The following is a 144,179-nucleotide window of genomic DNA, read 5'->3' on the forward strand; positions in this document are numbered from 1 at the left end:
GATTAGACAATTTTATAAAGGATTCCTATGGAGTTTTAACAAAATCTATAAAATGATTGCCAAATGTATCTTGCACATTATATTTTCCTTAGATTCTTAGACTAACAGTAAAGCAAAATGAAACCAACATCTCAGCTAATCAGAGTGCCCCTCACTGGCACCTGTGACTAGGTTAATATGCTTCTGTCCGTGCTGAAAGAAAGCAAAACACAAGATAAGGCTCTTGACTTTAGCATACATTGACTCATTCACTTACGCCATGGATAGAAACACAAACTGCAGGGTCCAAAAGACCTAGGTTTGAGTTCTACCCTTTTCGCTAGTTGTTAAGAGACCTTAGGCAAGTTACTTAACTTTGAAAAGGCTTAGCTTCCTCATTTTAAATGAGGGTATTCACAGTACCTACTTCAGAGGAATTATTGAAGGGGTTAATGAATAATGCACTTAAACTTCATAGTGCAATGCTTGGCTTGTAGTAAATGTGCAGTAAATGTTAGCTACAATTTTTCTTCTTTACCATCTTAGTCTTCATCGATGTTGTTCTACAGTGAGCTGACATGAACAGAATGATGGCCCTGAGGTTCAACAGAACTGGTAGTTTGCCACATGACTCAGCAATTCCACTCACAATTGTCTACCCAAAAGAAATGAAAAAATGTGTCCATACCAATACCGTTAGCAAAGATTGCAGCATTATTCATAATAACCAAAAAGTAGAAACAACCTCAAAGGTCCACTGATAGGTAAATGGATAAATAAACTGCTGTATCATACAATGGAATGCTCTTCAGTAGTAAAGACCATGAAAGCCACGTGAAAAAGAGTATACAGTGTATGATTATTTATTTATTTGGTTGGGTTTTTTTTTTTTTTTTTTGAGAGAGTGTCCCACTCTGTTGCCCAGGCTGGATTGCAATGATACCATCACAGCTCACTGCTGCCTTGACCTCCCAGGCTCAACTGATTCTTCCACCTCAGTCTCCTGAGTAGTTGGGATCACAGGCATGCACCACCACACCTGGCTATTTTTTTATTTTTTGTAGAGACAAGGTCTCACTATATTGTCCAGGCTGGTCTTGAACTCCTGGGCTCAAGCAAACCTCCTGACTCCCTAAGTGCTGGGATTACAGGCATGAGCCACAGTGCCTGACCCTGTATGATGATTTATACAAAATTCTGAAAAAGTTGAACTAATCAGTAGCACTGGAGTTCAATTCTTACTTGGGGAGAAGGAAGAAGGGAGCAAAAGAACTCTTTGTTGGTGGATGGATATGCTCATCATATTGTGGTGATGGTTTTATGGGTATATACAGATGTTAAAACTTACCAAATTGTAGCCAGGTGTGGTGGCTCATGCCTGTAATCCCAGCACTTTGAGAGGCTGAGGTAGGTGGATCATTTGAGGTCAGGAGTTTGAGACCAGCCTGGCCAAAATGGTGAAACCCTGTCTCTACTAAAAATACAGAAATTAGCCGGATGTGGTGGGGGGCGCCTATAATTCCATCTACTTAGAAAACTGAGGCAGGAGAATCACTTGAGCCTGGGAGGCGAAGGTTGCAGTGAGCCGAGCTTGCGCCACTGCACTCCAGTCTGAGTGACAGTGAGATCCTGTCTCAAACAAACAAACAAAAAACTTACCAAATTGTATATTTCAAATATGTGCAATTTGCTGTATGTCAATTATACCTCAATAAAGCTATTAAACATTTTTTTCTATTTCTTTATTAAAATTTATTTTTTTATTTCAATAGGTTTTTGGGGAACAGGTGGTGTTTGGTTACATGAATAAGGTCTTTTGTGGTGACTTCTGCGATTTTGGTGCGCCCATCGCCCAAGCAGTGTACACTGTACCCAAGGTGTAGTCTTTTATCCCTCACCTCCCTCCCAACCATTGCCCAGAGTCCCCAAAGCCCACTGTATCATTCTTTTTGTTATTGTTGTTGAGATGGAGTCTCATTCATTCTGTCACCCAGGCTGGAGTGCAAAGGCGCCATCTCGGCTCACTGCAACCTCTGCCTCCCGGGTTCAAGCGATTCTTGCTTCGGCCTCCCAAGTAGCTGAGATTACAGCTTAAGCTACCACACCCAACTAATTTTTTGTATTTTTAGTAGAGATGGGGTTTCACCATGTTGGCCAGGCTGGTCTCAAACTCCTGACCTCAGGTGATCCACCCGCCTCGGCCTCCCAAAATGCTGGGATTACAGGCGTGAGCCACTGCACCTAGCCAATTATTTGTATTTTTAGTAGAAGACAGGGTTTCACCATTTTTGCCAGGCTGGTCTCATACTCCTGACCTCAAGTGATCCGCCCACCTCAGCCTCCCAAAGTGCTGGAATTACAGGTGTGAGCCACCGTGCCCGGCCCATTGTATCATTCTCATGTCTTTGCATCCTCATAGCTTAGCTCCCACTTAGGAGTGAGAACATACGATGTTTGGTTTTCCATTCCTGAGTTACTTCACTTAGAATAATGGTCTCCAATTCCACCCAGGTTGCTGCAAATGCCATTATTGCATTTCTTTTTATGGCTGAGTAGTATTCCATGGTGTATATATATACCATAATTTCTTTATCCACTCTTTGATTGATGGGCATTTGGGTTGTTAAGCATTTTTTTTTAATTAAAAAAATTTGAACTTCTGCAATGGCTTTTATTGCTTTCAGAATAAAATCCACATTCTTTATGATGTATATAGTGCTTATTTATGTCTTCTTTCTTCTTTTATTTCTTTTAAAAAAGTCTGTTAACTGCCTACTAAATGATAAATTACTCTTTTTTTTTTTTTTTTTTTTTAACAGAGTGTCACTCTGTCACCTAGGCTGGAGTGTGCAGTGGCACAATCTTGGCTCACTACAACTTCTGCCTCTCTGGTTCAAGTGATTCTCCAGCCTCAACCTCCTGAGTAGCTAGCTGGGACTACAGGCGCACGCCACCATGTCTGGCTAATTTTTGTATTTTTAGTAGAGACCGGTTTTTACCATGTTGGCCAGGCTGGTCTTGAACTCAGCCTGTGATCCTCAGGTGATCCACCTGCCTCAGCCTCCCAAAGTGCTGGGATTACAGGCGTGAGCCACCGTGCCCAGCCCTAAATGATAAATTACTTCTGAAGAGAGGCCCTGTTTGTTTGGTTTACCACTGGGTCCCCAGTACCAAATGCAATGCCTAGCACAAAGACACTCAACTGTTAATGAGTGAATAAGAAACAGAAAATCATGAAGGGCCAAACAGTAATACAAAAAATATAAAAAATATGTAGCATATGAGAGCGGGGAGAAAGGGCTGGGGATTGAATAGTGACAAAAGGCTTCATGGGGAGGCACACACAAAGGGTCCTGAAGGATGGAGAGGGTGTAAATGGAAAGAAAGAAGAAAGGGGGACTTCCAGAGGAAGCAGGAGAGCTAGAAGAGTAAAGGCAGAGAGGGAATGGGTTCGTTTGGGACCTGGGTAGGAAAGGTGGCTTCGTCTAGAGAGTGAAGAGCCCTGACGCCCATCGTAAAGGCAATATTTAGGATCTGCAGGATGGGTGCATGGGATTGAAGAAAAGAAGAATGTCAGGAGAAAGTCAGACAGAAAATGGGAACAGAGGCCGGGCACAGTGACTCATGCCTGCAATCCAGCATTTTGGGAGGCTGAGGCGGGAGGATTGCTTGAGCCCAAAAGTTTGAGGCTGCAGTGAGCCATGATCATGCAATTCCAGCCTGGGTGACAGAGTGAGATCCCATCTCAAAAGAAAAAAAAAAAGAAGAAGATGGCAATAGAAGTAAAGAGATGGACATTTCATTTCATAGAACGGGACTTTGGATCACTTAGAACTCTTCTCAAAGCATGCCTGAAATGTACAATCAACATCAGGCAGCTGGACCACGCTTCCGAGGTCAGCCCCAAGCTACCACCCCTCCCTCCTGATCATCCTCACAGTGATACCTTCCACAGTCTAGCAGTGACGTTGTTCAAGTTCTTTCATTGTGCCTCTCCTGTGACTATCTCCATGGGAAAGAAAGCATTCCTTCTGGGGTACTCGGCCCTGGTTCAAGGCTTGAGAGAAGGCCAATCCCTTGATGAAGAAACAAGGGTAGGTGTCCTCAGACACCCCTTGTTTTGATGCCATACTCTTCCCCAGCCTCTAAGATCCTGGGAGCCGGGGCTGGATTTGTAATCCGGCACCTCTTTATAAACTCAGCAGGAAACTCTTAGAGGACCTGGCTTTGTTTTGAAAGGAGAAGAGAGGAAGCAAAGCAACTGAAAAGGCACTGTTGACTTTTCATTCAATGCTAAAGCCAAATAGAATGTGTTTGCTCTGCACTGAATGTCTTGCAATGGAGAGTTTGTACTTGAACCTCATGAATGGCCCAAAGTAAACGTCCTCTCTACCTCAGGCCCTCAGCAATACATTTAGACAGTGCTTCAGGTTTACCAAGTACTTTCACAGACATTATCTCATTTGCTCCTCAGGTCAGCCTATGACGCAAGGGGGATTATTATGATTTCTATATTCCAGATGACCCAGTGCCCTGCAGCTAGGCGGCGGGGACTCCCAAAACATTTCTTTAATGAGGCTAGTAAGGCCAAATGCCTTGCCCCCTCCCCCACCCCTATAGATGATCCTTAAACACAGAGCAAACTTCTATTATATAAACATCTGTCCTGGCCAAATGCAGCGTAATCCTAACACTTTGGGATTCCAAGGCAAGCAGATGGCTTGAACCCAGGAGTTCAAGGCCAGCCTGGGCAACATGGTGAAACCCCATTTCTACAAAAAATACAAAAATTACCTGGGCATGGTGGCATGTGCCTGTAGTCCCAGCTACTCAGGAGTCTAAGGTGGGAGGATCACCTGAACCCGGGAGGCTTGAGCCCAGGAGGTTGAGGCTGCAGTAAGCCATTATCAGGCTACTGCACTCCAGCCTGGGTTTCAGAGTGAGACCCCATCTCAAAAAACAAACAAACAAACAACAACAACAAAAGACCTGTCCCATGGATTTGGGCATCCTGTAGCCATAGCACCTGTATTTGAATTTGCAATGCTGAACTCCTTACCATTACAGAATTAGGTTTTAATGAGAGATAGCCCTCTAGGGACTCCAAGTAAGGAGAGGTAAAGAGAAGGGGAAGGATTGAAAAGATATCTACTGGGTACCATGTTCACTATTTGGGTGATGGGTTTAATAGAAACCCAATCTATTCAATAGAACCCCAGCGTCACCCAATACACCCATGTAACAAACCTGCACATGTACTCCCTGAATCTAAAATTTAAAAGTGTTTTCAAAGAGGTAGCACTCATGAAGCCCTACAGCGTGCCAGACGCTCTCATGCAGCATCTCATTTAGTCTTCACACCAGTCCTAAGAAAGCAGGTTATACAATCCTCATCTTGCAGCTGATAGAAGTAAAGCTGTTGCAACTGCCAGTAGGAAAACCGCAGGATTCACATCCCACCTTCTGGCTCCAAAGCCCATCCTCTTTCCATTGCGCCATGATGGTTTTTAAGCTGAGAATTAATTATCTTTGGATCCTTCCTACCACCCATTTCAGGACTCTCCCAACCCCTATAACACATATACGCACTAGCTACATAAAAGGATTATGTTTTTTTAAAAAATAGGAAAAATCTCTCCAATCTTAATATTTGTCTGAGCCTTTAAATTTAGCAAAATACTTCAGGGTTTCCTGTCTTCAGACAGACTGCCATTGTTAAGTGTTAAGGAAGGGCCCGTCCTACAGGAGATGAAATACCTTGTAATCCCCAAAGCAGTGAACTCCAGCAGGAACTCACATTGTAAAACAGACCAAATAATGAGAAACACATTTATGTTCCGCAACTAGCACACAGAGAAGAGAGAAAAGGAGATGTGGTCTTTGTTCTAGCAGTTGGATTGCTGGAAACTCATCATCCATCAACACACAGGATGCAGAGAAGGAGAGGGAACAGAGCCAATCTCTCTCCCCTGTGCACAGAGCAAATAGGTGGGGCAGATGGTGGGGAGGGTTTTTGCCTCATCAAAGAGGTACGTGGATTGAAAAGTTTGAGACTCAGCCCTTGCAGCAATTGCAGAGAGAGGGATTGCGAGGCAAATATCAATGCTTAACTCTGGGAGAGGCTTCTGGAATGCTGCCCAAGTCTGCACTGAGAATGAGGGCATGATCCTCTGCCCCTTGAGGAGACTCTGCTGGTTGATTGGATTTGTCCTGAGAGTCCACGACGATTCTCATGCTCATATTGTAATATGCTATTATTTTAGAAATTGGAGCTTGTCAAGAAACACCGTAGCTAATGTTTCAATTGTCCTCAATGCCTTGTCTGCTATTTGTATTTGATAATATTCTCCAGCAAAGCTTTTAAATTGCTAATAATCACTACTATCCTTGTTATTATTAAAAATTAGCTTATAACAATTATTAGTAATTGTTGAAGCTAGCTGATTGGTGTATGGTGTACCACAATAAAAAGATAAAATAAAAAAGAAGCTTCCTTTATTTGCTTTTGAATGATAAATAACACTTTAAACACACAGGCATCTTCCTGTAAAAGTCACACGTAGCTCTTCCATTGACAAAATAATTATTTTAAAGTCTTGGCCAGGCATGATGGCTCACGCTTGTAATCCCAGCACTTTGGGAGGCTGAGGCGGGTGGATCGTCTGAGGTCAGGAGTTCAAGACCAGCCTGGACAACGTGGTGAAACCCCCACTCTACTAAAAATACAAAAAAAAAAAAAAATTAGCTGAGCATAGTGGCATGTGCCTGTAATCCCAGCTAATCAGGAGGCTGAGGCAGGAGAATTGCTAGAATCCAGGAGGCAGAGGTTGCAGTGAGCGGAGATTGCACCACTGCACTCCAGCCTGGGTGACAGAGTAAGACTCTGTCTCAAAAATAAATAAATAAATAAATAGTGTTAAGCTGTTTTACAAACTTTCTTACTTTCTTCTTCTTCTTTTTTTTTTTTTTTTTTTTTTTTAGAGACAAGGTCTTCCCTTCCAAAAATATTATCCAGGTGTATGCATATACCTGTGGTGTGTATATTTGTAATGGGTTGAATTACATGCCCCCAAAATTCACATATTAAAGTTTCAACCCCCAGTACTTCAGAAACTGACTGTACTTCAAGCTTGTCCAACCCGCGGCCCTTGGGCCACGTGCAGCCCAGGACGGCTTTGAATGTGGCCCAACACAGGTTCATAAACTTTCTTAAAACATTAAGATTTTTTTAAGCTAATCAGCTTTCATTAGTGTTAGTGTATTTTATATGTGGCCCAAGACAATTCTTCTTCTTCAAATGTGGCCCAGGGAAGTCAAAAGATTGGATACCCCTGCTGTATTGGGAGACCTGGTCTTTAAAACGGTGATTAAGTTAAAATGAGGTAATACGGTGGGACTTGGTCTAATATGACTGATGTCCTTATAAAAAAGGGAAATTTGGAGACAGACACACTCACACAGGGAAAGCAGCACGTGAACGTGAAGGCAACCATTAGAGTGATGTGCCCACAAGCCAAGGAACACTAAAGACTCCCAGCAAACCACCAGAAGCCAGGAGACAGGCCTGAACAGATTCTCCCTCCCAGGCCTCAGAAGGAACCAACCCTGCCAAAACCTTGGTCTCAGACTTCCAGTCTCCAGAACTGTAAGCCAATACAATTCTGGGACTTAAGGAGCCACCCGGTCTGTTACTTTGTTATGGCAGTCCTAGGAAACTAAGACAAAACACATCTCTAAAAATATAAATCCCAGGTCTCAAGAACTCAGGGTATGAAGAAGTATAAATCTGAATCTTGTCCAAGTGGCAAACCACTGCTCACAGCCCTGGTTCCTTCCTGCTCTCAGCACTCTCAGCTCACAGCCGTCATGCATCCTAAGAGGTTGATATGTGTGAGAAAGACCGAAGGAAAACAATTGCTCATTTGATTCCCCGTAATCTTCAGTGATGTCCCCTATCTGTTTACCCATGACAAGAGCAAACCTTATTTCCTGACATCTTCCCTACTTAACCAATTAATCACTTTGTGGCTATAAACAAGATATTTGCTCATTCCAGCCCGGACTCAGAGGTGAGCCTGACCACAGGCCATGTGTGCAGTGGTGTAGATGGGAAGATTCTGAACAGAACGAGAAGCCAACACCCCTCCAAATCCTCTCCAAATAAGGGTCTTCACACTTAAGATCCTTCACACTGTGGGGATCCCATCACTGAAACACATACACAGGTGGGGCACAGTGGTTCAGGCCTGTAATCTCAGCACTTTGGGAAGCCAAGCCAGGCAGACTGTTTGAGCCCAGGAGTTTGAGACCAGCCTGGGCAACATGGCGAAACCCTTTCTCTACAAAAACTACAAAAATTAGCCAGGTGTGGTGGCACATGCCTGTAGTCCTAGCTACTTGGGAGGCTGAGGTAGGAGGATCACTTGAGCCCGGGAGGTGGAGGTTGCAGTGAGCCAAGATTGCACCACTGCATTCCAGCCTGAGTGACAGAGTGAGACTGTGTCTCAAAACAACAACAACAAAAACACATACACACACTTCAGTGTAAGTGCAGAAAGCTCTTTCCAACATCCAAAAATTAACAATTTTGTTATTGGGTCTTTTTAGAGGGCATTTAGGACTGTCTGTCTCTTTAAAATATGTGGATGGATTCTGAAATACTATTGTAAATCCAGAAACTTGACTTGACTCCCAAATGTACATTTTACATTTTTGGAAACTGGGAATAATTTGTTCTTAAGTGCTGTCATATGCTAACCAGACAAATGCTTTCCCTTGGGATTCTTTTGAAAACTCTCATAACATTAGACCTTGACCTAAGAACCACTGTCAAATTTATCTTCCCTGATGGATTCATTTATAGAAAGGCAAAGTTCAGACTTCTGTGTTTGACACTGAAATGCAAAATAAGCAAAACATTTTAATTTGAGCACAAGACCACCAAATAATGGCAAGAAATCTTTTTTTTTTTTTTTTTTTTTGAGACAGAGTCTCGCTCTGTTGCCCAGGCTAGAGTGCTGTGATGCAACCTCCTCCACCTCCTGGGTTCAAGCGATTCTCCTGCCTCAGCCTCCCAGGTAACTGGGATTACAGGTGCATGCCACCACACCCAGCTAATTTTTGTATTTTTAGTAGAGACAGGGTTTCACCATGTTGTCCAGGCTGGTCTTGAACTCCTGACCTCAAGTGATCCACCTGCCTCAGCCTCCCAAAGTACTTGGATTACAGGCATGAGCCACTGCTCCCGGTCAAGAATTCTTTCCTGTGGTGTTGTTTTCTAACTTTCTTGCATGTGGTGATTAAGTCAGATGCTGAAGAAGGGCCGACAGGGAGATAAAATGCATTTTCTGGGTGTTCTTGAATAATTAACTTGCAGCATTATTTTAAACTTACACATAAAGAAAATAGGGGAACATATATGTGTAAATATAAAGACTCTTGATTTTTGGAAAAAAATATTTTCAGAAGATCATTGGTGTCCCTTGCTGAATTCTGAACTTAAATGCAATTTTCTAGCTCCTTAAATGCTAAGTATTAGAAAATAATATTACACACTATAAAAAGTTTATAAAATACAGAAAATAAATATTATTCCAAATTTCATCACTCAGAAACAGCTTGGAATATTTCTTCTCTGTCTTACTCTCCTCTCAAGCCTCTCAAATTGCAATTATACTGGAAAGTTCATTGTTTTGTTTTGTTGTTGTTGTTTGATCTTGCGTCTTTCCTCTACTTATCATTACTTTGAAACCATTTTCTTGTTTCACCTATTTCTTTTCTAAAGCACAATCTATAACTGAGGACATAGTTTTATCTATAGAGGAGGACCCCAGAGAGAGTTTCCTTTCTCATTTCTTCTCTTTTGTCCTATTTAAACTTTTAACCATGTGCATGTGTTACTTTTTCCATTTAAAAATGAATACTCCTAAAACATCATCTTCATAGACGGTGTAATTCCATCATATTCTACTTCATTTTCCACCCTTGGTCATGTAGATTTTTTTCCAATATTTCACCATAATCAATAAGCTAGAGTAAGTACCCTTAACATAGATCTTCATCTGCATTGATGATTGTTTCTTTTGGCTGGGTTCCTAGAACTAGAATGATTGGGTCAACCAATGAGAACTTTGAAAGGCTTTTACATCACTGGACAAACAGAATAAGTTGGCACCAATGTGTCCCCCCACCAGCAAAATGCACCTGAGCTCACCACACCCCTTCTCTGTCGGCCCCTCTTCCTTTCCTCTCTCACAGTATATCAGGAGGAGGACGAAGCAGTGGAGTTTCTGCATAACTGGGTCAAGCAAGCGTCCTGGGTCCTTGGATTAGGTTTGCTTTCAAGGAGAAGGTGGGATTTTCATTACTGGCTCTTGGTGCCTATCTGTGTATCCCGGTTGCACATCTGCACATGTGCAGATTGGAAACATGGCACAACGAGACTGATGACAATCCAAAAAAATGCAAATGTGATCTCATCTCAGCCGTCATCCTTGCTTTGCAAGCAGCACACCCTCTTTGCCAACGGTTGAGTCAGGAGCCGTTCTCTTGGGTAATTTCAGGGAATCTGTCTCATTGTTCACATTCACATCCTCCTCCTCCCAATCTTATTTCCATTCCCACCAGCAAAATGCACCTGAACCCATCTTGCCACACCTTTCATTTCTTCACTGAAAAGCTAAGCGGACTCTCCCACCTAATCCCTCTATTTTTCCTAATGGTGTAAAACAACAAAAACCCAAGGCATCGCTCCGGCTACACAAACCTCATCATTTTGTACAGCTGGTGAAGAAGAGGTGGGGAGAACAACATAGGATTGGAATCTGTGGGCTCCGGGCAGGACTTTGATGGTGACCAGGAGTGGCGTTCTGAAGGTAGAGCCAGGAGTCTCCACTCAGAGCCAGTGGGGCTCCTCTCTGCTTCCTCCTCATAGGGCATTTTCTTCCCTCTGAAGTTTGCATCATCTAGGGGACCACAGTGAACCATCAGTGGTCCATGGAACATACTTTGCAAACCCTTGTGTCCAAGTTATTCTCAGAAAAGGAAGAAGAATCTTAAGTTCCCCAGTGGAAAGAGATCCAGACTGGGTGTGGTAGCTCACATCCATAATTCCAGCACTTTGGGAAGCCAAGGCAGGAAGCCCACCTGAAGCCAGTAGTTCAAGACCAGCCTGGGCGACATAGCAAGACCCCATCTCTATTTATAAATATTTTTAAAATTAAATAAACTAAATTAAAGAAGGTGAGAATGGTCTGGAATATGCTAGAATCAACTTTCCCTTTGGCCTATATGTTTTACAGGCAACAAAGAAGCACAGGTGAGAGAAACTCAGTGAAGAAGGGGAAAGAGGAGAGTGAAGTGGGAACCACGTTATTTCCCTAATCTACTTGAGGAAACCGAGCCTTAGTGATGGCGAATAACTTGCCAAATATCACACAGTGAGGAAGTGGTTGAGCTACAGTTCTGCCCCAAGTCTGGCTAACTCTAAAGCCAAGGCCACCACATAAGACTGTAGGTGCTAACCCTGCGGCTTAGGAACTAACGTCACGCTGCTCTCCAGGGTAGGAGGAGCACGTAGTGAACCTATTAACACACCCGCATGACCTGGTCAGGGAATCTGCTTGGCCTGTTCTGCAGAGACAGTCATTGTCACCTCCCTGGTTAAACCCTCCAGCATGCTACAATCCAACGGGAATGACGTGCATGTGAGCAATGAGGTGGATTCTCTGAAATTACCCAGGAGAACAGCTCCTGACTCAGCTGGTGAAAAAGAGGTGTGCTGCTTTCAAACAAAGGATGACTGACTAGCAGCCAGCTGAGCCCACAACTTGCACTGGTTGAATGGGCATTGCTCCCCCTCTGCGCCATCTCTCCCACCACTTATAGATGGGTGGATGGGCAACACACCGAGAGATGCTCACTGTTAATCTCCCAACAGTTTACACAAACGTCCGCTTGCATCATATGTCAAATTTCCTTCCCATACAAGCTGTGGTTTGCCGGTCCCCACTCCTAGTCCTTTCCTCTTTCTCTTTAATGATAATAAGAATGTCGAGAGCTTTAGCAGAATGGGCACAACTTGGGCTAATGGAATACAGTAAATGCAATTTCAGCGACATTAAATAGTTCAACGTTTAACAGTAAAGAAAGTGGGAAATTGAGTCACTGAATGGCTAATTTGACCTGAATTATTCAGAAAACACTTTAATTTTTTTTTTTTAAATTTACAAAGGCTTAGACACAAAACAAATGCATGCGCTGGTGTTAATGCAGAGAAGAGAAGGTGTTATCTCCTGAAATGGGTTCTGCTTTCTTTGGGGTTAGAAGGCCTCCTTTTTGAACTGACCTCAACCCTGCTGATTTTATCTCCTTTCCTGGCCATGAGGATCAGAAATCAGCAATGATTTCATAAGTAACTTCTCATGAAACCACATACCGCAGCATGAGTCACAAATGTAGCTCTGTGTACCTGTAGGTGTATATACCATTCTTTTTAAATCTGCCAGGAATGGGATGATCAACTGGACCCAGTTTGCCTAGGATTTTCCCTATTTGTACTGAAAGCCTTGTATCCTGGGAAATCCCTCAGTTCCAGGCATACTGGGGTGATTGACCATCCCACCCAGGAAATCAGGAAGAAGCAAGGGGTCCTTAATGTGTTGTCCCTATCAGAATCTGCCTCTTTCCCTCTCTGTAAAAGTAGGGAACCTGCAACCCTTTTGGGGCCTGATGCTCCCACCCAGCTGCATGGGGAGGACATTTATGTCAACTTGAGCAGAAGGCAGGGGATCTAAATTTATCTATTTAAATATGTTGTTACATCTCCAAACTGAGATGTCTGTATATGCATGTGCATTAAAATACACATAATTACACAAGTAATACATGATCACTGGAGAAAAATAAAAAATAAAAAATAAAAATAAAAATAAAAATAAGGGCAGGGTGCAGTGGCTCAAGCCTGTAATGCCAGCACTTTAGGAGGCCGAGGTGGGCCTAAGGTCAGGAGTTCGAGACCAGCCTGGCCAACATGTTGAAAGCCTGTGTCTACTAAAAATACAAAAAAAAAAAAAGAATTAGCCAGGTATGGTGACATGCACCTGTAATCCACAGTTACTAGGGAGGCTGAGGCAGGAAAATGGCTTGAACCCGGGAGGAGGAGATTGCCGTGAGCCAAGATCGCCCCATTGCACTCCAGACTGGGCAACAGGAGTGAAACTCCATCTCAAAAATAAGTAAATAATAAATATAATGTAAAAATAAACAAAAATAAGATAAAGGTGGGGGGCAAGGGGAGGGAGAGCATTAGGACAAATACCTAATGCATGTGGGGCTTAAAACCTAGATGATGGGTTGGTGGGTGCAGCAAACCACCGTGGCTCACGTGCACCTATGTAACAAACCTGCACATTTTGCACATGTATCCCGGAACTTAAAGTAAAATTCAAAAAACTTAAAAAAAAAATAAGATGAGAAGGTGAGAAGGAGGTCAAAGTTACTCATAATCCTACCGCCCTGCACTAACTAGTTTAAAATCAGTTAAAATTTTGAGAATTTTCCTGTGTACACTTACAGATTATAATGTAGGCATATAAATGGGTATACATAATAGTAAGTCCATTGCAGGAAAACATACAAAATAATGTTTTGACACTATTGCTCACTCAACAGTATGAGTATTTATTCACGCCAATATGTATGTTTTTACATCATGTTAATGGCCACATAATATTCCATAATATGTATATATCACAGTTAACCACATTGATTAGGTAGGACATTTAGGCTGCTTTTCATTTTTTACTGTTATAAACAGTGCTGAAAACAACAGGCTTGTTGCTATATCATTGAACACATCCTTACTTATTTTGTTACAGTGTATTCTTAAGAGTGAAACTGTGGGTCAAACAGAATGAATTGGTTGGTTGGTTGGCTGGTTTTGAGACAGAGTATCACTGTGACCCAGGCTGGAGTGCAGTGGCGTGATCTCAGCTTGCTGCAGCCTCGACCTCCCTGGCTCAAGAGATCCTCCCACCTCAGCCTCCAGAGTAGCTGGGACTACAGGCACGCACCACCACACCCACCTAGTTTTTGTATTTTTTGTAGAGACGGGGTTTTGCCATATTACCCAGGCTGGTCTCAAACTCTTGGGCTTAAGTTATCCTCCCACCTCAGTCTCCTGAGTAGCTGGGACCACAGGTGCAGGCCACCATGCCCAGCTAATTTTTGGTATTTTTGTAGCATTGGTGGTCTCACCATCTTGTCCAGGCTGGTCCCGAACTCCTGGGATCAAGCAATTTGTTCACCTTGGCCTCCCAAAGTTCTGAGATTACAGGTGTGAGCCACTACACCTGGCCCACTATCCCTGTTTTTTAGCATTCATGGTAAATGCCGCAGTCCAGACAAACAAATTAGGACTTGAAAGAGGATGGGAGTTATTTCCTAACAGGAGGATAAAATTCTCTTTTCTGTGATTCCTCCTGGTTGCTCAAGAGATTATCTTCTAGATACACACAAACCAACACATGCATGCTTATGCACACTTTAAAAAAGAGCATCTTGATCAAATAAGAGTTTGTTAAATTTGTCCTCAGCATGAAGACTGCCATTAACAAGTTAGAAAAAACCTGCTGTTCTGTCTCTCACAGACCTCAGCTAAGGAAAGACCACCATTTTATGGACACCAATCCCAACAGCTACACTTTGTTATAAATTAGTGTCACATATTCCTGTTTAATTCTTATTGACTCCTCCTCTAACTTGTACTGTCTCATCATTTAGAGTGAATCTAAATCAGGGGCCCTGAACTTTCTCTGTTAAGGGCCAGATAGTACATATTGTAGGCTTTGTGGGCCATTACAGTCTCTATCACAACCACGACACTCTACAAGTTTAGTACACAAGGAGAGAGAGGCAATACATAAATGAATGAGTGTGGCTGTGTTCCAGTAAAAATTTATTTATAAAAAAAAGTGGTAGGGCCGAGCTCAGTGGCTCAGGCCTGTAATCCCAGCACTTTGGGAGGCTGAGGCAGATGATCACTTGAGGTCAGGGCTTCAAGACCAGCCTGGCCAACATGGTGAAACCCTGTCTCTACTAAAAATACAAAAATTAGCCAGGCATGGAAGTACAAACCTGTAATCTCATCTCCTTGGGAGGCTGAAGCAGGAGAATTGCTTGAACCCAGGAGGCAGAGTTTTCAGTAAGTGGAGATCATGTCATTGCACTCTGGCCTGGGTGACAGAGCAAGACTCAGTCTCAAAACAACAACAACAAACAAACAAAAACAAAAACAAAAAAAGCGGTGGGCACAGACTGTAGCCCTCAGGCTGGAATTTGCTGATGTAAATCACCTAGGGTTTGTTACAACGCAGATTAGTAGGCCCCACCCCCAAGTTTCTGATTCATGAGGTCTTGGGAATAGGTCCAAGAATCTGAATTTATAGAAGTTTCTAGGTGATGTTGATGCTGTTGGTTGGTGGGCTGGAGGGGGATGCAGGGGGGATTACACTTTGGAAATGACTGCTATAGGGTGGTTCCATAAACCCGTACTTAATAAATTATCATATTCATACAATCACAACATTTTTCTCCCGAGTGACTGAAGTGCTTGTGTACACCTCTCCTCTTAGGCTTCTTTAGAAGGTTAGAATGATGAGCTTTTGTATCAGTCCAGCTATCTGGTAAAAGTCAGTGGAATCCCTCTAGCTAGTGTGTAAAGGAAGGGCTTTATTAAGGTAGTTAGGGTACTCACAAACTCCTTGGAAAAAGCAGGACGAATATTTTCCTGGGTCATCTTCCAGGAGCAGCCCCCAGAATGCCATTGCAGAGCTGACCTGATGGCATGCACCCAACCCCTCCCACTTCCTCCAAGCCCAAGTCCTAGTTAAAATCTTGCACCAAGAGGGTCTGATTTTCAAAACTGAAGTTGAGTGTCTGAGCTGTGGAGTTAAGGGAGGCTGGAAAATGCAAATTTGGGGATTTGATATCGGGAAGGCAGGCAACTACACAACAATAAATGTGGGGCAACGAATGTTCAGGTTTGGGGCAGCCACTGTCCTTACAATTCCACTGCTTTGTAGAAAGTTACAAAGCAATAAAGTCCAGCTCTCTGGAATTTATTTCAAAATAATGGGGTTGGAATGGACAAAAATGTGGTGGAATAGATGAGGCAATATTCTTTGAGACAGGGTCTCACTGTTGCCCAGGCTGGAGAGCAGTGATGCCATGAAAGCTCACTGCTGCAACCTCAAACTCCTAGGCTCAAGTGATCCTCCTGCCTCAGCTTCCCAAGTAGCTGGGACTACAGGTACACACCACCACACTAGGCTAAATTAAAAAAAAAAATTATAGGCTGGGTGCAGTGGCTCGTGCCTGTAATCCCAGCACTTTGGGAGGCCAAGGCGGGTGGATCATGAGGTCAGGAGATTGAGGCCATCCTGGCTAACATGGTGAAACCCCGTCTCTACTAAAAATACAAAAAATTAGCCGGGCATGGTGGCAGGCGCCTGTAGTCCCAGCTACTCTGGAGGCTGAGGCTGGAGAATGGCATGAACCCAGGAGGCGGAGTTTGCGGTGAGCCAAGATCACACCATTGCATTCCAGCCTGGGCTACAGAGCGAGACTCCGTCTCAAAAAAAAAGAAAAAAAAAATTATAGAGACAGGGTCTTGCTATGTTGTCCTGGCTGGTCTTGAACTCCTGGATTCAAGCAATCCTCCCGCCTCAGCCTCCCAAAGTGCTGGGATTACAGGCATGAACCACTGTGCCAAGCACGAAGCAGTATTCTTTTTTTCCCCCTTTTCTTTTTTCTTTAACATGGGCCATGCAAAACTCTGTATCATTTCAACTTTAGTATATGTGCTGCCAAAATGAGCATGATGAGGCAGAATTGATTATGGGTTGATGATTGCTAAGGCTGGATACTGAGTACAAGGTGGTTCATTGCACTGTTCTGTCTTCTTTGGTATATGTTTAAATTTTTCTTTAATAAAGAAATAAAAATTTATAAGGCATCAAAAGCAGAAAGAAAAAGAATGGAGATAAACATCGATTTCTGACCCCTAGATGGTATGCTTTCTCTTGTTACGGTATGCTTTCTTTAGGGAGCATATACCATGTAATAAGAGATCTATGGATGGGAGTTACTGTCAGAGCACAGCCATCGTTTTAGCAACATTCCAAAAGGAATAAAAGAAGGAATATTTTTCACTGAAAATAGGTCAAGATAAGGGATTATTACCACAGTCATTGACTTTGCTTCCCCCTGACAAATGCGCAGTGACTACTTATTACATTCGATGGAGCAATAAAAGCTCTGATTGGCTGGGCTTTCCTAGGGTTATCAGCAAATAAAAAATGCAGGGCCCCAGTTAAAATTAAATTTCAGATAAACAGCAAATACCTTTTTTTAGTGTACTTACGTCCCATGCAATATTGAGGAAATGCCTATGTTAAAAATTTATTTGTTGTTTACCTGAAGTGCACACTAAGGTGGATATTCCATATTTTATCTGGTAACCCTACTTTTATGACTTACAAAATTTAGGATATTCCATCCTCCCCACTTTTCTCCAATGCATTCCATGTCTTAGTTCACCCTAAACTGACTAGACTGGATTCTTGTAATTATGAGTCTCTGGGCATCTCATCATTCACTTTCCCTATGTTTCTAGAAAGACTTTCTCCTAGACCTTGGACAGGTTCAAGGTGGACTTTCTGTCTGACCTTCTAGCCCCTGAAGGGAAATGGGGAAGGAGAGAAGCCATTTGCCTAAGTGTTCCCAAGCAGGCACCTACTCTCTAAGATGAGGAGCCCAGATGTAGGTGCCCATCCATTTCTTTCAATATCCTTTCAACACAGCAGAGATTAAGACCCCCAAGAAGTACAGATTATTCCTGCTGTTGCATCTTTTACACAGATATGGACTTCAAAGGAAACAAAGGAAGAATGATTTCATGCCAGAAAGCAGGAGATACCTTCTCATCCAGCTTAACTCTCATTTTGTCAATGTCGTTTTCAGAATATTAACACCAGATGATCAAGTTTCCATGTCAGAGAAGCCCTTCCGTCTTTTCCTGCCTACTGGTGACTTGGCAACTCATTAGCATCTCTACTGGAAGTGAGCCAGAGGAAGGAAGTGATAAAACACCATGAGTCAACATGTTACTTGCCAGAAGTTCTGGTAAAAGGAGTAAGAGGAAGACAAAGAAAACAAGAGTCTTAGGACATTGTGGGGGTCTCCATTCTCCTTCCCCTCTAAACCAGGCTCATAGTGGACCTCGCCTGATGGAAGGTTCTAGAGAGAGACTAAATTTCACTTCCTGGAGTCGTAAGAAATATCTACCATTCATGCTTTCCATTCTACTCTGAGGTTAAACAAATATTAGAGTTCTAATGGGGTGGGGAGATACAGTGACTTTAAAAGTTGGCTGCAGGGTCCAGATGGACTAAGATGAAGGCAGAATTCTTCATACAGAGAGAACAACTTTTGTTCAGAAAAACAATATTAATGGATATATTTGGTCTTTCAGTGCAGGCTAATGAGAAGTCTAGACATAGAAAAATTAAATTGCTTGTTTTTCATAAGAAATGGGAGTTGTGGGGGTTCCCTCTCTTGGCTTTGGGGCACCCCTCCCTTTGTCTCTGTACAGGGGAGCTTCTTGTTTCTTTCTTCCCCCTTCTTTCTTGCCTATTAAACTCCCTGCTCCTTAAAACAAACAAACAAACAAAAACCAAAAAAAAAAAAAACAAAAAAAAAAGGAAGAAGAAGAAGAAAGGAAGAAATGGGAGCTGTTTTAAGTGTTCCCTTTAGGTAGGGAAGACAGGAATTCTGAGAGCCATACAAAGAAAGACAGTGAAGAAATGGGTAGCAGAGGGGAAGAGGGATCCCAGGGAACATATCAGAGGAAGGATGGCCGGAGAGAAAATGGCTGAGCTGGCAATGCCTGAGGGATTCCAGCATCCACTTTAAAAAAAAATAATTTATTGTGGGAAATTTCAAGTATGTGCAAAAGTAACCAGACTAGTATAAAAAACCACAATGCACCCTTGGCAGCTTCAACAATTATTAATGCACAGCCAATCTTGTTTCATCTAAAATGCCCCACTCACTCACCTTTCTCCCATGGATTATCTTGAAAGAAACTCCAGTGATATTGTTTGGCTCTATGTCCCCACCCAAATCTCATCTCAAATTGTAATCCCCATGTGTCAACAGAGGGTCCTGGTGGGAGGTGATTGGATCACGGGGGTGGTTTCCTTCAGGCTGCTCTCATGATAGTGAGTGAGTTCTCACGAGATCTGATGGTCTTTATAAATGACAGTTTCCCCTGCTTTCTCTCTCACCTGCTGCCATGTAAGACGTGCCATGCTTCCCCTTCACCTTCCACCATGATTGTTAAGTTTCCTGAGGCCTCCCCAGCCATGAGGAACTGTGAGTCAATTAAACCCCTTTTGTTTATAAATTACCCAGTCTCAAGTAGTATCTTTATAGCAGTGTGAGACCGGACTAATAAATCCAGATAGCATATTTTATCAGTGAACATTTCAGTATAGCATTAAATCTTAAGTAGTAGCCAATTCTGGGCTGTGCTCTCTGCCCCATTCTTTGCAGTGCTGCCCCCCGCCCCCCATTTAGCTGATATCCGCACTAAAGGCTTGTTCCTGCAGGAGCTGAGTGAGTGGTGCCTTGGGGGTGGGGGAAATGAAGAAGTGGCCAAGGTCCACACTGGTGATGATTCCACACTCAGAGCTCTGAGCTGCTAGAACCCAAAGACACATCTAGGAAACAAGAGACAATGGGGAATAAGGCAACAGCAAGGTGGAACCTTGTGAAAACCTGTAGGAAGATCACGGTGGGGGTGCTGAAATTCACAAAGGTGTGCAGTGTGGCCTCAGGAACTGGAGAGGTGTCAGGGCCTCTCTGCCTCATCTCCTCTCGGCAGCCTTGCATATGTGCTGTTCATGTCTCTCTCTGCTAACTGGTTCTTACTGCCAGGCTGCAAGGAGAAATGTCACTGTCACTCAGAGGGCAGACTCATCACAAGCCATCCTGTCAGGACATCACATGAACATGGACAACAAAGGCTCCTAGACACTCGCAGGGCACATCTATTCAGGCTACTTGGGTTATACAGTTGAGAAAGTAAATGGACTTTGATCTGAGGAATGCAAGTCCTCTTAAATTATCAGGCCCAGGGAGACATTAAAATGAGACAGCAATCACGTCCTACTCCCCTCTTAAAACTGCTTTCTATTACCACAAGTAGCTGTAAAGTAACCTAATAACGCCACATCAAACACTATAATCACACTCTATAGCCTAACAATGTACAGCCAATCACTAATCAATGTTATTCCTGTAAGCCAGCTCCTGACAAACAACTTTGTATCAGCCTACTCCCTGTCACCCCAATTTTTTTTTTTTTTTTTTTTGGTCTTTAAAAACCTGCTTGTGGGCCAGGCATAGTGGCTCACACCTGTAATCACAGCACTTTGGGACACCAAGGCTGGAGGACTGCTGGAGCCTAGGTGTTCAAGACCAGCCTGGGCAACATGGCAAAACCTTGTGTCTACAAAAAATACAAAAATTATCCAGGCCTGGTGGTGTGCACCTGCAGTCTTAGCTACTCTGGAGGCTGAGGTGGGAGGATCATCTGAGCCTGGGGAGGTCAAGGCTGCAGTGAGTCATGATCCACTGCACTCCAGCCTGGATGACAGTGAGACCCTGTCTCAAAAAACAAACAAATCTGCTCGTAACAAAGATCGAATGGAATTCATATCCAAGACTACTTGGGTCTGAGTCTTCCCAGCAGCTGTCCTCACTTTGGCTAAACTATTCCAATTATATTTTAGGCCTCAGCTTCTTTCTTTTAGATCGACATAGTCATTTGAACTTTAGCAAGTTCCTCTTTTTTGCTGGCCCATTCTAGACACATTTTAAATGAGAGTCACAACCAACATTTTTGCATTATTCAAAACAGCTTCAAGAAACCAGGAACCCTTCACATGTATTTGTTTTCTTCTTTAGAACAATGCATTTGTTTAGGGAAAATGAAAACAGTCTATAGCTGAACTCATGTTAGTGTTTTCCGGAATCAAATGGTCACAGGAACTCAAAGCTCTTCTCCGGAGATCAAGGCTTACCCTTGCCTTCAGTGCTTCATCATCTGCTCTCAACGTTTGCTACTCCTCCCCATTGTTCCACCCTTTTACCAAAGGCCTGCTGTCAGCAATGTTCAGTAAATAGCTTTTTAACAAAAGTGTCATTTCTTTCTCATATTAAAATTCCCTAATAAATCTTTTTTCCCCTCCCTATGAGTTTTTCTGACACCCATAAAGAATTTTCCTTTCAACATCCTGTCTTCTTGCCTTCTCCACTCAAAGCTTCACTTGACACCTGCCTTCCAGGTAAGACAACACCCCTTAGAGCTCATAATCTTGCCAGGTTAGTCTTTAAATTTTTTTATCCTGATAAAATCTTTGCTCACTCAGCACTAGCAGCGATTCTCTCCTCTGAGAATTGAGGTTTGTGTACTTGTTAATGATCCCATAATGCCCCTGTAGTCTCTATAGGACAAGGGCCCCACAAAAAAAAAGAGAAAAAAGATAATCTTCTCTTACAGTTTTGGTTCTCAGACTTTGAGTATGCAGCAGATACCTGGAAGGCTTTGTTGTAACAAAGTCTGCTGGACCCCACCCTGGAGTCACTGATTCAGCAGGTCTGGGTGGACCTGAGAATATGCATTTATATGCGCAGATGAAAACGACTTGGTCTCTGGTTTCTACAAGGCTACAGTCTAATGGATAAAACCCTCTTTTGATCTGGCTAGCACTTCAGAATTTGAAAATCTCTGTCATATTGATTAGACTTAAAAAACACCCTCATAACAGTGTAAGGGGAAGCAGAGTCTGCACTTTGGGTTAAAAAACTTGAGTTTGAATTCCAGCCTTACCAAGTATTAGCTCTATGGTTATGGTTAAGTTGCTTAAACTCTCAAAGCCTGAGTTATCTGTGAAATGGGAATACTACTCTCCCAGGTAGGTAATACTTGTGTTTGTAAAAATACTGTATGAGCTTAAAAAAAAAATGCTATACAGATACCTAATTAGAAAAAAGGGCAGTAGGGCAGGTGTGGTGGCTCACACTTGTATTCCCAGCATTTTGGAAGGGCGAAGTGGGTGGATTGCTTGAGGTCAGGAGTTCGGGACCAGCCTGACCAACATGGTGAAACCCTGTCTCTACTACAAATACAAAAATTAGCCAGGTGTGGTGGCACATGCATGTAGTCCCAGCTACTCGGGAGGCTGAGGCAGGAGAATTGCTTGAACCCAGGAGGAGGAGGTTGCAGTGAGCCGAGATCACGCCACTGCATTCCAGCCTGGCTGACAAAGCGAGACTCTGTCTCAAAAGAAAAAGAAAAAGGAAAAAAAGATAGGCTGGATCAGTGTCAGACAGATCATGAGAGTGTTATGGGAACACAGGAAGAAAGCAGTGCATTCCCCTGGCATAAAGAAAGGTTGGATGGGGTTGGTGTTGGGGCTCAGAAAAAAATTCTCCAAATATGCTGCTTTGGACTTCAAACTGAGAGTACCTGGGGAGTAGCAAATGCAGAGAAGAGCTTTCTCTAGTCCTCTCTTATCTGACTAAGGGAAGTTCCTCCAGAGGAATGCAATCATCAGCCAGGGAGGCTTAACTCAGGAAAATAGACTAAAGGTCTGACCTCTTGCTCAGAAAGACTTTTACCATAGGCTACCAATGTATTCCTCTGAGGGCTGCTGCCTGAGACACTTTCTCTGCCTTATAAGCAGATAAAGCAGCCTTTGTTCACAGTGCATTTCTGCCCCTCTCTTTCCCACACCTCATCACCACCACCCTCCAGTAGCCCCCAGCCCCCGTTTTTTTCTGTGGGGTATAAAAGCTTCAGTCAGCTGGTCCTCCTCTGAGTCATAGTTTGTGTGGCTCCTGTGCACATGGGCACATAAGAAATTTGTATGCCTTTTCTCCTGTTAATCTATTGTCAGTTTCTTCCAGAGACTCAAATTATTGAACCTTCAGAAGGTAAAAGGAAAGTTTCCTTTGCCTCTACACAGGTTTCATGAAACAGGTGGAATTTTTGCTGGGCCCTAAAGGTTTTCAACAGGCAGGGAATTAAGCAGGGAAGGAATGTGGCAGGGAAATGCATGCCACATTTAAGAACTGGAGAACATGGGAAAATCATTAATCTGATGATATGGCTGAAAAAGAAGTGTAAAACCACAGAAAGCTTTGAATACCAGGAAAAGGAGTTTCAGCATACTTCGGTAGGTAATGGGTAGCTAATAAACCTTCTGACCAGCAGATAAGTAACACTGGTATGCGTATGAGGTAGATTGGAAGGGGAAGAGCATGGAGGCAGCGAAAGCTGTGAAGTCTGCATTCTTTAACAGCTATCTCTACCTCACCTTTGGTTTTATTCCCATGTCCCCACCTTCCACTGGTGTGGCCTTATAATAAATTCCTATCTTCTAAATCATCAACTCTGCCCCAGAGAGCTCCTTCAAAGGTGGGGCAGCTCTCCTGTGGTCCTAGCCCTGCCTTCTGCAGCACTACAGGAGAACACACATCCCCGCTTCCTCCTAAAGATTCTTGGCAGCCCTCTTGTCCTCATTCAGATTTCTCTTCTTGTTAAACATGCCTGGTTTTTCAGCCATTTCTCACTGAAGTGGCTTTTCCACCATTCTAGTTACCCTTCTCTGGATATTATGTACTTTCTCCTACAGAAAGAGAAGCACATGGTATTACCAAAGGCAATGGATAATTTAAACAAACAAACTCTTGATGGGCAAATAAGAACTTAATCCCCCACCCACCTCTTTTCCTTACTGGGTAACTTTATTGGGAGTACTTGAGAGAAAGTCAAGTTCAAGGCCCAAATGAGTTCTCTCTTGTCTATGGTATCATTTACACATTGGCACCTTGGTCATATTTAAATCCTTCATCTCATTCTGACTTGGGTTTGCTTTGACTTACAGATGAACCCTAGATGCTGTATATCTTTCCCTTAGGGAATTTTATGGATGCCAGTCCTGTAATTTATACCCTCTCTTCTGTACTGTAGTTTTAGGGGACAAAACTGTGTATACATGGCTTGCTTGTATTTTTTCCTTCAGATTTTCTTTTTTCTGGCTGGGCACAGTGGCTCACACCTGTAATCCCAACACTTTGGGAGGCCGAGGTAGGAGGACCACTTGAGCCCAGGAGTTTGAGACCAGCCTGGGCAATAAGTGAGCCCTCGTCTCTGCAAAACAACAAAAACAGCAAAAATTAGCTGGGCATGGAGGAATACACCCGTAGTCCTAGCTACTTGGGAGGCTGAGGCAGGAGGATCACTTGAACCCAGGAGATTGAGGCTGCAGTGAGCCATTATTGCATGATTGCGCCACTGCTCTCCAGCCTGAGCGACACAATGAGACACTGCCTTAAAAAAAAAAAAAAAAAAGCCAAGTGCAGTGACTTACCCCTGTAATCCCAACACTTTGAGAGGCTGAGGCAGGAGGATGGCTTGAGCCCAAGAGTTCAAAACCAGCCCGGGCATATGGTAAGACCTTGTCTCTATAAAAAATAATAAATAAAAAATTTTTTAAGATTATTTTTCTCTTTCACTATAATAGTTAACCTAATAGTTAACCTCTGGGTGATCATTACATTTTATTTCTTCAGTTCATGTTCATTTTCCCTGAGCCTGAAGGGTTAACCTGTCTGTGCTTGATGTGTGCACACCATGGGGATTCTTTGTGGCTTTCCTAAGCCCACTGTAAGTCTCTTTAGAAGCAACAACAACAACAATGCATGGCTAATAAATTTCCACTTCTAATAATAGGGTCAGTGCTATTCCATGTAAAGACCAAGTTCATAATGAAAATAAAGAATTGCAAAAAAAAAAAAAAAAGCCATGTTCAGCATGTGATATTAACCTAATGTTTACATGGAAGCTCTCAAAAGCGAATGTCTTTAGCTGTGTTCTTATGATTGTACACAACCTCCTCGGTAATCTCTCATCAGTCTCCAAACCCTGAAAATATTTCCCAATACATGTCTCCCTCATTTCCTCATAGTATATAACACATGTATCCAAGGAAAACTAAGGAGAGACTGGGTTTTCGCTTTGTGTGGGAACGCATTTCACTTTGCTTGCAAAAGTGAAAGGTCTGTCTGGGCTCAGCTGATAAGATGTTTTGGTTTGATAAGATTTTTCCTCTGTGTTGCTTGGTGTGGAGACATACTCAGATTCATTTAGAAAACATTTTTTATTGACTGTGACTCATTAGAAAGAATGTCATGTGCTGGCATTTCATCACCGAACAGGGAATCTTGGCCATATAGGGCCTTTGGCTCAGATACGATTCAGGAAAGGAATAATGGGCTTCCACGGGACCAGAGGAATGCAAGTAAACACGTGGTACCCAGCACTCTTCTGTGTCACCTCACTGTGGCGCTGGTGGGGGCAGGCTTGCTCTTGTGACACTGAAGATTAAGACCACACCAGACCACACCAGGAGATACTGCTTTTCCCTTAGAAGGACTGACAACCTAAGAGGACGATGTGCTCTATTAATTAAGGTTTTAGGAATTTAGAAATTTTTAAAAAGGAAATATGACAGGAAGTTCCCATATAAATGCAGACACAATAAATATAAAGTACTGGCTGGGCGCAGTGGCTCACGCCTGTAATCCCAGCAACTTTGGAAGCCCAAGACGGGAGGATCACTTGAGTCCAGGAGTTTGAGACCAGCCTGGGCAACAAAGTGAGACCTCAGCTCTACAAAAAAATTAGCTGGGCATAATAGTATGTACCTGTAGTCTCAGCTACTCAGGAGACTAAGGCCAGAGAATTACTTGAGCCCAGGAGGTCAAGGCTGCAGTGAGCCATGTTTTTGCCACTGCACTTCAGGTTGGGTGACAGAGCAAGACCTTGTCTCAAAAATAAAAACTTAAATTTAAATTTAAAAATATGGATCAGGCACAGTGGTTCATGCCTGTAATCCCAGCACTTTGGGAGGCTGAGGAGAGCAGATCACTTGAGGTCAGGAGTTCAAGTCCAGCCTGGCCAACATGGTGAAACTCCGTCTCTACTGAAAAAAAAAGAAAAAATTAGCCAGGCATGGTGGCGGGTGCCTGTAATCCAGGCTACTTGGGAGGCTGAGGCAGGAGAATCACTTGAACCTGGGAGGCGGAGGTTGCAGTGAGCCGAGATTGCACCACCGTACTCCAGTGTGGGCAACAGAGCAAGACCATATCTCAAAAAAACAAAAACAAAAAAATAACACACACAAAAAAGTATGGCTGGGTGCGGTGGCTTATACACCTGTAATCCCAGCACTTTGGGAGGCCAAGTAGGAAGATTGCTTGAGCCTGGGAGTTCAAGACCAGTTTGGGCAACATAGTAAGACCTCCTCTGTAAAGATAAAAATTAAAAAATAAACTTTAAAAATAATAAAATTTTTGTAAAGTACAATGTTTACTTAGTCATGGTGTTTTATAAGGTATTTTATAGGATTTGACTTTTTATGAAGTTAGTTGTGAATAAGCAAAAGGCCCTAAACAAAAGGTGTACTGGATTCTATGTAGTTTCATGTCAGTCTTTAGAGTCCTGATTGCATAAAGATTAATTGAAATATGTTTAAGCCTATTTAAGAAATAAGAGGCTTTCTAATATCAGAAGAATATAATTATTTCATACCAGAATATAATTATTTCATACCAGAAGAATACAATTTTTCAGCGACATTTTAAAATTATTTTTCTCCCTCTTGCACACTGATTCAGCAACATTTTTTAAAGCCTGAGTTAATGCCTCTTCAAAACAATATTTGAATATGGAATGGTTAAAAATTGAACTGGAAAACTCACCAAAATTCTACTTGTTTTTTAATGAAAATCTTACTTCACTAACCTGTCCATCAGTAACCTCCCCCCAGACACCCCCAACTGTACCTTCTCTCACGCTTACCCTTCTTGGAAGTATTTGGGATCATAAGTTGAGACACTTTGCTAAGAGTGGACAATATCCTTCCATAAAGAAGTCTCCTCTTCAATAACAAATAGTGCCTTGCATCTTTGGGACGATTTGACAGATTAATGCTACTATGTGGTGGTTAAGATACTGCCTTCTGCAAAGATAAATAATGTTGATTCACTGCGCTTCCAAAATCAAGGACAAAGCCGAAGGCATGAGGCCAGGTGATAAAGTTTATGGCTGAGAAGAAAACCAAGATTCAAACTGACTGACAGCAGAAGCCAGATGAAGGATTATGCATTTGTTCCCTGATGAGTATGATGAATAAAAATTAAAAAATCCTGAAGGCCAGCAGAGTAGAAGAGGGGTGTAAATTAAAGAAAACCACAGAGCGAAAACACAGTGAGCAGCTAGACAACAAAATGTTTTTGTACTTCAGAGGAGGCCGAAAGATGCATCCTGGCAGGTGGAGCTGAAGGAAGGGGTGCAAGGCTGAGGAGGTCCTCAAGACTAAGTCAAGACTTGCAGTTCACCCGAGCACACTCGGTGCTGACCCTGACCCTCCACTTCTCTCTCTGGGGCTGCTTCTGTCGGGAGTTGGGTGGGGGTTCACTCTGCTCCTTAGCACAGTGGCGTCGGCTGAAGGGCAGAGCACATGTCAAGATGAAGCTCTGGTAAAGAATTGATCAAAAATAGTGGTGGAATGAGATGGAGATTTAAATCAAAGGGCTGATTTATGAAGGCTTCAAAGATTTTTTTTTTTTTGAAAGAAAGAACGTAGATTAGTTGTTGCTGAGGGCTGGAGGGGATAGAGATAGATGCGGCAACGGAAGGATCCTTCAGGTTTCTTCTTGAGGTGATTAAATGTTCTGAAATCGCGTGTTACAGCTCTTTTGGAATTTGTCTAGCAGGTTTTCTGGTTTTCACTGCAAAACCCCCACCGTAAAAAACAGAAAGAAAAAATTATCCTAAAATTGGGTGTGGTAATGGTTGCGCATATGCTGTGAATAGGCTTTCAAATATTGAAACGTACACTTCAAATGAGTGAATTGTATGGTATGTGAATTATACATCAATAAAGCTTTTTAAAATAATAACAAAAACCTTCAAGCCACTAGAGAGGACAGTCAATGTGGTATGAAAACAAGACTCAACACAGCAACCTCACAGGGCTACGAGGTAAAACCAAGGGTCACTGATCACCCAAAAGGAAAGCTATTATCAAATGCTAGGGAAAGAACTACAGGACAACTAAATCATGGTATTCTGTATTTCATTTCCACTTAGGAGAATTCTGCCTCTCTGTCATTTTTGCATGTGTGTATGCGTGTGACAGGGTCTTGCTCTGTCACCCGGGCTGGAATGTGGTGGTGCAATCTCCACTCACTGCAGCCTCGACCTCCCAGGTTCAAATGATTCTCCCACCTCAGCCTCCCAAATAGGCGGGACTACAGGCACGCACCACCACGCTCGCTAATTTTGTTTGTCTTTTGTAGAGACGAGGTCTCACTGTGTTGCTCACGCTGGTCTTGAACTCCTGGATTCAAGCAGTCCTCCCACCTTGGTCTCCCAAAATGCTGGGATTACAGGCATCAGCCACTGCACCCAGTCTCTTTCTGTCATTCTGTTTCCAAAGTTGAATCACCTTGCCCTGTTGGAGCTCAAAAACTAAAGGTGTGATGAAGGTGCTACAGTTTGAACTCTTTAAAGGAAGGCATCAGCCATATAGAGTGAGCCACAGGGGAGGACTTCTCTCGTTTCCCTGTAGAATGGAGTACCAAGTTAGAGGAGTCAATTATCCTGTCCTGTCTGGAGAAAGCATTCCTTAGATGAATGAACTGGAAACGGAAAACTGGAAAAGGTGTTTTTATTTCTTTTCATAATTAGGACATCATTTACAAGACTTACATTTCTTGGATGTTCCCCAAATTTCTCACATAGAGCTGGCATTACTAGAAAGTTAAATACTTGCTGCTTTTAATTATATTGAATTCCACCGAGGGAGCTTAAAGGTTAGGCATTTTGTGATGGGTGTGCATTCTACTACCAAATGTAATAACTAGAATAGAAATTCCAGAAAAGGAAAAGTATTTATCAAACACTGAAACTGCTTTGAGAAATGGCTTTGTCAAGTTAACTGGTTATCATTAGATTTATTACAGTGGTTAGGAAAAACTGACCTCGTAGATGTCTATAACAATGCAATCGTCTGTTTAGAATAATGCCCCGCGTTACACAGCTGTAAACACAAGAACTTTCCCTTGCGAGTTCAATAATCTTAGCAACAGTTCTCTTTCCAAACAGGCCAAGAAAGATATGTTGCTTTGGGAAACTGGAAAATCAACAGACCAAAACACCCAGAAGAACTGGGTGGAGAGAAGATAGAGCCCGTTCACTCTGCAGTCTCTGCAGAGGTACAGAGTGACAGCAGCCATGGGTGCCCTTGTAAGGCTCTGTCCCAGCTCCCAACCCTGCCACCCGGGGCCACCACCACAATTCCCTGCCGAGCCCTGCACACATGGGCTGCAAAAATGGTGAGGAAAAAGAAGATTTCAAACGAATTCATCCCCAAGTTACAAACATGGTTCATGGAGCTTTAGTAAAAATTATTTTAAATTTTTTACTTCATCTACAGACATGCGACTCAAACCTGATTCTTTCGGATTCCAAATGTTCTCTTTCTGTGTGCATTTGCAAGGATGGACTCCACTGCGTAAGTGGGCTAATTGATCCTTATGAGCAATGAGTCCTGCGTGTGTTCATTAGGAATGTTCCATGGGTGAATAAGTAGTTGGGAAATGAGTCAATCAGTTTCTTCCTTTCTGTTCCATACTAGTAGTTCTGAACCTGCCAATGTGTCTCAAATATAACTAGGTATCTTTAGAGTCCTTTTTGTTTTTCTTGAGACAAGGTCTGTTGCTCAGGCTGGAGTTCCGTGGTGGGATCATAGCTCACTGTAGCCTTGAATTGCTGGGCTCAAGCCATCCTTTGGCCTCAGCCTCCCAAAGGGCTAGGATTATATGTGGGAGCCACCGCACCCTGCTTCTTTAGAGTACTTCATTTTTATACATATATGTTATTTCTTTTTTATTGTTGTTATTTTTAATAGTCTTTTTAGTTTTGGTTTGGTGTTTTTGTTTTTTGTATTTTGTTTTTTGTTTTTTTTTCTTTGAGACAGCATCTCACTCTGTCACCCAGGTTGGAGTGCAGTGGTGCAACCTCAGCTCACTGCAACCTCTGCCTCCCAGGTTCAAGTGATTCTCCTGCCTCAGCCTCCCGAGTGGCTGGGATTACAGGTGCCTGCCACCATGCCCAGCTAGTTTTTGTATTTTTAGTAGAGGCAGGGTTTCACCATGTTGGCCAGGCTAGTCTCAAACTCCTGACCTCAGGTGATCCACCCACCTCAGCCTCCCAAAGTGCTGGGATTACAGGTATGAGCCACCTCCACCCGGCCATAATAGACTATCTAAAATTAAGCAAAACTAATCAATAATCAGAATGACTGGAGCAACTTTCTAAAACCTGCAAATTCCTCTGTTGACTTACAATAGTTAAAATACTCAGGGAGGAAATAAGATGTTCAATAGTATAATCATTTCCTTCTCTATAATTCCTCCTGCTCCCACATTTGTAAAGTAGTACTTTAGTTTTTTTATTTACCTATTTATTTAATAATTTCAACTTTTATTCCAGATTCAGGGGGTACATGTGCCAGTTTGTCACATGTGTATATTGCACGATGCTGAGATACAAATGATCTTGTCACTTAGGTGGCAAGCATTAGAGTAATTTACAAGTGCTATTTGAGTGAAAGCATTGTCTTCTGTACTCTCATCTTGAGCAAAAGAAATCATTCTGATTGCATAACTTGTTTATACTTCTCAAAATACTTTCATACGTGTTTGATGCCCATAACTAATACAGTACCCTTTAATCCATCCAGCATTGCCAGGGAAGATTGCCAAGGAGGTATTGACATAACGGAATGTTACCACACCTTTTAAAAATCTGTTGGAATAAAAACCTTTCTAAAATACATTGCAACAAAGAAATGTAAATTAAAATATGAGCGCTTTTAAAAATTTTTCTTATCATATTAACAAGGATTTTAAAAACTATCATACCCAGCTTCAGAGAGGATTCAAGGGAAAAGATCCTCCTAGACATTCCTAATGGGATTGTGAATTCTGACATTTTTGGGAAGGTGATTTTGGAATATGGATCGAGATGTTCAAACCATTAACCCCACGATCCTTTTGTCCTTTTAATAAATATTAAAAGTGGCTGGTGCAGTGGCTCATGCCTGTAATCCTAGCACTTTGGGAGGCCGAGGTGGGAGGATGGCTTGAGCCCAGGAGTTTGAGACCAGCCTGGGCCACACAGCAAGTCCCTCATCTCTATAAAAAATAAAAAGAGTAGCCAAGCATGGTGGTGCACACCTGTAGTCCCAGCTACTAGGGAGGGCTGAGGGAAGAGGATTGCTTGAGCCCAGGGAGTCAAGGCTGCAGTGAGCCATGACTGCACCACTGTACTCCAGCCTGGGTGGCAGAAAGAGACCCTGTCTCAAAAACTAATAATAAAATAAAATAAATTTAAAAAGAGTGCCAATCACTCTCTGGTCACTCAAGGTACGCAGGTGAACAACACAAGCCAGCTCTCTGCTCTCGGGAAGCTTACATTCTAATGAAGAGAGAGTAAGACAATACACATGTACACAGATAAAGAAAGAAGATAAACCCAGACACAATGCTTCCTAGGAAGAGAAACAAGCATGGATATGAGGACCCTAAAGGCGAGGGAGGAGGTTGCTTTGCTTGGTGCTCAATAAAGACCCCTATGGCAATTGGCCAGTGCTCCCACCAATCCAGCCTCCACTCAGCATTCATAAGAGAGTCTCTAGCCAGGCGTCATGGCACACACCTGTAATTCCAGCTACTAGGGAGGCCGAGGCAGGAGGATCACTTGAGCCCAGAGGTTCCGGCCTGCAGTGAGCTATGATCGTGCCACTGCACAGCAGCCTGGGCAACAGAATGAGACTCTGTCTCCAAAAAGGAGAGAGAGAGAAAGAGAGCCTCTACTAAAAGCAAACCATGAAATCCAACCTACTTTCCCCAAGGGCAAGACAGCTACATGAGGTGCGAGGGAAGTTGTTGGGCGAGATTTCCAGAAACGCTTCTTTAAATCTGAGACAGTCTCAGGTCAATTGTATATAATACTATTTTAGATATATCTGAGAAAATTTTTGAATTTAAAAAGAAGTTAATTAAGGGCTAAGGAGAAAAGCAATTCTGGATTAGATGTTGTTCTGAAAATATATGTTCTCTGCTTCCTCCACTTTTTTAGCCATAAAGCTTTGAGTAAAATTGTTCAAGGTTTAGTGGAAACTTCTTGCTTGGGGGAAGGAGACTGTTGAGGGAAGAATGTTATATAATATTTGTGTGTGTGTATATATATGTGTGTGTGTGTATTTGCAGCATAACTCTCTGTGCTCATATGTATGGCAAAATTGTAGAATATTTGAAAGAAGCAAAATGAGGTAGAAAAACCTGCTGGGGCAGGAGTTTGTTGACTTGGAGACCTGTCCCAGTTCTGCTCAGACTAGCTGTGTAATCTTGAAATCTTTCAGTTAATACTGTGGAACCTAGCTTCTTTAAAACTTGAGGAAATTGGACTGGATCATCTGTAAGGCCTCATCCATGTTATGGAAGGTCTTGTCACCTTTTTTTTTTTTTTTAGACAGGTTCTCACTCTGTTGCTCAGGCTGGAGGGCAGTGCTGCGATCTTGGCTCACTGCAGCCTCGAGGTCCCGGGCTCAAGCGATCCTCTCACCTAAGTCTCCTAAGTAGCTAGGCCAATAGGTGTATGCCACCATGCCCAGCTAATTTTTGCATCTTTTGTAGAGATGGGGTTTCACCATGTTGCCCAGGCTAGGTCACCTTTCTTTTTTCCCTCCTACTGTTGATATTGCACACACACACACACACGTGCACACAGGTTAAAAATGAAATCTCACCATGACCTTTATAAAAAACAAGTGCACAGAGCAGGAAAATTCCAGTCATAAAATAATGAACTCTTTATATCTAGAAAACTTAATACAGATTGCAGGCTGATACAGGAACGTGTATACAGTCTTTGAGTATAACATACTTCATGTGTATGAATGACGTACTCTGCAGCTAAATCAATAATGGGGGCTTATATTTGTATAGGTCTTTAGTGTTCCCAAAACAATTTTATGTCATATCACTTGCAATTTTGGAGACTCGTGCGATTTTTAGAAATAGGTAAGGCAATGAGAATGATTTCTCTTTTACTGAGGCTTAGAAGTATAAAATGGCTTGGCCAGGTTTACGCAGCAATGGGCAGCCATCAAATCTTCTCCCAGTTCACAGGCATTTATTCCCATCTGCCACGTTGCAAGGCAGCTGGAATGACTGTCACCATTCATGCTTCCTCCACCCCTCACTCCACTGCAGCTCAGCTGAGGCCACTGAGAACATCAGAACAGTGGGGCAATGTGATCACCAAGTTTCCCAAAATAGAAGCTACCACAGAGATAAACCAGCCAGCTGTTTCCCTCTCAACTCACCTGCCTGTCACATTTTAGTCTCTGCAGTGGGGGCTGCCAGACCTCTTATTTCTTCCTTTCTTTTAAATTTCAGGTAAGAAAATAGAATACTTAAAATGTTAAGTATGTCCCTTCCTTTAAAAACAATGACCGGCACTCATAACTGAACATTCCTTGAATAACAAAATGTCCTACATCTTCACAAAGTCATGCATCTGATTCCTTTCTGCCTGTCATTTGTCACCCTCCTTCACCGTGCCCAACAACCCAAAGGCCAGGTGAACACGAAGTCAAATCACTGGAGTGTTGGTGAGTTCAAAAGTCATCAGGTGCCCACCGGCCGCTCTGAAAAGCCATCTTTGCATTGTCCCCATTTTATTGGCAGAGTCCTCAAACTCTTGCTTTCTTGTTATCCAATGCATGGGATCACCGGGGGGCCTGCTGTGTCACAGACATCCATCTGTGGACACCAACTCTGAGATGACCACCAACCACTTAAAGGAGAAGAAGGAAGTTGTGCAGGTGGAGAAAGGGGAAGAGATGCCCCTACTAGTGGGAACCCCAATGAAGAAAATGGGGAGATGAGGCTGATGATGAGGAGGACAAAGAAGATGAAGAAGATGGGGAGGAAGAGGAGGAGGAAGAAGGTGGAGGCAAGGAAGAGGGTGGAGATGAATGAAGAAGCTAAAGCCCCTGGTGGCAAACAGGGCACTGAAGATAAAGAAGATAGTGGTGTTGATATCGCGAAGCAGAAGATGAGGAGGATAGCCAGACAGCAGAAAAGTCAAAGAAAAAAAAAGGCGGCCGTGACCTATTCACCCTCCACTTCCCTTCTCAGAAACTAGACATGGTCACTTTGGAGAGAGAGGCCCAGCCACTGCCGACAGCGCCACCTGCTGGTGACACACTCTCCACCACCCGCCCAAAACCACAACATGAGTTTGCAACAGGAGAGGAAAAAAGAATCACAACTTCCAAGGCCCTGGTTTTTTGCGTTTTTAAGTAGTTTTAAAAGGAGATTTGTTAGTATTTTTTAGTTTCCTTTTATATTTTTGCACATATTGTCAGGAGTCAGGCTTTTTTTTTTTTTTTTTTTTTTTGAGACAGAGTCTCACTCTGCTGCCCAAGCTGGAGTGCAGTGGTGCGATCTCGGCTCACTGCAAGCTCCGCCTCCCGAGTTCATGCCATTCTCCTGCCTCAGCCTCCCGAGTAGCTGGGACTACAAGTGCCCGCCACTACGCCTGGCTAATTTTTTGTATTTTTAGTAGAGACGGCGTTTCACCGTGTTAGCCAGGATGGTCTTGATCTCCTGACCTCGTGATCCGCCTGCCTCGGCCTCCCAAAGTGCTGGGATTACAGGTGTGAGCCACCGCGCCCAGCCAGGAGTCAGCCATTTTTGATGATCTCAGGTGATCAAACCAGCGTCCTGAGCATCCTCCGTCCTACTTCTAACTTTACTTGTGGTGTGACCAAGCTCATTATCACCTCAAAGGACAAAAGAAACCTCGTAGAAAGAAGCAAAAACAACTAAACAATCTTATTCTGAGCATTCCAGTAACTTTTTTTGTACATGCACTTAGCTGTACTATAGATAGTTAGTGTCAGGTCTCTGAGCCCAAGCTAAGCCATCATATCCCCTGTGACCTGCACATACACATCCAGATGGCCGGTTCCTGCCTTAACTGATGACATTGTCTTGTGAAATTCCTTCTCCTGGCTCATCCTGGCTCAAAAGCTCCCCTTCTGAGCACCTTGTGACCCCCACTCCTGCCCACCAGAGAACAACCCCCCTTTTTCCTTTACCTACCCAAATCCTATAAAACGGCCCCACCCCTATCTCCCTTCGCTGACTCTCTTTTCGGACTCAGCCCATCTGCACCCAGGTGAAATAAACAGCCCTGTTGCTCACACAAAGCCTGTTTGGTGGTCTCTTCACACGGACGTGCATGAAATTTGGTGCCATGACTCGGATCGGGGGACCACCCTTGGGAGATCAATCCCCTGTCCTCCTGCTCTTTGCTCCGTGAAAAAGATCCACCTAGGACCTCAGGTCCTCAGACCCACCAGCCCGAGGAACAACTCACCAATTTTAAATTAGGTAAGCGGCCTCTTCTTACTCTCTTCTGCAACCTCTCTCACTATCCCTCAACCACTTTCTCCTTCCAATCTTGGCACCACCCTTCAATCTCTCCCTTCTCTTAATTTCAATTCCTTTCATTTTCTGGTAGAGACAAAGGAGACACGTTTTATCTGTGGACCCAAAACTCCAGCGCTGGTCACAGACTCAGGACGGCAGCCTTCCCTTGGTGTTTAATCATTGCAGGGATGCCTCTCTGATAATTCACCCACGTTTCAGAGGTGTCTGACTATGCAAGGATGCCTGCCTTGGTCCTTCACCCTTAGTGGCAAGTACTGCTTTTCTGGGGGGGCAAGAACCCCCCAACTCCTTCTCTCCATGTCTCTACCCCTTCTCTGCTTTTCTGGGGGGCAAGAACTCCCCAACCCCTTCTCCTTCACCCTTAGCGGCAAGTACTGCTTTTCTAGGGGGCAAGACCCTCCCGATCCCTTATTTCCGTGCCCCGACCTCTTATCTCTGCACCCCGATCCCTTATTTCCATGCCCCAACCTCTTATCTCTGTGCCCCAACCCCTTATTTCCACACCCCGACCTCTTATCTCTGTGCCCCAACCCCTTATTTACACACCCCAACCCCCCTTCCTGCTTTTCTAGATGGTAAGAACCCCTGAACCCTTCCCTCCGTGTCTCTATTCTCTCTTTTCTCTGGGCTTGCCTCCTTCACTATGGGCAACCTTCTACCTTCCATTCCCCCTTCTTCTCCCTTAGCCTGTGTTCTCAAGAACTTAAAACCTCTTCAACTCACACCTGACCTAAAACCTAAATGCCTTATTTTCTTCTGCAATGTCACTTGACCCCAATATAAACTCTACAGTGGTTCCAAATAGCCAGAAAACGGCACTTTCAATTTTTCCATCCTACAAGATCTAAATAATTCTTGTCGTAAAATGGGCAAACGGTCTGAGGTGCCTGACATCCAGGCATTCTTTTACACATCGGTCCCTCCCTAGTCTCTGTACCCCATGCAACTCATCCCAAATCTTCCGTCTTTCCCTCCCGCCTGTCCCCTCAGTCCCAACCCCAAGCATCGCTGAGTCTTTCTAATCTTCCTTTTCTATAGACCCATCTGACCTCTCCCCTCCTTGCCAGGCCGAGCTAGGTCCCAATTCTTCCTCAGCCTCCGCTCCTCCACCCTACAATCCTTTTATCACCTCCCCTCCTCACACGCAGTCTAGCTTACAGTTTCATTCCATGACTAGCCCTCCCCCACCTGCCCAGCAATTTCCTCTTAAAAAGGTGGCTGGAGCTAAAGGCATAGTCAAGGTTAATGCTCCCTTTTTCTTTATCCGACCTCTCCCAAATCAGTTAGTGTTTAGGCTCTTTTTCATCAAATATAAAAAACCCAGCCCAGTTCATGACCCCTTTAGCAGCAACTCTGAGATGCTTTACAGCCCTAGACCCTAAAAGGTCAAAAGGCCATCTTATTCTCAATATACATTTTATTTTATTACCCAATCTGCTCCCAACATTAAATAAAGCTCCAAAAATTAAATTCCGGCCCTCAAACCCCACAACAGGACTTAATTAACCTTGCCTTCAAGGTGTACAATAATAGAGTAGAGGCAGCCAAGTAGCAACATATTTCTGAGTTGCAATTCCTTGCCTCCACTGTGAGACAAACCCCAGCCACATCTCCAGCACACAAGAACTCCAAACACCTGAACTGCAGCTGCCAGGGGTTCCTCCAGAACCTCCTCCCCCAGGAGCTTGCTACAAGTGCCGGAAATCTGGCCACTGGGCCAAGGAATGCCCACAGCCCGCGATTCCTCCTAAGCCGCATCCCATCTGTGCAGGACCCCACTGAAAATCAGACTGTTCAACTCACCTGGCAGCCACTCCCAGAGCCCCTGGAACTCTGGCCCAAGGCTCTCTGACTGACTCCTTCCCAGACCTTCTTGGCTTAGCAGCTGAAGACTGACACTGCCTGATCACCTCGGAAGCCTACAGGACCATCACAGACACTCTGGTTAACTCTCACAGTGGAGGGTAAGTCCGTCCCCTTCTTAATCAATATGGAGGCTACCCACTCCACATTACCTTCTTTTCAAGGGCCTCTTTCCCTTGCCTCCATAATTGTTGTAGGTATTGACAGTCAGGCTTCTAAACCTCTTAAAACTCCCCAACTCTGATGCCAACTTAGAAAACATTCTTTTAGGCACTCTTTAGTTATCCCCACCTGCCCAGTTCCCTTATTAGGCCAAGACATTTTAACTAAATTATCTGCTTCCCTGACTATTCCTGGACTACAGCTATATCTCATTGCTGCCCTTCTTCCCAATCCAAAGCCTCCTTTGCGTCCTCCTCTTGTATTCCCCCACCTTAACCCACAATTGTAAGATACCTCTACTCCCTCCTTTGTGACCGATCATGCACCCCTTACCATCTCATTAAAACCTAATCACCCCTACCCCACTCAACACCAATATCCCATCCCACAGCATGCTTTAAAAAGATTAAAGCCTGCTATCACTCACCTGCTACAGCATGGCCTTTTAAAGCCTATAAACTCCCCTTACAATTCCCCCATTTCACCTGTCCTAAAACCAAAGTTTACGGGTTAGTTCAAGATCTGCGCCTTATCAACCAAATTGTTTTGCCTATCCACCCACTGGTGCCAAACCCATATACTCTCTTATCCTCAATACCTCCCTCCACAATCCATTATTCTGTTCTAGATCTCAAACATGCTTTCTTTATTATTCCTTTGTACCCTTCATCCCAGCCTCTCTTCGCTTTCACTTGGACTGACCCTGACACCCATCAAGCTCAGCAAATTACCTGGGCTGTACTGCCACAAGGCTTCACAGACAGCCCCCTTTACTTCAGTCAAGCCCAAATTTCTTCCTCATCTGTTACCTATCTCGGCATAATTCTCATAAAAACACACGTGCTCTCCCTGCTGATTGTGTCCGGCTCATCTCCCAAACCCCAATCCCTTACAAAACAACAACTCCTTTCCTTCCTAGGCATGGTTAGTGCGGTCAGAATTCTTAGACAAGAGCCGGGACCGCACCCTGTAGCCTTTCTGTCCAAACAACTTGACCTTACTGTTTTAGCCTAGCCCTCATGTCTGCGTGCAGTGGCCGCCACCACCCTAATACTTTTAGAGGCCCTTAAAATCACAAACTATGCTCGAGTCACTCTCTACAGCTCTCATAACTTCCAAAGTCTATTTTCTTCCTCACACCTGACGCATATACTTTCTGCTCGCTGGCTCCTTCAGCTGTACTCACTCTTTGTTAAGTCCCACAATTACCATTGTTCCTGGCCCGGACTTCAATCTGGCCTCCCACATTATTCTGGATAGTACACCTGACCCTCATGACTGTATCTCTCTGATCCACCTGACATTCACCCCATTTCCCCATATTTCCTTCTTTCCTGTTCCTCACCCTGATCACATTTAGTTTATTGATGGCAGTTCCACCAGGCCTAATCGCCACTCACCAGCAAAGGCAGGCTATGCTATAATATCTTCCACATCTATCATTGAGGCTACCGCTCTGCCCCCCTCCACTACCTCTCAGCAAGCCGAATTAGTTGCCTTAACTCAAGCCCTCACTCTTGCAAAAGGACTACACATCAATATTTATACTGATTCTAAATATGCCTTTCATATTCTGCACCACCATGCTGTTATATACGCTGAAAGAGGTTTCTTCACTACACAAGGGTCCTCCATCATTAATGCCTCTTTAATAAAAACTCTGCTCAAGGCCGCTTTACTTCCAAAGGAAGCTGGGGTCATTCACTGCAAGGGGCATCAAAAGGCATCAGACCCCGTCACTCAGGGCAACGCTTATGCTGATAAGGTGGCTAGACAATCAGTTAGCTCTCCAACTTCTGTCCCTCACGGCCAGTTTTTCTCCTTCACATCGGTCACTCCCACCTACCCCCCCACTGAAACTTCCACCTATCAATCTCTTCCCACACAAGGCAAATGGTTCTTAGACCAAGGAAAATATCTCCTTCCAGCCTCACAAGCCCATTCTATTCTGTCGTCATTTCATAACCTCTTCCATGTAGGTTACAAGCCGCTAGACCGTCTCTCAGAACCTCTCATTTCCTTTCCATCATGGAAATCTATCCTCAAGGAGATCACTTCTCAGTGTTCCATCTGCTATTCTACTACTCCTCAGGGATTGTTCAGGCCCCCTCCCTTCCCTACACATCAAGCTCGGAGATTTGCTCCACCCCAGGACTGGCAAATTGGCTTTACTCAACATGCCCCGAGTCAGAAAACTAAAATATCTCTTAGTCTGGGTAGACACTTTCACTGGATGGGTAGAGGTCTTTCTCGCAGGGTCTGAGAAGACCACTGCGGTCATTTCTTCCCTTCTGTCAGACATAATTCCTCAGTTTGGCCTTCCCACCTCTATACAGTCTGATAACGGACCAGCCTTTACTAGTCAAATCAACCAAGCAGTTTCTCAGGCTCTTGGTATTCAGTGCAACCTTCATATCCCTTACCATCCTCAATCTTCAGGAAAGGTAGAACGGACTAATGGTCTTTTAAAGACACACCTCACCAAGCTCAGCCTCCAACTTAAAAAGGACTGGACAATACTTTTACCACTTTCCCTTCTCAGAATTCAGGCCTGTCCTCAGAATGCTACAAGATACAGCCCGTTTGAACTCCTGTATGGACGCTCTTTTTATTAAGCCCCAGTCTCATTCCAGACACCAGACCAACTTGGACTGTGCCCCCAAAAACTTGTCATCCCTACCGTCTTCTGTCTAGTCATACTCCTATTCACCATTCTCAACTACTCATACATGCCCTGCTCTTGTTTACACTGCCGGTTTCACTGTTTCTCCAGACCATCACAGCTGATATCTCCTGGTGCTATCCCCAAATTGTCACTCTTAACTCTTGAAGTAAATAAATAATCTTTGCTGGCAGGGCTATGCTGAACCTCCTTAGGTACTCTCTAGTTAGATGTCCTAGGTCCTCCCAATTCTTAGTCCTTTAATACCTGTTTTTCTCCTTGTCTTATTCCGTTCTTTTTTCAATTCATTCAAAATTGTATCCAGGCCATCACCAATAATTCTATAAGACAAATGTTTCTTCTGACAACCCCACAATATCACCCCTTACCACAAAATCTTCCTTCAGCTTAATCTCTCCCACTCTAGGTTCCCACGCTACCCTTAATCGAAGCAGCCCTGAGAAACATCACCCATTATCTCTCCATACCACCCCCAAAAATTTTCACCACCCCAACACTTTACCACTATTTCATTTTATTTTTCTTATTAATATAAGAAGACAGGAATGTCAGGCCTCTGAGCCCAAGCTAAGCCATCATATCCCCTGTGACCTGCACGTACACATCCAGATGGCCAGTTCCTGCCTTAACTAATGACATTCCACCACAAAAGAAGTGAAAATGGCCTGTTCCTGCCTTAACTGATGACATTGTCTTGTGAAATTCCTTCTCCTGGCTCATCCTGGCTCAAAAGCTCCCCTACTGAGCACCTTGTGACCCCCACTCCTGCCCGCCAGAGAACAACCCCCCTTTTTCCTTTACCTACCCAAATCCTGTAAAACGGCCCCACCCCATCTCCCTTCGCTGACTCTCTTTTCGGACTCAGCCCGCCTGCACCCAGGTGAAATAAACAGCCTTGTTGCTCACACAAAGCCTGTTTGGTGGTCTCTTCACATGGACGCGCATGGAAGTTGGTTTGTATGAGACGGTTAAAAAGGCCAAAGATAAAAGATTTATTCATTTATTTATTTATTTGTCTATGAAGCTGCTGTTTTTTTGTTTTTGTTTTTGTTTTTGTTTTGGCCTATTTCACGGATGTGTGAAACAATGTCCAACGATGAACTGGAATTTTATTTATTTTGCTGAGTTGTTCTAATGACAACAGCAAAGACATCATGCATAAATCTTGTATAAGATCCACATGTGGTTGCCAAGATAGGAAATAACTATCCTAATTCAATTAAGTCAAGTTAAACAGAAGATGATACTTTCAGGGATCATTTCTGTAGTTCGCTACTAGAGAAGTTCCTCTAAACGTGTAGAGAAAAAAAATGTTAAACAGGAATATATGAAGATCATCTAAGAATGGACCAAATGCCACAATGTCATTATCATTTTTATTCATCACCTCATTAACGTGGACAAAACCATTGCCCCTTCTGAGTTCTCATGGCAGGGATTAGTTATCATGCCCTTCATACCTGGAGCTAGCCCCATGAGTAAATGTGTTCCTGGTTTAACTCTGGAAATGCTCAGACATTAGTTAAGGGACTGTGGGGCACATAGCAACCTACAAGGTCTTAAATAGGAACTGCCCGTGGCTCCACCCTTTCTCTCAGCACACATTCACTCCATCAGGAAATCCCATCAGCTCTGCCGGATTCCTGGATCTTTTCACTCACCAGCTCCAGGGCCACGTGAGGGCTCTGGGTAATTTGCAGCAGTCTGTCTGCTCCGACTTCTCCCCCAGCTCCTGCCTTTGACCCCCTGCAGTCTGTTCTGAATGCAGCAGCCAGCCAGAGCTACTCTTTTCAAACGCCAGACAGATCTCATCACTCTTGTGGCTGAAAACCTTCTGGTCCTCCCACCTCACCCTTAGGAAAGCCCAAATGCTTGAAATGGCCCCCAAGGCCCTGTGAGATCCACCCCCTGGACTTCTCTGACATTAACTCCTATTACTCCAATTGCTTGCCTCGTTTTGGCCTTCCTGGTTTCCTACTGTTCTTCCCCATGGTTGGTGCCTCTGCCAGATTCAGTGTCCCCAGGCAGCTCCCAAGGCTCTCTCACCTCCTTGCTGGGCTCTGTCCTGACCACACTTTACATCTGCAGCAGGTTTCACCCTCCGGTTTTCTCCAAACCACCCCCAACCCTTGATGCTCATTTTCCTAAAGCAATGAACATCTTTTAATTTAATTGACAACAGACTTAAGGATGTTTACTTTCTTCCTCTCCTCACTAGAATGTACAGTCCATACAAAGAGGGATTTTTGTCTTTCTCACTGTGCCTAAAATAGTGTCTGGCTCATAGAGGGCCCATAAAAAATATTTGATGAATCAGCAAATGACTAGATGCCTAACACTTGTTTTGCAAACCACAAACTAGTTAACAACTGTGATTTCTAAACTTGGACCTCAAAAATGATTGGGTCTGTGAGCTACGTGGTGGGTCTTCTAGGTGGCGATTCAAGCTGTTGGCAATCCCTAATGGGTTTCATTCTGCAATTACAAGTTGTGTGAGGCAGCACAGCCCAGAGTTTGGCAAAGCACTTGAAAAAAATTAGTGGCTAACACGTACATAGGAGCCAGGCACGGTGGCTCACATCAATCATCCCAGCACTTTGGGAGGCTGAGGCAGGAGGATCACTTGAACCCAGGAGATCAAGGCTGCAGTAAGCGGTGATTGCGCCACCATACTCCAGCCTGGGTGACAGAGCGAGACCCTGTCTCAAACAAAACAAAACAAAAAACAAAAAAACAGGCTGGTGTGGTGGCTCAGGCCTGTAATCCTAGCACTTTTGGAGGCCGAGGCAGGCAGATCACTTGAGGTCACGAGTTTGAGATCAGCCTGGCCAACATGTTGAAACCCCACCTCTATAAAAAACACAAAAATTAACCAGGTATGGTGGTGCTGCCTATAGTTCCAGCTACTCAGGAGGCTGAGGCAGAAGAATCACTTGAACACAGATGACAGAGGTTACAGTGAGCCGAGATCTCACCACTGCACTCCAGCTTGGGTCACAGAGCAAGACTTTGTCTCAAAAAACAGACAATTACATGGGGAAAGTGTTCCCATGTAATTGATGGGATAGTCAAAATTGATGGGTAATCAAAAGTGTTTGATTACATCAAAAGTAATCAGGGAAGTATTTATCAAATCAATACAACCATTTTTCAGCTACTACGTTGGTAAAGGTTTTTAAAAACTATAATAATGCTGGCAAAGGAACGAAAAAAATGCACCTTTAGACCTTGCCCTTTAGAAAACAGAGCCCTTCGCGAAGTTATTTGGAATATGGGCCAAAAGCCTTAAGATGTTCAGGAATTAATTTGTGGGAATTTACCTTAAATGTGGAAACATCTTTATGGACAAATATTTTATTTACAGATGCATTTATAAAAGCCAAACTTGAAAGCAACCTACATGACTGGCCATAAGAACATGGTTAAGCAAACTATACATGGCTCATCAACTCAATTCTGTTTTTAGTGACTCACTAATAGTTTAACAATGTGGGAAAGTCCTAATATGATGCTGTATAACCCCTTACCCCAACAAATTAGGGGAAAAGGCAGGTCAAATCACAACAGAGGTAGGAGCAGGACAGAGCTGTGCTCCTACATTCTCTGACTTCAGGGAGTGCCCCATCCAGCTGATGCCATATCCCCAGAGACAGTGTCTTCCACTTCCAGTGGAGCTGGGGATCACAGCTCCAAGGCCCAGAAACCTTTCCATTTCCAAACTCTTCTTCACGATGTCTCCTCTAAGCTCCAGGAACCCATAGCACATAGGCACCCTGTGAGATCCCAGAGCTTCTGAGGGATGTGTATGAATTAGGATCCAAGTAACAATGTTGGAGCTCAGAAAGTGATGCCCCAAAGTGAAGGCTTAGGAGTGAAGTTTCTCTCTGACCTCCCACTGCCTTTCTGTCTCTTGCCCCTCATTTTTCCCTGAGGCAAGCCATAGAAACTAGTATTCCTCTTCCCCAAGGTGGGTCATAGAAACCAGAACCCCTTTCCCTCAAAGCCAGCTATAAAGCTTAAAAATATTCCTCCCAGGCACGGTGGCTCATGCCGGTAATCCCAGGGCTTTGGGAAGCTGAGAAGGGAGGATCACTTGAGGTCAATTCAACACCAGCCTGGCCAACATGGCAAAACCCCATCTGTACCAAAAATACAAAAAATTAGCCAGGCATGGTGGCGAGTGCCTGTAATCCCAGCTACTCGGGAGGTTGAGGCACCAGAATGGCTTGAACCAGGGAGGCAGAGGTTGCAGTGAGCCAAGATCGCACCACCGTACTCCAACCTGGGCGACAACAAAAAAAAATTACTCTCACCTTCCCCCACCTTTCAATGTATCAGCTGGCCATAAATAAAGACCCTCATTCCAGAGGGGTCCCGCCCTACATCAAGGAAGAAGAAATGCTGCAAACGAGAGGCCAAGAAGAATCTGAACAGGCAAGCCTGGCTAGGTTTCCCCATTCAGTTTATTACTGTCAGCTCTGTTAAATCAAGTCTGGCCTAAAGCTCTCTCCTTACATATTTTAAGTTTGACCTAAAGTACGTCATGAACTATAATCTAAATGGAGTTGTAAACAGACTGTAGTCTACTCTTGTGCCAATCACTGAGTTTTGGCCAATCAAATGTGGCCAACTGTTTAAATCACATTCAAATAAGGCAAACACTAAGCTATAACCAATCTGCCTGTTTCTGTGCCTCACTTCCGTTTTCTGTATGTCACTTTCTTTTTTCTGTCCACAAATCTTCCACCACGGGGCTGTGCTGGCATCTCTGAGCCTACTCTGGCTCAGGCGGCTGCTGATTCGCGAATTGTTTACTCAATTAAACTCTGTTAAATTTAATTCAGCTGAAGTTTTTCTTTTAACAGTTCATACCCTTTTTGTCCAATCACATATCTGTTTATTATGTGTTGATTTTATTTATTTATTATTTATTTTTGAGACAGAGTCTTGCTTTGTCACCCAGGCTGGAGTGCAATGGCACGATCTCCGCTCACTGCAGCCTCGACACCCTGGGTTCAAGCGAGTCTCCTGCCTCAGCCTCCTGAGTAGCTGGGATTACAGGTGCCTGCTGCCACTGCACCTGGCTAATTTTTGTATTTTTAGTAGAAATGTGGTTTTGCCATGTTGGCCAGCCTGGTCTCAAACTCTTGGCCTCAAGTGATCCACCCCCCTTGGCCTCCCAAAGTGCTGGGATTACAGGCGTGGGCCATGGTGCCTGGCCCAATCACGTGTCTACGTGGCTGTCCCTGCTTCCTTGAACCTAGATGTAAACATGGATAGTTTACTCTGGGTCTTTGGGTCTTTATCCTGAAGCCTCCTGTGCCACATAAAACCAGGATCAAATAAATTTGTTGTGCTTTTTTCTTGGTAACCTGTCTTTTGTTGTAGGGGTGTCAGCCATGAGCCTTACGATGGGGAGGAAAGGGATCACCCCCTTTCTGTCCCTACAATCCTCACTCCAATTACATAATGAATAGGAACAAAAATGTAAGAATAGAAGTATAAAAAAGAGAAGAAATGCATTTGTAGAAAAGGAAAGCTGAATCCTACAAAAAAGTGCAGCAGAATAGGACTAAGTGGGTACATAACTGATGTATTTTTATGGGGATAATTTAGCCCTCACAACTGTTTTCTAATGGGAGCCTGCCATACAGATGAGTCCAAAAATAGGTTATTTAAAATGTGCTCTAAAACACCATTCCCACTACAGTTTATATCACCTTTAATGTACCAAATCCCATGATGTTGCCTTTCCATGGTAAGAGAGTTGGACTATCTCTGGGGAATTTCAGCAGAATAAATCACAAATCTGGTCAACTTCATATGTGAATGTGGAAATGGGAGTTCATTGTCACACCCCGTCGCCTATCAGGCCTTAGAACTTTGAATGCCAAAGGGTGTTGTTTACCCACCTATCACAGATACATTTCCTTTCACCTCCAAACAATCTATTGAATACCACCAAAGAGAGGAAGAAAGCAGAGAAATAGAATACTATACTCTGTTATCAATGATTTCAATGTGGTTCTCTGGAGGCAATAGAGGACTTGGCTGCTTTTCAGAAGAGAATTCTTATAATCAGTTCCTCCAAAGTTCTTATGGTTTCAACATCAATTCTCTAACATTCACTGGGTGTCCTACAGTTCAATTCTGGTACTATCTGGAGTTACTGTCATATCCCACAAATCAAGGCCTCAGTTCCACAAAACGTCCAGGGCCAGTGGGGTCCCCAGGCTACCTGCACTTCTGCCTGGCTGACTATAAATTCAGGAGTTTCCATGACTGCATCAGGTTCATTAATAGACTAGAGTGACTCATAGAACTCAACAAAGCACTGCATTGATGATTCACATACAGTTTCCTATAAAGGATACGACTCAAGAACAGCCAAATGGAAGAGACGCATAGGACGAGGTATGGGGCTAGTGGCTGGGGTGTGGAGCTTCCATTCCCTCTCTGGGCATGCCATCCTCCCAACACATCATGAGCTCACCAACCCAGAAGCTCCTGGAAGCTTGTTGCTCAAGAGTTTTTATTGAGGTGTCATGACTTAGGCATGATCAGTTAAATCATTAGCCATTGGCTAGGCGCGGTGACTCTTACCTATAATCCCAGCACTTTAGGAGGCCAAAGCAGGAGGACCACTTGAGGTCAGGAGTTCGAGACCAGTGTGGCCAACATGGCGAAACCCCATCTCTACTAAAAATATGAAAATTAGCCAGGTGTGGTAGTGCGTGCCTGTGATCCCAGCTATTCTGGAGGCTGAGGCAGGAGACTCGCTTGAACCCGGGAGGCAGAGGTTGCAGTCTGCTGAGATTGTGCCATTGCACTCCAGCCTGGGTGACAGAGCAAGACTCTGTCTCAAACAAAAACAAAAACAAAAATAAATAAATCATTAGCCACTAGTGATTGAACTCAATCTCCATTTCCCCTCTTCTCTCCAGAGGTTGAGGGGTGGAGCCAAAAGTTCCAACCCTCTAATCATAAGCTTGGTCTTTGTAGTGTGGCCAGCCTCTCTCTTGAAACTATTTAAGGGCGCACCTTGATTCGCCTCAATAGCATAAACTTAGTTATGATCAGAAAGGATTCATGAATAACAAAAGACATTCCAACCACTCAGAAATTTCCAAGGGTCTCTGATGCTCAGTGCCAGGAGTCAGGGATAAAGACCAAACATATTTTTATTATACCATAGTTCTGAAATGTGTTTTCTGGGTAAATCTCTTGATTGCAGTTTCCCTAAATGTATCCTGAAGTTAACATATTTAACCTCCTTGTCAACTGTGCCCCAGTTCTGTGTGCAAAAGATGCCCCTTCATATGTGTGCACTTAGCGTGTTCCTTGATTCGTTCACTGATAATAATGGTATATGCTGCTTACCCAGAATGCTGCTGGTGTCAGTGACGGTACCTTGCCAGAATCCCAGAAGACTCAGTGCTCTAGGAGAGTTCAACCAATTAGCACAAGAATAGGAGGTGACTGTTCTCAAACTAGTGGAGTTTGTCCAGTTCTTTTGGTAGCAAGAGACACCTGACTCAATTTTGCTTAAAGGGGATTTATTGGGGGAAAAAAAGTCTATCTAATCCTTTCCATGGACACGGAAGAATGGAAGAAAGCAAATAGAACACAGAGAGAGATGAAAACACTGCCGGGAAGTGTACTAGGAGCAGTAGCTGAAACTCACAGAGAACGTCCCATACAGAATAAGCCCCACGTTTCAGCCTTGTGCAGACCAGTGTAATAAGAGCTAACACAAATAGGGTCAATACAATAGTGGCTAACATTTATTGAGTAGTTATTATTCACTAAACACTATTTTAAGTACTTTATAAACATTAATTCTTTTATTTCTCACTATGACCCTGTGAGATCTGGGCTGCCATGCCCCTGTTTAACAGAGCAAGATCACTTATTTAGTGGCATGGCATCTGAGCCTGGGGTCTCAATCCTTACACCATACTCACTCTCTAAGGATGGCTAGAAAATGACTCTGCAGCTACAGTCTGAATTTTAAGCAATTATAGTCAAAATGACTGAAAATTCTCATAAGTGAGTGCATTCGCTTGAGAAAAGGAAGTGATCATTCAAACTCATAATCAAGGAATATGTATAACTACATAGCACACTTACAAAGATCTAAACATACAAACTCAGAAAAACAAAAGAAGTGGTTCTAGGCAGGACCAAGAGGAAGGCGTTTCCCTTAGTCGTGCTTCTTTTTTTTTGAGACAGGGTCTCAACTCTGTCACCCAGCCTGGAGTGCAGTGGTACAGTCTTGGCTCACTGCAACCTCTGCCTCTGGGTTGAACCTCTGGGTTCAAGTGATCCTTCCACCTCAGCCTCCCAAGTAGCTGGAACTACAGGTGCATGCTACCATGCCCTGCTTATTTTTGTATTTTTAGTAGAGATGTGGTTTCACCATGTTGGCCAGGCTGGTCTCAAACTCCTGACCTCAAGCGATCTGCTCGCCTTAGCTTTCCAAAGTGCTGAGATTACAGGCATGAGCCACCGTGCCCAGCCCTTAGTCATGCTTCTTAAAAACACCTCCAATTTGAGCATGTTAGCAATCTCAGCCCCCTCACCATGTGATGCCGTGAGCCACCTCAGGACTCCACAGAGTCCCCACCAGCAACAAGGCCCTCACCAGATGCAGTCCCTCAACCGTGGACTTCTCAGCCACCATACTGTAAGAAATAAACTCCTTTTCCTATATATATATATATATATATATATATATATATATGAAAAGGTATATATATATCTATATATATGTATATATGTATATATGTATATATATCTATATATATGTATATATATCTATATATGTATATATATGTATATATATCTATATATGTATATATATCTATATATGTATATATGTATATATGTATATAGATATCTATATATGTATATAGATATCTATATCTCCAATTCCCTATGGAAAAGTAATATAATTAATGCCAGAACTAATATCTATCATACCCACTTTAAATAATAATTTGTTACTTTCAGCTAATTCTTTCTGCTATCATTTTAAAGTCCAGAATAAAGAATCTACCTCCAAAGATCATTAAGTTCAGGATCAGAACCAGATGAACCAGCGCAGGCAAAGAAATGAGCCCACTGAAAGAACAACACCTTAACAAAGCTCATTTCCATCCAAAGGTGCTGCCCTGAGTCACTTTTGCACCTTATTATCTCTTTGGTCCCCACAGCAGAAGAGCAATAGGAATGATGTTGTTATTCTTATTGCATAAAGAAGGAAGAGGCCCGGAGTTGTGGTGGGATAGACCTAAGTTCCCACAGCTAACAAGTCCTGAAGCTGAGACCGGAATCCAGGCTTCTCCACTCCTTCCATAACTCTGACTCATTTTAGTGACAATTTCCCAGATTTTATATTAATAAGCATCAAAGCTCACTGGCTTGGCCCACACTCTGGTGACTTATCAGTGAGCAGTGAAATGTTCCAAATGAGGACTCAGACAAGAATAGACCTAGAAAATCTTTTTTTCTGTTCTAGCTTCAAGAAAAGACCTAGAATTTTTTTTTTTTTTTTTTTTTTTTTTTTTTTTTTTTTTTTTTTTGAGATGGAGTTTCACTCTTGTTGCCCAGGCTGGAGTGTAATGGCGCCATCTCAGGTCACTGCAACATCGACCTTCTAGGTTCAAGTGATTCTCCTGCCTCAGCCTCCCAAGTAGCTGGAATTACAGGCATGTGCCACCACGCTCAGCTAATTTTGTATTTTTAGTAAAGATGGGGTTTCACCATGTTGGCCAGGGTGGTCTCAAACTCCTCACCTCAAGTGATCCACCCGCCTCCGCCTCCCAAAGTGCTAGAATTATAGGCATGAGGCACTGCGCCCAGCCTTGACCTAGAAAATCTAATAGTAAGGTGAAAATAGCTGTCTTTTTTTTTTTTTTTGATCATTTTGAATGTACCAGGCACTCTGTAAAATGCTTTATATATATTCTACCTCATTTATCCTTAAAATATCACTGTGAGGGGTATAGTATTAGTTCTATCTTACAGACAAGGGAGCCAAAGGTTAAACAGGTTAATTTACCAAGGTAACAGTGAGTAATCCTGTATGATGGGGAGGTACGTGTTCACGTCTAGAACTCATCCCAGCCAAATGAATCAACAGAGGGAGGAACTCTGCAGGCTGCCCTTGGCATGGGCTGATGGTCATGCACTCAATTTGCCTTCTCTGGGCATGGCTGTCCACTGTCCCTCTCTCCTCACCGGCAGCCTCTGAATGACTAGGTTATCTCTCCATTGATGTCTTCTTTTTGATGCAGAAATCCCATCCGGCCTCTGGGAGGCCTAGTATTCTTTTTTGGGGGGGTTGTGGGAGGTACAGGAGGAGGCCTAGTATTCTGATACTTTTCAAAGTGCATGCTTCTGAGATGTCCCCTCCCTCAATGCAGAAGGATCAACAAGTCAAAAGTTGTTTAACTCCTTTAACCATTTCCTAAAGGAAATATTTATTGGGACTCACAGTTGGGCACACAATTTAAGAAAAATAATATTTTCATGCTTTTTTTTTTTAAAGTCAAAATTAATGCCAAAAAATCCACAAAATTCAAAAAAAGACAAGATCCAAAGGTCTACTTGCAGGATTCCCCTCACTCCCCTCACCCCAACCTCAGCCCTGTCAGATGCTATCCATATTTCAATACTTGACATTTTTTTCACCATGAATTTTTTTTGCAATAATGTTGCTCTTTTTTTGGAGACAGAGTCTCGCTGTGTCACCCAGGCTGGAGTACATTGGCGTGCTCTCGGCTCACTGCATGCTCTGCCTCCTCAGTTCAAGTGATTCTCCTGCCTCAGTCTCCTGAGTAGCTGGGATTACAGGCTCCCGCCACCACGCCTGGCAAATTTTTGTATTTTTAGTAGAGACGGGGTTTCACCATGTTGGCCAGGCTGGTGAACTCCTGACCTCAGGTGATCCGCCCACCTCGGCCTCCCAAATTGCTGGAAATACAGGTGTAAGCCACTGCATCCGGCTGCCCTTTGTAAAGATGGCATTCAAACATTATTTATGTTGATGGCTGAATTTACATCTCACTCACCTCCACCTATCTTGATCCTGGACTGGGTGCATAAAGAACAGAATGATGGCCGAGTGCGGTGGCTCACACTTGTAATCCCAGCACTTTGGGAGGCTGAGGTGAGAGGTTTTTTAGAGCCCAGGAGTTCAAGACAAGCCTGGGAAACATAGCAAGACCCCATCTCCACTAAAAATAAAAATAATAATAATTAGCCAGGGGCGCGTACCTGTGGTCCCAGCTACTCGGGAAGCTGAGGTGGCAGGATCACCTGAGCTAGGGAGATTGAGGCTGCAGTCAGCTATGATTGCACCACTGCACTCCAGCCTAGACAACAGAGCGAGATCCTGTCTCAAAAAAAAGGACAGAATTATGACAATGGGATTTGATTTCCACTGGACCTTTTCCCCATGTCCTTCCCTGCCTCCTTCACACATCAGCTGTTATCTGCTGGCCCCACCAGAAAAGTGACCAGTGATCGCCCGGTGCACACAGTTTATAGCTGGGCAACGCCTCACTCCACCAGGCCCTGGGGGAGATGGAGGAAAGGAAAAGTCTTCTCCATTTTCCACCAGAGCCACAGGAGGAGTTTGGCTGTCTTTCTTCTTCTTAAGGACACTTTTTAAACCATCAATTGAGTAATGTGCCAGGAGGGAAATTCCTATCTTGAACCCTCACATCAGTGCTGACATGTAATTTGAATTATTGAATTCCCATCACTGCTTCTCTAATGCAGTGATTTTCAATCTTAAAAAAGACAAATCCCTACACCCAAGCTGCTCTCAGATCGATGAAGCAAATCAGTGCCTCCAGAGGCGACAGCCCAGCGTCTGCGCTGGTCGCAGCTTCCTTGGTGACTCCAGTACACAGACAAGGTTGAGAACAGTTGCTTTAGAGAAAGACTGGGCTTTGCTTTTCTTCACTCAGGTGGTAGCGGCCCTTCCCAGAGGACAATGGCAGGAAAGGCTGCAGAGTCTGAGGGACCTCTAGGTTCAAGTCCTGGCTTTCCCACTTACTGGCTTTGTGGCCTTGGACAAGATAGTTGACTTTCATTTCCTCAGCTGTGCTATGGACATAATAACAGAATCTCCCTCTTGGACTTGTTTGAAGAGATCAAGCCAAGGTATCTGGAACACCTGGCATGGTGCCTGGTGGGCGTGTGTGCACTCGTGCGCCCCAACACACAGCGTGAATGATTAGTATTAGCAGTTATGAATCCCTTCTTCAAAAATGATAGGAAGCTCAATTAATAAATAGGTAAAGGTGGAACTCTGTTTGAAGGGGAGGGTAGGGACAGACGCAGGCCCCACTCTCCTTTTCTTTCTTTTTAAGAGACAGGGTCTCTCTCTGTTGCCCGGGCTGGAGTGCAGTGGTGCAATCACAGCTCACTGCAGCCTCAAACTCCTGGGCTCAAGCCATCCTCCCACCTCAGCCTCCTGAGTAGCTGGGACTGCAGATGTGCACCTGTAGTACAGGTGTGTAAAAATTAGCCTGGCTAATTTTAAAAACATTCTTTTTTTAGAGATGGGGTCTTGCTCTGTTGCCCAGGCTGGTCAGGTGACATTTTCAGCTTCAGAACTTCTGCAGCCCTTTTCCCATCTCCAAGTGGCAAGCATCTGCCAGCCAGCTGACTGGCTAGGCTCAGGGACCACTCTGTGGCCTCGGGAGTGAGCAGAGCAGGGCTACTTAGCCTAAGTGGCGTTCTGGCCACAGGCTAATTAGTGGTAAGCCACCACTAGCTGAGCTCACCAACCCACCCAAAAGGCACTGCTATAAACTCCCAGTCCCCAGCCGATGAATGTCTCTGTTTTGTTTTTAGGTATGGGATGGTGGCTAGAGGCTGGAATGTGTTTCCTAAGTAGGTGAATATCTAAGTGCCCTGTGCAGGAAGATGCTCGGGGCATGCAGGCTTGGCAAGGAGTGCTCCTTCTGGGAAAGAGCAGCTTGCCTGTTTTCCCTATTGGGAACAGCTGTGCTTTATTCGGTTCTTGGACACTATTGATTGTTTCTGCCATATGCTAAAACCTAACAGGTCAAAAAATCTCAGCCCAGTTCACAGACCTCTGCCAGCCTCAGGCTGATTCAGAGGGTGAAGCAGAAGGTTCAGGCTGCAATCAGCGTGAGTGAAATTGGCTCTGCCTGGAGCTCATCTGTGCCACAAAACTGATTGTATTTCCTCTTCCCAAGGGGAGGCCAATGTGGGCCCTGCTTGTGAGAGTGGAGCTTCCACTCCTTCCTTCCATTTCTTCCAATCAATACAGCATCTTGAATTTCTCTTTTCATAAGGGGATGTTCTTTGTACCAAACTAATAGCTGCATAAACGACTCACTAGTAAAAGTGTTTTTGTTTTTCCTTCCTGAGCAAGAGCTCATTTCCACAGTTGTTTGGGGAGAAAGTTGATGTTTCATACCTAGCATGTTTAAAGTGTGTCCCTTCATTGTTCTTTAGGGATGCTATTTGAGTAAGAGTCGTAGTCACTGGACTCTTTAATTGCAAGTAACAGAAACCAACTTGTGCTGTCCTTAGCTGGAGAGGGGAATTTGTCAAAGAAATAAAGGAGCGTCTCATGGAAGCAAGGAGAGGAGTGTGGCTGTGTGCAGTGTGGCCTCAGGAACTGCAGAGGTCTCAGGGCTGCTCTGCCTCATCTCCTCTAGGGAGTCTCGCATATGTGCTGCTCATGTCTCTCTCTGCTGACTGGCTTTTACTGCCAGGCTGCAAGGAGAAATGTCACTGTCACTCGGAGGGCAGACTCATCACTGCCACTCAAGAGATATGCTCAGAAGAACTAGCATCTTTCAGAACAGATTCTCAGGAAAGAGAACCTCATTGGTCAGATTCCATCAGCAAGGCCAATGGCGATGGCTGATGACCCAGTAGGGGTCGTCTCAGCCAAGGTTTCCAGATCTAAGGATCACAGTTACCTGTGGGAATTTTTTAAAATTTAATTTTTAAATGAATTTTCTTTAACACAGGCCCAGCTCCGCCCCCTAGAATCTCTCAGTGGGGTATGGGACTCTGTATTAAAAATTCATCTATAGATATGGCCACGCGCAGTGGCTCACACCTGTAATCTTAACACTTTGGGAGGCTGAGGCAGGTGGATCACTTGAGGTCAGGAATTCAAGACCAGCCTGGCCAACATGGTGAAACCCCATCTCTACTAAAAATCCAAAAATATTAGCCAGGCGTGGTGATGCATGCCTATAATCACAGATACTCAGGAGGCTGAGGCAAGAGAATCACTTGAACCCAGGAGGTGGAGGGTGCAGTGAGCTGAGATTGCACCACTGCCCTCCAGCCTGGGTGACAGAGTGAGACTCTGTTTCAAAAAAAAAAAAAAAAAAAAAAATCTATAGATTCTGATGATAAATTAGATTTATTTATATTTTAATACAAATAGGGGTCTCGCTATGTTACCCAGGCTGATCTCAAATTCCTGGGCTCAAGTGATCCTCCTGCCTTGGCCTCCCCAGTAGCTGAGATTATAGGCATTAGCCACCATGCCCAGTGTCAATACGTTAGATTTGAGAGCCACTGAAACACAGTTTTTGGTATCCATGAATGTTTCTACTAAAGTCTAATGAGAGCCTGCCTGTTAAGCTATCTATTCGTGGAGGCTAGACCTATACAGCTGGAGTGAGCAATTTGTTTCAGTGCAAGTATACATGAGTGGGATGGGGAAGTCCCTACCCTACAGCGCACTGGCTGTAGAACCAGTCTAGTGGAAATCTGAGAAGCCAGCTCAGGGCTGAACGTAATATTACTACTTCTTTTTTTTTTTTTTTTTGAGACAGAGTCTCGTTCTGTCATCCAGGCTGGAGTGCAGTGGCGCAATCTCTGCTCACTGCAAGCTCCGCCTCCCTGGTTCACGCCATTCTCCTGCCTCAGCCTCCCGAGTAGCTGGGACTACAGGTGCCCGCCACTACACCCAGCTAATTTTTTGTATTTTTTAGTAGAGATGGGGTTTCACCGTGTTAGCCAGGATGGTCTTGATCTCCTGACCTTGTGATCCGCCTGCCTCGGCCTCCCAAAGTGCTGGGATTACAGGCGTGAGCCACCACACCTGGCAATATTACTACTCTTAAGAGCTTCATGGTCAGGACTCTAAGATAAGATTTCAGAACAGTTCTCAACATGTGAAATCTGGCTCAGTGTCAGCAAGATGATACAGGTGTGGCAGGTCAGGGTGAGAGTCAAGGGCAGGTTTGGAATCTCTATCTGTACACTGAGGAAAAGGAGAACTCCACTGGGAAAATACCATCTTGGAGAGATCAGTGGTGTTTCATGTTTCTGTGTTTTCATTTCTTCAACATGCTGTGTCTGCTGCTTGGTAAACAATTGCTTCTCTTTCTAATGTCATTGATTTGTTCTTTAAGGCTTAGCTTGTGTTTCCACCTGAAAGAGCCCTTTTTGACCCCCTAGTCCATTAAGCTTTGCTTCTGCTCCTATACTGTCCTCTGTGTACTTTGGCCACATCATGGATTGTAATTATTTCTCCACCATCTCCAGTTGATGATGGGTAGTTGGCAATTTGGTAACTAGATCTACCTGTATGGGGGCCAGTGTGAACTCCCCTACTGAACTGACGCAGTGATGTGTCTGCTGACCTGGCCCCTGGCTTCCCTTGTTCCTCACATCCTCCTTATTCCCACACCAAAGACACCTCGCTTCTTTCAACAATCTCAGCACCATTCCAGGATCTGGGATCACTTATCCCCTAATCATAGAAAATTTAAGGAGCTCTAGACTTGTTGCCCTGCATCCAGCATGCCATGCTAACAAGGACATCCTTTCGCACCATGATGGATTTTGAAGATGTTTTATTTGAAGATGTTTTATCTTACTCTATGATACCCTCGCTAAATCAGCTATAATTCACTAGGCATGATTCAGATGATATCCTATTTAACTCCTACAACAACCCTATAAAGAGTTTTGTAAGGAAAATTGGGAGCTCATAAAGGTTAAGTAACTTGCTGAGGTCCCACCACCAGTAAATCTCAGAACCAAGATCTAAACCCAGATCCAATTCCAATCTCTTATAGCCTTAAACACCATGCTACACTGTAGGCCTCTTTTGAAACTTACTTTACATTGTTAACTATCTTTCTCTGCTTATGCCTTATTTTCTCAATTAGAATTAAATATTCAGTAAATATTTCTTTGTTGAATATAAACAATACAATTATGGCCTGTAGTCCCAGCTCCTCAGGAGGCTGAGGTAGGAGGATGGCTTGAGCACAGGAGTTCAAGTTCTGCCTGAAAAAGATAGTGAAACCCTGTCTCCAACAAAAATAAAATAAAAATAAAATCTCCAATAAACAATACAATTATGGATAGTGTGTCACTGGGCTGAACTTTAAAAAAGCTTCCAAAATTGCCCAACCTCTCATGGAATACCAAATACATAATAATTTTCTAGACCTATCTATTTAAAAGTTTCTACCAAAGTGAGTCCAGGCCTATTTGCATCTCATCTGCCTATCATGGATGATGAAAAGATTTCTCCACAATTGTCTCCATCTTCCATAAGAGATGCTTCCGAACTCCAAAGAACCACCAATTCCTCTGAGCTCTTTGACTTAGGCCTGGCCCCTACGTGTTTGGGTCTGAGAATGTAAAAAGTAAGACAGAATGATGGGATCCAGGCACAGCTCTGATTATTCATAATTGAGTCACAAAAGCGTCACAAAAGCTGGGCTTGAAATTGGGTGGTTGGGGGAGGGTGCTGCATACACAGGTTTCACCTACATATCTGAGCCACACAAAAACACACTCATTGCTTGTCTTAAAGGTGGGAGTTTCAAGAAGACACAAGTGTTCTGAAGGATGTCAGAAATGGTTTGCATCAATTATACACGAAGAAGTAGAATAACACCTTAAAAATAAATCAGAATTATGTACCCCTTCCACAGTCAAGCATGGTTCCAAGGCTAGAAACCTAAAGAGATGCCCTTAGACATAAGAGTAGAATCAAACACAATCTATTCCAACAGCAGAGATGAAGTGTCTACTGCCAGGAAGCGCAGCCACACCTTTCTTCTCCAGACTGCAGAGCATGTGCCGGGGCACATACGGCCCTGCGCGTGGGGGCATGCAGGGTAACTGACTGAAGCAGGTGCAGGTGTAGGTTGAGCATCCCTTCTCTGAAATGCTAGGGACCAGAAATATTTCAGATTTTGAATTTTCTCAGATCTTGGAATATTTGTATTATATTGATATTTATTCGTTGAGCATCACTAATCCGAAATCATGACAACACTCAAAAAGCTTCAGATTTTGGATCGTTTCTGATTCTTGGACTAGGGATGCTCAACCTGTATTACCTCCTCAAAGCGTAACACTTCCCTCCAGCTTTGTTAGCTAACTTTCATTCTGGATACAAAGACCCATCGCATCCAGGCTTCCTCCAGGGGCACAAAGCCCCAGAAGGCCTGCAGTGTGACAAATGACGCCACCTCCTCAAAGAACAGGGAACTGGCAGATTTGAGTATAATGGAAGGGTGTTCCCTGACTTGAGTAACACAAGAGTAGGCTGTGTGTGTGCTGGAGGCAGGAGAGGGTGTAGCAGTTGAGGAAATAAGCATCGGTTTGTTTCTTAATGTATAAAATTTAAAACGCTGGTGACACCTATGAAATACTCAAGAAATTGGAACTCAAAAGAGAGGTTAGGGCAATAGATTTTAGGAACCTTTTGCAGAGAAGGGATAGTTGAAATCTTGTGTGCCACAGGGAGAAATTATCACAAAGTGAGGACCAAGGACACAGCGTACGAAACATACACTGGGTGAGGCATTCTGGCAATGCAGCCCCCAAGTTCCTTCTCTTTTCTGTGCAGAGATTTCTCTTGGCCTTGAGGAATTCCTAATGCTTATTTTATTCTACTACATCTAATTTCTTTCCCGCAGGTGGGTTTGGTTTGTTCTTGCTTTTCCATTTCCTTGAGGTACACTGTTAGGTTGTTCACTTAAAAATCTCTTGGCTGGACGCGGTGGCTCACGCCTATAATCCCAGCACTTTGGGAGGCCAAGGCGGGAGGATCACCCAAGGTCAGGAGTTCAAGATTAGCCTGGCCAACATGGTGAAACCATGTCTCTACTAAAAATACAAAATTAGCTGGGCGTGGTGGTGCATGCCTGTAGTGCCAGCTACTCGAGAGGCTGAGGCAAGAGAATCGCCTGGCTTTTACCTCGTTGCACTGCTGAGAGCAAGATGGGTCACCAGCAGCTGTACTGGAGCCACCCGCGAAAATTCGGCCAGGGTTCTCGCTCTTGTCGCGTCTGTTCAAACCGGCACGGTCTGATCCGGAAATATGGCCTCAATATGTGCCGCCAGTGTTTCCGTCAGTACGCGAAGGATATCGGTTTCATTAAGTTGGACTAAATGATCTTCCTTCAGAGGATTATCCGAGGCATCTACTCAGTGAAAAACCATGATAATTCTTTGTACATAAAATAAACATTTGAAAAAACCAAAAAAAAAAAAAAAAAAAAAAAAAAAAAAAAAAAAAAAAAAGAGAATCGCCTGAACCCGGGAGGCGGAGGTTGAAATCAGCCGAGATCACGCCACTGCACTTCAGCCTAGGCGACAACAGCAAAACTCCGTCTAAAAAGAATGAAAGAAATCTCTCTAGTTTTTGAATGTAGCCACGTATTGCTACAAACTTGCCTCTCAATACTGTTTTTGCTGTGTCTGGTAGGTTTTGGTACATTGTGTTTCTATTTCATTTGTTTCAAGGAAGTTTTAAATCTCATTCTTAATTCTTTCACCCATTGATCATTCAGGAGCATGTTGTTTAATTTGCACGTGTTTGTTTAGTTTTGAATGTTCCTTGTTATTGATGTCTAGTTTAATTCCATTGTAGTCAGATAAGATGCTTGACACAATTTCGATTTTTTAAAAGTTCTTGAGACTTGTTTTGTGTCCTAACCTATGGTCAACCCTGGAGAATGTTCCATGTGCCGATGAGAAGAGCGTGTGTGCTTCAACACACCTGATTTTTAAAAGCTCCCCCTCCTACTCTCCTACCAAATCATGAAGTGGAAGAACACAAGGAAGTTGCCTGTAGTAAGGAATGCAGGATTCAACATAAATGTTACGACTTAAGGTTTCTTTATATTTTACCTGTTTCTCCTGAATTTCCAGAATCATCACTAATACGTTGTTGCTTGGAATTCTCATATTTTCCTCACTAGACACACAGAATGAACAAAAGTCATGCCCATTGTTCCCCCACTGTACTCTTCATGCGTTTTAGGCAGGCAAGCAGAAGTGCAGCGTAATCGCTGAAACACTCAGCGGAGCAAGTGACTGGGGGCTCAGCTGTCTGCACTGAAAACTGTCTCATCACACTATACCTTGTATGCATGCAATTTCAGCATGGCCCAGGACTGAGCAAGCACTAGACCGAGATGGGAATAATGCTAACCCAGGTGTTACTGACATTATCAAAGGGAACTCAAAAGGCTTGGTGCTGGCGGGCTGATGGAGAGGCTTCTTGACAATGAGGCAGGGGCAGGTTTGTGCTCCACTCTCCTTACAAAAGACTAAGTTCGTTTTCTCAGCGCTAAGGAAGCCTAAACAAGAACCTTATCAAATGTGAACACACACACACACACACACACACACACACTATATTACTGATGAAAATATTCATGAACATACAAAAATAACAGAAATTTTCAACACTTTGGACCAGAGGTCTTCATGTGGGATATGTCTAACCCTAGGGCCACCTTGAAACTTTCTAAGGGGTGCCTCAGCAAGGGTAATTTTACAGGATGACCTAATTAATTTGGAATTTAAGATAATTCTGAGCTTTCATACAGCCCTCTAACAAAAGCAAAACCGTGGCATCCACACTATTTCTTCCGTTCTACAAAACAAAGACACCACTCACCTTCCCAGCTCACTTGGCACTGCTGCCCCAAGACATTAGCGAACACAGAGAACAAAGCAGAAGCCTCCTACCACCCGGAAAGTTCCCTCAAGTCAGCTTAAGGCCTTAGGGCTTTGTGACTTTCCCCGTTCTAAACTTCTGTAAAAGGCGATTTAGAAATGGGGATGTTTGGAGACTGGTTAGGATATTCAAAATGTGAATATGTGGTAAAGTGAAAGTAATGATTTTTATTGAACAAACTGGCCACTTCCCTCTCCAAGACTCCTGCCAAGAAATAAATCACTCTTGGTGGAGGTCCCACCAGCAAAAAGCGGCAAGCATCGGTAAGAAATACTGACTGCTACAAACAGCTTTTCTTCTAAGTTACTTTTTCAACTATTTAAAAACTCATCCACAGAACAATCATTAACTGGAAGGAAAAATACCCTTGGATAGTCAAAACAAAAAGAGTTTAGTGATGCTGAATATTTTAATTGTACTTGGAATAATTTTCAGGACTATCAGAATTTTCACGATGCACTGAATAAAACCTATAGACAAAACTGCTCACAAAAAAACGAAAAAACTGACCACAATCATATTGTGAAATATTTACTCCAAATAGCCAAATATGAATCTACTTCATCTTATGAAATGGGAAATATTTACTACCTCTTAACAGAAAATAAATTAGGTTCTAGAGAGCTGCCAGTTAGTTTTTAGCAGGATAACATTCTATAGGAAAAGTGTAATCCTAGTAAAAGTTAGTATTATTAACATTAAAGAATTTTATTTGATTCTTAATTCTACCAAAGGCCAAATACCTTAGTTCAGTATACATACACACCTTTATTGAAAGAATATCTTGCCTTTCATCAACCTAACTTGCTTCGTAAATAACTTGTTTTTGCCACAGATGACTGTGACTTGTTATAAGTTAAATAAGGGAAATTTTAAATCTTGACTGTTTTCACTAATCATTTACAAAAGGTGTTCTGTGATGGTTTTTAATGATTTTTGTAAGTTCAAAATTCAGTAACAACCTGAATTTTCAAGTCAGACCTTTTTCTGACAAACTCAATCTGATTTGATTCATGACATGGATATTGTGCTTGATTTCATTATATGATGAACATGTATCATGAATTGAATGACTAAATCTGTAGCTCCAAGGTTTTGATGAAACATACAATAAAAATACATTTAAAGCACTAACTGTACCAAGAGTATTATATCCTAAAAGGTGTTTTGAAAGTAACAGGTTGGATTTTCCCAACCCTTTATGAATATACTGAAATAAATAAAGGTTTTCTAGGTTAAAGTGTAACAGGTATAATGAATAATCATTTGATAGTCTTGGTAATGCCCTTTGGGTTTACATCCCCAAATATGAGAATGAGTAAATTCTAAGTAAACACTTCTAAAAGTTAGGCACCTTTCAAAAATCCTGTTTTCAACAAAAATAAACAAGAAACTAATCATGCTGTCAGCTGAAGAATGATTTATCATCACAGATCACAATGTGATTTTTGTCACGGAAATTAAAGAACTGAGTAAAAGGCTTTTAGGTAAAGCTATAGAATTGATGCTGGACCCCCTTTCATTCTAGCAATGTCATATTAATCCAGATATATAAACTAATTGTAAAAACATTATCTCATTAAAGAATTTCCAAAAATTTTAATATATTTATATCTTGATCCATTATGCAAATGACAGAGTAAATACAGAAGAAACAACACATCCTTACGGTCACAATAAATAGATCTCCGTGCAATGTAGCCTCCACCTCCTGGGCTCAAGCAATCCTCCCGCCTCAGCCCCCTAAATAGCTGGGACTACAGGCTTGTGCCACCACGCCCAGCTAAGTTTTTTTTTTTTTTTTGGAGACAGAGTTTCACTCTTGTTGCCCAGGCTGGAGTGCAATGGCACAAGCTCGGCTCACCACAACCTCCGCCTCCTGGGTTCAAGTGATTCTCCTGCCTCAGCCTCCCGAGTAGCTGGGATTACAGGCATGCACCACCACATCCGGCTGATTTTTTGTATTTTTAGTAGGGACAGGGTTTCTCCATGTTGGTCGGGCTAGCCTCGAACTCCTGACCTCACGTGATCCACCCACCTCGGCCTCCCAAAGTGTTGGGATTACAGGTGTGAGCCAACACACCCGGCCTCCAGCTAAGTTTTTGAATGTTTTGTACAAACAGGGTTTCACCACATTGCCCAAGCTGGTCCAGAACTGAGCTCAAGCAATCCACCCACCTCAGCCTCCCAAAGTGCTAGGATTACAGGCATGTGCCACTGCACTCAGCCATATATAATTTTAAATGTATACACACTTGTTGCAAAGATGTATGATAGTATGATCAATGACTTTCAGGCATAAAAATATAGAGTAAAACCGGATGACAAGCTATAAGATGAAAACTGGATGTAGTGGAATTGGTCCCTGTACTCCAGCCCAGAGCCTCTGCTCAAACACAGGAGCTGAAAGCCGTTAAGCTTCTCTGAAATGGCAGGTGGTGGTGGTGGCGGCGGCGGCTAGAAAGTGACTGCCTTGTCACCAATGGGGACTTTCTAAGTTTAGTGACTGGTCAGTTAATGACGGTCAGTTTCACGAAATCTTTACTTCTGTATCTTTGTGTGACAGTACAAACTAAAATATATATTTTCATTATTCTTGCAATAATATGACCCCATATTTTCACAACTCAATTTTTTGGGGTCCTACCTAGATATTGTGGTGGAGTTTTGCTGTACAGTACTCCCTTATCCACAGGGAATACTTTCCAAGAACCCCAGGATGCCAGAAACCTTGGATAACACCAAACCTGATGTTTTTTCCTATACTTATCTATGATCAAGTTTAATTTATAAATCAAGAATAGTAAGAGATTAATAGCAATAACTAATAAAACAGAACAGTTATAACAATATACTGCAATAAAAGTCCTGTGAATGTGGTCTCTCTCTCTCTCAAAATATCTTCTTACTGCACCTTGGGTAACTGAAACCATGGAAAGCTAAACCACAGATAAGAGGGGACTACTGTATTACATAGAATAAAACCTTGTGGGAGAACTGCAACAAAAATACAAGTTCCAGGAGAAAGAGGAATTTTAAAGGCCTTTATGTATTTTCTATGTAGATAATGGTACTAAATTCCTATGGTATGTAGACTCCACTGATTATATAATGAAGCCTGTTTTAAATGTCAATATTTATACTATGAACTTAGGAACAGCTTTAAACGTGCAAATAGGTACAGTTTCCTTTTCAAACAATTTTTTTTAAGTATTAGGGAGTACTTGTGCAAAAAAGTTTGAAAAATCAGTGCTCAACACAGAGGAAAGGCAACCAATGACCTTTTTCAGGCCAAAGATACTTGGAGCAGATTTTTTTTTTTTAATCAGCAATGTACCGACTGAACTACCAGGAAGGACAGCTTAACATTTGTTTGCTTTTCCTGGCACCTAGGGGGAAAGTCAAGCATAGACAGGGATTAAACATTTCTACTCGAGACAGAGCCTCTAAAAATTTATTTATGGTACACAGTAACAGAAAAGGGGATAGCTCATATCTGTAACTCTGCCAAAGCAGCAACTCATTCATCACAGCAGTCAGGACTTACACTACTACCTTTTGCAATTTCAGGAACAGCTACTAACCTTAGAGGATATATTTTACCATCACTAATTATTTTTAACTAAGGCACCCATTGTGTCTTAGGTTCTCGAGATACAAGTAAGAACCTGTGCCTGAATAATTTACACCCCTGTTGGGGAAACAGAAAAAAACCCCAACAATACAGTACGTATGAATCTCTGCAGCACAAATGAAGGGCCCAATGAATATAACAAAAGTGCAATGAACAAATAGAGGGAGTTGTTGCCAAAGGTCCGGGTTGTCTGGGAAGGAGAAGGCTGAAATCAGAGCAGGTCTTTAACAAAACAGAATCAAGAGAATAAGACTGAAGGGCTAACTTCCTGGAGACAGAAGTAGGATGGTGCACACGCAACTCAATGCGAGTATGATGGTGAGGGGAGTAACTATTACCCCAGAGCAGATGGCTACTATAAAAGTTGGCAGACAGAAATCAGACTGTGAAGGGTCTTATATGCCAACAGAGAGCTGAGTTTTATCCCATCAGAAATGTGAAGGCTTCTGAGATCAGTGTGCAAAGCAACATTTTAGGAAGGTTTTTTATGACAGTGGTATATAGGAAGAGACGGCAAGAGAGAAGTCAGTTAAATTTTAGCAATAGTCTGTGTAGCAATGATGAAAACAGAGGCTGGGGTGAGGATAAAGTGACTGGAAAATAAAGGACATTGTGCTAAAAGGGGGAAGGAGGGACTATGAGTTTCATGGTTTCAATCCTATGTGACTGTGATAATCATGGTCCCACCGACAAAAATAAATCCAAAGGGAAAACAGGTCTATGTTCAAAGGTGCAGAGTCGGCAAGCAAGAATGGACACTTGAAGGAGAAGGCTCAACCTCTGCCTTCCATCAATCTGCCATCACCAGTGATGGTGTGCCACGCTACACTAGCAAACAGAAAATCATAAGCTTGCTCCTCTTTTGTTCTTTTACTCAATAGAAAAAAGAAGGACCTGTATTCTAAACTTGTTCTTGATCATACTATATACAGGCATACCTCAGAGATACTGCAGGTTCAGTTCCAGACCACTGCAATAAAGGGAGTATCACAATAAAGCAACTCACACAAACGTTTTGGCTCCCCAATGCATATAAAAGTTAAATTTAAACAATAGTCTATGAAGTGTGCAAAAGCATTATGTCTAAAAAATACATATATACCTTAATTTAAAGATTGAATTTCTAGAAAAAGGTAACAATCATGAGTGTTCAGCAAGTCATAATCTTTTTGCTGTTGTAGGATCTTGCCTCAATGTTGAGGGCTACTGAGTGATCAGGGTGTAGATGATGAAGATTGGAGTGGCTGTGGCAGTTTCTCAAAATGAGACAACGATGAAGTTTGCTCCATCAACTGATATTTGTGCTTTCACAAAAGATTTCTCTTTATCATGCTGTTGGATAGCATTCTATCCACAGAACTTCTTTCAAAATTAGTGTCAATCCTCTCAAACCCCGCCACTGGTTTATCAATTAAGCTTATGTAATATTCTAAATCCTTTGCTGTCATTTCAAGAATGTTCACAGCATCTTTACCAGGAATAGATTCCATCTCAAGAAATCACTTTCTTTGCTTATCTGTAAGAAGTAATTCCTCAAGTTTTATCATGAGGCTGCAGCAATTCAGTCACATCTTCACTTCCAGTTCTCTTGGTGTTTCCACCACATCAGCAGTGACTTCTTCCACTGAAGTCTTGGGCCCCTAAAAGTCATCCATGAGGACTGAAATCAACTTCTTGCAAATTCCTGTTAAGGCTGATATCTTTACCTCCTCTCACGAATCACAAATGCTTGTAATGGCATTCAGAATGGTGAATCCTTTCCAGAAGGTTTTCAACTGACTTTGCCTAGATACATCAGAGGAATCACTACCTATGCTAACTACAGCCTTATGAAACGTATTTATTAAATAATAAGACTTGAAAGCCAGAACTACTACTTGATCCATGGGTTGCGGAATGGATACTGTCTTTGTAGGCATTAAAACCAACATTAATCTCCTTATACAACTCCATCAGAGCTCCTGGATGACCAGATGCATTGTCAATGAGCAGTCATATTTTGAAAAGATTTTTTTTTTTTTCTGAGCACTAAGTCTCAATAGCAGGCTTCAAATATTCAGTAAATGATGTAGTAAACAGATGTGCTGTCATTCAGGCTTTGCTGTTCCCTTTATAGAGCACAGGCAGAGTAGATTTAGCATAAGGGTCCTAGGATTTTCAGAATGGTTAATGAACACTGACTTCAACTTAAACCAGCTACATTAGCCCCTAACAAGAATCAGTCTATCCTTTGAAGCTTTGAAGCCAAGCACTGACTTCTCTCTAGCTATCAAAGTCCTAGATGTTATCTTCTTCGAATAGGCTATTTCATCAACATTGAAAACCTGCTGTCTGGTGTGGCCACCTTCATCAATTATCTTAGCTAGATCTTCCGGATAACTTGCTATAACTTCTACACCAGCACTTGCTGCTTTACCTTGCACTGTTTTATGGAGACAGCTTCTTTCCTTAAATTTCATGAACCAATCTCTGCTGACTTCCAATGTTTTTTCTTCTGTAGCTTCCTTACCTCCCTCAACCCTCACAGAATATGAGACAGTTACAGTCTTGCTCTAGATTAGGCTTTGGCTTAAGGAAATGTTGTGGTTTGATTTTTTATCCACACCACTAAAACTTTCTCCACATCAGCAATAAGGCTGTTTTGCTTTCTTATCACTTGTGTGCTCACTGGAGCAGCACTTTTAATTTCCTTCAATAACTTTTCCTTTGGATTTACAACCTGGCTAATTTGGATCAAGAGGCATAGCTTTCAGCCCATCTTAGCTTTTAACATGCCTTCCTAAGATTAATCATTTCTTGATTTAAAGTGGAAGACATGTGACTCTTCCTTTCATTTGAACACTTAGAGGCCACTGTAGCCTTATTAATTGGCCTAATTTCAATACTGTGTCTCAGGGAATAGGTAGATCTGAAGCGGGAGCGATGGGGAAAACACAGACATTTATCAATTAAGTTCGTTGTCTTATATGGGTGTGGTTTGTGGTGCCCCAAAACAACCATGATAGTAACATCAAAGGTCACTGATTACAAGTCACCCTAAGAGAGATAATAATAATCAAAAAGTTTGAAATACAGGGAGAATTGCCAAAATGTGAGAGACATGAAGTGAACGTATGCTTTTGGGAAAATGACACAAATACCTTCTCCACACAGGACTGACACAAACCTTCAGTATGTTAAAAAACAAAACAAAACAAAATAGTATCTGCAAAGTACAATAAAGAGAAGTGCAATAAAATGAAGCATGCCTTGTGGCTCCACAATGACTGAGCAGTATTCATCCTAAAACAAATCTAATGAAATTTACCTTGAGAACATTCATTTGCAAGTAGAAAAGCAGATCTGGTTTAAAGCCTCAGGCATCAGCCCCTTACCCAAGTCTTGGTAAGGAATCCAGAAAAACAAGTACTTCCACCTCTTAATCCATCAGTCAAGCTTAAGCCCTTTAGCCTCTGTGTCATTATACTCAAGACACTAACGTTTTTCATCTCAACAACATGCAGGAAATTTTAAAGCAAAAATCCTTCTCCTTCTCCACTTATCCCCATCTCCGAAAAAACCTTAGAGCTGGTTACATTAGAAGTTAACAGTATATTGTTTCATTCCAAGAATGAACATCAAATTACCTCCTGATTTGCAACATTTAGTACAATCGCATTGAAAATGTCTAGTTTAAACTGTAGCAGGAAGATGTTTATTCTACCTAGGACAACCTACCTGTTCCTGGAATATCAGGTTAAGCCAAAGTCTACAACGGGAGGCAGCACAGCACAGGGGTAAAGAGCAAGGCTCAAGTCAGACTGCCAGAGTCTACAGCTCCCACTACTTAAACTTTGGCAAGTTAACCGCTCTGGACTTCAATTTTCCCACCTGTAAACTGGAGAGAATGCCTCTCTCCCTCACCAGATTCTTATTAAACAATGTAGTAAAGTACTTAACAGTGTTCAATAAATGTTTGATGCAAGTATCATTATTGTACCTTAACACTCAGCTCTAGGCTCTCATCACAGTCGCCATTTCTTGTTTGTTGACGGAACTTATATATTGCATTAGATAAGGGAGGTAAGGGTCTGCAAACTTTCTCCATAAAGGGCCAGACAGTAGTATTTTTGGCCTTGCTGGCCAGATGGTACCACTGATGCAGTTATTCAACTCTGCCACTGTAGCACAAAAGTGGTCAGAGATGACAGGAAAACAAATGAGAATGGTAGTTCTTTCCAAAACTTTATTTAGAGAAACTAAAATTTCGTGTAATTTTCATATTATACAAAATATTATTTTGAGCCATTAACAAATATAAAAACCATAGTTTGTAGGCCATACAAAAATAGGCAGCAGGCCAGATTTGGCCCATGGGTGGCAGTTTGCTGACCCCTGCTCTAGATTAACAAATTTATGGGCTTTGGAAGCTTTGTGGGGCAGAGAGGCTTGATACACAGGTTGGTGGTGCAGAAGAAAGAGGAAATTTCTAAGTATAATAGAAAAAAGATGTAATGCTGTCCTTCATTTATCAACGCTGGATTTAACTATGTGCAAAACATTTTATCATATGTTGCTGGAATCAAAGATGCAGAAGTCACAGTCTCTGGTCTCAAGGAGCTTATACTTCTCCATGGTAGCTTAGAAACGGAAAGTCTTCCTTCAAAGTAAAATACATCCTTCTCAGACTTTGACAATGCACCCGTGCGTGCTCATCTGTGAGGCAGGTAGTTTCCTTGGCACCTCTACCTACAGCTGAGGCCAAACATGCATTATTATCTTGACCACCTGTGCTTCTTCCACTCCCCAGTAATCCGACTACCAGTTTTTCTCCTGGTCTCCAAATTATTCTGTTTTGCGTTATCATTTTGGGGATAATACTTGGGGTGATATACTAAAAGTCAACTGGTCACATCTTTTAAAAAATTACCATTTTAATTAGTCTTCAGAGATACCGTCTCTCTCTTTTAATAGGTAACACGCTTGTGACTCCTGTGTTTTTTTGTTTCAATCCAGGCAGAAACTTCTCCCTAGGAGGCAGGATAAACGGATCTATCTCAAGGCAACAAAGACACATCACAAAAACATTTTTTTTCAGAGCAAATGTTAATTAAATACTTGATCCAACAGAACACAAATAAAGATAAAATATAATGCTCTATTATATACTTCAGTTGGTTATAAAGATTGTGGATTTGAAAAAAATCAGCAGAAATCTACTATGTCAATGTCAGAGCATATGAAGCACAGAATAAAAATTAACACAGCTAATAATTAATAAATTGTAAATACTAAGTAACTATTAAGAAGAAGAAACAATAATAGAATAAACTAATATTGTTTTCGTGGACATCCATCTCTTATGTGTTTCCTTGTAAAAAGTTGTACTATTTGTCTTTCAAAGACAACACAATAAAAGAGTAAAAAGCAATACTCTCAATGTTTAGTATCATCTCATCAGCAAAATCCCAAATCAAATTGGAGGGGAGGACAGAGACTCAACAGAGGAATTAAAATGGGTTAAGACAGTAAAATCTATGGCTGAGCGCAGTGGCTCACGTCTGTAGGAGGTCGAGGTGGGCAAATCACTTGAGGTCAGGAGTTCCAGACCAGCCTGACGAACATGGTGAAACCCCGCCTCTACTAAAAATACAAAAATTAGGCGGGTGTGGTGGCATGCACCTGTAATCTGAGCTACTCAGGAGGCTGAGGCAAGACAATCACCTGAGTCTAGGAGGTGGAGGTTGCAGCGAGCCAAGATCGCACCACTGCACTCCATCCTGGCAGACAAGCAAAAACTCTGTCTCAAACAACAACAACAACAACAACAAAATAGGGTATTGAGAGCTTATAACGTTGAAGCTCTTAAAAAGAAATACAACATGAGCTTTTTGGTACTTGGCAAAAGTGAAAATAGGCAAACAAATTAGCAGATAGAGCTAAAAAAAACTGGAAACGTAGTATTTCCTTGTCATCATCAGATTTTCCAATTGCAGTTTCAGCTATTCAGTATTTGGTAATACTTTACAGGTTATCGTACAGTGCTATCTGGGATTCACAAACACCTCAGCATACATCCCTCTTATCCTAAGAGTTAACTGTATAAACTTAAAGCACTTAGATTTCCTTATTTTACTATAATCTGTAACAGTTCATCTAGGAACACCACACATTCATATGCCTTCTGTTATTTACACATTATTCTTTATGATACTGATTATATGACTACTGCTCAAAAGCAGAAATTTATTGGCTTAAGAAATCTACCGCCCTATGTAGAGAATTCCCACGCCAAGAAAAATGTCTACTTTCCTGCTTTTCGCCCCGTATGATATAGGTTTGGAAACCTTTGAGGAAATTCATTTGGTTATAAAATATAAATCTTTAGAATAAAGTAGCATCACAATTTTTATTAAAAGGTAAAAGGCAGGAAGCAAGCAACGTCAATGAAATTGTTCCCTGAAAGCTACAAGGAGAAAAATTCAATTCTGAAAATACATGGGTTTAGCCTCTAGATAAGAGTTTTACCTTATCGAGTCGAAATGCACATTTTAGTTTTTAGAATTAGTTAAGAATTACTCAATATTTAGCAGCCATTTACTATGTAAAATCAGAAAAACAAGTCTTTTATTGACTAACTTCACTGGTGGCCAATGAAGTTTTTTAATAACAAAAACATAATATGTGGTAGAAAAGTATTGACTTTATTAACCTCACTTACGATACTGAATACAAAGTAAAATTAGGTGGTGACCCTTAATTTTCAGTCTATTTCAAAGCATGGTCCCTCAGATTTAAGAATTAAGGCATATATATGTCAAAAAAGGAAGGCGAATTAAACAACCAAATCCAAAAAGACCCTAGTGATTTATGTATTATGAAGTTTGAGCTACAGCCCTTATGATATTCCTTTTAGTATTTTCTTCTGAGTTTTCATTAATTCCTTCAGTAACTGAATTTTTAACCAGACCCTATAATCCATCATAATTCTTCCAATTATGAGTTGAAAAGAAACATAGGCAGATATGTATACCAAGTACCTTATGAAATTCACCACATACATGGTGAACTTCACATATAAACTTTGAAAATCAAAAGGACTATGATATTCTTGAAATCCAAAGGCTAGATAAGACCTACCTTCCAATCATTTCTGCATTTTAAGATATGGTTTCATCTAGTGATGTTAATAAAGAAATACATTACATATTTAAACACCGGTAAGATATGACATTCAAGAGAACAGCCAATAAGATTTTGCATTTTAAAACCAAAAAGAATATATCTTGAACACCTTAAATTATAAAATTCAGTTCTAAGCAGGAACTGTTACTATGTAACGAATACTGCTCATATCAAAAGTGCTGGTGACAAAGAATTCAGTATGCCTTCCTACAAAATCTGTTCACATACATGTATCTATCTCTATCACCTGTAATAAGACTTTAAATGTTTTAAGGTGCTTACAGTTTGCACTATAGGACTAATTCAATGAGATTCATCTGCTACCTCTTCATAGCAACTTCAATTGGAATGATCCACACACAAAACTGTTGTTACTTTCTAAAATGCGGCATTTGTGGCGGTGGAGTGCCCTCTATTGGTAAGGAAGAGGACACACTCATTAGCTGTCCTGCGTGCATTTTCTCGTTGATTCGGAGTTCACACCCATCCTGAAGCATTCGAACTGCTATTCGGGCGATATTCTTAGAGTCATCAAGACCACAGTGAGGCCGCCCATCATAATCCATTCCTAATTTTTCAAGCATTATTGTCAGTTTGGTTTGGCTTCTAGGAACCTGAAAAATAAACAGCTTAGTAAATAATTCTTTGGTGTTCTAAACTGTAATATAAGCCACAGTTAAGCTGAAACATAAGAAACTGAAAATTAGCACTAATAGCTAAATAAAGCTAGGCAAAGGGCAATACCCCCAGTCAAATAAGGCAAATAAAAAACTCAGGCCAGGCAAGGTGGCTCACGCCTGTAATCTCAGCACTTTGGAAGGCCAAGGCGGGCAGATCACTTGAGGTCAGGAGTATGAGACCAACCTGGCCAACATGGTGAAACCCCATCTCTTCTTAAAATACAAAAAAATTAGCCAGGCGTGGTGGTGCACATCTGTAATTCCAGCTACCCGGGAGGCTGAGGCAGGAGAACTGCCTGAACCTGAGAAGTGGAGGCTGCAGTGAGCTGACATCATGCCATTGCACTCCATCCTGAACAACAGAGCGAGACTCCATCAAAAAAAAAAAAAAAAAAACACCCTGAAATTTTCAGAGCTTTAAAATATGATCTTAGAGTTTTAGCTGAAAACACAGACAGAATCCTCAGACATCTAAAACCTCTGCAGTTTTTTAATTTAAAAATAATTTATTAAAGGGAATGTATTGTTCAGGACACGTAAGTTGAAGATCTACCTTTTTAAACCAAATTAGTTATTTTACATGGTATTTTTCTACAGTGTATTACTTTACTTGACTGATTTCTTAGATAAAAAGACTAGCCTTTTTGAATGGCTAAAGATAATGAAGATTAAGAATGAAAGATGATGTGGTGTGATATTTTTCAAGTTATTTAAAAACCTGTTCCTTGACAAATTAAAAACAACAACAACAAAAAAACCCTCACACTCCCCAAATTCCAATATGTGCCTCCACTTTTAAGAATTATTGGCTGGGTGTGGTAGCTCATGCCTGTAATCCCAGCACTTTGGGAGGCCAAGGCAGGTGGATCACCTGAGGTCAGGAGTTCGAGACCAGCCTGGCCAACATGGTGAAACCCCATCTCTACTAAAAATATAAAAATTATCTGGGTATGGTGGTGTGCACCTGTAATCCCAGCTACTCGGGAGGCTGAGACAGAAGAATCCCTTGAACCCGGGAAGCAGAGGTTACAGTGAGCCAAGATCACTCCACTGCACTCCAGCCTGGGTGTCAGAGTGAGGTTTCATCTCAAAAAAGAAAAAAAGAAAAAACTTGTTATATTTTCTTCATATTTCTATCAAGATTTGTTAAGTTTTATATTCTGTAGTTTGTATAACTATTTTGCCTATGCATCTTGGACCTCAGCTTCTTCATCCGTAAAATGGGACTAACAGGTCTACTATTTACTCATAGTGTTACTGGGATAACCATAAAGCAAATGATGTAAAACATCCATAATTATCTTAAGCTGTAATACTGCAATATATCTTGTACCTTCCATTAATTATCACTTGGAAAATACACTTCTAAAAATAACTTGTCCAACACACTGGATAACTTAGGTAGAAGAGACAAATTCCTGGAAATACACAACTTACCAACAATTGAATTACAAAGAAACAGAAAATCTGAATAGACCTATACCTAGGAAGGAGACCGAATATCAGTAACTGAAAACCTCTAACAAAGAAAAGCTCTAAACCAGATAGCTTTGCTGCTGAATTCAAGCAAATATTTAAAGAATTAGAACCAAGTCTCCTCAAACTACTACAAAAAAAATCGAAGAAGAAATACTTCCCAACTCATTCCATTAAGGTCAGCATCATTTTGATACAAAAGCCTGACAAAGACCTCATGAGGAAAGAAAATTACAGATCAATATCCCCTACAAATATCATGATGCAATAATCCTTGACAAAATATAAGCAAATTTAAATCAGCAGCATATTAAAAGAATTATGTGCCATGACCAAGTAGGATTTTATCCTGAAATGCAAGGATGGCTCAACATTTAAAAAACAATGTTAACACAAGCATTAACAGAAGGAAGGAGTACACTAATTGAAAGAGAGTGGTATTAGTATAAAGATAGACATATAAACTAATAAAACAGAAGAGAGTCTAGAAATAAACCTTCACAGATACACTGAATCAATGGGGAAAACAACAGCCTTTTCAACAAATGGTGTTGGGAAAACTGAATATCCACATGCAAAAGAATGAAGTTGGACCCTTACCTTACACCATATAACAAAATTAACTTAAAATTGATCGAAGACCTAAATGGAACACATACAATTATAAAACTCTTAGAAGAAAACATATGGAAAAGGCTTTATGACAATGGATTGGACAATGATTTCTTGGATGTCAACAAAACACAGGCAACAAAAGAAAAAATGAAGTGGACTTCATCAACATTAAAAACCTTATTACTAAAGACATTATCAGTAGAGTGAAATGGGAACCCATGGAACAGAAGATACATTTGCAAGTATATATCTGATAATGAATGAATATCCAGAATAAAGAACTCCTACAACTCAAAACATCATGATACCTCATTTAGTAAATGAGGAAAGAATCTGAATAGACATTTCTCCAAACATGATACGCCAATGGCTAATAATCACATGAAAAGATGCTCAACATCACTAATCATTAGGGAAATATAAATCAAAACCACAATGAGATACCACTTCACACCCATTAGAATGGCCATAAACACACACACGCACACCAGAAAATAACAAGCATTGACAGAGATGTGGAGAATGTAGTACTTTGTGCATTGCTGGCAGGAATGTAAAATGGTACAGCCACTGTGGGAAACAATGTGGAGATTCCTCAAAAAAATTAAACATAGAATTAGTACACGATCCAGCAATTCCTATTCTGGTTATACAGGAAAAACAATGGTATTTGTACATCCATGTTCATAACAGCACTACTCATGATTGCCAAAACATGGAAGTAACTTAAATGTCCATCAAATGATCAATGGATTTTTTTTTTTTTTTTTAACGTGGTACAGGTTAAATATTCCTTATCTGAAATGCTTGGGACAGATGTGCTTTGGATTTGAAATTTTTTGGATTTTGAAATATTAAATATTTACATTACACTACTTTTGCATCCCTCATCCGAAAATCCAAAAATCCAAAACCTGAAATGCTCCAATGAGAATTTCTTGAGTACAATGTCAGTGCCCAAAAAGTTTCAGATTTTGGAGCATTTCAGATATTGAATTTTTGGATTAGGTATACTCAGCCCGTAAACACATACAATGAATTCTTATTCTGCCTCAGAAAGGTAGAATTCTGACACATGATACAACATGGACGAACTTTAAAGACATTATGCTCAGTGAAATATGCCAGTCACAAAAGATCAAATACTGTATGCCTCCACTTATAAGAGGTATATAGATAAGTCAAACTGATAGAGACAGAAAGAAGAATGATGATTGCCAGGGTTTGGCAGGAAGGGGAAGTTCAATAGGCACAGAGTTTCAATTTTGGAATATGAGAGTTCTGGAGAATGATGTGGTGATGGTTGTGCAATAATGTGAATGTACTTAATGCCACTGAACTGCTGTGCACTTAAAAATGATTGAGAGCATTTTTAAGTGAACAACAAGTGTTATACAGGGTGAGCATTCCTAATCCCAAAAACCCAAAATCTGAAATGCTCCAAAATCGGAAACTTTTTGAGGGCCAACATAACGTCACAAGTGGAAGATTCCACACCTCATGTGATGGTTTGCAGTCAAAACACAGGTTCATGACACACGATTAATTTATGTGTGACTAAGAAAGCCATTGCTTATTGGTAGCATCAGGAAAGATGATGCCAAACAACCAGACTGTCCATATCAGTGGCTGAGACAGTGACAATTTTGCGTTCTAATGGTTCAATGTACATACACTGTTTCATCCACAAAACTGCATGAAACTTAACTTCAGGCTATGTGCACGAGGTATATATGAAACAAAAATGAATTTCATATTTAGACTTGGGTCCTATCTCCAAGATATCTCATTATGTATATGCAAATATTCCAAAATCTGAAAAAAAACCCAAATCTCAAACATTTCTTCTGGTCCCAATCATTTCCAATTACGGATACTCAACCTGTATTATGTATATTTTACCACAAAAAAAAAAAAGATTAAAATGAAAAGTCCTAGATAGTGCCCAAAAAAGAGTTATTAACTTTATTAAACAAAGGCCCAGTCACTTCATCGTGTTTTCAAAAATGATGTGAAATCTGGACAAAGAACAAACCAACCTCTTGCTTCCTCTGGCTTAGCAAGGAAAAGTTCTCAATCAGGTGGGTGAGTTGAAAGGTGAACAATAGGAAAACAAAAAGGCCAGATTTTGCTGAGCAGTTTGAAGAAGGGCTGCAAAACGTAGCCCCCTTATAGACATTTTTCATCACATGAATCAGCTGAACAAGTCCCTACAAGAAGCTGGAGAAAATGTTTGACTTCAAGTGACAAGATTCTTGCATTTCAAAGGTAACAGAGTATGTCTTTGGAAATAATCATGTTACAACAGCAAACCTTAAAATGTCCACCTTTTGCTTGGGCTTGATATCAAGTGAGGAAAGCTATTGGAAAGTCTCAAGTCTGAGTGCAATCTGGAAAAACTGTAGGAGAAAATTAAATATTTTTCCTCCCTTTCAACACCAGAATATGATTAGTTAAGGGATCCTTTCTCTGAATCTCTGCTCAGCCTGAGAATTTGACTTTAAGAAAAGAGCTTTATAGGTACAATCTGACTGTACACCAGAGATGAAACTTAATGCTCTGCCCCTAGAAAAGTTGTGCATTTCTGCAAACAAAGTATCCTGTCATTAATTTGAAAGCAGTAACATTTCACTGCAGTTTCAACTTTCTACATCTGTAAGCAAGCTTTTTTTTTTAACATGCATGAAAAGCAAAGGCAGAAATTGTCTAATTTCCCAAGAAAATGAATCCATGTGATCTTAAATTCAACCTAGAATTGAGTATTTGTAAAGGGAGAAAAAAACCCAGATTTTACAGTAAAGAGGTATATTTCATCCTTTCCTTTTACTTCAACAACAGCATTTTAATGCATATACATAGGCCTATAAAGACATGAAGAGGCTGGGCGTGGTGGCTCATGCCTGTAATCCTAGCACTTCAGGAGGCTGAGGGGGGCAGATCACTTGAGGTCAGGAGTTCAAAACCAGCCTGGCCAACATAGTGAAACCCAGTCTCTACTAAAAATACAAAAAAATTAGCCAGGCATGGTGGCAGGCACCTGTATTCTCAGCTACTTGAGAGGCTGAGGCAGGAGAATTGCTTGAACCCAGGAGGCGGAGGTTGCAGTGAACTGAGATCCCATCACTGCACTCCAAGCTGGATGACAAAGTGAGACTCTGTCTCAAAAGAAAGAAAGAAAGAAAGAAACAGCTGTATAATTTTGTAAACGCTAACCCCACATTTGCGCTTGATATGCCACGCACAAAGAAAGTTTGGGTTTTCCCCCAAAATCTTATATAAAAATATGTCTTAAATTGTATTTTTATTCATATTGTTTCAGCCTACTTTTAGAAAAACCAAGTCCCATCCTAAGCCAATTATTTCACAGAAATGTATTACGGTTACTTGCCTTTTAAATTAAGCTCCAAGTTTAATTACCCATTTCCATCCTTTGCCCCCAAGAAAGGTTGGATAAAAGGTCATTTTTGGCCAGGCGCAATGGCTCATGCCTGGGCGGCCAAGGCGGGTGGATAACAAGGTTGGGACTTCAAGACCAGCCTGGCTAATATGGTGAAACCCCATCTCTACTAAAAACTACAAAAAAATCAGCCAGACGTAGTGGCACATGCCTGTAATCCGAGCTACTCGGGAGGCTGAGGCAGGAGAACTGCTTGAACCCGGGAGGCGGAGGTTGCAATGAGCCAAGATCACGCCACTGCACTCCAGCTCGGGAGACAGAGTGAGACTCCGCCTCAAAAAAAAAAAAAAAAAGTCATTTTTAATTTAAAAAAAAAGTTTTCAGACATACCATATAATATACCTTATTAGCATTATATACAGCAGAAACTTGTGACAGAGAGTTTTATTTAGGTCTTAGATAAGGTATATAAAAAAAGGAAAACGTAAGTTTCTTCTACTTATACAACTAATTGCATTATAGTTATCTATTACAAAGAGGCGAAAACCACACACAAAAAGAGCAGGCTAACAAACTGGCCAAAATAAACAGGTCCACAAAGACAAACCACTGTTTACTCAAAAAAGCAGGGAGCATTTTATTGCCTTATAATATCTACAACTTTCTGATTACACTAATATACTGTGAGCTGTAGATTTATCTATACCTAACTGAAAATTATTTTAAGGTTTATTAATTTTTAATAATAAAAATTATTCCATCTGGGAGTTGTAGCAAAAAAAGAACCTAAAGGGGATCGAGCTTCTCAACTGGAGTACAAATTGACATGAAATACAAAAGACAGAGACAACTCTGAAACCACATTCCAGGATATAATTACAAAATCCAGATAAGGGGAAACACAACAGGACAAATGACTCAGTTTCTTAAAAGAATAAAACAAAATAAATTGCTAGGCAAGAAAAACGAGATTAAAAAAAACTAAAGAGATGTATTAACATATCAAAGATATCAAAGACTAAAAAACTTGAGACATATTAACCAACTACAAATCTGTGAACCTTATCCTGATCTGACTCAACACACAAAAGGTAAAAGAAAATATTTATGACTACTTGATGAAGGAATTACTGCTAATTTTTTAAGATGTGGCAATGGTATGGTAGCTGTGTTTCTAAGAAAATAACCCTTAGCTTTTGGAGCTATGTAATGAAATTTTTACCGATCAGATAACATAATGTCTGACTTCTGCCTCAAAATCATAAGGAAGAGGAAAGTGGGTGGGGATACACATGAAACATGACTGGCTCTGAGTTTCTAATTGTTGAACCTGGGTCATGAGGACTCATACCTATTTCTGTATGTTTGAAATTTTCCATAACACAATTTTTTAAAAAATTCACAAAATGAGTTCAAAAAAAACAAAAAAAGATCCACAAAAGGCCAAGTGCAATGGCTCACGCCTATAATCCCAGCACTTTGGGAGGCCGAGGCGGGCAGATCATTTGAGTCCAGGAGTTCGAGACCAGCCTCACCAACATGGCGAAACCCCGTCTCTACTGAAAATGCAAAAATTAGCCAGGTGTGGTGGTGGGCGCCCGTAGTCCCAGCTACTCGGGAGGCCGAGACAGGAGAACTGCTTGAACCCGGGAGACAGGAGTTGCAGTGAGCCAAGATCACACTACCGCACTCCAACCTGGGCAACAGAATGAGACTCCATCTCAAAGACAAATAAACAAAAAAACAAAAAAAATTAACACAAAAAAATTATCAAATATAATCAAAGGACTAGCATCCAAAGTAAAAATCTATAAACCAGTAAAATACACCGGTAATGAAAGAACAGACTACCTAATTTTTTTTAAAACGGTCAGAAATTTAAACAAGGGGTTCGCAAAAAGCAATCCAGATAGCTGATACCTCAATGAGATGGTATCACACACCCATCAGATTTAAAAAACATTTAAAATGTGTAATAATATCAGATGCTGGCAAAAACTTAACAGCAACTATAAACTCACACAGTGCTCATAAGAATGCAAACTGGTACAATTCCATTGGAAAACTATTTTTGCATTATCTAGTAATGTCAATGATATACATATCCCATGACCCAGCAACTGCACTCCTAGGTTTATATCCTAGAAAAATGAGTGCACAAAGACACCAGGGGACATGCACAAGGATGCTTATAACAGTACTCTTCATGGAAGCCCCCAATAAAAAGAATCCAAATGGCCAGCCAAAGTAGAACAGATAAACAAATCTGGTAGAGCCACACAATGGAATTAATAGCAATAAAGTGGATGAACTGCAATGACACACATGACGCGGATGGATCTCAAGCATAATATTGAAAAAAAAAACAAAATAAATAACACAGCCAGTATAACACTAATTATATCGTGCTCAAAGCCAGACAAAACTATATAGTATAAGGATATACATGTAAATATTAAAGCTATAAGGAATAATAAGAAAATGATTATCATGAAAGGAAGAATTAGGGTTAACTCCAGGAGGAAGGAAGGGAGTTAAGTGGGTGGAAGTTACAAGGGTATCTGCTTTATAACAATCTGCAAAACTCTACTTTTCTGCATGCATACTTCTCAGTTTCAAAAGACTGTTAAAACAGAAGAGTCTGTAAGGAAAAGCACCTTTTCTCATGAAACTACTTTAGAACATGCTTCTCCAAAATGAAACTGTAAAGGGAGAAAAATGACATAGTATCTAACGCATGAGAATTAAAGGAAATCCCCTAAAATGATTTTAAAAGAAGCCTGAAGAAGTAACAGTTCAGATTAGAACAGGATTAAAGGCTCCAGGAAGAGAGTCTGCAAGGGAAAAAAAGAGGAAAAAAGAAAACCTGACAGACTACCTGAGTGTTTTCAGTCATGAGAAGTGACTTACAGTTTGAATGGAGAATAAGGGGATAAGTAAACAACTGCAGAAGTAAATTATTACATCCAAGGGAAAGTTGTGAACACTCTCCATAGTCACAGGAGTATGAACACTGAGTGCTCTGACTGAAAGGTAATAGAGCTATAGTAGGAAGATGCAGGAAGGGAAGGACATGCAGGAGTGGTAGCTTAGTCGAGCTCAATCTTCATCTTTCAGTGCAGGAATTCAATAGACCGCAAACTGAAAAGTCAAGAAGCAGTATAAGCATGGAACTTAGAAATACAAAGGTAAATATTTGAAAAAAACAAAACAAAACAAAACAAAACAAAAAACAAAAACAGAGCTTTACATAAGTTGCAAGTGTTTGCCTCAGAACAGGAACCAGTTCTGGTGAAGGCTATGGCAGAAGACTGCCATTCATTGTAAGTCTTGCAATAATATTTTAAACATTTACACGACACATGCATATTAACTTTGATAAACGTGAAGTAAAATTAAAATCTAGTGGGGAGCATTTGCTCCACGAACAATCCACATACTGACTGCCCCTACAGTTTCAAACTTGTCAGGTATATTTAGTTAACCTACTTAAATAAAGTTAACAGGTTGATGAGAAAAAGGCTTATCTAATTTGAACATAACTAATTTGGAATCTGAAGAGTAAGAACTAATTATATGGCCTTTTTCCATGAAAAACACCTGGAAAATTACAACTTAACGTACATGCAAAATTTAACAAATTTATCATTAAGAACCATGTAATTATTAAATATAGAAATTTTACCTTGTAAAAATTTCCGTATGACTTCCGAATATTGATCCACTTTTTAGCAAAAGGAGGGTATTTGAGCCTGCTGAGTTGGCACTGAATGTTCAAGAACTTACTCATATCCCAAGAACTATAAATTAAAAAAGGACAAAAAATTGATGAAATAAACGCTATACTCTTCTTACAAATGAGTATTTTAAATCATTTTTTATTTATATATGTCAACTTTCTCATATTCAAACGTAACATCAAGCTGAGAAAATTAACCTTGCTTCCCAGAAAATACTAATTCAAAATTAAGCTTTAAAAACCAAACAAAGAAGTCGGATATATTAACTTTTGTTCACAAACTAATTCCTTTTAGGCTCATCTTGATTGTTTTCTTGGTTCTGGGCAGACTTCTAACTTGCTGAGTATTATGCTAAGTTTACTTTTAATGCCAGACTTAGCATAGTAAGTTGACAGTATGCTTTGAAATAAAACCAAAAACAAAAAAATGAAAGAGACAAAAGTAGCTGGTATCAAATGGTTAAAGTACAATCTGTTCTGCTACAACATGTTTCTGTAACAATAACCAATTTATTGTAGTGAAGGACAATACTGACTGTGGAATATGGAAATTGTGTTTGTTCCTACGGGGTTTTTCTTAGGCAAGGAGAGTCAGAATAATAGCAGTGGAAATTACAAACTTCAGCAGAAAATAAGAAAAGCCCTCAACTCAGCTGCTATACTGGGAACAGGATACAATCCTTTGTATTTTCTTATAATACCATCAACTATATTATAAGAAAATTAAAAGTAAGTGTATGTCCCCAGGATACTACTGCTTCTGTGCAATTTTAATATACTTTGACGCAACCTCACCTTCCCTGAGTTGCTTGCCTGGGCTGCCAAATTATTAATGGAGACTCCAGTGATTGGTTTTTGTGAGTGCTCTGCTTACAAAATTGCATAGGTTTTGAGTGATCTGTCCCACAAAATGAGACTTTACCAGAACTGCATACACTATAATACGGTAGAAACACTGTATACTTTAGCAGAGCACTGCTCATTCATGTTTAAAACCAGTAATAGATTTCTAAAGAGGTCCATAAACATTTTCCAAACTTAACAGTTACGATGTGATTAAATTCAATGCTTTTCTCCTATCACGTGAGGATCTCTAAACCCTCTATGTTGGTGACATCTCAGGTATAGAGGATAATCTGTACAGTTTGAAACAGAAGTTGTTTAGGACGTTCTTTTCAACCTTAATGGCCTTAAGGTATAGGAGTTGCCCTGGCACAATGTCTGTCATCTATGTTTTAATCTTTCTGATCTTCCCATTCAGCTTTTCATTTAACAAATGCTTTTTGGGCATACACTTTAAGCTCAGCACTAAGGTAAGCATTATGGAAGATTATCAGGCAGCAAAAGTCCTTCTCTGAAAGAATTTTAAATTTCCTTGAAAAAGTAAGTCTTATGTATGTACATAAAGATTATATATCAGAATATATGGTCAGATGTCAACATGAATGGTATATATCATAGAAGTTATAAGGTTTCAAGGAAAAAAAAGATCAATGGGGTTGTCAGGGTAAAACACAAGATGGGCTTTGAAAATTGATAAAGTTGTCGAGAAAAGACTCTCAGTAGAGAGGGAAGCATAAGTAAGTACACAGAGAAAAGATAAACCATGTGAATTCCTGGGCCACTGTGACGAAAGAGGGTTAATGGCAGGTGAATTAGATTAAACGGGTAGGGTGGGATGAGATGAAAGGGCCTTCAATGCCAAGCTAAAGAGTCTGAACTTTTTTGAGCAAGGAAGTGTCATGAAAAAATAGAGTTTTAGCAAAGTCTTTTTAGCTTTACATATTTTTATCTTTCTGTAGTGTTCTAGTCCTGGATTGGACTGTGGCCACTGCTTTCCTCCTCTCTTTCATCCTTAGGTGAAAGGAAAAATACTATCCCCTGTGGGGTGAGACTCTAGGGTCTTTAATAATAGTTTGTGGTTATTCTAAAAGTTAAATAAATAAGGGTATCTTTAATCTTTAAAAAGTAGATATAAAAAATAATCTTCCTAAATACTTACCCATCTGTTAAAATTGAGTATTTATACTTTGTTCCTAATTCCTTCAATTTCATCCAGTCAATTACTTTTTTTAGTACCTGAGGGAAGGTATCAGCTCTGTCTACCTGATCCTGAGGATATAAAAGTAAAATATACAAAAATCAGGGCTGTAGCTTCACGTAGTCCTACAAAATACCCAGACCTAAGTTGGAGGGAAAGAAACAGTATGAGAAAGACTGATACTTTAAATTCATGGTTTCCTTGGCTTAGCTCCACCTAAAGTTTCATTTTTAAGAAATTTAAAAAATTTCATAATCAAGTACTGGGACTACTTTCAACTGAAATGTATAATCCTCCCAAAATTAAGATTTAAGATCATCCCCAGTGGTTCTCTTTTTATAGGCCTGAACCTAGTGGCTTACTGAATTTCTAGAGGCGGAAAAAGAGAAATCTCTTCTAAGCTGAAAGCCACAGCTCCCTAAGTGTCTTCCCATCTCAGGTCTCACAATTTTCCACGTATACTACATACTGCTGCCAGATTGATCTTCCTAAAACGTAAATCGGGTCCACCCTGTCACTCTCATACTTAAATCCTCCAACCACTCTCCAAGGCTTTCAGGATAAACAGATGCACAAGACCCTTCAGGATCCGGATTGCCTCTGCCTATCTGGACCATTTTCTTACCAGCCCATACACATCTGAACCATCCTGAACTACCTGTAGGTCTGCCAGTTCCCACTTGAAATGCCCAGCCATTCTTTTCTGCCTATCTTTCATGACTCAGCCCAAGTTCATCAACTTGAGGATGTTTTTCCCCAGGACAGCCTTCTATTCCCTCTGTCATAGATGGAAGCCCTTTTCATAGATGTCCACAACACCACAATAAAACACTGACTTATTAGGCCTACTGTGACCACTGGACAGACATACATCTCTATACACATAAAGATATATATAAATCCCGGCATATATTATAGTAGGCACTCAAATACATGTGGACTGAATGAACTAACTAAATGAAAAAAGTGCCTACCACATTAGAATACAATCAAAAATCAGAGACCTAAAAATTCATGAAACAGGCTGGGTGCGGTGGCTCATGCCCGTAATCCCAGCACTTTGGGGGGCCGAGGCGGGCTTCAGGTCAGGAGTTCTTCAAGACCAGCTTGGCCAACACAGTGAAACCCATCTCTACTAAAAATAAAAAAAAAATTAGCCGGGCATCGTGGTGCGTGCCTATAGTCTCAACTACTTGGGAGGCTGAGGCAGGAGAATCGCTTGAACCTGGGAGGCAGAGGTTGCAGTGAGCCAAGATCGTACCACTGCACTCCAGCCTGGGCAACAAAGTGAGACTCCATCTCAAAAAAATAAAAATAAAAAATAAATGCAACATATAAAGTCAGGTTGTAAACAGATACATTCTAAAACTTATCTCTGACTGGGCATGGTGGCTCACGTCTGTAATCCCAGCACTTTGGGAGGCCGAGGCAGGATACTTGAGGTTAGGTGTTCAAGACCAGCCTGGCCAATATGGCGAAACCGTGTCTCTACTAAAAATACAAAAATTAGCCGGGTGTGGTGGCAATGCGCCTGTAGTCCCAGTTACACTCAGGAGGTTGAGGCAGGAGAATTGCTTGAGCCCAGGAGGCGGAGGATGCAGTGAGCCGAGGTCACGCCACTGCACTCAAGCCTGGGTGACAGAGTGAGACTGTCTCAAAAAAACTAATAAATAAAACTTATCTCCAAGTTTAGTATGGAAACAATTTGCTGATGCTTCATTTTACAAACGAAATCTTTAGATTCATCACTACAACTCCTTAAGAGGAAAGGCTGAGGAAAATGTTACCAGGTATAAAATTTGCTTTTTTTTTTTTTTAATTATTACAACATGAAAGATCTTTACCAAGCAAGGTATTAAACTGTTCACAACAGTAATAATTTTTTAAATTATGTATAAAATAAATCCCTAATTTCAAGAAGTCTTTCAAACTCTAGAAAGAACTTAGAATTATAACCTGAGTAATTCCAGTAAGACTGATGCAGAAATCAGACAGCTGTGTGTTAATCTCTGGTCTTACATACTGCTGAAATGTGTCTTCCTGCAAGGGAAGGACAGCAAGTTAAAGTAATTTATATGAGTTAAGATACACGAAACATGCTACACGATGAATTCATCACAGCAGGTTGTAATTTCATAGGATCTCATGCCATAAACCCTTCCACAGTTTTTAAGGATAATTCCCCACATCGAAAGCACTCTTAATTTTTAAATTAAAAAATGAAATGGTTCATAATTTAAAATATTTTAAGATAAAGTGAGTGTGTGAAAGATTTCAACCCAAAGTTTAATTATTTTCCTGAGGAACAAAATATTAATAATTTTGTTCATAATATTTTAAAACTATAAAGCCCATTAATGCAACCTCTACTTCAAAATACTAAGTTTTAAAAATAATAAATTCTTCTGAAGAAATGCCAGCCTGCAGTTATAATAAATTAGCTTTAAACTATTTTTCTCTCATTTACTCCTGAATAGTCTTTATTTTCAAATAAAAATCCAACTGAACTAAATTCTAAATAGTCAAAATTTAACTGTATGATATAGAGGTAGTTTAAGAGTTGCTAACACTGTGTATCTGTAGCAATGTTGAATAATCTTTTCAAGAAGCTTTCCCGATGGTCTCTTTTTTTTTTTTTGGAGATGGAGTCTCGCTCTGTTGCCCAGGCTGGAGTGCACTGGCACGATCTCGGCTCACTGCAAGCTCCGCCTTCCAGGTTCACGCCATTCTCCTGCCTCAGCCTCCCAACTAGCTGGGACTACAGACACCAGCCACCACGCCCGACTAATTTTTTGTATTTTTAGTAGAGACTGGGTTTCACCATGTTAGCCAGGATGGTCTCGATCTCCTGACACGATGGTCTTATTTTATGCTCACAACTCTGTAAACTAAGTGAGGCCAGTATTGTTATTAGGCTCCAATCTCTAAGTGCTTTTTCCTCTAGCCCAGTAATGCCTCCCTAACCAGAACACACTGAGTCACTTTTGAGATTAAGGACAATTTTAAACCCTAAAGATTTAAAGGCAGCAACTGTTAATCCTAGGTAGTAGATATACAGAAAATGACAAAAAATATTCTTTATGACAGAAGATTTAAAAATTAAGAAAAGTTTGTATTTCCTAAGAATAAATTCTTTCTACATACTAATCTATTAAGTGGATGAGCTATAAATGGTTGTAAAGAATTGTAAATGAGCGACAGTAAAGAACAAAAAAGAACACTTGAGGCCAGATGTGGTGACTAATGCCTGTAATCCCAGCACTTTGGGAGGCTAAGGGGGGGTGGATTACTTGAGGTCAGGAGTTCAAGACTAGCCTGGCCGAAGTGGTGAAACCTGTCTCTACTAAAAATACAAAAATTTGCTGGGCGAGATGGCACACACGTATAGTCCCAACTACTCAAGAGGCTGAGGTGGGATAATCGCTTGAACCCAGGAGGCAGAGGTTGCAGTGAGCCGAGATTGAGCCACTGCTCTCCAGCCTGGGTGACAAAGTGACACTCCATCTCAAAAAAAAAAAAAAGAATAATTGAACTTCAAAAGTTAGACACTCTTACCAGATACATTGCAAAATTCCACTTAACTGAATATCACAGATAAATTGTCTATATCCTTTTAAGTATCACTATTTTATCATTCTAAATGACATTCTTTCAAAAATATATTGCAACTTCCGTTATAATTACAATTCGGTAGTACTAAATAACAGATATTACTAAAATGTTATTCACTACTAAATACTTTTAACAGAAGAATGCTAGGAGAGAACTATGCATTCATTGGCCAAATCTTTAATCATCACTTAAATAAATTAGTTAAGTTAAAAGGTAGTAAGGGTTATTAAAACTAAAGGAACCTGGGTGCCTGTAATCCCAGCTACTCAGGAAGATGAAGCAGGAGACTCGCTTGAGCAAGCAAAGGAAAGAAGAGCAGTAAGGGGGCCAGAAACATGGGCACAGGCCACACTCTTAAATAGGATAATCAAGTAGGCTTTATTTAGAGGTAAGGTTTAAGGAAGGACTGGAAGGAAAAACAGGAGGGAGGGAGAGAAGGAGAAAAACATCAGCCAGCAAGACTTCTGGCTAAGAAAATTGGAGCTTAAGTCCTGGCAAGTAATGGGATAAAGCATGCCTGGCATTTTTGAGAATGAGCAAGCACGTCAGTATGCCTGGAGTGGAATGAGTTAAGGAAAAGAATAGTAAGACAGGAAACAATCAGAGGAAACAATAGGCCAAGTCATGTAAGGAATATGGGTTGTATTCTGATTTAAATGAGGAGCCAGTGCAGGGTTTTGAGCAGAGGGGTGAAATGATCTGACATATTTTAAAAGGATTACTCTGGCCAGTTTTTTGAGAACTGGTTGTAGTCAGACACAGACAGAAACACAAAGACCGGTTAGATGGCGAATGCAATAAGTCACATAAATGATAGAGGCTCAGAATGAAGTCATACCAGTTCAGTTAAGTGACTGGGTTCTGGATATATTTTGAAGGCAGAGCCAAACAGGAATCATTGATGGCCTGGATGTGAGAGAAACAGGAGTCAAAGATGACTCCAAAGTTTTTGAACTGAGCAATTAGAAGGATTCTAATTAGAAAAAGCTGCCATCACCCAAGCTACAGGAGGCTAAAGATAGAATGGGCTGGGGGTAAGTTCAAAAGGTTGAGACACTTAAGTAGAGATTTCAAATAAGCAATCTGGATTTGGAACAGAGGTACGGGTTGGAAATATGTATTTGAAAGACACCAGCAAAGAGATAGCTTCTGAAAGCTATGGAACTAGAGAAGATCATCAAGCGACAGGATGTAAGCAGAGAAGAGGATGTAAGCAGAGAAGGGGGGCTAGGATTGAGACCTGCGTCATCTGATATGGGGAAGCTAGGAAGGACACGAGGAACCAGCAAAGAAAACTGCAAATGGGGAATCCAGTAGCGCTGGAGAAAAATCAAGCAGAACAAGTTATACCTGAAGAAAATGCTCCAAGGAAAGAGTATTCAAGCCAGCAGTGCAGTGTTAATTTTTTTTTTTTTTTTTTAAGTGAGAATGGCCGGGCATGGTGGCTCACGCCTGTAATCCTAGCATTTGGGGAAGCTGAGGCAGGTAGATTGCCTGAGCTCAGGAGTTCGAAACCAGCCTGCACAACATGATGAAACCCTGTCTCTACTAAAATACAAAAAATTAGCTGGGCGTGCTGACACGCACCTGTATTCCCAGCTACTCAGGAGGCTGAGGCACAAGAGCTGCTCGAACCCAGGAGGTGGAGGTTGCAGTCAGCTCGGTTCGCACCACTGCACTCAAGCCTGGGTACAAGACTCTATCTTAAAAAATAAAAAAAAAAAAGTGAGAATGGTCAATTTTGCCAGGATTTAGGGCAAAGGTCAAAGATGATGTTGATGAGTGATTTTAGTGGAATGATGGGATTGAATACACAGCTTAAACTTTATTGAATGTAAACCCACAATGGTATAAATTTGAGAGAATGGAAGAAAAGGAAAGAGATACACATATAAGTACCTATAACTTACATGAAGAATTTTCCCAAAGAGAGGAACAAAGAAATGGGGTAGCTGGCAGTGCAGTGGGATGAAGTTTTTATATGGTGTGAAAAATGTAACATGTTTGTGTGTAGTGGGAGCAGTATAGACAAAAGCAATAAATCATAATGTCCAAATGAGGGAGAATTGCTACAGTCGTCCTTGAGTAAGAGAGAAGTAAAATCTAGTGACTTATGAAAGATTATTTGCCTTCATAGGTGCCATTTTTCCTTCTAATTTACTGACCTTCAATCTGCTTTGGATAAGAAAATTATAGAAATAGGCTAAGACTATAACTAAAACAGATTTTGAATAGCACTAATAACCTATGCATTTTAATTCACAAAGCCTTTTTATACTTACTCCCAAGTGGGTTGGTAGCAACTGAGGATATCACAGAAGTGACTTTTGGAGAGATGAGATGTTATGATATTCTTGCTCAGATTTTATAAGGCAAACAGTATTATTTTAGGGAATTCCTACCAGACTTTCTGAACTAATAAGGCACTGAAAAGGATCTAAAGCACACATATTATTTGGCTTAGAAACCAGGGTTATATGAGTCATTTCACCCTCAAACTTTCCAACAGAGAGGTTCAAAAGTCATTTTTGTAAATTATCATTCTTAGAGATGAAAGTTCACATTAGGCCACAGCGGTGGTTATCAAGCCTGACTGCATATTAAAACCAACTGAAAAGCTTCAAAAAACTGCTGATGTCAGAGGCCCTATCACAGAACTAAATTAGAATCTCTGGGACTAGGGCCAGGCATCAGTATCGTTAGTATTTTCTTTATTTTTTTACTTACCAGGAGATTCTGATGTCCACACCCAGATGTTCTAAGCAAATGGAAAAAAACATTTTAACTTTCACTACTGCAAAAAGAACGCAGTAGTCTCTAAAATTGCTTTGTTATAGCTTTTCTATTAATCAAGCTGATATAAAGTTCACGGCAAAGAAAAAACTTACTTTAGAAGCCTAATTCTGGCTACACAGCAAATGAGGACCTCCACATAACCAGTAAACACCAGAATAGTTGCTGCTAGAAATACAATTAAAATATAAAAATTCACTTACTATTTCTAAAGTATGCGTATTCAGTAAAACAACCGGAAATTCAATTATTTCATGTACAAACTCAGGTGGGTTTCCTTCTTCACAAGTGGCTTCAAAGTCAATAATACAAATGTAGTCATAATAACTGTCAGCACAATTGCTCTCTTTCAGCATCAGCTTCTGCTTCTTATAGTAGTTTTTCAGTCTCTTCTTTAGAACATCCTTTACTCCTCTAAGTAGAAGAAGACAACTAGTTACACTTAGGTAAATTCTACAGTCAAGAATCAAAACTCCTACCCGCCGGCACTGGGCTGAACACTGACAATCACAGCGTAATTTAGCAAATGCTAGCTAAAATAAATGTAAGAAAAGCAAGACTCAAAGCTAAGTCAGCAAAGAATTAATTAAAATAATATGTTTATTACAACATTAACATTTTCCTTCACAAGTCATTTTTTATTTTAGTAGTATATAACAGTATTTTCTCCAACATATATTGGTATTTCAAACCATAAACATTGTCAGCATATACTACCAACACAGTCATATTGCCTTATATACTAAGATAACATATATGATACAAACATTGAAATTAATATAAAATTATTCCACTGGCCAAAATATAAACTTAAGAATATAAAAATTTGGGTTAAGTTGAAGATATCGTATTATCTCTTTCCTTTCTTTTGGCTTTTGTAGGTTAGTCAACTCAAAAGATTTATAAGAATATGAAAGCATTATGAGCCTAGCATATAAAGGTGAATGTCTGTTGGCTACCTAACAAGGAAAACTCAATTAGAATACACTCTAAGTAAACTGTGTCCAGAGGAGCATTATCATACTAGTAGGTTCTTAACCAGAAATAAGTTTCTTAATTTATCATGGGTAGAATATGATTTAGGGGATTTCAATATTATAGGTAGCTTTAAAATATACATTCCACAAATGGAGTAGTGGGGAGGAGAGAAAGGTCATCCTAACAGATAACAGTGATCAGGTGACTTCATTCTTTAAACAATATGTATTTTTCCAAAAAATTAAGTTACAACCAGCATTCAGGCTTCCTTCAGTGTTACATACATGAATCCTATGTTGGCCTGCAAATATGAAATGGAAGTAAAAATAAGATCTAAATTATAATTAATGTGTAGTGCCAAGTAAAGTATCATGTTAACTGATTAATGACTATTTAAAAAAAACTGTCTTTTATTTTCCTTTCTAAACTACAAAAAATCCTACCCATGAAAATAGTAATAATCAACCAGTTAGCTATTTTAAGATGAAATGTCTTAATATTGTTTCTTTGCTTGAGATTTTCAAAATTATCAAGACCTAGGGAGAAAATCCTGAACCTCTTTCATATTAAGGCACTGTGAGTGACCTCTGTGTCATGTGACAGCTTTGGATTACTTTTTTTTGTTGTTGTTGTGGGGTGGGAGGTGTGACAGGCGGAGAGACTACATTTACCCGAGTTGTCTGCAAAGCTAATGGCAGGACAAACATACAACTAGTTGCTCTGGATAGAAACCTGCTATCTTTAACATCTCCTTTGCTCTTCCAAATACTCACCATGTTTGCCAATTCTAACTCAGAAACATATTCAGAATATGATTCTCTTTAATTCTTTCTGCTATGGCTCTCATTAGCTTCGTGGAGTATGGCAAATGCCTCCATTACCACAACCCTTCGATTCATTCTTTACTTGAGAGCTGAGCACTAATGCCAATTTTCTGCTTAAATATCTTCAGTGGCCGCCTTCTGCTTACAAGGTAAAATGCAGACTTCAGCATAGAGTTCCTTCCCAACTTGGCTACAACCTATCATTTCAGTATCATTGTCAAATGTTCCTGAGGTATACTGTGTACTACAGACAAAATATACTGTAAGTCATGGCCTCAACCGGCCAGATGGCTCACGTCTATAATCTCAGCACTTTGGGAGGTGGGTGAATCACTTGAGCTGGAGTTCGAGACCAGCTTGGGAAACATGGAGAAATCCTATCTCCACTAAAAATACAAAAATTAGCCAGGCATGGTGGTGCATGCCTGTAATCCCAGCTACTCGGGAGGCTGAGGCACGAGAATTGCTTGAACCCAGGAGTCCGGAGGTTGCAGTGAGCCGAGATCACACCACTGCACTCCAGCCTGGGCGACAGAGCAAGACTCTGTCTCAAAAAAATAAAAAAATTTTAAAAGTCATGTTCTCAATACACTTTTATGTTCTATAACTTTGGTTGCACAACAGCTGAAGAAAAGGCAAGATTATGTTGCAGAAACCATACAAACTGGAATTAGAAAAGTTTCTGGGTTTTTTTGTCTGAAATACCCTCTCCCTCCCTTTTCTGTCTGGCACAATTCAAATGTCATCTTTCTGAATTCCTGAGAAATATTCTCCTCTGTATTCTCATGCTGTACCTGGCCAGACCTCCAATATAGCATTGGCCACTCTGTATTGTGATGATTTCTTTGTGTGTTTTCCCAAAAGACTGAGATTGCCAAAGTGGGGAACATATCTGTATTTACCTTTATAACTTCAATGCCTACTGCAGTACTTAGAATTCAACACAGGCTTGTTGAATAAATGTATAAACATACATCTAGATCTCTAGCTCCCATGCAAGCCAGGAGTAAGCAACTGATCTTCACACCTGGGAAGGACAAAAATTTTGCTTGGAAAATCTTCTGTAGGCTACATGTTGCACCTTCATAACAGAAAGAATCGGGGAAATAGGAGTCAAAAATTTCTTCATACATTATGATGTAGACAATCTAGAAATAAATATATTTGTGCTCTTCTGAAGAGTGGTGAAACTCTAAAGAGGAAGAATACTACTTTTAAGAGGATTATGATTCAGAGATGCCTTGAAAAAGTAAGAGTTTTCACCTATTTCATCCAGGCAATTTTTTTTCTTGATGCCTGGCAGTTCTACTGTTTATCAAAAATCGATGTATTTTTCTGGACTCCAAAAGCCATTCCTGCCCCAAGGCCCAATCAACGTAAAGTGATTTGTTTCGCAAAAAATTACTAAAAACTTAGGTATATGTATATCTCATTAACACACACAGTTGACTAAGTTGCATTGTTTTCTCACTCAATATACAGTTAAACATAATGCATACCATCATTGTACATTATTTTTTAGAAATTAAAACAAAAAATATTCCTGGTAAGTGAATGATGTTTTTAATTTATTGTACCTGATTTCAAACAAACTCTTTTTATGAAAGATACAAATGGCAAAAAGAAAATAAAAAAGAAAAATACTCTATCTCACTAATATAACTATCCATCATTTAAATGAGCAACTAAAAAAATTAAAAACACACTTGTTATAATAAGACAGATACTCCTATACATTGCCGGTAGGTCATTAAAATATTCATAGACTTTGATTCAGCAGTCCTATCATCTAGAAGACAGACAAAAATAATCAGAGTTGCACATAAAAAATGTTAATTACAGTTTTTTTGAATTGTTAATAGGGTCATGTCATTATGGTAGGATTACAGATGATTTCGAATATTTCAATGTTTTCAAGATTTTCTAAAATGAGCATGTACTACTTTTATAATTTTATAAGTTATTTTTAATTACCTGGTTTCAAGCTTGAATTCTGAAAGCTTAGCTCTGAGTTCTTCCTTACTCATTCTATTAATACAGCCATTCGTAATAGCAATCTCTTTGTAAACTGGGTCACTAAAGTCACTCGCACTGGAGGTAATGAACTTGGATCCTTTTGTCTCCTGGCCATCAAATCTACACTGTTGAGTTTCCTACAAAAAAAAAAAAAAAAAAAAGGATGTAGTTTATAATTAGTACAAACATCACAGATTTAAAGATTCAAACTTTCAAACTTCTGAAGCCTCTTCATGCTACAAGTTCAATGAAAAGTGTTCACTGCAGCTCCTAAACGGGAGGAAAGGATAAGAAGAAGGAAGATGTGTCTCCAATACAATTGACCCCGCTCTATTATGAGTCATGAGGTTCCTCAAAGGAAACAAAGCTAAGGAAAAAGAGGACTGGTGGTGGGAGTCAACACCACCTCAATAGAGAGCCCCAGCTGACTATTTACTAGAAATAGCAGCATGACTTTGGATAGCTACGTATTGGCCTCTGATCTTCAATTTCCTTATCTATAAAATGGTAATTTGGTAATGGTAAATAGTGTTTGGGCAGAATTATTACAAAGATTAAACGAGATTATGTGTATCAGGCCCCTACACCACAGTAGCTATTAATAAATGTTAACTATTAATATCACAGGCTATACAACAAGCCCTTCACAAACAATATGCTAATATTTACAAATGAACCCATTTTTAAATGAACTTTTACATTATACATGTATAATAACTTCTGATAATTTTTAACCTGACTTCATTTCACAAAGTTAACAAAAATTGCCCAACATAAAAACAAAATGGACTGCAAATCTAATTCACAGCTTCCTAGTACTCAAAGAAGGAAATGTATTTAATTTCAAAACCTACATTTTCCAAAAGTTATACTTATGTCCGCTAACCAGAAGAACTACAGAATTATAAATCTTTTCATAAATAAAAATCTGTTATGAAAAAACATGACTCAATTCTATTTTCTCCACAGGCAGTCTCAAATTACTAATATGTTAAGTTCCAAAGATTCATTTATAAGTTATTTTCCACATGCAATATCACAAATATTAGCTATGTTCCAGAATTTTGAAAAATATTTAGTACTTACTATTAATCCCTATTAAAGCTTGTTACCTCAGTTATAATTTACCACATTGTCCTCATGTAAACTGTAATTATAGATCAAGGAAGGATAATCACAGAGAGGACACAGTCCCTGACTTACAACTGATCCTGATGGTTCAGGAACTATTTCTTACTCTAAGCTCTCAATTTAATGCAACACACATTTACTGGAAATGTAATGCTAGGTAAGGTGCCAGAGTACTCAAGAGTGACTCACCCATTTCCTTTGAGGAAGAGGTCAGCAGTTCCAATGTCTGAACTGTCCATAAATTAAAGAATAGACACACTGAGGTTCCTTGTTAACAATGTTAAGAAAAAAAAAGTATTGCTAGTTGACCAATGATTCACTTTCAACAATATATTAAATTTACAATAGATACTGCTCTGCTTGACCAGAATTTTATAAAAAATTATCTTTTGACTTTAAATTTACATTGAATTTTAAACTTCATCTTTAGTCAGGTTAAAATGTAGGTCAACATTAAGTAACAGTTTCTCTACCAAAACAGATGTCTCAGTTAATTTAAGTAGATTTTCTCTTTGGATAAATCCTCCTTCTGATTCACTTGTTAATTCCCATCCAAAACTGTAGCTACAAAAATTATTCACAAGTAACACTTAGGCCTCTTCTATAGATGCTATAAATTATGACTTCCATAAAGAAAAATTTGCTTCCTTTCCTAGGTCCAGCTCTAGTTCTCTTCCTTCAGTGAAGTTCTAGAGACAGCCAAGGTCTAATCCTCAGAAAGCAGTGTCTCCTCCCAAATTTCACATCTACACTGATGGTTCACAAAGAAGGATGCTCAAATCAATCCGCCAAGGAGCAGAAAGAAAATACTAAAAACAATACTACTTGTATTGTTAATCTGCAGAAACACAAAATTAGTTTACGAAATACATACTTACATTTGCATCAGCACCCGTACCAGTAACTACATCCCTCTATCACATGTCACATATAATACCGACCATATAATGAGAAAAGTGATAGATTCCACAATATGGAGAGAAACATTCACCATCACAGAACTGTAACATTTTGCAATATTCACGTGTTCAATTGAAGTGGATGTATGGTTTATATTATCTCAAATAAGACAAGCTTTTACATTATGGGATGTGGCCATGAAAATATTCTATACCAAACAGAGGTTTACTATCTTGTGGCAAACTACTTTAAAACTGTTGTTGAGGCTGGGCGGGGTGGCTCATGCCTGTAATCCCAGCACTTTGGGAGGCCGAGGCGGGCGGATCACGAGGTCAGGAGATCGAGACCACGGTGAAACCCCGTCTTTACTAAAAATACAAAAAATTAGCCGGGCGTGGTGGCGGGCGCCTGTAGTCTCAGCTACTCAGGAGGCTGAGGCAAAAGAATGGCGTGAACCCGGGAGGCGGAGCTTGCAGTGAGCCGAGACTGAGCCGCTGCACTCCAGCCTGGGCGACAGAGTGAGACTCCGTCTCAAAAAAAAAAAAAAAACAAAAAACAAAACAAAACAAAAAAACTGTTGTTGAACTTAAAGATGAGTTACAAATTTTCTTTTACAAAAAGACAGGTATTCTATAATTGCTGTCCTCTTCGTATTGGGAAGGGTACTGGAGCTTGATTTTTAGCATTTTTTTAAAGGAACACAATCTGTTGTTGCAAGATAAAAGAAAACACATTTTAACAGTAAGCTAGAAAGTAACTGCTTGTCAAATGAAACTTTTTCTGTATAGAGAACATTTTGAAAACATGTTCTGGAAATGCTGCTATTATTCTGTTGCCAAAAATCTAGGTACTACCTATTAAAAAAAGAAAAGGAAAACCTCTGCATCTGCACACTAAAAAAAAGCTTAGAATTTTTCTTGATTGACGTTCTTCCAAAAGGAGAGTTCTGATGAAATCTGAACCTACTTATTAAAATATAAATACGCAATAGCTTCTATTAGTTTACAAAGACAACTGGCATTAGAGATAATGGAAATTTACCACCTGAATTCAACAAAAAACTTTGCTCCAGATTGAAAAAAACTGTATCATGGCCCGGCGCAGTGGCTCATTGCCTGTAATCCCAGCACTTTGGGAGGCCGAGGTGGGCGGATCACCTGAGGTCAGGAGTTCAAGACCAGCCTGGTCAACATGGTGAAACCCCATCTCTACTAAAAATACAAAAACTAGCCAAGTGTGGTGGGGGGTTCCTGTAATCCCAGCTACTAGGGAGGCTTAGGCAGGAGAATCACTTGAATCCGGGAGGTGGAGGTTGCAGTGAGCTGAGACCATGCCATTGCACTCCAGCCTGGGCAACAAGAACGAAACTCCGTCTCCAAAAAAAAAAATGTATCATTACTATTAGTTTTTGAGACACGGTCTCACTCTGTCACCCAGGTTGGACTGCAGTGACACGATCACAGCTCACTGCAGCCTCCACCCATGGGCTCAGGTGATCCTCCCCACTCAGCCTCCCTAGTAGCTGGGACTATGGGCGAACGCAACTACGCCCGGCTTTTTGTAAAAAAAAAAAGTATCATTATTAAGAGCACGCAACAGTAAGTTTTTAACAATTACTACCGTCACTAAAGCCAATTTGGAACAGAGACCTAGGCCTTAAGTAGCTGTAAAAGTGTCAAGACTTTCAAATATAAAGAAGCATATTCAAACACACTTCTTTTACTAAAAATAAACTTCGAAATTTATTTTAAAAACCACTTACACGATGAGATTGACACAACGTATCTCAGGCTGAAGAGGAAGGCAGGTGGAAGAGTGGTTCTTTATAAGAGAAGGGATGTGCAAGTACTCTTTGAAAGTAACAACTTCAGAAGGAGAAAGATAATTGCAAAGATCCAAAGGAAGTGCATACAGGGCAAAAGGAACATACAGAGACTCTTAACAAGACCTTCTTTCCAACGTAAAAGAACACAAGGAAGCGACGGGCACTGGAAAAAAACTGTGTGAGATGCAATTAGCAACCGAGGCAGGCACCAGACCCCGCAGCGCAGCAAATCGAAGTTACTAAGGAGGGGAATAAGCCAAATTCATGTTATTGAAAAGCTCATTCTAGCTGCCAGATGGAAATTGATCGTGGACGGAAGGAGCAAGAGTTTGGAGGCCTCTTGCAAATACCCACTTTATGAAGTGCTCAACATGTTTATTATTAGGAAAAGATCAATTTTAGTATTCAATCACTTACAATCCGCAGCGCTAGTCAACAATTACATTAGTTAAATAAGTTTTAAGACAGTTCTACAACTTTGCCACTGTAACTAGGTTCAACCTATAAGATGTCAAAATTATTCATTCAATCGTATACTATGTTTATATGAGACACCAGTAAATGAGCAAAAGCAGCTAAGACGAAGCTCCACTTAACAGGTACAGAGAGAGGGATGCTGGTGGGTGCTTTTTAAATTTTTTCGTTTTTTAAAAAAAGGTATGAAGTGACATACCTAGGGTATATGGTGAGATTTTAAAAATATAAAGCCTTGCAAATTACCCATAACGGCTAGATGGAGTGACAACAGCAACCATGAACACAGAATTAAGTTTAGAGCAGAACTCCCTCTTAAAACCTATTAACCCACTGTAGACAGAACTGGTCTTGACGATTTCCTCTCTCCCAGAGAGTGATTCGGCCCTGAGGGGGCTCCAAGACACCCACCCCAGGATAAAGCTAGGAAGCTGGGCACCGAGGTGCTAGGAAGCTGGGCTGGGGTCCAAGGGCGCGCAGCTGCACCTTCTGCGGGACACCTGAGAAGAAAGAGGTGCCGAGGGCGCTTTGGGGACGGGGCAGCGGGCGCCGACAGCCAGACGCGGGCCGACTCCTCACCTCGGGACTGGGACGCGGCGGCTCCTCCCCGCCCTCCGGCCGCGGCGACTCCAGCAGCGCGGGAGCCACGGCCTCGCCGGCAGGCTCTTTACTCTGTGGATCCTCCATGCCGGCTGTCACGCCAGAGGAGAGTTGCTGGAGCCGGACACTTGCTCACTCTCACTCTGCCGAGTCCGAAAGCCTCGCCTTTCTCCGTTGAAAAATTACCGGGCTCGTGTTCCCGCGGCGGCGGCCACACAAACTCCAGCGACCACCTCCCACTTCCGGGAGCGTGTGGCGTCCACACGTCGCGCAGGCGCAGTGAGCCGGCGTGCGCGGAACGCCAGCGCCGCAGTCCACAGAGGGAGGGAGGAAAAACAAGAGGGAGGCGCGCCGGTGAGAAGACGGGGCGAGGCCGGCCGTGAGCGGAGCTAGCGCGGGTTGAAGTTGCGCAAGGATCTAGTCCAGTCACTAGAGGGTAGCACCGGAACGTATGTTCTCGTCAGTGTTTCGTGAGAAGGAAAAAAGTAGGGTGAGTGGGGAGATATCATAGAGGAAGATGTTTTCAACCATAAAAAATAATAAAACAATTCACATTTTCCATAAGGAGTTTCCTAAAACTTCCACTTATGGGCAAGAAAAGAAAACGGGTCGGGACTTAGTGTCCCACTATAAACAATTAGAAAACGGAACAAAATATAGGAGACAGCTCTTCAGACATTGGACAACAGACAGCTGTGGACTATTTTACCGGAGAGAAAAGAAATAAAAGGAGCTGTATATCACCCTGCCCTTTTGCCCAGAGGCCATTTCCAGTCTGTGGTGAAGTGAAGGGAAATCATATGGAAACCTAGGATCTCCTGGGTTGAAAAGACAGGGATTGGAGTTGAGGAAATTGGGGTAGGCCAAATTGGATGGAATTTGTGGGGCAGAATTCTGGAGAGGAGGGAATTACGTGGAAAAAGAGTTTCAGAAATCTGCTTAGGAGTACCTTGAATCTTTAACTGAATAAAAACCGTGAAACTCCACAAGGCCAGGAAAGAACAATTATTGGGGAGCAGTACACCAAACAATGATGAGAGCTCACACGGAACTGGGAATCATTTGAGCTCCCAGCAACCAGAGTGAAGAGATTATTGAATACCATGGAACATGCACCAGAAACCTCAGAAGTGAAACTGCCATTGCAAAATTATCATTGAGACAGTGAAAGAGATCGGACTTAACGAGCTCCATCTTGCTTTTAACCTCCAAGCTATCCTTATTCATTCCTGGGCGTAGGCCAAACTAACACTGGGAGGAACTTAGTGTATAGCTTACAGTTTAAAACAAAGGTGATAGCCCTTTCTCAAAATAAACCCTCTTCTTGAGACTAGACTGCTTTTGTAGGACTAGCAAATTAGCTGAAAGATTAGAAATTATGATTTAGGAGTCATGCAGCTGAAGGCTACAAGATTCTAACCCTCTCCACATTGCTCCTGGGGATAATATCACTATTGTAAAACCTAAGATCAGTGCTTGAGATATTTTGCAGGCCCTGCACTTGATGGATCAGCTGGCACCTCCCAGATTGGTAAACTGGCTCATCTGATTTTGTGTCCCCCACCCAGGAACTGACTCAGTGCAAGAGGACAGCATCGACTCCCTATGATTTCATCTCCTACCCAACCAGTCACCACTCCCATCTCACTGGCTTCTCACCCACGAAATTATCCTTAAAAACTCTGATCCCCAAATGCTCAGGGAGACTGATTTGAATAATAAAACTCAGGTCTCCTGCACTGCCAGCTCTGCATGAATTGCTCTTTATTGCAATTCCCCTGTCTTGATAAATCGACTCTGTCTAGGCAGTAGGCAAGTTGAACCTCTTGGGCGGTTACAAAAGTGTCATGCCTTAGTGAGATCCATTGGCCTAGACTGCAGGACCCAGAGCATGAACTACTGTAGACTCTTCAAAAGCCTAAAACAAGCCCTGAAAGTATCAAACTGCTCTGTAAGTAACCTAATTACCTGTAAGAACAAATTCTAATACTCTCTGAAAGACTACAGTAAAATCCAGGATTCAACAACATTAAATTCAAAATGTGAGACATCCAGTCAAAAATTGAGAGACACGCAGCACTTGGGGACGCTGAGGCGGGAAGATTGCTTGAGCCCAGGAGTTCAAGGCTGCAGTGACCTATGATTGCACCACCGCAACCCAGCCTGGGTGACAGGGTGAGACTCTGTCTCAAAAGACAGAGAGAGAGAGAGACCAAGTGGTAAGAAAATATGAAGTTCATAGAAACAAACCCCAAAATGATAAAAATGATGGAATTAACAGACAAGGATTTTAAATACCTGTTATGAATATGCTCAAAGATTTAAAGGAAGACATGATAGGAGAGAAACTGGAAAGATTTTTGAAAAGAAACAAATCAAATTTCTGGATGGAGGTGAAAAATATTTGAAATAAAAATTTCTTTGGTTGGGATTGCTAGCACATTAAGCAATGCAGAGAAAAAGATTAATAAATTCAAAGATACAGCAACAGAAACAATACAAAATGACACACAAACACAGAGAAAAAAGATGAGTACAGCTTCAGTAACCACTTAAAGAGGCTTAATACTTCAGGACCGCTTAAAGAGGCTTAATACTATTGACCTAAAAGGTAGAAGCTGAGGCAAAATTAATATAAGTAGAGAGTTTATTTGGTCCAAGCCTGAGGATTGCAACCCAGGAGCATAGAATTGAAGTTGCCCTGAATCCATCTACTCAGAAGATATGCCAATTTGGAAGTTAAGTGAACACTTAGTAACCAATCATAATTGTCTTAAGTCTTGCCCATTCTAGATTATTTGCTTTGTTCAATAGGCAATTGAGATGGGGCATAATTCCAATAACAATAATCTTTGATGGGGATAAGTAGTCCTTTCTAACCATACATACCTCCATCTCAGCTTCTATCTCAAGAAACAACTCTTTTGACTTTGTTTCTTTGATTTCTAGAACTACTGCAGCAGCATCAAGAAATTAGACCTGCCATAAAGAAAAAGACCCAGAAGAAGATAATCTAATAAATAGTGAGGCTTTTGTCCATGAAGCCTATGATGAGCAGCTGTGCTGGGGAAACTCCAAGAAGTTTCTCTGAGGAAATTGGATTGTGAGACACAGTTAAAGAATGTCCCTTCTGAAAAATCCTAGCTAGGTGAAAATAGTCAAAGTCAGTCAAAAAATGTAAAAAAAAAAAAAAATCCAAGCTAGATGAAAATAGCTACGTGAAAATTACTATCGTGCAGTAACTTTTTTTGTCTTTAGACTCTGGTTTGAGCAATTAAAGGTTGAACAAAGTGAAACATGCATGAAATGATCAACCTAAAATGAAGATGAGGCAAAATTAATATAAGTAGAGTTTATTTGGGCCAAGCTTGAGGATTGCAATTGTAGATTCAAGTTGCCCTGGGTATACTCAGATTAGTAGCAGCTACAAGTGAATTTTTAAAGGAAAGAGGCAGTTCCTGGGTGGTTTATCAAGAACTAACTGTAAAGCCAGGCATGGTGGCCCACACCTGTAATCCCAGCAGTTTGCCAGGCTGAGGTGGGAGGACCACTTAAGGTCAGGACCAACCTGGCCACATGGTGAAACCTCATCTCTACGGAAGGAAGGAAGGGAAGGAAGGGAAGGAGGGAGGGAGGGAAGGAAAGAAAAAGAAAGAAAGACAGGCAATCAACAAAAGAAATAAGTAAAATGCTTATAGTATGGAGGAAAGTAAAACAGGAAAAGGGGATGAGAGGGTGCCCAGGTATAGAGGGGATTACAATTTTAAATAGAATCATTAGGGAAGACCTCTCTAATGATGTGCCATTTGTGTAAAGACTTGAAGAGGCAAGGGAGTAAACTGAGAATATATGGGAGAAGAGAAGTTTAGGCAGAGCAAACAAGTGAAAAGATCCTGAACTGGAGTGTACCCAAAATGTTTAAGAAATGTTACTGTGTTCAGTACTTTCCTACGACTGTGTGACATCAGTATGCAGGAGACCTAAATGTTTTTATTTTATTTATTTATTTATTTATTTATTTATTTATTTATTTTTTGAGACAAAGTCTCACTCTGTAGCCCAGGCTGGAATGCAACGGTGCTATCTTGGCTCACTGCAACTTCAGCCTCCTGGGTTCAAGCGATTCTCATGCCTCAGCCTCCCAAGTAGCTGGGATTACAGGCGCCTGCCACCACACCTGGGTAATTTTTGTATTTTTAGTAGAGGTGGGATTTCACCATGTTGGCCAAGCGAAACTCTCAGACTCCTAATCTCAGGTGATCTACCCGCCTTGGCCTCCCAAAGTGCTGGGATTACAGGCATGAGCCACCTTGCCTGGCCGATGTTTTTAAATGTTGTCTCTGCTGTAACTTGCCACATAACACCAAAGGGGAAATCCCAATGACTTTAGCACCTCCTGTTTAAAAAAAAATGTGTGCCATAGTTGGACAGTTAGAGAGAAAGCTTCCCTGAGTATTTCAGCTATGCCACAGCCTAAAAGAGAAGTTCGAGAATTGGTTATTCTCTATTCACTCCAGTGGGAAAATGTACCTACCTTTCCTGTAGCTGCAGTGTCCTGGGATTAGTCAGCTGTCAGTGAAGATCCATGTATTGTTAGATAGCAGGGTTTGTAAATTACTGTAGGCTGCACTAAATATGTGACTTTCACAGAGCAAAATGCCTTTTGTTTCTAAGCCATCTCCCATTGCTGCCTGATGCCACGTGTTAGATAATTCCATATGTTTAGGTCTGTATTTGAGCATCCTGCTCTGTTCTCTTGGTCTCTGGTATCTGTTCTTATACCTTTCCCACACTGCTTTCTATTACTCAGCTCTGCAATATGTCTTCATATCTTATAAAACACGTTCCTCCTCTTTACTCTTCTTTTTCAATACTGACTTAGCTATTTGTGGATATTTAATCTTTCATGTATACTTTAGGACAAATTTTTTGCTCTTCAAAAAATCCAATCCAATCCAATCCAAAAAAATTCATTAAGATTGAATTCACTCGATTGATTTGAGGAGAAATGACATATTAAGTTATCCTCTTATAATATAGAACTGCTAAGTCAGATTGTCTTTAATGATGATCCTTTAACATTTCACAATTTTCTCCATAGATATCTTGTACATTCGTAACCAAGAATTGCTAGATACATTATGGGTTTTTGGCTATTACGAATGGTAAATTATTTTATACCATTACATAAAATACTATTGATTTTTAAGTTTAATAAACAAAAACAAAGAAATAAAAGACAACCAGATTAGAAACAAACAAACAAAGAGACAGGTGCGGTGGCTCACACCTTAATCCCAGCGCTTTGGGAGGCTGAGGAGGGTGGATCACCTGAGGTTAGGAGTTCGAGACCAGCCTGGCCAACATGGTGAAACCCTGTCTCTACTAAAAATACAAAAATTAGCCAGGCTTGGTGGTGCACACCTGGAGTCCAAGCTACTCGGGAGGCTAAGGCAGGAGAACCGCTTGAGCCTGGGAGGCGGTGGTTGCAGTGATCCTAGATAGTGCCAATGCACTCCAGCCTGGGTGACAGAGAGAGACTCCATCTCAAAAATGAATAAATAAATAAATTAATTAAATAAACATAATACGTCGGCCCTATCACCCAGCAATTCCACTCCTAGGTATTCACTCAGGAAGAGTGAAAGTGAAGGTCCAGGAGGTGGCTTGGACGTGGATATTTCCAGCAGCATTATTCATAATAACTGAAAAATGAAATTAACTCAAATCTCCATCAACAGGTGAATGGATAACCAGAATGTGATGTATCCCTGTAATGACATAATACTCCTCAATATATAATAATAAGCCTTTTTTTTTTTTTTTTTTCAGAAACAGAACCTCATTCTGTCACACAGGCTGGAGTACAATGGCAGGATGGTGGCTGCCTTGACTTCTGAGACTCAGGTGATCCTCCCACCTCAGCCATTCAAGTAGCTGGGACTACAGGTACATGCCACCATGTCCAGCTAATTTTTGTATTTTTTGTAGAGGCAGGGTTTCACCATGTTGCCCAGGGTGGTCTTGCACTCCTGAGCTCAAAGGATCCACCTGGCCCAGCCTCCCAAAGTGCTAGGATTACAGGTGTGAGCCACCGTGCCCAGCCAATAATAAACTATTGATACATGCAATAGAATGGATGAATTTGGAAAAATCTTGAGTGAAAGAAGCCAGATGCAAAAGAAGACATACTCTAATTCCACTTACATGAAGTTCAAGAATAGGCCAAACTAATCTATGATAATAGAAATTCACAATAGTGACTGCTTCAGCTTGGGGTTAGGGGTTGAGGATTAACTTGAATGGTACGCAAAGGAAGTTTCCAGGTCCTGGAAATATTCTACATCTTAATTGGGATAGTGATTACGTGATGTATATATTTATCAAAACACATTGAATTATGCATGTAAGATCTACGCATTTCACTCTATGTAAGCTTGCCTTTGATGAAAAAGAAATTAAAATTTTAAACACAAAAAATTGGTTTTTAATTTCTTTCTTTTTCTTTTTCTTTTTCTTTTTTTTTTTTTGAGATGGAGTCTTGCTCTGTTGCCCAGACTGCAGTGCAGTGGCACAATCTCGGCTCACTGCAACCTCCACCTCCCAGGTTCAAGCTATTCTCCCACCTCAGCCTCCCAAGTAACTGGGATTACAGGTGTGTACTACCATGCCCAGCTAATTTTTGTATTTTTAATAGAGACAGGGTTTCACCATGTTGGCCAGGCTGGTCTCAGACTCCTGATGGTTTTTAATTTCTAAACATTCTTTTTTTATTAATCCCCAGAACATTCTGGATAATTTCTAAACTTTCTTGTAAATTTTAATAGTTTTATTATTCTGTTGCTTTTTTCCTGAAATTATCAAATTCTGCAAATAATCAGTTTTAGCCCTGCCCTTCCTTATACCCCTTATATCTTTTTCTTTTCTTATTGCATTGGCCAGGAGACTTTGTAATATGTTAATAGTAATGGTGCTATGCTGATTTCATGGGAAATGTGTATAAAGCTTTTCTATTTAGTTTAATGGTTTCTGCAAGTTACAAAGTCTTTTCCTTCAGTCATTTAAAAACATTATTTTCTTCCTGTATCCTATGTTTATTTTGAAAAGTGTAATGTTGATATGATTCTTGCTCTTCTATGGATAATCTGTTGTTTCTCTCTGGAGTCTGCAAATTTTCTTTTTGTTATTGATGTTCTTAAATTTCATTGTAATAAATCTAGGTGAGGATTCTCCTTTTTTTCTATAATAAAAAACATAATTTTTTGTATTTTTAGTAGAGACAGGGTTTCACCGTGTTGGCTGAGCTGGTCTTGAACTCTTGACCTCAGGTGATCCACCTGCCTTGGCATCCCAAAGTGCTGCGATTACAGGCATGAACCACCGTGCCAGCCACCTCATTTTAATTTAATCACCTCTTTAAAGACCTAATCTCCTGCCAACTGAAGAATGACAAGGTTCATAAGTATAGAAAAGAGAGCTTTATTTCTCATAAAGGGTTAGGGTTGTGCATCCTTGCAGGCTGCCACTCTGATAGGCTGGGAAGTGTAGCCTCTAGCCAGAAGCCAGAAATAGGCACTTTAAGGGAAGGAAGCATAAGACAGGAATGTATGCTGAGCATAGCGGCCAAATATACATATTTAATAAGAAATAGGAGGAATCATTAATGTTTATGAAAGGAGAAGCGTGCATGTGCACTTGAGCTTCATACCTCTTCGTGGGTCACATGTACACAAATGGCAGCATTAGCATAATCTGAGTGTGGAGTTTTCAGCCTTCTGACATCAGAAGGTGAAGCAGAGGACACGAGAATCCTCTGCACATCCTCTGTAGACTGGCCAGAGCATCTCCATCATCAACGGTCTCTGATAAGGAAGGTATGCATTGTGAAACTGGTGAGCTGTCATGTCGAAACTGTAAAGAGGGAAGGGAAGTCTCGTCATGGCCTCAGACAATTGGCTAATAGTGATAACAGAGTAAGTCATCTGCTCTTGTCTTCCACAGCTGATTCCTGCTTACTTCTTAGGAAAGATTCTGGTTAAAGGTTAATAAGAAAGGGGCAGACTGAGGCATGTCTGACCTCCTGTCCTGAGATGGCCCGGAACTCTGTTTTAAGGTTTCTCTGGGGTCTTCTTGGCTGGAACGGGGTCCGTTCAGAAGGTTGGGGGATTTAGAATTTTTTTTTTTTTTTTTTGAGACAGAGCCTCACTTTGTCACCCAGGCTGGAGTGCAGTGGCACAATCTTGGCTCACAGCAACCTTCACCTCCCAGGTTCAATTCTCCTGCCTCTGCCTCCTGAGTAACTGGGATTACAGGTGTGTGCCACCATGCCCAGCTAATTTTTTTTGTATTTTTAGTAGAGGTGGGTTTCGCCATGTTGCCCAGGCTGGTCTCAAATGCCTGACCTCAGGTGATCCACCTGCCTCGGCCTGCCAAAGTGCTAAGATTATAGGGGTGAGCTGCCACACGTGGCCTTAGGGGATTTAGGATTTTATTTTTATTTCTCACTCCAAATATGGTTACATTCTGAGGTACTGGGGGTTAGGTCTTCAACACAAAAATTTAGGGGGACACAACTCACCCCATAAGATTTGGCATTTACATTCTATTTCAGAGCTATCATTTCACATTTGATTTAGTTTATTTCTCATGTTTTAGCTTATTCCCTTGCTGGCTTAGGTTCAGCGGCCCCTTATCATAACTTATCATAGCTTCTGTGGTCCACTATCATAAATCCCTTGCCAATATTCTAAACCTTTTTCCCTGTTAAAACCTGCCATGATCATAAATCTATTTTCCTTCTTCATGCTTTCTCTGAGCTCTGAGAGAGGCCTTAGAGATCATACGATGGCCAGATCAGTGATGTGAAGAATTCATGACCACCTGCTCCTCCTGGGTGCTAATCCTCCTTGGCAGCTGTCACATTTCTCTCCTTGTCTTGTCTTCCCTCTCTCCACAACTTCTGCAGCAAACCTTCTCTGCTCTCACCTCCAACCTCCCATCTCCTTTCCCATGTACTCTTACCAGACAACCTTGCCTCCTGCTTCACAAAGAAAACAGTTTTAGCTTTTTACCGCCAAATCTACATGCTCACATCTGGTCGTGTCTTTGTTTAATATGTTGATTTTTGTTCATCATACATTTTTTACATTAATTTTGATGTACTAAGAGATTGATGCCTGTAATCATAGCACTTTGGGAGGCCGAGGCGGGAGGATCGCTAGAGACCAGGGGTTTGAGACCAGCCTGGCCAAGATGGCAAAATTCCTTCTCTACTAAAAATACAAAAATTAGCTGGCATGGTGGTGCATGCCTGTAATTCCAGCGACTTGGGAGACTGAGGCACAAGAATCGCTTGAACCTGGGAGGCAGAGGTTGCAGTGAGCTGAGATCACACCCCTGCACTCCAGCCTGGGCGACAGAGCAAGATGCTGTCTCAAAAAAAAAAAAATTACACTAAACTGTTTATCTTAATTACTGATTTTGGGGGGATGCCTCCTTAAATTTTGTGCCTGAAGTGAGTGCCTCCCTCGCCTCACCTGAGTCCTAGCCCCACCCCTTTCAGCCACTCCTCCCTCCCACCTTCATTTTCTGGTTTGATAACGCCACATGCTCCCTCAATTCCCCTCCTCTCCTGCCTTCCCAGGAATCTTGAATTTTGTATTATCCACTCTCTGTTCTGTATCTTCAGTGTTTTCCTCGTCAGTAGACCTTTCCCTTTGGCATTTAAATGAGCTTGACTCAAAATTTTCCAACTTAAAAAGCCCTCCAGCCAAACAAAACACCTCCTTCAACCTCAGAATTCCTAAGGCTGCTGCACTATCTTTTCTCCCGCCCCCTTTGGTGCTAAACTTCTTGAAAGAATTGTCTCTTTTTTCACACATCTACCACTATTCAACCTACCCTAATTTCTCTTCCACCCCCATGGTCCACTGACGTCTACCTCTCCACTGAGGTCACCAGTTATCCCCATGTAGTTGAACCCGGTAGCCTCTTATCAAAGCTCATCTGACTTGACCTTTCAACAGCATCCAGCGTTGCTAACTATTCTTTTTGTTTGTTTGTTTTTGTTTTGTTTTTTCTTTGTTGAGACGGAGTCTTGCTCTGTCCACCAGGCTGGAGTGCAGTGGCACGATCTCGGCTCACTGCAAGCTCCGCCTCCCAGGTTCACGCCATTCTCCTGCCTCAGCCTCCCGAGTAGCTGGGACTACAGGCACCCGCCACCACGCCTGGCTAATTTTTTGTATTTTTTAGTAGAGACGGGGTTTCACCTAGTTAGCCAGGATGGTCTCCATCTCCTGATCTCGTGATCCGCCCGCCTCAGCCTCCCGAAGTGCTTGGGTTACAGGCGTGAGGCATCGCGCCCGGCTGACTATTCTTTATTTACTGCAATACTCTTTTCCTTTGGTCTCCATGACAACACACTCGCCTGCTTCCTTCCTTTTTCTCTGGCCATTTCTTCTCAATCTCCCTGATCACTTCCCCCTCTTATATCCAATCATTTAATTCCGGAATTCCTTCAGGACTTGGATCTTAGGCCCTGTTCATAACTTTTATATTCTTTTCAAAGTATAGATTCTTGCTCTAGGTATTCTATCCATTCATCTAGCTTTGTTTACCATCCAGTAGCCAATGACTCCAAAATCTGTTTCTACCCACGATCTTAACTCAGAGCACCAGAGCCACATAACTACTTGCCTATTCACAAACACCACAAACTTGACATATCCAAAGTGAAATCATCATCTTCCTTCCCAAACCTGCCGCTTCTTTAGTGTTTCTGTTTTTCTTTTTTCTTGTTTGTTTGTTTGTTTGAGGCAGGATGTCCCTCTGTCATCCAGGCTGGAGTGCAGTAGCGCAATTGTTGCTCAAGTGATCCTCCTACCTCAGCCTCCCGACTAGCTGGGACTACAAGCGCTCACCACCACACCCGGCTAATTTTTGTATTTTTTAGTAGAGGCAGGGTTTTGCCATGTTGCCCAGGCTGGTCTCCAGCTCCTGGACTCAAGCAATCCACCCACTTCGACCTCCCAAGGTATTGGGATTACAGGCATGAACCACCATGCCCAGAGTGGTGTTTCTTTTCTCAGTAAATAGCTCTACAATCCACGCAGTTGATTGGGCCAAAAATATGGGCATCACTTTTGACTTTTTTTCATCTTTACCTTCCTTAATGCCTTCAGGATGATCTGGGTTATATTTTTCTCTCCTGATTTAGCACAAACTACCTTTTTTCTCTTTCCATTCTTCTTTTAGTACCTCCACACACCATGCCGGTTCCCATAACTTTTGTTAGCTAATTTCGTTCATTGTTTAGGTCAGAGATTCAATTTCCCTTCCTCCAGGATTTTCCCCCAAACTCCCAGATGTTGTTACATATCACCCTTTGTGGCATCTGTCTCCTTTCTTGGCATGTTTTTTTTTTTTTAGGATAAAGATTTGAAAAAAAGAAAAAAAGGCCAGTGGCAATGGTTCACACCTGTAATCCCAGCACTTCGGGAGGCTGAGGCGAGAGGATAACTTGAAGCCAAGAGTTTGAGACCAGCCTGGATATCATAGTGAGACCCCATCTCTACAAAAAATGAAGAGGAAAAAATACAATTAAAATTTGATTGGGAATAAAATAGGCCTTAAATATATGTGGCTTCAGTGTGGTAGAAGTTAACATATTTCTCTCTGAGGTTAATAGAAAGATGTCAAGGACTTAGGGCTTTTCTGTCTTGTAGCTTTATCATTCCTAGTATGCTGTCCTCATTCCCATGTTCCAGACACCTCCCCATTCCACACACTGTTCAGCCAATGGAAAGACAGAAACAGTAAAAGGGAGGCTATGTATTTCTCTATAAGGTCACATCCTGAAGTCATGCATATTAATTCTGCTTATATCTTGCCCTTTGTTACTCAGTCATAGGACTACACTTTAGTTGCAAAATTAGACTGGTGAGAATGTTGTCTTGGTTCTGTGGACAATTATCTATGAACAATTGAAAGTCTATCACTATTGAAGAAGAGAAGATCAAATATTAGGACAACTAACAGTCTCTGCCACAATTCTGGTGACCCCACATATCTACATATACCGTTTTTCCTACACATAAAATACACTTGCCCTTTCCCTAATGGAGGCAACCCCCAAGTCTCATTCTAAGCATTACATGATTGTTTAAAAACATTTGTGTGACCTGGTACAAATCATGCCCTATCTAATCTTGATCACAAAAACAAACAGGATCCTCTACTTTAATCACAGCACCAGAATGTGTAGCCTTGCTGACAAGCACAACCCGCTGATGGGAAGGTATAAACACATCCAAACCCTTTCATTAAGAATATCATCCACCAAGGCCTGGCATGATGGCTCACGCTTGTAATCCTAGCATTTTGGGAGGCTGAGGTGGGCGGATCACCTGAGGTCAGGAGTTCAAGACCAGTCTGGCCAACATGGTGAAACTCTGTTTCTACTAAAAATAGAAAAATTAGCCGGCGTGGTGGCGCATGCCTATAATCCCAGCTACTTGAGAGACTGAGGCAGGAGAATCACTTGAACCCAGGAGGTGGAGGTTGCAGTGAGCCGAGATTATGCCACTGCACTCCAGCCTGGGAGACAGAGTGAGACTCTGTCTCAAAAAACACAAACAGAAAAACAAAAAAAAAGAAAAAAAAAAAATTCACCAAAAAAAAAAAAAGAGAGAAAGAAAACCAAAAACAAACAAAAAAAGAAAAGAAAAACAGAAAAAAGAAATAAAAGGAAAAACAAAAATAAAAACTTAAAAAATATGTCATCCATCAAAGTTCATTTTGCACATTTGTATGTGTCTTTGTTTAAATAAACATGCTTAAGCCTCTATGTTAAACATTTCAGATTTGTTTTGAAATTGAGTGGAAGAAACTCAATTTTTTTTGGCACAAAAAAGAAAATGGACTTTCTAGTATGAAGAATTCCAGATTTTTTTTTACCATTTGAATTATAAATGATTAATCTGAGGCTTATCATAATTCGACTGACTCAGACTGAGAAATAAGAAAGGTAAAGCAAGCCAGCATGGTGGCTCATGCCTGTAATCCCAGTACTTTGGGAAGCCGAGGTGGGTAGATCACCTGAGGTTCAGAATTTGAGACAAGCCCGGCCAACATAGTGAAACTCTGTCTCTACTAAAAACACAAAAATTAGCCAGGTGTGGTGAGACATGCCTGTATATGGGAGGCTGAGGAAGGAGAATTGCTGAAACCCAGGAGACGGAGGTTGCAGTGAGCTGAGATTGCGCCATTGCACTCCAGCCTGGGCAGCCTGGGCGACCTGGGCGACCTGAGCGACACAGCGAGACTCCGTCTCAAAGAAAAAAAAAAAGCAAGCAAACATTAGAAATAGATTAATTTTAAAATATGTGCAATCTCTACTTGTATGTTTTTCAGCTTCCTAATGTCTTCTGTTGTCTCAGAAACTCATAAAGTTATTTTGGAAAAAATTATACAATTTTTCTGATTGCAAAAGTCATGCATGTTCAATCGAGAAAATTAAGAAAATGAGGAATGTCTTCCATCAAGCTTTTAATAGCAACAGAACCAGATATCAGGCTGTAAAAGAAGTTAGTTTCTTGAAATGCCACCAGAGGGTACTCAAACGAAACATTGCTCTATCTGGAGTGCAAGAAACAGGCTTCCATACTGTTGAAGGAGCTCACCGGCTTTCAGTTTTAGTTTAGTTTGACAACTGATAAGGAGGAATTAAAAATTCCTAGTCAGTATAACATATATTTGAATAAGTGTCCGATTTTAAAAGCTTCAGCACTATCCTTTTTGGAACCTAATTACACATTCCTGTAGATAGCAAACATTTATCAAATACATATGGATATTGTGATGGGTGCTATGGATAAAATTAGAATAAAACTTGATCCTGACATTTCAGGATTCATATTTTCTCTGGGGGAAGAGGCATATGTAAACGAATGGATTAGAATCCAGTGTGTTGTGCACCGCACTAAAAATCTGTTGAAGGACAGGATTAATTCTGCTAAAGGCAGATGAGTCAAAAGAATGCTTCCCAGAGGAACTGGACCTTACAGAAGTAGGCATTTTTGGACTTCCAGGTTAATGTGGTGGATTGAACATGTGCATTTAATTTTTCTCTCTCTCGAGCCCCATAAAAATAGGAGTTGTTTTGTTTTAAGACCTAAACCCACAAGGACTAGAAGAATAGGAGAGGAGACAACAGCTATGACATTTTAGAAGCTGCAAAACCAGTGGATCGGTGTGAAGTGATTTAACAAACTTGTTTCTTATAACAATATGAGAAAACAAAATCCCAAGCTGCCAGTGGGAAAGTTGAGAACCAATCACACTTACACCGCAAAATCTTCAAAGGTTGTTAACAACAATTTACTGTATATTTCAAAATATCTAACAGTGAAATTGAAATGTTCCTAACACAAAGAAATGACAGATCCCTCAGGCGATGGGTATCCCAGTTATCCTGATTAGATCATTACACATTGTATCCTTGTAACAAAATAACACATAAATATGTACAACTCTTATATGTCCATAATAAAACAGGAGATCTAACACAGGACAGAGGCAGAGAGAATCCCCAAGATGATGGAGAAAGATTGCAGCATGACAGCTGTGCTCCAGGGGACACTGGTCAGGATCGGAGCAGTGCAATTCAAGAGACAGGCACGTTGAATGCTGTTACCACCAAGATGTTGAATGCTATCGCATACTCTATTTAACAGGTGAACAGAAAGTCCAGTGAATCTGGTCAGATTTTGATGTGTGATTACTTTGTCTTTTTTTTTTTTTTTTTTTTTTTGAGACGGAGTCTTCCTGTCACTCAGGCTGGAGTGCAGTGGCACAACCTCGGCTCACTGCAAACTCCAGCTCCCAGGTTCAAGGGATCCTTGTGCCTCAGCCTCCTGTGTAGCTGGGATTACAGGTGTGCATACCCATACCTGGCTAATTTTCATATTTTCAGTAGAGATGGGGTTTCACCATGTTGGCCAGGCTGGTCTCCAAATCCTGGCCTCCAGTGATCTGCCCACCTTGGCCTCCCAAAGTTTTGGGATTACAGGCGCAAGCCACTGCATCCAGCTGCTTACTTTGTCTTGATGAAAACTTGAGGAAGTTCCACTTTCCCCTCCAAGTCCTGCTGCTATATTAGTTGAAGATACTCATTCACCCCACAGAGGTATTGTGATTTAAACTATGCAAGAGCTGGAGATAAAACGTGGTAAGCTAAGAAAGAGAAAACACACTGTAACTCACTGTGTCTAACCATATTTCTTTTTTTTTGAGACGGAGTCTCACTCTGTCGCCCAGGCTGGAGGGCAGTGACGTGATCTCGGCTCACTGCAACCTCCAGCTCCCAGGTTCAAGCGATTCTCCTGACTCAGCCTCCTGAGTAGCTGGGATTACAGGTGCACGCCACCACGGCTAGCTAATTTTTGTATTTTTAGTAGAGATGGGGTTTCACCATGTTGGCCAGGCTGGTCTTGATTTCCTGACCTCGTGATCTACCTGCCTCGGACTCACAAAGTGCTGGGATTACAGGCGTGAGCCACCATGCCGGGCCTATATTTCTTCCTGATGTTTGGTAATCCACACCATAGTTCTGTCTGATGCCCTTACACGCCTACATTTCCTAGGACACACATACAGCTTTGCCCACCAATTTCCAAAGGTTTCCCATCAGCAATCAAGCAAGATGGAGCCAGGCTGTGACTTAGAGACTGTTCAGATTACCTGGGAGACTTCATCAAATAGAGACGATTCTGTCCCTCCTCATACAGCTAAGTTTGTGTTTCCATCTTAATTTTCAAAACTAAACAATATGATAGCTAGGCGCATATCCCTACATGAAAAATAGATTTTGAAATGGCAATAAAAAAGAGACACAGTGGGGGCTCCTAATGCACTAACTTCTGTTTCTCAGTGGGGATGATAGGTGCAAAAAGCATTTTATTAATAGTAGTATGTTACTTATATGTTGTTAAAAGTTCTTTTGTGTATATAATACATTTTACCATTTATAAAAGCACAGAAGAGAAAAACATTATTTGCAAAAAATTATAAGCCTCTGCTTTGCTTATATGTTACTTATATATTCTTAAAAGTTATTTTGTGTGTATATTTTACCACTTATAAAAGCACAGAAGAGAAAAACATTATTTGCAAAAAATTATAAGCCTCTGCTTTGCTTATATGTTACTTATATATTCTTAAAAGTTATTTTGTGTGTATATTTTACCACTTATAAAAGCACAGAAGAGAAAAACATTATTTGCAAAAAATTATAAGCCTCTACTTTGCTCTAAATAATATAATTATAAACTTGCATGTTTTATTAAACTATGGAAAAATATAATAATGAGGAGGAAGTTTCCAGGCAGAGGAGGCGGGGGTATACTTCAGGAAATTTGCAGAAGGGAGGAGGCTTGAAGGTACCTGGCATGGTACTCGTGGGACCAATAATCAAAGATGCAATGGAAGGCAATAGCCAGTTCCCAGAAAACATTCTTAGTGCGAGAGCAAGCAAGATTAATGGCACATCTTGGCAAATTTTTGAATTAAAATGATAAAAGATTATAGAATTACCCAGGTGTAAAAATACTGGAACTCTTTTTTCTTTTCTTTTCCTTTCTCTTTTTTTTTTTTTTTTTTTTTGAGACAAAGTCCCACTTTGTCACCCAGGCTGGAGTGCAGTGGCACAGTCACAACTCACTGCAGCCTCAACCTCCCAGGCCCAAGTGATCCTCCCACCTCAGCCTCCCAAGTAGTTGGGACTACAGGTGTGTGCCACAAGCCCGGCTAATTTTTGTAATTTTTTAGAGATGGGGTTTCATCATGTTGCCCAGGCTGGTGTCCAGCTCCTGGGCTCAAGTGATCCGCCTGCCTCGGCCTTTCAAAGTCCTGGGATTACAGACATAGCCATCACACCCAGCAAAAACTAGAACTCTTAAAACAGAACAAAAATTAGATAGTCCTCAAATGTATCTGAAATACTAAATTCCAGAAGCCAATGAACAACATTTACAACATTTTGAGGGAAAAAGTTTACACAATAAAAAAAGAATTTTATTGTCAACCAAGGTATCTGCCGTTTGTGAGGTAAACAAAAATTCATAGCTATGCAAAGGCCCATTAAAAAATGCTTGAATAAGTACTCTAGGCAATTGAAAATTATTACATTTAAAATGAAAATTTCATGATGGAATTTCGTAGGGTTTTATTGAAGGCATTTCTTTGGTCATTGTCAAAATCACAAAGCTCAATATTATAGAAACCATATGACAATAGCCCTTAAATTTTAGTGTGTGTGAGAATCCCGAGGAACTCCAAAATAATGTAGATTCCTGGGGTCCCTATTTCAGGATTTGACTTTATAGATCTGGGTAGCCTCAGAATCTTCATTTGTACCTCACATTGCAGGGATTCTGAGTAGGTATTAAGACTAACCATATTTTAATGGAAATAGGACAAGATTAAACTGCTAAGTTTCAGTCTTAGTGACAAAACCACTGATATTAAGAAAAGAAAGGGAAATTTCAAGACTATTTAAATTCTGTAATCAGAAGAAGCACTGTGCATCTAAAACACGATGATATTTTCAATTTACGATGGATTTGTGAGGTCATAACCCCATAGTAAGTTGAGGAGTATCTGTACCTTATCAAACGCCAGCACACCGGCTGGAGCATTCATTACCCATTCCTGTCTGATTCAACCATCATTATGGTAGTCCTTAAACAATGACTTTAACTTTTTTTTTTTTTTTTGAGACAGTCTCACTTTGTTGTCCAGGCTGGAGTGCAATGGCACAATCTCGGCTCACTGCAACCTCCACCTCCCGGTCCAAGTGATTCTCCTGTCTCAGCCTCCAGAGTAGCTGGGATTACAGGCACCTGCTACCAAGCCCAGTTAATTTTTGTATTTTTAGTAGAGACAGGGTTTCGCCATGTTGGCCAGGCTGGTCCCAAACTCCTGACCTCAGATGATCCACCTGCCTCAGTCTCCCAAAATGCTGGGATTAGAGGCATGAGCCACCACGCCAGCCTTAAATGATGATTTTTTCTATTTCCATAATTCCTTCTGTAGTTGACATTTTACTACAAAGAGATGCTTTCCTATTTAATTTATATATATATATATGTCAGCATGGACTCATGGCTTCCTATTTTATTTGAGGAAATGTTATCCATTTCTATCATTTTTTTTAGGGGAGGGGGATGACACTTAGATTAACCTAGATTTGGCCAAGGGAGTTTCTTCAAGCTGCTTCCTATGTCCCATTATTTTTTTTAGCATTTTCTTACGTTCTTGTGCAACAAACTGTTTCAAGCTCATTCTGTCTTTCCTTTGTCTGGCCCAGGAATTTGCCAGTTCTCTAAGGAGTCCTGGGTCTTTTAGTGAAGAATATTTTTTTTTTGAGGTGGAGTCTCACTCTGTCGCCCAGGTTGGAGTGCAGTGGCACAATCTTGGCACACTGCAACCTCAGCCTCCTGGATTTAAGCGATTCTCCTGCCTGTGCCTCCCCAGTAACTGGGATTACAGTTGTGTGCCACCACTCCTGGCTAATTTTTTAAAAAATTTTTAATAGAGTCGGGTTTTTGCCATGTTGGGTTGGCTGGTTTGGTCTTGAACTCCCGACCTCAAATGATCCATCTGCCTCGGCCTCCCAAAGTGCTGGGATTACAGGCGTGAGCCACTGCGCCTGGCCTAGTGAAGAATATACTCATTGCTACAGTAGGGTCATTGCTTCTGAGACCTCTCATTAACAGAGATGGAAGACACACACATACACATACTCTATATAAATATTTCCATCTTTATGTATCTTTGTCTATGTAAATATGAGTTCACACTGATATCACCAGTTTCAATCCCACACCTCAAGGTTTTTCTCAGCCTTTTATGTTTGTAATCTCTTCCTCCACAGTAAAATATCTGCCTTTAATTATTCCCAATGTAGTTATTTACTTGCATATTTCAATATTCTTATCATTTTATCTCAGCCTCCACGGTCTCTGCTGTTTCCTTGCACAGCCATCTTATTTCCATTTAAATCTCTGCAGGATCTATGACTTGTTATGTTTATTGAGAGGAAATAACCTTCTCAAAATAATCCAGAGGATGCTCACCTGTTAAAAACTTAGCTCTCGACTGGGAGTGGTAGATGTAATGCCTGTAATCCCAGCCTTTGGGAGGCTCACACCTGTAATCCCAGCACTTTGGGAGGCCAAGGCAGGTGGATCACTTGAGGCCAGGAGTTCGAGGCCAGCCTGGCCAATATGATGAAACCCCATCTCTACTAAAAAATTACAAAATTTATCCAGGTGTGGTGGCATACTATAGTAATCCCAGCTACTTGGGAGGCTGAGGCATGAGAATCACTTTAGCCTGTGATGCGGAGGTTGTAGTGAGCCAAGATCATGCCACTGCACTCCAGCCTGGGGGACAGAGTGAGACTCTGTCTCAAAAAATAAATAAAAATAAATAAAAATAAAAACTTAGCTCTCATTCAACCTCCTAGAAATGTGACTTTCAGCTACAAAATGTGTGATCACACTGTTTTAAAACATTGAATTAATTTTTCATTCCACAAAATATTTTGATTGAAAAAAATTGGAATTTGTTTAGTGACATAAATGAACTCACCAGACTTGTGTTCAGCAATTGTTCATTATATGATTATGTAGAGTATTTTATTAGTCAGAAAACACCGGGCTCTCTGGTGTTTTGCTGTCTCTTTTAGCCTGCTCAGTGTAAAATGTATTTTTAGCAGATCCAAACACAAACACAATAGGAAGACTGGTTATATGATACACTTATTAAGTGCTTTCATGATAAAGAAATAATATTATTGCAATTTTAACACCCGTTTGCTGATCAGATCCTTAAAACAGTTCTGTGAGGGTGTGAATTGTGGGGCACGCCTGTAATCCTAGCACTTTGGGGGCCAAGGTGCAAAGACTGCTTGAGGCCAGGAGTTCAAGACCAGCAAGAGCAGCATAGCAAGACCCCATCTCTACAAAAAATTAAACAATTAGTCGGGTGTGGTGGCAGCACCTGTAGTCACAGCTAACCAGGAGGCTGAGGTGGGAGGATCACTTTAGCCCAGGACGTTGAGGCTGCGGTGAGCTATGATCACACCACTGCACTCCAGCATGTGTGACAAAGCAAGGCCCCATCTCTAAAAACAAAATACAAAACAAAAACAGTTCTGTGAGTTGTCAGGGCAGTTAGGTACTGTGGATCTCACTTTATGGAATAAGAAAGTAAGGCTGCAAGAAATCCGTGAGTATCAGTCCAGGCTTTTAAGAGCTGGGAATTGACTGGTCCAATTAGAACTACATTCCCTATTCCAAATCCAACAAACTTTTCAACTTTCAATAGAAAAGACAGTGCAAAGAAAGAGGCTGAATTTATATAACAACAAAAAAAATTATGTCTCTCCCAGTCCATGAAAATATTTCAGGTTTAAAAAGCAATAAGCCGGCCAGGTGCCATGGCTCACACCTCTAATCCCAGCACTTTGGGAAACCGCAACAGGTGGATCATTTGAGGTTAGGAGTTCCAGATTAGCCTGGCCAATATGGCAAAACCACATCTCTACTAAAAATACAACAGTTAGCCAGGCATGGTGGTGGGTGCCTGTAGTCCCAGCTACTCAGGAGGCTGAGGTAGAAGGATTGATTGAGCCCGGGAGGCGGAGGTTGCAGTTAGCTGAGATCATGCCACTGCATTCCAGCCTAGGCAACAGAGTGGAACTGTCTCGAAAAATAAAGTAAAATAAAATAAGCCTTTTTCTGTAAAAAGTCAGCCCTGGAGGAATGGTTCCAAGCATGTGGACAGCACCACTCAGTTTCCCTACTACACTTGCTGAAGGAAATGATAGTTGCTCTATTTCTAAATGGGTTGAATATTAACATTTCCACATTCTCCTTCCCAAGAAACACCATAGCCTGATACACTCACTGCGGCCCCATGTGGGGCAAAATTGCTGCCATCCATATCTTTTTTTTTTTTTTGAGACAGTATCTCACTCTGTCACCCAGGCTGGAGTGCAGTGGTGCAATCACAGCTCACTGCAGCCTCGATTTCCTTGGCTCAAGTGATCCTCCTACCTCAGGCTCTGGAGTAGCTGGGCATGAGCCACCACATCTGTCTGGTTTTTCTTTGTTTTGTTTTTGTTTGTTTTGTAGAGACGGGGGTCTCTCTATGTTGCTCAGGCTGGTCTCGAACTCCTGGCCTTAAGCGATCCACCTGCCTCGATCTCACAAAGTGCTGGGATTACAAGCGTGAGCTATTGTGCCCAGCCTTGCCACCCATATCTTTGCTTCCTGTGGCTGAGTGTCAAAGCATCATGAACCTGAAATAAGAGGTCACAAGTCTACTGCTCGGCTTAAGCTGAATGGCAGCTAATCCATTCCAAATAGATGAAAATCTTTTCTACTCTGAAAGTAAGCTAGAAAAGATATCCCACAATATCAAATTCATTAAAGCTCTTTGTGAAAGAAGGATAATGGGTGATCCTTTTGTTTTGGTTCCACTTGCTTATTTCAAACTACCCACATGTTCTGTTTTCTGTTCACAATAGTTAACGATGGCTAACATTTATTGAGCACTGTTCTAAGTGCTCTTCACATATAAAAGATGTAAAAATGAGGCTCCTTCTTTCCCAGTTTGGCTGAGGCGTGAGGATAATAGATACTAAACACCAAAGTGAATTTTCACACAGACCACCCCAGAGGCTTATAAAGTAGGATTTAGTCAAAAACTAGTTACACAATTTTGGACTACTTCCACTAAGTCAAATACAGTACTGGCCCGGACACAGTGGCTCACTCCTGTAATCCCAGTGCTTTGGGAGGCTGAGGGAGGCAGATCACCTGAGGTCAGGAGTTCAAGACCAGCCTGGCCAACATGGTGAAACCCCGTTTCTACCAAAAATACAAAAATCAGCCAGGCGTAGCACATGCCTGTAATCCCAGCTACTCAGGAGGATAAGGCAGGAGAATTGCTTGAACCTGGGTGGTGGAGGCTGCAGTGAGCCAAGATCATGCCACTGCATTCCAGCCTGGGCAACAGAGCGAGATTCCATCTCAAACAAACAAAAACAAAAAAGAAATACAGTTCTGCAGTGAATAATGATATTTCAGTCAATGACATACTGCACATAAGTTGATGGTCCCAAGAGATTTTAATATTGTAGTTTTACTATACCCTTTTTAATGTTCAGATATACTTAGATATACAAATACTAATAGTATGGCAATTGCTTATGGTTTTCATTGCGGTTGCATGCTATGCAGGTTCATAGCCTGGAAGCAATAGGCTGTCCCACATAGCCTAGGTGTGTTGTAGGCTAGACCATCTATGTTTGTGTGCGTGCACTCTATGATGTTCGCACAATGATGAGATCATGTAACAATGCATTTCTCAGAAGTATCCCCATCGTTAAGTGATACATAGCTATATATTAAAAAGTTGAAATTGAGGGAAAAAAATTGAAGACACTGTGTCTGGAAAGAGGTGCTGTATGGGTCCTTTATCACATGCAGCAAAGGGGACTGGTAGGGATGCCTCCTCTTCATGTCAGGTCAAGAGAGACTTCACTAGGACCAAGTAGAGCTTGGTTTGTGTCCCCTGCAAGGTGGAAGCACAGTAGACTGCAGTCTTACTTGCATCCAGAGAGGTCAAGAGAGAAGGGCAGTCTAGAAAAGACATTAACAGGGTGAAGGAGAGTTTCTTCTGCACTGAGGTCAGCTTGCACTCCCAGAGTATGTCAGGACAAAAAGTTCATGTATGGACCATGAGGGAGAGGAGAATGGCTTGGAGCTTGTTTAAACTCTGGTCAAGGGACGCCTGGAAGAACAGGGGTCTTCAACAGAGATTCTATGCACGGTGGATAGCTACACACACACACACACACACACACACACACACACACGGCTGAGAGAAAAGCAACCAGGAGCAAATATATTGCCCTCAACATGGGAAGCACAGTTGAAAGTCGCGGTGGAATCTGAAGCACCAGGAAGAAAAGGTCACCTTTAAACATTTGCCAAACCCAGAAAGTGAGAACATAGCCTACAAGAATGTCACTTAAGGAGAAGGTTTCTGGCCATACCCTAACCTTTTCTATCCTAACCCAACCTAACCCACATCAGTTGATGAGAAACTATGGTTATCAAATTGGGATTGTAGGGGTAAGGTGAGGGTCTAGAAGAGAATCATACCCCCTAAACCTGGCTCCATAGCAAAACACCCCAGCTAGGGGGAACTTTCCATAAAACTGGAAGCTTTTATTATTACATGGGGTGTGACATTCTAAATCTAGAAATGAGAGTGTGTTTTGCAACTCAATGTGGTTGTAGAACATTTTATTACCTAAGGATGGTCAGAAGCATTAGAGAACCACCTGATTTTACATTTAGGAGCAGGAAAAGACTTTCTCCTGCTGAAGAAATTTTAAATAAACAATGAGAAACAAAATACAGGTGGTTTCTTATCATGGCCCATGAATATTGCTTATACAACCTTTTGGTCATGTATGAATTACTGTATTTAATCCCCACAGAAACCCAGTGAGGTGGGTCCATTGTTATTTTCATTTTACACATGAGGAAATAAAACACAGACAACTTAAGCAACTTGCCTAAGGCCACACACACAATAAATGGTAAAGCTGGGATTTGACTACGAGGCTTAAATGCATCATAATATCGTAAGAATATTTTAAAATATATTTCCTGTCTTTGTTCTAGATTCCAGAGGAATTCCCTCCCTACTCGATACTTGTTTTGTGATGAGAATGCCCCTATTTGCATGATCATAATAGTGTGAAATTAGGTGATTCTTTATTAACCTTAAGCAACCAAGCAACCATTAGTAGTGGATGCTCACGACAGTTCTGAATGATAAAGAGAACAGATATAATTATTATTATTCCCCTTATACAGAAAAGGGGGATTTCCCCTTTCAGGAACACTGAAAGCAGAAAGGGAGTTAATTCAGGGGATGTTGACAAAGGTGTGGGGTATGCTAGAAGAGCAAAAGAGAGAAGAGGGGTATTACCCAGAGGTCAGAAGCTGCAGCAGTCCCCGGGCTGGAGCTGCTGAATGTCTGGAGACGTCCCCACTGCTGGGGAGCAGAAGCCAACCCTGTGTCTCTGCTGGAGGCTCAGATGCTTCTCGGGCCCCCTGTTGTATACAGTCACTGGTACCGCTGCCGCTGGAGCCAGAAGTAGGATGGCTTCTCCCTGTCTCACACCTGCTCATCTTCCCCGGGAGTTAGGGAACATAGGCAATGACAGAAAGGAAGGCAGACAAGGGTGGGAGTTTGGCAGAGAACCAGCAGACACTGTGGCTTGGAGGCAAACGGAGATTTGTTGATAGCTAGAGTTAGGGGCAGTCAGGACTAGAAGCCAGGTGTGAAGTTCAGGAGGCCCCAAGACCACTTTCACTTCAGATACTAACTGCAAGTTCAGGGGTCCTCAAGACCACCCACAGATTTGACAATTTGTTAGAAGGACTCACAGAACTCACTGAAAGCTGTTATACTCACAGTTGTGGCTTATCACAGTGAAAGAATGCAAATTTAAATCAGCTGAGGGGGCCGGGCATTGTGGCTCACACCTGTAATCCCAGCCCTTTGGGAGGCCAAGGCGGGCAGATCACCTGAGGTCAGGAGTTCGAGACCAGCCTGGCCAACATGGTGAAACTTCATCTCTACAAAAATACAAAAAAATTAGCCAGGTGTGCTGGTGGTGGCAAGTGCTTATAATTCTAGCTACTTGGGAGGCTGAGGCAGGAGAATTGCTTGAACCTGGGAGGCAGAGGTTATATTGAGCCGAGATTGCGCCACTGCACTCCAGCCTGGGCGACAAGAGTGAAACTCTGTCTCTAAATAAATAAATAAACTGAGGGAAGAGGCATATGGGGAAGAGTCCAGGAGAGCTCCATGTGCAAAGCTTCCAGTTGTTCTTTGCCAGTGGAGAACTAACTCAGCAGTGATGTGTGAGGATATGCATGAATTGCCACGCAGAGAAGCTCACCTGAGCCTCAATGTCCACAGTTTTTACTGGGGTTCCATGACATCAACATGGTTAGGTTCCAGCCCCTCCAGAGGCTGAGCTGGAGCCATGCAGCCCAAAGCCTGCATTGTCAATTACATTGTTAGCATAGGTTAAGGGGCTTGTTCCAAAGTCCTCAGGTAAACATTCTTATCAGGCAGGATAATCCAACAGTTTAGAGATTATCTCCCAGGAGCTGAGGGCAAAGGCCAGACCCCTGTGTGGGCAAAGTTTATCCTCTCCTGCATATGAGGTCTTCCCCCTCTCAACTTGGTGGTACTTTCACTACTCTCAAGCTCCTTATTTGATCCTCAAAGCCCCTTTATAGCGTAGCTGAGGGATGCAAAAACACAACTTTAAAAATAATTCTATCAACTTTGCAGGGCATACAATATGAAGTAATTTCAAATATAAAGTGTATTTTCAATTAGCATATGAGTTCATTTTTATATAATCTGTAGTAATATTTAAAATATATAGAAACATTTAGTTTTTTTCCCACGTAACAATTGATACATACTATTCATTTAAATCAGGCTGGGCACAGTGGTTCACGCCTGTAATCCCAGCACTTTGGGAGGCTGAGGCAAGTGGATCATTTGAGGTCGGGAGTTCAATACCAGCCTGGCAAACATGGCAAAACCCCATCTCTACAAAAATACAGAAACTAGCCAAGCATAGTGGCACACGCCTGTCATCCCAGCTACTCAGGAGGCTGAGGCATGATCACTTGAACCTGGGAGGTGGAAGTTGCAGTGAGCCGAGATGGCACCACTGCACTCCAGCTAACAGAGTGAGACTCCATCCAGAATAATTAATTAATTAATTAAGTAGCAAAAACATGCTTTATAAACAAATTAATTCAAGAAGAATATATATGATATTTAGCCTTAGGATCAAACATATATTAAAAACTGGCTTAAAATTTAAAATTGCATACTACTGTATAAACAGATTGCCTTTAGCACATTAAATATGAAATTCACTTACTATAATTTCCATGTTTTGTTTCTAAGTTATCAATTCAGAGGAAATATTTCAAGCTTCTAAATATAGGTATTTCTGTGCAAACAACGTATTTCAGGTGCTAATGTTTACTTCTGGTAAATAAGAAGTCAAATTAGATTTAATAGGCACTATATTTTCTCTCAATATCTTTTGAAGTACAAGAAGTATTTTGTTGTGCTACATAATACTTTTGTTGAGATGACTACAACATACAAACTGCAAATATCTCCTTGAAATAAATTTGCATAATTATTATTATTTTAATAATCCTTAACAAGTTGTTGGATTTTGACATCTGTATTCTTCTTACCTTTAACGAATGATGTTGATATAAATTTTAAAACAAGAAAGTGAGAATAAAATAACTTAAAACTATATGTATGGTTAGAGTATTTTTTAAGCTTCTATAACAAAAAGATCACAAAATGCATGGCTTAAAGATCATAAGGTTTATTTCTCTCTTATTTAAGGTCTGTAAGTGAGTGGTTTCATTGAGGGTGAGATCTGTTCCGCATGTATTCTGAGAGCCAGTTGTTCTGCCATCCCCTGAGACAGAACGACTAGAAAAAAGAAATTATGCTGCTTCTTAAGTTTTTTGTGACAAGGTCCCCTTTGACAGTCTGGTGAAGCTTATGGACTATCTCAGAATAATTTTTTTCTTTTTATCGTTATTATTATTATTATTATTTAATAGAGAGATAAGGTCTTGCTATGTTGACCAGGCTGGTCTCAAACTCCTGGCCTCAAGTCATCCTCCCATCTCAGCCTCCCATAGTGCTTGGATTACAGGTGAGAGCCACTATGCCTAGCCTCAGAATAATTTTTTCAAAGATATAAAAGATACCAATTATATTGAAAAACATTCATCACAATGCTTATAAAGCAAATGTGTGAGTTACTAGTACATTTGCTTATTTATTAATACATTAAATAGAAAGATCTAGTAGGGTCAAATTGTCTAGTATCACAATTTCAAACTAGTGAAGAGCGCAAATAATATTTTGAGATATCTTCAACTGAAATGTGAAATAAAACTATCTTTCTATTGGTCACAAAGTTAACTGTATTCTTAACACTGTGGTTACTTTCCTGTATTCATAATTGAAAAATACACTTAATTTCAGTTAGAGTTAAATTGAAATGAAGACATTTTTTCCCCAATTTAAGTTCATGAACCCACATGGCTTATATCCCCAAATTCCTTGAATATTCATAAAACCCTGATTAAGAGCTCCTGGGCTGGGCACGGCGGCTCATGCATGTAATCCCAGCACTTTGGAAGGCTGAGGCAGGCAGATCACTTGAGGTCAGGAGTTTGAGACCAGCCTGGCCAACATGGCAAAACCCTGTCTCTACTAAAAACACAAAAATTAGCTGGCCTTGGTGGCGTGTGCTTGTAATCCCAGCTGCTTGGGAAGCTGAGGCAGGAGAATCTCTTGAACCCAGGAGGTGGAGGTTGCAGTGAGCTGAGATCAAACCACTGCACTCCAACCTGGGTGAAAGAGCGAGACTCCATCTAAAAAAAAAAAAAAGAAAAAAAAGAAACTGACCTAGGGCTATGAATTAATCTACATGACTACATGATCAAAGTCAAGCAGCAAACATTGCCATTTTCTGATTCAAGAAACGGAAAAAATGAAAATCTGTAACAATTTTGGGGGAAGTAAAGGCCAAATTTTGGGGAGTGTTTTAAGGAAGTAAGACCAAAAAAGAATTTTTTTTTTTTTTTGAGATGGAGTCTCACTTTGTTGTCCAGGCTGGAGTGCAGTGGAGTGATCTCAGCTAACTGCAACCTCCACCTCCCGGGTTCAAGTGAATCTCCTGCCTCAGCCTCCCCAGTAGCTGGGATTACAGGTGTGTGCCACCACGCCTGGCTAATTTTTGTATTTTTAGTAGAGATGGGGTTTCACCATGTTGGACAGACTGGTCTTGAAGTCTTGAGCTCAAGTGATCCACCCGCCAGCTTCGGCCTCCCAAAGTGTTGGGATCATAGGCATGAGCCACTGAGCCCAGCTGAAATCAAAATTTCATGCATCATTTCCTCTCACAATTCACTGATGAAAACTTAGCTGCATGGCCACACCTAGCTGTAAAAAAGGCTGGGGTAGGCAGGGTATGATGGCTCATACCTATAATCACAGTACTTTGGATGCCTGAGGTGGGACGATCACTTGAGAACTGGAGTTCAAGACCAGCTTGGGCAACATAGCAAAAACCACATATCTACAAAAAATCTAACAATTAGCCAGGCATGGTGGTGTGTGTCTATAGTCCCAGTTGCTTGGGAGGCTGATGTGGAGGGATCATTTAAGCCCAGTAGGTTGAGGCTTCAGTGAGCCGTGATTGCATCACTGCACTCTAGCCTGGGTAAAAAAGCAAGACCCTGTCAGAAGGAGAAGGAGAAGGAGGGGGAGAAGAAGAACGAGGGGGAAGAGAAGGGGTGGGGGAGGGCAAAGGGGAAGAGGAGGTGAAGGGGAAGGGGAGGAGGGAGGAGGGAGGAAAAGAAGGAGGAGGAGGAGGAGAAGAAGACTGGGAAATACAATTTTTAGCTGACTCATCATTTTCCAAGGAAGAAGGGGAAAATGGATGTGGGGTGACAACAAGCAGCCTGCCATGCTGCATGGTAGTCAGAGACAACATGGTGGCCTGTTGTGCTCAGCTGGTGCTAACTCAATAGAGTGACCGTGTCCTCAGCCTTTCTATCTGATCCCCACCAATTGCCCCATATGGTTAGTTGGTACATACTCAAAAGCTCTCAGGTGAGAGACATTTGTCAAGATCACCTCTAAAACTAGAGAGTGAAAGAGTTGCCATGATACCCTCTTAAAATCCCAGGTATCCACATACTTCTGAGAAATGTTGCCCTCAACCAAACAGAAAGGCACGAAACCCTGGAGACAATATGAGTCCTAGCACCGACCCCTAGGGGACACACCACATTCTTCTCTCCACCTGTTCGGCAGCCCAGCTCTCCCCACTCTGCACCGTTTAGGGGCAGGAACGTGGATCTGTAGGGGTCAGAGGCCAGGGCATTTATTTCCACTGTCATGGGGGTGAGGTCTCTGTGTTCGCGATTCAGACATTTGGGGGATTTGCTTTCTCTTCCATAAGGCTGGCCCAAAGCTGCATCTGTTTGGGGGTTGCTGCACCCCAGGAAGCAGGGTGGTGGAGAAACCATGGATAGGTGGGTGGTGGCAGATGGGGGAGTACTGGCAAGTTCCCAAGTGCAGAGGTAGCGATGCCTGCAGCAGCAACCACTATCTCATGCCAGCATCAGCCATGGGTGAGCATTGTGGTCTTGTGTCCAAAGCCCACTGCACTGGTGTCCTCACTGACTGACTTGTGCTCCTGCTGCCACCAAAGCTTTGACTTTAAGCCTGCTTCTCCCATCTGCTCAGCACAAGCCGGAGCTCCTGAATAGCCTTCTGCTAAATTTCTTCCTTCCAAAGTTATTGGAGTTGGATTCTGTTGCTCACAAATAAGATTCCTGACAGATAACAGTTTTGGGGGGATTAGAGACACTCTGATCTAGCTCTCAGGAGGAAGCGTATTCCTTCTTTTTTCCTTGGATTTGTCTTATCACATTGGGCTGTTCAGGAGGCTGTGGCTTGCACTGGGCTTAGAGGAAAGGGAGTCTAAGACGCCGTTCATCCCACTTTTACTGGTGCAGCTCCTTGAGCCTGTCTCTATCCAGGCCAAAGGAATCCTTCACATCATTTACCCCAGCTCACAACTCTCTGGAGGCTTAGAGCAAAAGCCTAATCATAACAACGACAGCCAGCTTTGTCTGCTCTCATTCTCCCTCGCACCACCCCCCTCCCCATGTTTGGAAAGGATTTAAGTGATTAGAAGCCTGGCTCTCTCAGACGGTTCTTTCCATCTGAGCTCCACAGATCACTTTATCACCTTTCACCAACCTGGTAGACTGTGCGTTATACAAGAAGACAATCTGAGTCCATTTTGTGGAGCACTTGGGGCCAGAAACTGCTGGCTGCACAAGTCTGGAATTAGTATTTATAGAGCATAAATCAACAGAAATTACAGACATGGGATATTCTGAGAGAAAATAAATAAAAGCGAGTATGGGCTTTTGTGGAGGAGGATTAACAAGATGCGGTTCAAGGCTGGAATGCCAAAAAAAGACTGGGGACAGATCCAGTTATGAACATGGAAATCCACGAAACTGCCTCCCCCAATCTATGTTCAAAGGAAAAGCTCTCAGCAAATATAAAGTGATTTTTAAAAAATTTTTTGCTTTGAATTTCAGAATTTGCACTTATTTATGGAGGCAAATATGTTGTATATAAACCTCTAATCCAATGTTTTTATTCTCTAAAATGACAATGAGGATGATGATGAAACACCAGTCATTTACTGGGCACTTTGTTTGTTTTTGAGAAAGAGTTTTGCTCTGTCACCCAGGCTGGAGTGCAGTGGCATAATCTCAGCTCACTGCAACCTCTACCTCCCGAGTTCAAGCAATTCTCTTGCCTCAGCCTCCCTTGTAGCTGGGATTACAGGCACCCGCCACCATGCCCAGCTAACTTTTTTTTTTTAGACAGACTCTCACTCTGTCACCCAGGCTGGAATGCAGTGGCACGATCTCGGCTCACTGCAGCCTCTGCCTCCCAGGTTCAAGCAATTCTTCTGCCTCAGCCTCCCGAGTAGCTGGGACTACAGGTGCGCACAGCCACTCACGGCTAATTTTTGTATTTTTAGTAGAGATGGGGTTTCACCGTGTTGGCAAGGATGATCTTGATCTCCTGACCTTGTGATCCAGCCGCCTTGGCCTCCCAAAGTACTGGGATTACAGGCATGAGCCATGGCGCCCGGCCTAATTTTTGTATTTTTAGTAGAGACGGGGTTTTGCCATGTTGGCCAGGCTGGTCTTGAACTCTTGACCTCGGTGATCCACCCACCTCGGCCTCCCAAAATGCTGGGATTACAGGCATGAACCACCGTGTCCCGCCCCCCCCCCCCCTTTTTTTTTTTTTTTTTTGAGATGCAGTCTCTCTCTGTCTCCCAGACTGGAATGCAGTGGCGCGATCATGGCTCACTGCAGCCTCAACCTCTTGGGCTCAAACGAACCTACTGCCTCAGCCTCCCAAAGCGCTGGGACTGCATGCATGATTCACTATGCCTTGGGCCTGTCTATTCGGCACTGTCAAGCACCATGCTAAGTGATTTACACATACTAGCTCATTTAATCTTCACTCCTGTATATGGCTGGTGCTATAATTTCCCTCCTTTTAAAGATGACACTGAGTCTTAGATAAGATAGCCAGCTCAACATCATATAACTAGTTAATAGCTCAGGACTTAGCCTCCTTTTTTCCCAGCATTTATATGTATTTCATTACTTTCTGGAAGCACCCAATGGGAAAATGTTCACTCTTCTTTTGTTTCCAGCTGCCAGATTGGTATTCTCCACCCCAACTGCACATTAGAATCACTTTATCAGCCTTTAAAAATTATTGATGCCAGGGTCATGCACACAGTCAATTAAGTCAGAATACCATGGATACATTTCATTGTAGATCAAGTTAAGCTAACTACCGGATTAGGATGGAAAAAGAAAATGAAACTGCCATTGCATTGAAACTACAATGGTAAATTCCTGGTTAGGAGAGTGTGGATTAGGGTGACTAGGGGATAAGGACTACAGAGTCTGCTTTTAGCTCCAATAAGCAAGAGGTTAAGTGGACGAAGTAATGCATTAAACAAATACGGAGTCACTTCTCTTTTTCATAATGTGTCTCATAAGCACTGAATTTGAAGGGAGAGAACAATGAAAATTTAGGGGTTATTCTCAAAAATAATCTCCCTGGGGACAGATAGTACACAAAAGCAAGGACATAAGACTAATAAAATTGCTAACATTTATCAAGAAAAAAAGAATACCTTAGGAATGGGCCCAGGCATTCATATTTTATAAAGTCTTCCCAAGAGATTGTGTTGTGCGGCCAAGATTGAGAATGATTGCCTCATCTCCTTCCTCTCAATATGGTTTTCCTACCCTGCACATCTCCACTTTGCTATTTGGTGTATGGCATACAGCATCTGCCTATGAGTTATGGGATTGCCAGACAAGCAAATGGCATGCAGCCCTGCAGAAGGGATACTGTGTTCAAGCTAGCTTGAAACGGTTTCTACAGGCGGGCAGCTGTTTGAAGTTGAAGAGATGGGATAGTGGATCCCATCCCCCCCAATTTCATTCAACTCATCCCTGGCCATATATTTCCTGCAGTGTTATTCCCCGTGGCTGAGCTTCTAAGAGCTCCTGCACCTGCACTTGGGGCCAGCTCAGTTATAAAATGCCTAGAAAAGCTTTTGGAGACTTTACTCTTTTTCTCTGTGAATAAACTCATCATTTCAGTGCCAAGCTTCTCATTGGGATTAGTTTACCAGCTTTAGACTTTTTTGTTTCTTTTTTCTTTTTTCTTTAGACAGAGTTTCATTCTTGTCACCCAGGCTTGAGTGAAATGGTGCAATCTCGGCTCACTGCAACCTCCGCCTCTCGGGTTCAAGCGATTCTCAGCCTTCCGAGTAGTTGGGATTACAGGCGCCTGCCACCATGACTGGCTAATTTTTGTATTTTTAGTAGAGATGGGGTTTCACCATGTTGGCCAGGCTAGTCTTGAACTCCTGACCTCAGGTGATCCGTTTACTTTGGCCTCCCAAAATGCTGGGATTACAGGTGTGAGCCACCATGCCTGGCTCAGCTTTTGACTTTTAAGTGAGTCTGGATTTTCAGCAACTTCACCTTCCTTCTTGGACTCAAATCTCAAGTCAGTGAATAAAATTCATAATGTTCCTGTTGGAGAAAGAGTTATATATTTTTCTTTTTCTTTTTCTTTTTCTTTTTTTGCTAGACAGGGTCTTGCTTTGTCACCCAGGCTTGAGTGCAGTGGCGTGATCATGGCTCAAAGCAGCCTCGCTCTTTAGCTCAATCAGTCTTCCTGAGGTGGGAGAATAGGTCCTGGAAGGAAAACCCTCACTTTCCACATCTAAGTGACAAGGACCAGAGGCTACTCCCTTCGCAAACCCCCTCTTTTCTGCTCGGGCAGACGGGAAATTGAAAGTACCTCTGATTGCAACCAATCAGACGTTTGCATAGGAGTGTAACTTTGTAACTTTACTTTAGCCTCTGATTGCCAGCCACGTCTTGGTTTGCGTAGAAGTGCAACTTTGTAATTTCACTTTAGCCTCTGATTGTTAGCTTTCCGAGACCAATCAGATGTGTGCGTAGGAGTGTGACCTTTGTAACTTCACTTCAGCCTCTGATTGGTTGCTGTCCGTACCCAATCGCACTGATTGTGAGCCACCACTCCATTTACATGAGGTGAACGCCAAGTGGCCAATGGGAAACCTCTAGGGGTTATTTGAACCCAAGAAGATTCTGCATCGGGGCCCTTGAGCTGCTGCTCCAACTGCTCCCACACTGTGAAGTGTACTTTTACTTTCAATAAATCTCTGCTTTCTTTGTTTCATTCTTTCCTTGCTTTGCTGTGCATTTTGTCCAATTCTTTGTTTAAAAATGCCATTAACCTGGACAACTTGCAGTCAAGACCCTCTATGAGTAAGTAACACCTCAGCCTGCTGGGAGTACAGTCGCATGCCCTATGCCCAGCTAATTTACAAAATTTTTGGTAGAGACTGGGTCTTCTTACGTTGCTCAGGCTGCTCTTGAACTCCTGGGCTCAATCAAGCAATCCTCCCATCTCAGCATACCAAAGTGTTGAGATTACAAGCATGCGCCACCACACCCAACCAAGTTCCATCTTTTAGAACAGTGGTTTTAAAGTAGGATTTTTTTTTTTTCACAGTATTGGGGTAGCAGTGTTGGCATGGGACAGTTCTGTCAAATTCTGACTATCCCAACAGATGTTTGTGTAAGAAAAACAAACTAAGCACCCTATGTATAATTATCTGCGTCTAGACCTCAAGTCCATTTTACATGTAAACACGAAATGTGTTTTGTGTAATTTTAATATACAGTAAATTTCCACAAATGCAACTACAATGTGAAAAGAAGGAAGATTATACTTTGTTTTGCTTGCTTTACTAAGAGCTGTTTGCCATTTTAGAGAATATCATTGCTGATTTGGGATATTTTACTTGCCAATATGAGGCACTTCCATGGTGATTCTATGACATTTAAGGGCAATCATCTGTCTACTTCTTCATGTCTTCTCTTGTGGGGTCCCTGTACTATGTCATTATAAATCACTTTCCTTTTAGTCCTTTATTTCTTAGAGCATTGTATTGATTATTTTAACAATTATGTTGTAGGTAAATGATATTAACTAAGAATTGCATTTCAGAATTGTTAAGGTGGTGTTAAGGATATTTGTTATATGGCAAACACATGAAAAGATGCTCCACATCATATACCATCAGGGAAATGCAAATGAAAACAACAATGAGATATTACAACACACATATTAGAATAGCCAAAATCTTGAACACTGACAACACCAAATGTTGGTGAGGATGTGGAGCAACTGGAATTCTTACACAGTGTTGGTGGAAATGCAAAATGATACAGACAATTTGGAAGACAGTTTGGAGGCTTCTTATTAATGTAAACCTAGTCATACTCTTGTCATATGATCCAGCAATCATAGTTCTTGTACTTACCTAAATGAGTTGAAAACTTATGTCCACACAAAAACCTGCACGTGAATGCTTATAGCAGCTCTATTCATAATTGCCCAAACTTGGACATAACCAAGATGTCCTTCAGTAAGTGAATGTGTGAAAAAACTGTGGTACATCCAGACAATGGAAAATTTTTAGTGCTAAAAAGATATGAGCTCTCAAGCCATGAAAAGGCAGAAAGGAAACCTACAATGTATATTATTAAGTCAAAGAGGCCAATCTGCAAAGGCTCTATACTGTATGATTCCAACAATATGACAGTCTGGAAAAGGCAAAACTATGGAGAAAGTGAAAAGATGAGTATTTGCCAGGGGTTGGTGGGGAGGGAGGAATGAATAGATGGATCTTAGAGGATTTTTATGGCAGGGAAACTACTCAGTATGATACTATAATGGTGGATACATGTCAGTAGACATTGGTCATACCCATAGTATGTACAGGAGTGAACCACAAGTAAATCACAGATTTTGGGTGATAATGATGTGTCAATGCAGCATCACCAATTGCAACAATGTACCACTCTGGTTGGGGATGTTGATAATAGGTGAAGCTATGTGTAGGGGAAGCTATGTGTAGGGGAAGCTATGTGTATGGGAAATCTCTGTACCTACATTCTACTCAATTTTGCTGTGAACTTAAAACTGCTCTTAAAAATAAACACTATTCTTAAAAAATTAAGCATAGTAGGTATTACTGAAAATTTTGTTTATAAAAAGTGAGCATGGGCCAGGCTCCGTGGCTCACGCCTGTAATCCCAGCAATTTGGGAGGCCAAGGTGGGTGGATCACCAGGTCAGAAGTTTGAGACCAGCCTGGCCAACATAGTGAAACCTGGTCTCTACTAAAGTACAAAAAATTAGCCAGGCGTGGTGGTGGGCACCTGTAATCCCAGCTACTCGGGAGGCTGAGGCAGGAGAATCGCTTGAACCTGAAAGGCGGAGGTTGCAGTGAGCCAAGATTGTGCCATTGCACTCTAGCCCAGGTGACAGTGTGAGACTCCATCTCAAAAAAAAAAAAAAAAAAAAAAGAAACGAAAAAAAGAAAAGATGATTGGTGCATGCCCATTGCTATAGGGGAGGCCAAGAACTCAAGGAGGATCCCTTGAGTTCAGGAGTTCAAGGCCACAGTGCAGTCTAATGGTGCCAGTATTGAATAGTCACTGCAGTCTAGCCTGGGCAACATAGCAAGACTCTGTCTCCAAAAAAAAAGAAAGAAAAATGGTGAGCATTGGGTCTGATAGTGTTATAAGTCTTTAGAAGGAAATAAAGCCTTGCTTTTTAGGCTGGGTCCAGAGGAATCCTAAACGTCAACTCTATATTTAATATAAGAACTTAAGATAGGCCGAGCGAGGTGACTCATGCCTTTAATCCCAACATAATGGGAGGCTAAAGTGAGTGGATATCAAACCCTATCTCTACTAAAAATACAAAAATTAGCTGGGCGTCATGGCATGTGCCTGTAATTCCAGTTACGGGGGAGGCTGAGGCAGGAGAATCACTTGAACCCAGGAGGTGGAGGTTGCAGTGAGCTGAGATTGTGCCACTGCACTCTGGCCTTGGGGACACAGCCAAACTCCGTCTCAAAACAAAAGAAAAGAAATCATACTGAATGGACAAAAACTGGAAGCATTCCCTTTGAGAACTGGCACAAGACAGGGATGCCCTCTCTCACCACTCCTATTCAACATAGTGTTGGAAGTTCTGGCCAGAGCAATCGGTCAGGAGAAGGGAATAAAGGGCATTCAATTAGGAAAAGAGGAAGTCAAATTGTCCCTGTTTGCAGATGACATGATTGTATATCTAGAAAACCTCATCGTCTCAGCCCAAAATCTCCTTAAGCTGATAAGCAACTTCAGCAAAGTCTCAGGATACAAAATCAATGTGCAAAAATCACAAGCATTCTTATACACCAATAACAGACAAACAGAGAGCCAAATCATGAGTGAACTCCCATTCACAATTGCTTCAAAGAGAATAAAATACCTAGGAATCCAACTTACAAGGGATGTGAAGGACCTCTTCAAGCAGAACTACAAACCACTGCTCAATGAAATAAAAGAAGATACAAACAAATGGAAGAACATTCCATGCTCATGGGTAGGAAGAATCAATATCATGAAAATGGCCATACTCCCCAAGGTAATTTATAGATTCAATGCCATCCCCATCAAGCTACCAATGACTTTCTTCACAGAATTCAAAAAAACTACTTTAAAGTTCATATGGAACCAAAAAAGAGCACACATCGCCAAGTCAGTCCTAAGCCAAAAGAACAAAGCTGGAGGCATCATGCTACCTGACTTCAAACTATACTACAAGGCTACAGTAATCAAAACAGCATGGTACTGGTGCCAAAACAGAGATATAGACCAATGGAATAGAACAGAGCCCTCAGAAATAATGCCGCATATCTACAACCATCTGATCTTTGACAAACCTGACAAAAACAAGCAATGGGGAAAGGATTCCCTATTTAATAAATGGTGCTGGGAAAACTGGCTAGCCATATGGAGAAAGCTGAAACTGGATCCCTTCCTTACACCTTATACAAAAATTAATTCAAGATGGATTAAAGACTTACATGTCAGATCTAAAACCATAAAAACCCTAGAAGAAAACCTAGGCAATACCATTCAGGACATAGGCCTGGGCAAGGACTTCATGTCTAAAACACCAAAAGCAATGGCAACAAAAGCCAAAATTGACAAATGGGATCTAATTAAACTAAAGAGCTTCTGCACAGCAAAAGAAACCACCATCAGAGTGAACAGGCAACCTACAGAATGGCAGAAAATTTTTGCAACCTACTCATCTGACAAAGGGCTAATATCCAGAATCTACAATGAACTCAAACAAATTTACGTGAAAAAAACAAACAACCCCATCAACAAGTGGGCAAAGGATGTGAACAGGCACTTCTCAAAAGAAGACATTTATGCAGCTAACAGACACATGAAAAAATGCTCATCATCACTGGCCATCAGAGAAATGCAAATCAAAACCACAATGAGATACCATCTCACACCAGTTAGAATGGCAATCATTAAAAAGTCAGGAAACAACAGGTGCTGGAGAGGATGTGGAGAAATAGGAACACTTTTACACTGTTGGTGGGACTGTAAACTAGTTCAACCATTGTGGAAGTCGGTGTGGCGCTTCCTCAGGGATCTAGAACTAGAAATACCATTTGACCCAGCCATCCCATTACTGGGTATATACCCAAAGGACTATAAATCATGCTGCTATAAAGACGCATGCATACGTATGTTTATTGTGGCACTATTCACAATAGCAAAGACTTGGAACCAACCCAAATGTCCAACAATGATAGACTGGATTAAGAAAATGTGGCACATATACACCATGGAATACTATGCAGCCGTAAAAAAAGATGAGTTCATGTCCTTTGTAGGGACATGGATGAAGCTGGAAACCATCATTCTCAGCAAACTATCGCAAGGACAAAAAACCAAACACTGCATGTTCTCACTAATAGGTGGGAATTGAACAATGAGAACACATGGACACAGGAAGGGGAACATCACACACCGGGGACTGTTGTGGGGTGGGGGGAGGGGGAGGGATAGCATTAGGAGATATACCTAATGCTAAATGGCGAGTTAATGGGTGCAGCACACCATCATGGCACATGTATATATATGTAACAAACCTGCAGGTTGTGCACACGTACCCTAAACCTTAAAGTATAATAATAAAAGAAAAGAAAAGGAAAGAAAAGAAAACCTAGAAAGGAACCACAAGGCACCACTTGAAGCTTAAATGAGGTGGTTTTATGATGTTGAGGGTATAGAAAATCATTCCTCAAAATATGGCACCTGAGCACACTGGGCGCTTTTGAAAGCTGAGCAGCCTCAGAAATAAGCCTCAGCATGGAGGTCCCTCTAACCTTGTCTTGTGCCTCCCCAAACCACAAGGGCAGGGACTATTCCTGGAACGTCCTTATCTGACCAAGAGAGCTTACCAAAAGAAACATAAATGCTTTCTATGCCCTCCCTGGAATCTCATTTTCCCAGAAAAAAAGCCTGACGAATGTGACCACACCTGACAGACTTTTTCCCAAGATAATGTCTGCCTCTCAGGCCCATTCAGATTCCAAAGAGAATCACTTACAAGTTCATTTCGGTCTCTGTGGTCCATTCATTCTCCCTAATCATCACTTACTGCCTCTCAAAAGAGAGAACTTAAAACTGAGCAAGTGAGTGATACTCTGTCTCAAAAAAAAAAAAAAAAGAACTTAAGATAAACTTCAGTGTATAAAATGTGCACGTGTTTCCCAGTGTCTTCTCTGAAGTACAAAGTTTAAAAAGAAAAGTTATATAATTATATTATATACTATACATATGATATATAATTACATATACATCTACAGTATATTCATTGGACACATATGTATATAAACAAAGATCAAGAATAATGCAATTGTTTGCAAATGAGCTAAGGTGGAATACTTTCCTTTCCATATAACTGTTTTTAAGAAGCATTAACTCTGAATGCCAATATTTCCTTCTAACTCAAAAAAAGAAGGGCATACTTTAAAAAATGTTCAGTAGAAAATGCACAAAACTTCACCATGAAAACATCGTCGTCATACTGGCTTTTCTTCAATGCCTCCTCATCAGACCCTCCTTTCCTAGGCCCTAAAAGGACATCCACACCCGTGACTCCAGCGCCTGGCTTTCTTGGGAGGTTTCTTCTCCCGACCCTGGTGAAGCCTGATCTTATTTTGTAGCAGTTGCCATAGGAGCAGCCCGTGTTGCAGGGCGACTCCATCCCTAAACAAATACATGCAAATAGCTGGGAAAGCAGACTTCAGCCTTAATACTTCAGACACCAAGGAATGGAAACAATCTATGTAATTTAAATAGAATAAATACCAATGGCCCCAAGGGAAGTGGGTGTTTATTTTTAAACACGATGCACCGCGACCCAGGCTTCCTGCACCACTGACTGAGCTTCCTGAGCGGGTACCTGCGTCTGTTGCACGGCGGGTTTAAGAACCTGAGCTGGCCAGAGGAGATGGAGAAACAAACTAGCCCTGCTCTGGGCTTCTCTTCCTTGTGTCCTGGCCGCCTGCTCCTGAAGCGGTGAGCCAGGGCCGCCGTTCGCATCCCGGGGCAGGGAGCTGCCAAAGGTGCTGGAGCTCAGACCCGCTTGCTCTGCACCCGGCGCTCTGGCAGAACCCCGAGGTTGGGCGGACGGGTGGAGCCGGGCTCCGTGTCCGCGCTGATCGCCACCGTAGCACGAGGGATGTACCTGTCCTGCCCTTGCACCCTGGCAGGGCGCTGGAGAACGCACGAGGCCTGCGCTTTCCAAGGACTTGCGGGCGGACGCGGGCGCGCCAGTTCCGCAGCCCGCATGGTTCCTTCCCAAGAGCCAGGACGACGGAGGGAGGACCCGCACCAGCTCCAAGACGGCTCTGCAAACTGGACAGCGAAGGAAAGCATCGCCTAACCTTGAAAACAACAAACAAACAAACATGGATAAGAGCATCATAGTTCTGACTTGGTTTTGAAATACTAGTTTTTTATATTAGTATGTTATTAGTAGCCTTTTATTATTATTATGTTTAAACAGCATTAACTTTGTTCTTAATTTGGGTTTTAGTTTTTGGGGGGCAGCTTTAGGTTCGCAGAAAAACTGAGCAGAAAGTTCAGAGAGCTCCCATGCATCCTCTCTCTGCCCAGCAGTTAGGCTGTTACCATCTTGCATTAATGTAGTACGTTTGTTACAATTGACAAACCAATATGGATACATTATTATTAATTGAATGCATGGTATACATGAAAATTCACTGTTTGTATTGTACAGTTCTATGGATTTTGACAAATGCATAAAGTCCTCTCTCCATCATTACAGTTTCATACAGAACTAGCTCCACTAAGCTAAAATTCTCCTGTTCTCCACCTATTCATCCTACTCTTTCACCCCTTCCACAGCCTCTGGCAACCACTGATCTTTTTACTGCCTCCGTCGTTTTGCCTTTTCCAGAATGTCATATAGCTGGAATTGTATGTCTGTAGCCATTTTTGACTGGTTCTTTCATTGAGTAACATGGCTATAATACCCCCCACATCTTTTCATGGCTGATAGCTCATTTCTTTTTAGCGCTGAGTAATATTCTGTTTTCTGAATGCACCATAGTTTGCTTATCCATTCACACACTGAAGGACGTCTTGGTTGCTTCCAATTTGGGGTGATTCATGACTGGCCTTTTTTGTGTACCTGCAATTAAGAGATTACAAATCAGAAGTAATCTTCATACAGTATTTATTAACCAAGCATGATAAGTAATGGCTTTCTGCAGTCAAACACACTGGGACTCTGGTGTTCCTTACATGTGGTTCTAATGCTTCCGTCCTCCGCATTCTCCCCTTGCACAGATTAGGCACACAGTGAAATATTTTTTGAAATTTAAATGTTATAGGAATGATACCCACTTCAGAACAGTTTTTCAAACATGGAATATGTCCAGTGAGAAGTAAAAACTCACTTCCACACCAGTCCTATTCTCACTCTCAAGAGGTGACTACCCTTTATCATTTTTTTAAGGTGGACAGGAAGTAGGATTTATTGGTGGGTGTTAGGAGGGGGCAGCACAGTAGAAGCCCTCATGAGTGCGGGGCCCACCACTTGTCCGGAGGGTCAGGATTGCGGGTGTACTTGACCCCACAGTTTTCTGGGATAAGCTGCTTCTCAGCCATCATGTCTTCAGATTCATCCACACTGAACTTGGTAAAGTCCCACTTCCTTTGGCAGCCAAGGAACTTGAACTTGGCCTTGCATAGGGCCTCAATCACATGCTGCTTGTTCTGCAGCTTGGTGCGGACGGACATAATGACTTGGATGGACATGATGACTTGGCTAATGTGAACCCTGGCCACAGCACCCTGGGGCTTTCCAAAGGCACCTCGAATACCTTTTCGGAGTCTACATTGAGGGTAGTGCAAGGTCAGGGACGTGAACATCCACCTGAAAGCCGTGTCTCTGAGGTCCCTTAGAGCAACCCATATAAGAAACAGGCTGCATACACTACCAAGGAAGCTGCCATTTGCAGCTCTTGCACGCTGGGCCTCATGAGGAAAGGAACTCCATCAGCTCAATTGGCTGCAGCCCTTTATCATTTTTACATGTAGCCTACTATCTGTTTCTTCTTCATATACAACCATATGTGTATATTATCTTTTTATGGTAACAAAATATATATGCCAATTGGAATATATTTCTTTAAATATAAATATATTATATAAATAAATATATAAATAAATTATAAATAGAAATAATTTCTTTAAAAAGCATCTTGTATTTGTTTTTAAGAAAATGCGTTTGAAAATAAAATCTGATATGGTTTGGCCCTGTATCCCCACCCGAATCTCATCTTGTAGCTTCCACAATTCCCTTGCATTGTGGGAGGAACCCAGTGGGAGATAATTGAATCTTGGGGGCGAGTCTTTCCTGTGCTATTCTCATGATAGTGAATACAGTTTACCTGCACAAGCTCTCTGGACATCCATGTAAGATGTGACTTGCTCCTCCTTGCCTTCCACCATGGTTGTGAGGCATCCCCAGCCACGCAGAACTGTGAGCTCTCCATTAAACCTCTTTCCTTTGTAAACTGCCCATTCTCAGGTATGTCTTTATCAGCAGTGTGAAAACAGAATAATACAGTAGATTGGTACCAGTAGAGTTGGGTGTTGCTGGAAAGATACTCGAAAATGTGAAAATGACTTTAGACCTGGGTAACAGGCAGAGGATGGAACAATTTGGAGGGCTCAGAAGAAGACAGGAAAATGTGGGAAAGTTTGGAACTTCCTAGGGACTTTTTGAATGGTTTTGACAAAAATGCTGATAGTGATATGAACAATAAGATCCAGGCAGAGGTGGCCTCAGATGGAGGTGAGGAACTTGTTGGGAACTGGACCAAAGGTGACTTTTGTTATGTTTTAGCAAAGAGACTTGGCGGCATTTTGTCCCTGCCCTAGAGATTGTGGAACTTTGAGCTTGCGAGAGATGATTTAGAGTATCTGGGAGAAGAAATTTCTAAGCAGCAAAGCATTCAAGAGGAGACTTGGGTGTTGTTAAAGACATTCAGATTTAAAAGGGAAACAGAGCATAAAAGTTTGGAAAATTTGCAGCTTGACAATGCAATAGAAAGAAAATCTTATTGTCTGAGGGGAAACTCAAGCCAGCTGCAGAAATTTGCATAAGTAACGAGGAGCCGAATGTTAATCTCCAAGACAATGGGGAAAATATATCCAGAGCACGTCAGAGGTTTTCACGGCAGCCCATCCCATCACGGCCCCAGAGGCCTAGCAGAAAAAGCGGTTTCATGTGCCAGGCCCAGGGTCCCTATGCTGTGTGCAGCCTAGGGACTTAGTGTCTTGTGTCCCAGCCACTTCAACCATGGCTGAAAGGGGCCAATGTGGAGCTCAGGCTGTGGCTTCAGAGGGTGCAAGCGTCAAGCCTTGGCAGCTTCCATGTGGTGTTGAGACTGCCAGTACACAGAAGTCAAGAATTGAGGTTTGGGAACCTCCTCCTAGATTTCAGAGGATGTATGGAAACGCCTGGATGCCCAGGCAGAAGTTTGCTGCAGGTGTGGGGCTCTCATGGAGAACCTCTGCTAGGGCAGTGCAGAAGGGAGATGGGGGGTCAGAGACCCCACACAGAGTCTCTACTGGGGCACTGCCTAGTGGAGCTGTGCCCAGAAGAGGGCCACCATCCTCCAGACCCCAGGATTGTAGATCCACCAATAGCTTGCACCATGTACCTCAAAAAGCTGGAAACGCTCAATGCCAGCCTGTGAAAACAGCCAGGAGGGAGGCTGTACTCTGCTAAGCCATAGAGGCAGAGCTGCCCAAGACCATGAGAACCCACCTCTTGCATCAGCATGACCTGGATGTGAGACATGGAGTCAAAGGAGATCATTTTGGAGCTTTAAGATTTGACTGCCCCGCTGGATTTTGGACTTGCACGGGGCCTGTAGCCACTTTGTTTTGGCCAATTTCCCCCTTTTGGAATGGTTGTATTTACCCATTTCCTGTACCTTCATTACGTCTAGGAAGTAACTAGCTTGCCTTTGATTTTACAGGCTCATAGGCAGAAGGGACTTGCCTTATCTGGATAAGACTACGGACTGTGGACTTTTGAGTTAATATTGAAATGAGTTAAGACTTCGTGGGACGGTTGGGAAGGCATGATTGGTTTTGAAATGTGAAGACATGAGTTTTGGGAAGGGGTAAGGGCAGAATGATATGGTTTGTCTCTGTTTCCCCACCCAAATCTCACCTTGTAGCTCCCATAATTCCCATGTGTTGTGGGAGGAACCTGATGGGAAGTAATTGAATCATGGGGCGGGTTTTTTCCGAGCTGTTCTTGTGATACTGAGTAAGTCTCACGAGATCTGATGGCTTTGAAAACAGGAGTTTGCCTGCACAAGCTCTCTTTGCATGCTGCCATCCATGCAAGATGTGACTTGCTCCTCCATGCCTTCTGCCATGATTGTGAGGCATCCCCAGCCACCTGGAACTGGAGCTCTCCATTAAACCTCTTTCCTTTGTAAATTGCCCAGGCCAAGTACCTCTTTATCAGCAGCATGAAAATGGATTAATACAAAGTCAAATAGAATATGTGTTTTAAATTATCTTTTTGGTATCTTCAATGAGAGAGAGAGACTTTTGATTCCTTTTCTCCAAAATACAATTCAGTTTCATGATTCCTAGGGCTTCATTAAATGAATAAGACATTGGTATCACTCCTGAGCAGTGGGAGAGTTGGGAAGGTGGCTTAGTTTGTCTCAACTTCAATTGCAAATTCTTAGATCAACCATTATTTGTATTCTCTCATTCTATCTTCTTCGTAAAACTCCCCCATCCCAGCAAGCAGCTTGTCTCTTCTGTAACCAAAGTTCCACTCAGAGTTGCTCACTTTGTTTCTGTAGAATAAACTCTTTTGGGGAAGGTTCCTTTAAATTTTCCCATGTACTGGTAGCGTAAAGGCTGGCTTTTTTTTTTGAAAGCCTAGGCACTTCCCTCAGCTGTCTGTCTTAACAAGAACTTTTGCAATTCTTTAGGAAATGGGAATAGGAAATAATATAAGTTCCTAAATTCCATTAGGGTAATGATAACCATAGTAGAGTTTCAAAGCATAACCAGTGTTCATCAATTCCATATGGAAGGCCTGGTTAAAAAACAAAAACAAAAAGACACTCCTTCTTACAAACCATTGCTTTTGTGGTAAGAATTTTACAATGGAAAAATTTTCTTATGGAATAAAATACTAGTGTTTTTACATTGGATCTTTAAACTACTAGTAGTATGATTTTTTTCTTTTAAAAGGCATCTTGATTACTCAGTTTGGACATCACTATAGTATCAGCAGGGAAAGAATCTTTTCTTGATCAATGCTCTGTGTAAATGAACAAGCACACTCTCTGGTACTTGGGTTGAGTTCATTGGTAGACTCTTTCAGAGGGGACTTTGCTGGCTCTATGTTTTGGATATGAGCAAAACCATGGCTTAGTGAGAAACCCCTTTGTATATTAATAGAAAATTCTCACCTGAGAAACTCTATTTGGTTCTTGTTAGTCTGTCTCACTAGGCTTTTGAGCATTCAATAGATTAAAGACAAACAAACAAACAACAACAACAAAAACTAGAGAGAAGAGTGAAAAAAAGCCCCATAATCAGCTAATCAGCTCTAGGAAATAGAAACCCTCCAGGGATTGCACAGTAAGCATAAGAATGATGGGCTTCATCTGCTGCATATGGAATGTTACTAACTCATTTATTTAAATTGTAAATAAATGTGCATTGATAGGAGCTGGGGTAATCTATTTTTCCCGGAGTCATCTAACACTGTTACCAGCAAATAGTCCCATTTGTTCTATTTCCAACCTGAAAGGTGTAACATAAGAGAACAAAAGTGGGCAAAAATACTAAGATGGTCCATCTTCTACCTGTAAAATCCCTAAACCCACATGTGCTGCAAGGATTCGAGCCAATGGAAGTGGTGAGGTGACAGAGGAGAACAGGTATGGCATATGCCAAACCAATACATCATCACATGGTCTTCTTAGAGTCCTAAATTCCTAAGATCACGTAGA

The 144,179-nt window shown here is 41.5% G+C and overlaps 2 protein-coding genes, 1 long non-coding RNA gene, 2 other non-coding genes and 1 pseudogene across 9 annotated transcripts; 4 read left to right on the forward strand and 2 right to left on the reverse strand.

Annotated features, from left to right (window-relative positions):
• The first annotated feature begins 27,854 nt into the window (after positions 1 to 27,854).
• LOC112134778 (U7 small nuclear RNA) lies at positions 27,855 to 27,916 on the forward strand. Its single transcript, XR_002916130.1, has one exon. It is a non-coding gene; the product is annotated as a U7 small nuclear RNA (small nuclear RNA).
• A 13,735-nt stretch (positions 27,917 to 41,651) lies between these two features.
• On the forward strand, positions 41,652 to 41,734 carry LOC112134849 (small nucleolar RNA U3; annotated as a pseudogene).
• A 16,897-nt stretch (positions 41,735 to 58,631) lies between these two features.
• On the forward strand, positions 58,632 to 58,986 carry LOC129047902 (small ribosomal subunit protein uS14). The gene has a single exon (XM_054520145.2). The coding sequence runs from the start codon at positions 58,679 to 58,681 to the stop codon at positions 58,847 to 58,849; it is 171 nt and encodes a 56-aa protein (XP_054376120.1). The 5' UTR covers positions 58,632 to 58,678; the 3' UTR covers positions 58,850 to 58,986.
• A 9,284-nt stretch (positions 58,987 to 68,270) lies between these two features.
• On the reverse strand, positions 68,271 to 98,656 carry ERI1 (exoribonuclease 1). 5 transcript variants are annotated; one of them, XM_024251405.3, is made up of 8 exons: positions 98,304 to 98,656; positions 93,353 to 93,531; positions 89,780 to 89,990; positions 85,128 to 85,211; positions 83,133 to 83,242; positions 81,077 to 81,191; positions 71,548 to 71,837; positions 68,271 to 69,068 (listed from the first exon to the last, which is right to left on the reverse strand). In XM_024251405.3, the coding sequence occupies exons 1-7, from the start codon at positions 98,409 to 98,411 to the stop codon at positions 71,595 to 71,597; spliced, it is 1,050 nt and encodes a 349-aa protein (XP_024107173.1). In that variant the 5' UTR covers positions 98,412 to 98,656; the 3' UTR covers positions 68,271 to 69,068; positions 71,548 to 71,594. The 5 variants fall into 5 exon arrangements, with proteins under 5 accessions (XP_024107173.1, XP_063582582.1, XP_009241819.2 ...); XM_063726512.1 differs by lacking the exon at positions 85,128 to 85,211; XM_009243544.4 differs by lacking the exon at positions 68,271 to 69,068 and having other exon boundaries at positions 70,429 to 71,837.
• On the forward strand, positions 98,603 to 109,958 carry LOC129060889 (uncharacterized). The gene is made up of 3 exons (XR_008527751.2): positions 98,603 to 98,814; positions 101,274 to 101,427; positions 109,752 to 109,958. It is a non-coding gene; the product is annotated as an uncharacterized LOC129060889 (long non-coding RNA).
• Positions 109,959 to 140,057: 30,099 nt separating this feature from the next.
• On the reverse strand, positions 140,058 to 140,191 carry LOC112134792 (small nucleolar RNA SNORA70). The gene has a single exon (XR_002916143.2). It is a non-coding gene; the product is annotated as a small nucleolar RNA SNORA70 (small nucleolar RNA).
• Between the last annotated feature and the right edge of the window lie 3,988 nt (positions 140,192 to 144,179).

The sequence above is a fragment of the Pongo abelii genome, chromosome 7 (genome assembly GCF_028885655.2).
Source record: "Pongo abelii isolate AG06213 chromosome 7, NHGRI_mPonAbe1-v2.0_pri, whole genome shotgun sequence".
Taxonomy (NCBI): domain Eukaryota; kingdom Metazoa; phylum Chordata; class Mammalia; order Primates; family Hominidae; genus Pongo; species Pongo abelii.

What these genes read in the sequence shown, in the direction of transcription:
- ERI1 (XM_024251405.3), bottom strand. Translation starts at nt 98,411, where the DNA reads ATGGAGGATCCACAGAGTAAAGAGCCTGCCGGCGAGGCCGTGGCTCCC. An exon ending in CGCCGCGTCCCAGTCCCGAG is followed by an intron (nt 93,532 to 98,303) that starts GTGAGGAGTCGG and finishes TTTTTTTTGTAG; the next exon opens with GAAACTCAACAGTGTAGATT. An exon ending in GTCTTACTGGAATTACTCAG is followed by an intron (nt 83,243 to 85,127) that starts GTTATAATTCTA and finishes TTATATCCTCAG; the next exon opens with GATCAGGTAGACAGAGCTGA.
- LOC129047902 (XM_054520145.2), top strand. Translation starts at nt 58,679, where the DNA reads ATGGGTCACCAGCAGCTGTACTGGAGCCACCCGCGAAAATTCGGCCAG.